Consider the following 144,179-nt stretch of genomic DNA (forward strand, 5'->3'; position numbering starts at 1 on the left):
TTGATTTTAATTGCCTATGGAATAAAGCCCAACATCAGAAACACCCTTCCTCTGCCTGCATCTGTGCAGCACGTTTTTAGAACTGTGTTTAATCAAAATCTTTATTCATGAGACTGATAATCAGTTTGAATGAAATTAAGAAGGCTTTCTGCTGAAGCTAGCCTTCAAGGAGAAAATCAAACTCTTCAGCCGTCAGGGGAATGCCCGAAGTGCAAATATAAAGGGTTTCTTTTTTGATGATGTTTTACGTTCATTTCATTGCAATTCAACATTTACATAAATCAATGGTTTCAAATCCCTGGCAAAACCTCTTTCAAATCAGGAAGTAACTTTTCGCTCACAGACTAGAATTCTGAATCCCTGTTCCCCAAAAGTTAATGGGTGTTGAGATGTTCAGGATGTTTCCCAGGATGTTGCCTGGGCAGTTGCATTTCAGTGATGAAGAGAGATTTGGATACCGGGGGGTTTTCCCTAGAGCAGAGGAGACTGAGCTGGGACATGATTGAGATGTATAAAATTATGAGGGGGAGAGGGGATATAGAGAGGGTATATAGGACAAAATATTATCTTATGATGGACAAATGGTTGGCCAGGGGACATAGATTTTTTAAGAAAAGGGGCAGAAGGTGTAGGGTTGATGTGAAGAAAACTCTTCACTCAAAAGGTCGTGCGTATGTGGAACTTACTGCCTGTAAGGGTAGAAGAGGAAGAAACCCTCAATAATATTTAAGATGAGATTAAAGGGGCAACTTTTTCATGCAGAGGGTGGTACATATATGTATTGTGCTGCCACAGTAAGTGGTGGAAGCTGGTACAATTACAGCATTTGAAAGGCATCTGTATGAATACATGAATAGGAAGGGTTAAGAGGCATAAATGCTGGTAAATGGGACTAGATTAACTGAATTGAATTGAATTGAATTGAATTGAATTTATTGTCACATGTACCGAGGCACAGTGAAAGCTTTGTCTTGCGAGCAATACAGGCAGATCACAGAGTTAAGTAGCATTGATAGTAAATAATAGATAAACAGTGGCAAAAACAAAAACCCAGGTACAGGTGAATGTTAAGAGTTTGTGAGTCCATTCAGTATTCTAACAACAGTAGGGTAGAGACTGTTTTGAAACCGGCTGGTGCATGTGTTCAGGCTTCTCTACCTTCTCCCTGGTGGTAGAGGTTGTTGAAAAACATTGCCAGGGTGGGATGGATCTTTGAGAATGCTGGCGGCCTTTCCTTGACTGCGGGCCTGGTAGATGGATTCTATAGATGGGAGATTGGTCTTTGTGATTATCTGGGCCGAGTTCACCACTCTCTGTAACCGTCTCTGATCCTGAATGCTACAGTTACCATACCAGGTAGTGATACATCTAGACAGAATGTTCTCAATGGCACACCTATAAAAGTTGGCAAGGATATTTGCCATCATGCCAAATTTCCAAATTCAGGATTTCTGGTTGACATGAACACGTTTGATCACAGGGTCTGTTTCCATTCTGTACAACTCTGTCTCTAAGTACTTAGATGTACGCTTGCGATATCAAGGCACACAAAGCTTTGGGCTAAGTGTTGGAAAATGGGATTAGAATAGTTAGGTGATTCTTTTCAACCAATGCAAACATGGTGGGCCAAAGAGCCTTTTTCTGTGCTGTAGATCTAGATGGGTCTATGATGTTGAACCTTGCTGAAGGCCCCCTTCTCCTCTTGGAATGTTGTGAGGTTTATACATACACTCATCAACCAACCCCACCACCCCCAAGCCCTGCACTTAAACACATACCCACTGTGAGAAGTTGAATGCCTTCTTGAAGTGGTGTGAAAGGCCGAGGGGAAACAGGGTATTCTCAGGCAGGGACAGAGTCTCTGTCCTCAGGTTGTGTGTGTACTGCAGGGCAGAGCTGGAAGCCCGGGCCAACAGCAGCAATGGGGGAGGGTCCTGGTTTCTAGGCCTAGCCCTCCTTGTCATCGAGGGAGAGCAGTGAAGGGCAACTTGGCAGGGATTGGTTTGATTGGGCCTGTGTTCAATTTATTCAATGAGTAAGAGGGAGCTCTGACAGTGCTGATGAGATTCGATGAAAGGTCTAGAATAAGGGGGTCACAATTTTGCAACACTGGGTAGGCCATTTTGGGGAGAAATATCTTCATTCAGGGACTTGTGAGCTTATAGAATTTTCTACCACAGACAGTTCACATGCAGATAGAGGTTATTTGGCCCATCAAGTCTGGACTAACCCTCCAACCAACATCCCACTCAGACTCAGCATCCTGCCTCCCCCTCTCCCTGTGACCCTGCATTTCCCATGGATAACCAACCCAGCCCACACATCCCTGAATACTACGGGCAATTTAGCATGGTCAATCCACCTAACCTGCACATCTTTGGTTTGTGGGAGGAAACCGGAGCACCCGGAGGAAACCCTCGCAGACACGGGGAGAACGTACAACTCCACACAGACAGTCACCCGAGGCTGGAATCGAACATGGGTCTCTGGCACTGTGAGGCAGCAGAGCTAACCACTGAGCCACCATGCCACCCTTGTGGATTAGCCATGTTGAATGCTTGAAGCAGACTCGATGGGATGAATGGTCTACGCCGCTTCTATTTTCTATGTTTCTACCTTCGCAAAGACTCAGCTTCTGGAAGCTGTGACCGACCTCAGACAAAATTCACTGACGGCCCCTCCCCTACCCTGTGGCAGGCCAGGCTTTGGGTTTGAAATAATGGGCAATCACAAAGCAGTACCATAACACCCTAGTGATATTACGTTAATGTTGCGGTTTTTTGCTGTGGCACGTCAGAACTGGCCATCTATGAGTTGATCATTTAATCGGATTATAGGTCATCCCTTCACTTGTTACTCAGCTGTTGGCACTTTACTCACCCTGTCTAACACTCTTGGTCACCTGCAGAGACTTATTATTCAACACTGCACTCACACCATTTGTATGATCTTTTGAACTCTCCGCCCATAAATTCTGTGCCTGTGTGCTTCACTCTCACTTCACCTGAAGAAGGAGCTCCGCTCCAAAAGCTTGTGATTTTAAATAAACCTGTTGGACTATAACCTGATATAGTGTGATTTCTGACAATGGGGAAATTTAGCCTGCACATCTATGGACTGTGGGGGAGGGGGGGGATATCAGAGCACCCAAAGGAAACCCACACAGACATGGGGAGAATGTGCAAACTCCACACAGACATTGAGCTGAGGGTGGAATTGAACCCAGTTCCCTGGCACTGTGAGACAGCAGTGTCAACTACTGAGCAACTGTGCTGCCCCAGAATTATATTGGTAAATGAGGGCATTGCAGTTATTGGGGTTTACCATGTGGATGAAGACATGGAACACTTCCAGTTGTGAACTGTCAACCTTCTTAATGTTGTCTTCTGCAGGCATTTTATTTTAAGCGCAGAGAAGACTCTTATCCCATTTTGATCTTTTATTAAACTTGGGGTGGGGGTTACAGTAGTTGGGGGGATGGGAGCATTTTAGGGTGAAAAATTGTTTGCCTCCCTCCCCTCACTTCACCTCACCTCACCTCACCAGTGTCAAAGGAACGTTGGCAGATAGTTGATGAACAGGCTGAATTGGCAGAATGTGTAATACCCACCCTCAGTGGATGGCAGTGCCACCCTCTGGAGCTGTACGCCAATCTGTTGTAGATGAAACCTCACTCCCAGCAACACCCAGAACTCAGTGTTGACCGTAGTCGGTCCTGCACGAAATCCCAGGAAGAAGAGGACACAGATGCCAGAGAGAGGCAAGTCAGGAGGTGAGATATGTTGGGTGGGGAGGTTTTTGCCAATGTAGGAAAGGGGTGAAGGCAAGGCTTCTTGTTAGAATTTGGAGAGCAGATGGATGAGAAGGAAGTGGTGTGCAGTGTTTGATTAATAATTCCTGATGCGCAAAGAATAAAGTGTTCAAATTTTTTTTCAACTTGGAACACTCCAAAATTATAAGGGGGCTAAACAAATTGCATGTCCCACATTACTCTGGGCACAAGTGGTCGTGACAAACTGAATGCCTGTTAAAATGCTCGAATTATCATTTCCACTCTGTGCGCCCACAGGATCCACCTTATCATTGAGTAGTATCAAAATAACTGTGTTCAGAAGTCCCTTTAGGTTTTAACCAACACAAATTGATTTAAGTGTGAATTGATGATGAATAAATGCCCATAACCTCACATACATTCTGGCTGTAGTTGTTCAACTTTCCAAATTCCTTTCATGGTCTGAAACCATACTGAATTAATTGTAATCAATCTCCTTATGTAATCATCCTTTTTTTGTGTTTTATTGTGATGACATGAGTCATCAAAACCACCAGAAATAAAAGAAGCTGTATCAGTTTGAAAAGTTCTGGTTGTTATATCCCTTCAATAAAGTTAGCAAAACTTTGCCGAGTTTGAATAATCGTCTGTTAAATTCAAAAGCAGCTGTCTATCAAGCACAGAACCCAGAAAAGAATTGAAAAAAATGTTTGAATTGTGTGACATGCTCCACTTTCAAACAAACTCTGGAAAGAGCATAACAATTCATTCAAAACACTGATTTATCACATTGGGATATGTTTTCTGAAGACAAAAATAATTTTAACATCCTCATTTACTGTCACTGAAATTGAGAAATCAATACCAAATCTAAAACTTGGCAACAAGTGTCATCTGCTCTATTGAAAAAGAAATCCTCATTATTTTCAATAGCTCAAAAGGAATTATACCTGTATCCTGCGTGTAACTACTGAACGTGTCCAAAAGGAGCTAAGACACAATGAAGTCATATCACATTAAACTGGAGCTGGGACCTAAAAAGTTCAAGGTCAGGTGTCCTCTCTTACCTCTTATGCATATGGTTATGCTCAATATAGACTATCTCCGTTTTCTCACAAGATCTCATCTTACCAGGGTGACCCTGTGTGTTCAAACCGCTTCAGGTTTTTTTGGGTTTCTAGTCACTACCTTTTATGCAATGATGCAGATTGTAAAAAATCCACTTCCTTCACAGTTTTGTAGGGCACTGCCCGGACTCAATGAAAGTATCCTGCAGACTAGTGACGTGCCTGTGACAGGTTGAAGGGGAAGCTGCATAATGTGTGATGCTCCTGTTGCACTGTGTACCAATAAGCAAAGACACACAGCCATCAGCTGAAGTAAATGACTCCAAATGACATTGGTATTCAGCTATGAAACAAATCCCTCACACTCCATGGCAAAATATATCTTAAAAAAATACCGTGGTTTAGTTTACCTGCGACACCATACGTGTGAGCCTATATATGGTGTTTGATATGTTCAGGCTAGATTCTGAATGCCTTCTTATTGCACAGTTTACATGAAAGGTCAGATCCCTTGCCTGCTAGCTAACATTTATTTATAGTATTGAGAGTTACAACAGACCTCAGGCAAACCATTTGTGATATAGCATACTTAATCAATCATTTTTTGCTATTTGTACACATTTGTATGTCTCCAAGAGTATCAGTCTGTCAGTGTGGCATCTGTAATGATCATGTCCTATGGAACCAACTGAGATACCTTGGATAGATTCATACCTACCAGACCCTTTTAATGGTATCAGTCTAGGCCACTGTTCAAGTCCCACCTGCTCCATCTGCATGTGTCATAACAGGATGATGAAAAATATTTAACTGGATTTGTTTGTCCTGCTTGATTCCAATGGTACTAGCTGAAGATGTTTAAAGTCCATGTAGTCCATGTTTAAAGGCATAGGTTTAAATTAAGGGGTGGTAGGTATAGGACAGATGTTAGAGGTAGGTTCTTTACTCAGTGAGTCATGAGTTCATGGAATGCCCTGCCAGTAGCAGTGGTGGACTCTCCCTCTTTATGGGCATTTAAACGGGCATTGGATAGATGTATGGAGGATAGTGGGCTAGTGTAGGTTAGGTGGGCTTGGATCGGCGCAACATCGAGGGCCAAAGGGCCTGTACTGCACTGTATTTTTCTATGTTCTATGTTCTATGTAGTGCAGTGGTAGTGGCCCTACCTCTAGACCAGAATGCCCAAGTTCAAGTCCTAGCTGATCCCAATGTGTGTAATAACTTCTCTGAAAGGGTCGATAAGAAAATATCTGTGGTGGTGCTGACCTTATTGTCCAGAGCAGCTTCGACAAGAGGCTCAGGAGAGAAAGGACAAGCCTTAGGAAGGCATCATGCAGCAACAGCTCAGTAGATGGTGATAGGGACAGTGACTGTTTTCCAACCTCGCTTCAATGGCCCGCTGAGGTTGGGGCACGAACGCCAGTGGAGTCAGTAGCTCCTCAGTGAGGTGCTGTATTGATAATCTTGGTCCCTGATCCAGCCTCCTTTGTGCCTTTCCTCCTCCACTAAGTGTCCAGGATTTCTGGGCTGACGGTTCTCATGTCTGCCTCAGTCCTCTTTGAGACCCATGCTCGAGATGTCCCATGTTTGATCCTAGGCCTTGCTAATCCACACGGTGTGTGAGGTGCGTGTTCTTCTGTTTTAGCTTGCAAAGAGATCAATGATCCAAAAGGCTTCACTTTGACCCCTCTGCTCAGTGACTTGGTTAATCTGGGCTGCCTTTCTGCTACTCTGAGCTGCTCAACAGTTCCTCGTTCTTTATTGCCTCAGTTCCTCTGCCTTTACCCTCAGCTTAGTGACTATGATGCCCTTTTGTCAAAACAGGGACACATTAGTGGCTGTGATCTGGATGGTCTGAGGGCCACAGGACTGGGATAACACAGAATGCCAGAAGTGTGGAATGTCACTGCCCAGGGGACCACCAGCAATGTGTGTGTGAGAGGTCTTCCAGGGCAGTCACTTATCACTGCGTTAAAAAAGGGTCACCAAGATTTTGGTCAAGAAGGTCAGAGAGTTTTCAAAACCAGAAGTAGCACAGCGGCTCAGTGGTTAGCACTGAGGGACACATGTTTGATTCCAGCCTCAGGTGGGGAGTTTGCACATTCTCCCTGTGTCTGCGATTTCCTCCCACAGTCCAAAGCTGTGCAGGTTAGATGGACTGGCCATGCTAAATTGCCCAGAGTGTCCAGGGTTGTGCAGTCTAGGTAGATTAGCCATGGGAAATGTGGGGCTATGGGGATTGGATGAGGGTTTGGGTCTGGATGGGATGCTCTTTTGAGGATGAGTGTGGACTCGATTGGCCATGTGGCCTGCTTCCATACTGTAGGGGTCTCTAAAAACCAGGTATGTCAAGCTTTTCACAAATCCACCATATACTACAGTGCAGTGATGCTGCAATGAAAGCCCAAATCCTCCGAACCGAGAGGTGTTTGTACTTGGCTCGCTGTAAACATCACCTGCAGCCATCTGACTGGATCCTCAGGTACAGCTGTAACACTTACGCACCTCCCCATCCTGAAACCTTCAGGGGTAGATCCTTGATGACAACAGAGTCTCACTCCTTACTGGCTAATGATGCGAGTAAGGAGCCCTCATTATAATGGTTGTCACCGGCTGACTTGGGCCACCACCAAGTGAACAGTTGGTCTCATTGGCAATGAGATCCATTTGCCCACAATATCCCAATGGTGTTGTTGCAGTCAGTCCCAGTGAAAAATTCAAGAATCATTGTTACACACTCCTCTCTGCAGAACCTCCCACAGCAGAGAGTGGAGGCTTCCCAGCCAGAGGACTTGGATAAGCCACACTCCTCAACCAAGGAGGAGAATATAGGGGAGACAGCAGTGATGCCTGTAGAGATCTGAGGCCTCCTTCACTATATATAGAGGGGGCTCTGCCTGCTGTTTGTAACTGACATCAGAGCCTACCCTTACATCAACTGACACCAGAATCAGCTCCTTCCAACCTCTCTCTAGCCTGAGACGGAATGGTCCCTGTGCTTCCATCTTGTATTGGTGTCGGAGAGACTGTTAGGTCTGAAGGTTGATAAGTCCCCGGGGCCTGATGGTCTACATCCCAGGGTACTGAAGGAGGTGGCTCTAGAAATCGTGGATGCGTTGGCGATTATTTTCCAGATTTCGATAGATTCGGGATCAGTTCCTGCAGATTGGAGGGTGGCTAACGTTGTACCCCTTTTTAAGAAAGGAGCGAGAGAGAAAGCAGGAAATTATAGACCAGTTAGTCTGACCTCAGTGGTGGGAAAGATGTTGGAGTCGATTATAAAGGATGAAATTACGACACATCTGGATAGCAGTAACAGGATAGGTCAGAGTCAGCATGGATTTATGAAGGGGATATCATGCTTGACTAATCTTCTGGAATTTTTTGAGAATGCAACTCTGAAGATGGACAAGGGAGATCCAGTGGATGTAGTGTACCTGGACTTTCAGAAAGTCTTTGATAAAGTCCCACATAGGAGGTTAGTGAGCAAAATTAGGGCACATGGTATTGGGGGCAAAGTCCTAACTTGGATTGAAAATTGGTTGGCTGACAGGATACAAAGAGTAGTGATAAATGGCTCTCTTTCGGAATGGCAGGCAGTGACCAGTGGGTTACTGTAGGGATCAGTGCTGGGACTGCAGCTTTTTACAATATATATTAATGATATAGAAGATGGTATTAATAGTAACATTAGCAAATTTGCTGATGATACAAAGCTGGGTGGCAGGGTGAAATGTGAGGAGGATGTTAGGAGATTACAGGGTGACCTGGACAGGTTAGGTGAGTGGACAGATGCATGGCAGATGCAGTTTAATGTGGATAAATGTATGATTATCCACTTTGGTGGCAAGAACAAGAAGGCAGATTACTACCTAAATGGAGTCAAGTTAAGTAAAGGGGCAGTACAGAGAGATCTGGGTGTTCTTGTACACCAGTCAATGAAGGTAAGCATGCAGGTACAACAGGTAGTGAAGAAGGCTAATAACATGCTGGCCTTCATAACAAGAGAGATTGAGCATAGAAGCAAAGAGGTTCTTCTGCAGCTGTACAGGGCCCTGGTGAGACCACACCTGGAATATTGTGTGCAGTTCTGGTCTCCAAATTTGAGGAAAGACATTCTGGCTATTGAGGGAGTGCAGTGTAGGTTCATGAGGTCAATTCCTGGAATGGCGGAACTATCTTATGTTGAAAGATTGGAACGACTGGGCTTGTCTACCCTTGGGTTTAGAAGACTAAGAGGGGATCTGATTGAGACATATAAGATTATTAAAGGATTGGACACTCTGGAGGCAGGAAACATGTTTCTGCTGATGGGTGAGTCCCGAACCATAGGACACAGCTTAAAAATAAGAGGTAGGCCATTTAGGACAGAGATGAGGAGAAACTTCTTCACCCAGAGAGTGGTGGGTGTGTGGAATGCTCTGCCCCAGAAGGCAGTGGAGGCCCAGTCTCTGGATTCGTTTAAGAAAGAGTTGGATAGAGCCCTCAAGGATAGTGGAATCAAGGGTTATGGAGATAAGGCAGAAACAGGTTACTGATTGAGGATGATCAGCCATGATCATAATGAATGGTGGTGCAGGCTCAAAGGGCAGAATGGCCTACTCCTGCACCTACTGTCTATTGTCTATTGTTCATTGACCAACAACAATGCAATGGTGTTGAGTTAGTTGTTTCTGTCTCAGCCAGCAATGATACTATTCTAGCCATGCAATCACTGCAAATAAACAAAGAGGCCACTCAGCCCATCATTCCTTCCATTGTGATGATCAGGGATAGGTCAGCCAGTCCATTGGGACGTCTCCCACACCTCATACAAGCTGGGCAATCTGTCTTCTCACACTACCACCCACCTTAAACCCTTTCCCCATTCCTCTTCAGCATGAGACAGACGATCCTGGTCCAATGAAGGCAAGAGTCATAGAGATGTACAGCACAGAAACAGACCCTTTGGTCCAACTCATCCATACTGATCAGATATCTTAAATAAATCATTTGCCAGCTCTTGACCCTTCCTATTCATATACCCATCCAGATGCCTTTTAAATGTTGTTATTGTACCAGCCTCCACCACATCCTCTGGATCTCGCTCCATACACGCTCCACCATCTGTGTGAAAAAGTTGCCCCTTACATCCCTGTTTAATCTTTCCCTCTCACGCCCTCTAACTCTGGACTCCCCTACCCTGGGGAAAAGACTTTGGCTATTTATCCTATCCATGCCCCTCATAATTTTATACACTCCCACAAGGTCATGCCTCAGCCTCTGATGCTCCAGGTAAAACAGCCCCAGCCAGTTCAGCCTCTCCCTGTAGGCCAAACCCTCCAACCCTGACAACATCCTCAACATCCTTGTAAATTTTTTGTGAACCCTTTCAAGTTTCACAACATCCTGCCCATGGGTCGCAGTATTCCAAAGTGGCCTAACCAATATCCTGTACAGCTGCAACATAACATCCTAACTCTGATACTCAATGCACTGACTAATAAAGGCAAGCCTCCTTCACTATCCTGTCTAAGTGCAACTCTACTTTCAAGGAACTATGAACCTGCACTCCAAGGTTTCTTTGTTTAGCAACACTCCCTAGGACCTTATCATTAAATGTATAAGTCCTGCCTTGATTTGCCTTTCCAAAATGCAGCACCTCACATCTATCTAAATTAAACTTCATCTGCCACTCCTTGACCCATCTGATCAAGATCCCATTGTAATCTGAGGTAACCTTCTTGGCCGTCCACTATACCTCCTATTTTGGTGTCCTCTGCCAACTGACCGACCATGCTTCCAATGTTCACTTCCAAATCATTTACATAAATGGCAAAAAAACAGTGGACCCAGCACCGATCCTTGTGGCAGACTGCTGGTCACAGGTCTCCAATCTGAAAAGCAACCAGAGGGAGAACATCTCAACAAATCTTACTGATTTTCACAACCACTCAGTAGATCATATTGTCCAGGTTCCCTTTATAAATCTGCTCAATATTGATATTTCCCAGGGGCTGGTATAAACAATCAAGGAGCAAAAGGTAATTGCAGAAGGACCAAGTCAGCCTGAATTTTCTAAATGGCCATTTTGAACACACCGAGAAACTAGCGTGGTTCTCTCTGGAGGGGAAATGTTTCTTTTTTGTGGTCTTCAAGTAGATTCTGGTGTTTAAGCAGATCTTTGAGAACAGAGCTGTGACTGCGTTTGCACTGCGTGTGCTCTCATTGGGAAAGGCAGGCAGCTGAAGACGTGAGGAGGAACAGATTGGGCAAGAGCCTCTGGTGCCAGAACCCACCAGGTCATTTAAAGTGCTCAGAGAGGGATGTCTCTGTGCCACCCGAACTGTTGTAACCAAGTGAAAGAGGGTTTGGAAGCATGCACTTTGCAGATGACAATCTGAGAATTTGGATGGAATACATTGTTTGGTGCATTCAAGGGTCAAAATGTTTGAGCGTGAAGAGAGAAGTTGTACATAATGGGGACCATAATGGAAAGACTGCGGTCTTTCACACAGTCTCACATTTGTTCAGAAATTAATGCAATTGTTGTAACTAAGAAACTTTGCTGCATGGCTTTTTTAGAGTGAAATTTACTATTTTATTTGAAAGACCTTTTGCCCTGTTAGTTAACGTTTGAGCAGTGTTGATTATGTTGCTTTGTTGCTGCGAATGTTTTATAAACTGGGATCCTAGCCAACTGTTTTCTTTCTATTAGAGCCTTCAAATACTTATCAATCTCTACAAGGATCATAACAGATGATGTGACCCCTATCTTAGTCAAGAAATAGTCCAAGTCCCTTTCATGGTGTGCAGAATGGATATTACATCACAGCAAAATTACTGGATGAATATTATAGAGGTCCAGACCAATGCCCTCTTGACAAGACAATGGCAGCTGGGAAAATTTAAGCGTAATTTGTAATTATGGATAAGATGATGATGCTGACAATGAAACTCAGATTGTTGTAAAAATAAACTATCAAAGAAATCTGTTGTCGTTACCCATCCTCTCTTACAGTGTCTCCATAGCCAGTGCATTGTGTAGACTCTTAACTGCCTTCTGAATGGCAAACTAACCAGTCATACCACACAGCAACAGAAAAGTTCATTAGGAATAAAACTGGACCGAGCATTGGCCAGGCACCAGGAACAACAATGGCACAACTCACTTGTTCAACACTGCAAAGGCATTCTTATTATTATCTGTGGGCTTGTGTGACAAATGAGAGTTGGGTCACAGTCAAGTCAAGCAACACAACAGCCTGATGCTGTAATTCTCACCAAATCATACCTTAGCATTCACCACTGATCCAACAAGAGCAGCAAAAATAAAATGCACACATTAAATCTCTTTTATCAGCACTTTCCAAACTGTCACCCACCACCACCTTAAAGGACAAGGGCAGCAGCATTATGGAAACATCATCTCCATCTTGACTTGGAATTATAACATTGTTATTTCACTGCCATTGTGTCAAAGCTTGGAAAACCTTTCCTAACAGTACTGTGGGTGTAGCTACAACATATGGACCACACCAATTCTACTACCACTTCTTCAAGGACAATTAGGGATGTGCAATCAATACAGACCTTCCAGTGAACTACAGACTCTGTGAATGACAAATGTACATTGGATCGTGCAAATTACCCCAGAAAACAGAGTCCTTCATTGGTGGAGTCAAAGTGACTGCAATTTGACCCAACAGTTGTAACACCCATCACAACAATTACATCCCCATCAGATGATCAATTAAACAGAACATTACCTTCACGTAGCATTGTAACAGAGTGTCTAGATTACATTACCATATAATTTCTATATGCCTATTACATCATCATGTGGTAAGTACATTCTTATTATATAACCAGGGTCAGTAAATATTCCCTGTTATAGTCCCAGATAACCACTTGTTTATTTTAATTAGACAGTATCCTCAAACTGTAACCAAGAGAAAACAGACCACAGATTCCTGAAGAAGGGCTTATGCCCAAAACGTCGATTCTCCTTCTCCTTTGATGCTGCCTGACCTGCTGTGCTTTTCCAGCAACACATTTTTAAGCTCTGATCCCCAGCATCTGCTGTCCTCACTTTCTCCTAGACCACACATTACACAACTTGGCAATCAGATAAGATCCTTTTGTAACATTAGGGAACGAGCAACATGCCATTTATTACCCCATGAAACCAAAGATACCCCCAGGATATCACAGTGCTACCAGAGACACTCTGATACAATCATTATGGAAATATACACTGCTCTCAAATTAGCAGAGTCTGATTTGTCACCATGATTGGAGAGATTGTTGGGTTTAAGGCTATATGGGGAGCAGATTGAAGTCAAAAATCAGCCATGATTTTATTGAATGGTGAAAGAAGTTCAATGGGCTGAGTGGCCTACTCTGACTCATTTGTCTTATCTCATCATCATATCCCCATGGAATTACATTCATCTCTGTTACATGTAGATTAATGCAGTCCTTTTGTAGAACAACAAAATTGAGATCATCTCATCCTGAAACGGTTACAGCCCCATTATCTCACCAGTGAACCAGGTGCTGTTCAGTATATCACAAAGAATTACTGACACTACCATTATACCTGTGCGTCTTATTTCTTATCTTTACCTGTGAGGGTTGGTCATGGGATTCCAACAGATTGGTCCAGTCTTGTGTGTGAAATGCTGCAGTGGTTTGACATTGGTAGAAGGCTCTCCTGCCCTTACCTCCTGTCAACAGGCTGTTGGAAGGACTGATAGGTTGGCAGTCACCCATTTTGTTCATGTTACAAACACTTCCATCATAACCAAGTTCTGTGGTGGGTTTTGAACCTGGAACATCTAGGTAGGTACTAGAACCCGACAAAACCTCTGTTTAGAACATCAGTGAGTCCATATTGAATAAATGTTATCAGATCTTTCAGTCTCACAGATGATGCTCGGTTGATAATGAGCAGAGTTTGCTGGTGTTTCAGAGTGTACACCAAGAGGTGATCTCCCTTATGTGATGAGCTATATTAAAGAATAGTTCAGTTGATGGATGTGGACAATGTTAGTCAGGCAGTTTATCAAACTGTTGTTTTCTGAAGTGTAAATATTAAAAACAGTCTGTTCGTCAGACAAAAAACTGTGTCAGTTTGATGAATTCACACTCCAAGCTGCCATTCTGCCAGTTAATCAGACTCCTGTCTCACAAAATACATGAATGCCAGAACCATCATTTTCCAGAATGTGACAGCTGGCCTGATGGATCAGCTCAAGTAATGAGAGCTTGTATTCAGAGGACAGTGCACCAATGTCAGCAATATCGCAATATTAGACCTAAGTGCTCAGTGCAGACTTTTGGAATTTAATCAGCCAGTTCACACTGACAGAAACCTATCACACCGAAGGACACCTGTATCCATTAAATGCCAACCTTGTCATCTCTGTGATTCCAGACTCTCTTCAAGGTTACTGCAAACACTATCATTTTTTACTTTTTTTTAGCATTAGTTGTCAGTGAGTCTTAAAAGGGGTTGTCCATCTAAATGAAAGGTGCTGCACCCTATGTCAGTGAACACAGCTCTTGGAGTTACAATGGGGCTCTGTTACAGTGAGGATTGACTGCACCCTCTTCCAGGAATCATAGACTGCTCTAGATTACAGCAAGTAGCTGTCTGCTCTGGCAGTGATGTGTCATGAGAATAGTAACTGCCTGGAGCATTATGTTGAAAGTGAAATCTTTTACAACAATTATATCTGTTCGTGAACATTCCATATCTATTCTTAAACTAATCTGGTAAAAATCACACAACACCAGGTTATAGTCCAACAGGTTTAATTGGAAGCACTAGCTTTCGGAGCGCAATTCTTCATCGGGTGGGTGTGGAGTACATGATTGTAAGACACAACCACCTGATACTCCATAACCACTTGTTGAAGGAGCAGCGCTCCAAAAGCTAGTGCTTCCAATTATACCTGTTGGACTACAACCTGGTGTTGTGTGATTTTTAACTTCGTATACCCAATCCAACACCGGCATCTCCAAATCATAAACTAATCTGGAGTTTATGATGAATCCTTACTCAAAATGTTCCCGCTGATGTATCGTTAGCTTGCTCTACTTCACTACCTGCAACTGGACAAGTGACAGCTCCAATCCAAACTGGAAACCAGGCTCCAATTCAAACGATTGGAGACAGATTTCCGTGTTAACGGGAATCCATTGCCTAAAAGAGGCCAAACTTGGTAAGCCAGCAGTAAATGAAAATGTGTCGGTCGCATTGCTGGCATTACGAGGATAATTTGAATGTCAACACTATGTCAAACCCAGTTCTGCCTGATTACGATCAGACCCAGTTGGTGAAAATGCAACAGACACTCCATGCCTGCTGTCTTCTGCTGGTCAGAAAGCCTGGTGACTTTGACCTTGAGTGGAGATTATTCAGACTGGGAAAACTCCTTGCTTGAATTACTGCTGTTTACACCTTTGCATTCTGTTAATCAAGTGGACATGATCTTTGCTTAATGTTTCATGTGAAAGACTGAGGCCTATTTAAAAGGGGTAGTCTCGTGCCCAGTTTTTGAGTTTTATGAGTGACTTGGCTTTCGAAATGCTTGTGCATTTCAATTGTTAGATGCGTTGGATTTCATTTGAAGAGCAGGTTAACATGTGGAGAGAAAATGTCAAATGGACAAATACAGAATAAGACAATTATGATGGCAACTATTAGTAATAACATTGATGTGAACACCCATAATATTATTGTAGAACTTAACACTGCAGCTAACAATGTCTTTTAAGCATGTGTAGCTCAATATTTATCCAACAATGAAAAGAACTGTTCAAAGGAATTATTAACTACTTTCAGGTTACTTAATGATTGATTAAAAAATGGAAGAGCAGTTGATGCCGGAAATCAGAAACAAGAACAGATGTTGCGAGAGAAATTCAGTCGATTTGGCAGCATCTGTAGAGAGAAAGCAGAGTTAACAATTCAGATCCAGTTACCCTTCTTCAGTACTTATTGATTGATGCTTGGTGTGTTGCTGTTGTAGTGTTTCTAGAGCTGTTTAGTTGCTTGTCAGAGTGGGACACAATTGTTGAGGTCTACAGGGAGTGACATGACACATACTGGAGAGCTTTGGACTGACTTGAAAGATTTTGCACAAATCACTTACTTCCAGACACGCTTCCCCTTTGCAAAGTGGACATAGAGCAGGTTGAGTTGCTGTAAGATGGAGGAGGAAGTTGCATCATGGGATGTGGATGTATAATTGGCTGGACCAGCATTTATTACCCATGCATTGCTGCTCTTGAGAAGGTGATAGTGAGCTGCCATCTTGAATTGCTGCGGTCCAATTAGTGTGGGTATACCCGCAATTCTGTTAGGAAGAGAATTCCAGGATTTTTACCTGGCACCACTGAAGGATAGATTTCCAAGTCAGGATGGTAAGAAACTGGAGGGAAAATTGCACATTCTTGTGTTCCCATGTCTCTGCTACCCTTGTCCTTTCAGAAAGAAGTTGTCGTGAGTTTGGAAGCTGCTGTCAAAGGAAGATTGACTACACTGTTGCTTCTGTGATGGACTGAGTGAGTGTTTGTGAACGTAGTGTCCTTCAAATGGACTGCTTCATCCGAGCTTGTTGGAGCTGCACCCATCCGGGCAAGTGGGGAGTCACTCCTGACTTGTATCTTGTAATTGGTAGGCAGACGTTGGGGAGACAGGAAGTGAGTTACTCATTTCAGGATTCCTAGCATCTGATTTGCTGTTGGAGCCACAGTATTAGTATGGCTAGTCCAGTTCAATTTATTATCAATGGTAACACTCAGGATGTTGAATGTCAAGGGCTGATGGTTAGATTCCCTTTTTGTTGGAGATGGTCATTGCCTGGTATATTAACACTATGAATATCACATACCCCTTGTCAGGCCAAGCCTAGATATTGTCTCAATCTTGCTACATTTGGGCATGGACAGCTTCAGTATCTGAGGAGTCGTGAATGGTGCTGAACACTGTGCAATCATTGGCAAACGCCCCCACTTCTGACCTTATGATGGAGGGAAGGGCATTGATGAAGTAGCTGAAGATGGTTGGGCCTAGGGCATTACCCTGATGAGCTACTTCAGAGATGTCCTGGAGTTAAGATGATTGACCTTCAACAATCACAGCCATTTTCCCATGTACCAGGCCTGACTCCAACCAGCAGAGAGTTTACTCCTAATTCTCATTGATTCCAGCTTTGCCAGGGCTCCTTGATGCTACATTCAGTCAAGCGCAGCCTTGATGTGAAGGGCTATCACTCTCCCCTCCCCTCTGGAATTCAGCTCTTTTGTCCAGGTTTGAACAAGGCAGTAATGAAGTCAGGGGTTGAGTGGCCCTGGCAGACCCCAAACCAGGCGTCACTGAGCAGGTTATTGCTGAGCAGGTGCTGCTTGAGATCACTGTTGATGACACCTTCTCTTACTTTACCAATGATCAAGAGTAAACTGATGGGGTGCTAATTGGCTGGATTGGATTTTTCCTGCATTTCCGTACAAGACACACCTCGGCAAATTTCCACGCTGTCGGGTAGATGCCAGTTTTTGTAGCTGCACTCAAAAAGCATGGAAAGTTCTTCAAGTCGTCAAGCTGCTGCCTGCATATTGTCAGGGCCTGTAGCCTTTGCAGTATCAGCGTCTCAAACCGTTTCTCGAAGACAACGTGGAGTGAATCAGATTGGCTGAATACTGGTATTTGTGGTGCTGGGGGCCACTGGAGGAGGCTGCAATGGATCATCCACTCAGTGCTTCTGGCTGAAGATTGCACTGATGTGTTGGGCTCTTCCATCGCTGATGATGGGGGTATTTGTGGAACCTCCACCTCTACTCATTTAATTGTCCACCACCATTTGCAACTAGATGTGGCATAGCTACAGAGTTTAGATCTGATCCATTAGGTTCACCTAGTTCTGTAGATCACTTGTTACAAAGACTGCTTGGCATGCAAGTAGTCCTATTAGGTAGCTTCACCGGGTTGATACATCAGTTATAGGTATACTGCTGGAATATCCTTGACACTCTTCATTGAACCAGGGTTGATCCCATGCCTTGATGGAAGTGGTAAAGCAGGGGTGATGGTCTGTAAGCTTGCTCCCACAGTTCCTGCAATCAATACCTGGTTTACATACTGACAACACATACATCACATCACCTAGAAATAACTGCCAATTAACATATATTTGTCAAAATATCTCCCAATGGATACAAATAAACATCCACAAATGAAATGTAAAATCCAATGTCACCAAGTGTAGTACAGGTCCTGGTGTCTTTCAAGCTGAAATAACATTTAAAATAATACAATACTGGAGAAGAATTTTATCAAGACAACAGGTTCTCGATTGCCAGCTGAAGGGACTGCGAGGTGTCTGTGTCACTCTCCTCCGGGAAAGCCCACCAGTATCTTAAGCCTATCAGGCATTTAAGAAGCCACCTGTGGGACTTTGATGGGATCAGGACCCCAAGGGTGGGATGTCCAACTTGCTCACAGCTGCTGACCAATCACAGGACCACTGGGAGGCTGGAATGACATCCTCTGGAGGCCCAGATTCTTGCAGTCCCTCAGGTAAATGAAACCTGGAGCTGTTTTGCAGGTTGGGGGTTTGCATGAAAAGCTGTCGGGGGTGGGAGATGTGGGGAAATCAGCAGCAGATTTCAGCCCCATCCCACATGCAACCAACTTATCGAGTGTAATACCTGTCTGCCATCAAGCTTACTAGAGGGGTTCCTTTTACCGGTTTAAATACTGTCTGACATCCCTCCACAATTTGCTGGTGCTATCTGTCTTTGTTGAGTTTCTGAGCATTCTTTAGAATCATCACCACCCTCAGTGTGCAGCAGCCAAACTTAAATGGTCCCTTTCTTGAGCTTGAGGCTTTACCCTCAATGGATTTTGTGAAGATTTGTAGCTCAGGTTGAGGTTCTGGATGCCTGTTTGTCCAATGTAGTGTTTGTTACAGTCCTTGCACGGTATTTTGTAAATGACATTAGTTTTGCTTGTTGTCTGTATAGGGCCTTTTAAGCTCATTAGCTGCTATTTTAGTGATTTAGTGAGTTTGTGGGCTACATGATGCCAAGGGGTCTGAGTAGTCTGGCAGTCATTTCCGAGATGTCTTTGATGTAGGAGTGAAATCGGCGGACTGTGTTCATTGGGTACCCATTCTTTTTGAATACACTGTGTCGGTGATTTTCCTCTGCTCTGCATAGTTCCTCTGTGCTGCAGTGTGTGGTGGCTCATTGAGATAATGTTCTAATGCAACTTCGTTTGTGGATGTTGGGATGATTGCTTCTGTAGTTCAGTATTTGCTCTGTATCTGTTGTTTTCATGTAGACGTTGGTTTGAATTCCCCATTGGCTGTTCGCTCTACTGTGACATCAAGGAATGGCAGTTTGTTGTTGTTTTCCTCCTCTTTAGTGAATATTATGCCAGGAAGGGTATCATTGATGTTCTTTCCTCGAATTTGTTTCGTTTAGTGCTGATAAAGGTGTTATCCATGTAGCGGACCCAAAGTTTGGGTTGAATGGTTGGCAGAGCTGTTTGTTCAAATCTCTGCATTACTGCCTCTGCTAAGAACCCTGATATCAGAGATCCCATGGGTGTTCCGTTGGATTGTCTGTAGGTTTTGTTGTTGAAGGTGAAGTGGGTGGTAAGGCATAGGTCCACTAGCTCGACAATACTGTCCTTGTTGATGAAGTTGGTGGTGTTTGGTGTATGTGTCTTTGGCTCTTCTAATAGTGTAGTCAGTGTTTCCTTAGTTGATGATGATGGATGTGAAAAGGGCTGTTGCATCAAAATAGACTATTATTTCATCCTCATCTCTCTTGATGTCTTTAATGGTCTTCCGGAATTCTTGGGTGGAGTGGCGTGAGTCTTCTACTAAGTGTTTTAGTCTTTGATGTAGCTTCTTGGCCAGTCTGTAAGTTGGTGTTCCGAGTAGCGAGACTATGGGTCTGAGGGGGGCTCCTGGTTTGGGTAATCTGTGGAAGCGTGGTGTGTTGGATCCATCTGGTTTCATTTTTTAGAAGTCGGTCTTAGTTATTTCTCCAGATTTCTGAAGTTTTTTGAGTAGGGCTGTGATTTGGTTTTCTAGTTGTGGGGTCAGGTCTATCACAACTTGTTGGTAAGTGTAGGTATCTGCAAGTAGTGAGAAAGGGTCATGTCATTTTGTGGCTAGTTGATTTTCATGTTTCCAGGTGGCTAGCTTTCTGCCTGTTTGTCCAATGTAGTGTTTGTTACAGTTCTTGCACAGTATTTTGTAAATGACATTAGTTTTGCTTGTTTTCTGTAAATGGTCTTGCAAGTTCATTCGCTGCTGTTTTAGTGTGTTGGTGGGTTTGTGGTCTACCATGATGCCAATGGGCCTGAGTATTCTGGCAGTCATTCCCAAGACGTCTTTGATGTAGGGGAGAGTGACTAGGGTTTCTGGACACGTTTTATCTGTTTGTTTGGGTTTGTTGCTGAGAAATCAGCCCTCTCTCACTAGTATCCTTACATACAGATAAGGAAGGACACCACTTCGACTGGGACAACACATCCATCCAAGGACAAGCTAAACAGAGACATGCATGAGAATCGGATCCCATTTACTACCCTCTGAGAAAAAGGACAGGAAATGACATCACCAACCCAAGGAAACCCAAACATATAAATAGAAAACAGGAAACACCAACAGTGCTTTGTCCAGAGGCTCACTGAAAATGTTGGCTGGTATGGTGATGAAACGTCATCCAGCTCAGCGATTAAACGTACATCCAGTTTTACCCTCAGTTATAGATATTGTGAGGTCAGGATGGAGGGCTTTCTGTATAGGTAGGTGTAGCATTCAGCTGCTGTATTGGAGTCTCTTGTTACTCCGCAACCCAGTATCACAGCACTTCCCAAAGCTTTGCCTACTGTCACCCCATATTGAGGCTTAATGTGGAGGTGCCAGTGTTGGACTGACGTGGACGACATTAAGAATCACACAACACCAGGTTATAGTCCAACAGGTTTATTTGGAGGCACTAGCTTTCGGAGCCCGACTCCGTCATTGACTACCTGATGAAGCAGCAGCACTCCGAAAGCTAGTGCTTCTAAATAAATCTGTTGGACTATAACCTGGTGTTGTGTGATTTTTAATATTGAGGCTTGATAGTGTTGGAACCCCTCAGTGAGAATCACAAGAGTGAGACAGATAGGTTGAGAAGGTGTAATGGAGCAAGGGTGTATGAGGGTGAAAGTGCGACATGTGAGACTGAGAAAATGCAACAGTGGGAAAATATAAAAGTGTAAGGCTGCGAAAGACAGGGAGGGAACAAGAGAGCGAGAGTGTGAGAACAAGAATACTGTTACAATTCAGTTGAAGCTCCGTGGTAGTCTTTGCTACTTTAAAGTTTGGGACAAAAATTACAGTTCATGAATTCACTTTGTGATCCAGAGTCCCACTTTGGTAAGCCCTTCCATATCAAATAGAGTGAAGCATTTATTGTGTGAACTCATCATTGATAGAGAGCCTAATTACAATTACAATCAAGGCCACAGCGTTTCCAGATGGACATCACCCTCTCCTTGATGGCCATTGGTATTAACAGCTATGTCTTACCACGCCACTCGGAGGTTCTGTCACTGGGTACAATCCCACCAGCAAGAGGTTAACATCACAGGTAAGGGAGATAGATGTGTAGCAGTACTGAAAATTCATGACAGGAGACTGGAAGGTTGGAGACAGGCAAGGGTTAAACAAATGACCTGTTTATCATCTCTCGCGAAAGAGGTGAGATTGAAATAATTGTCCAGACTGCAGCTGTTCACCTGACAATAACTGAGCTGAGATCAGGAAAAACATGAATTTCTCTAAAAGAAGGGACTCTTTAGTCAGTGGCCAGTGACGGAGGTCTTGCTGTCATTGAAAATATAATATACCACGGCCATCTCCCTCATCCAACAGTTTGAACAGGGATTGCTCAGAGACAGCGGAGACTGCAGTATGACCATTCAGAATATACAGTCTGAATGATGTCTTGATGCAGAGGCTGTGACAGGACCAACAGCTCAGCCTTGTAGTAATAACCGTGTTAATACATCCTGCTCTCCTGTGATGTGACATTCAACATGAATTATTGTATCTGTACCACGCATTAAAGCAGGGCTATAAATTTTTATCTTTAGAAAGGAGAGGAAAAATAAACAGCATACAGTATATACATTTACACAGTGATATCACTTTGTGACATATTGCAAAAATAAATAGCTGCCAACAGGTTCTCACTACATTTTTATTTAAGTGTTTACCTTATTGAGACATCTAAGATTTTGAGGGGATTTGATGGGGTGATACTCAAAGGGCACGGGAGACTTGAGAATGGGGAGACAGTTTAAAAATAAGGTGTCTCCTATATATGGTGAAAATGATTTTTTTTCTCCCTCGGGGAGTTGTGGGTTTGTGGAACTCTATTCCCAGGGGGCACTGGAGGCAGAGCGGATGCAGATAAATTCTTGACCAACAACGGAGTCAAAGGAGTAAACGAGAGTGAGACATTGTGGCCACTGTCAGAACAAGCACAATCTTATTGAATGGCAGGGTAGTCTCAAGGGGCTGATGTTCATCTGTATCAGTGTAAACTGTCTGCAGTACTATTACAGCACTTAATGCAGAGAGACAATGTCCATGCTAGGATATGACATGTACTGATTCAACGTAACAAAACAAAATTGGATTTATGCTTATTTTCAATCAACCTGTTAAGACACATGCTCAGGGAAGATGGAACTTGAACGACCACATCACATCAAGAACCACCCCCACCCCCCCTCATCTCAAAGTGCCCAAAGGTCACATCAAAACCACTCTGCAGATAAATTACTGTCCTGATTAGGCTGTTTCTTGCTGTATATAGTACAGACTCATGAAAGGTTGTAACGCAGACACTCTTATAGAGACATAGAATCATATAGCTCAGAAACTAATCCATGCTGGAAGTAATCCCAAACTAAACTAGTCCTACCCCCCTACTCTTGGCTCATATCCCTCCAAACCTTCCCTATTCAGGAACTTATCCAAATGCCTTTTAAATGTTGTAACTGTATCCACATCCATCACTTCCTCTGGAAGTTCTTTCTGAACCACCTTCTGCGTCAAAAATGTGCCTCTCATCACTTTTTGAAATCTCTCTCCTCTCACCTTAACTCTACGTCCTCTAGTCTTGAAATCCCTCATCTTAGGGAAAAGACACATACCATTAATGCAATCTATACCCCTCTATGTATGAACCCTCACATACCCCTCATGATTTTATAACCCTCTCTCAGGTCTGGGAAAACATCCAGTACAAATTTGGTTTTCCCCTCGATTGGCTTTCTTGCAAATTGTCCTATGAATTCAAAATGCAAGACTTTTGACAAAATCTCTCACTTTTCAGCAATATTGAAGTCATTACTATTAATAAAACAAAACATTAGAAAAGCTGATGGGGTTGCAATTTAACTAATCCCTGGGATCTATTGGCTACCACTCAGTGTTGAAAGAGTCGACTGCAGAGATAGTAAATGCTTTGGGACCATCTTCCAAACGCTTATTCATTCTGATTTGGTGTCTGCAGATTAAAAGGTTCCAAATGTAACCCCACTATTAAAGAAATGAAGGAGAGAGAAAAGTAAAACACAAAATATCTGTTAGTTTGATGTCAATGGTAGTGAACATATTCAGATCTCTTATAGATGATGTGATTACTGGATAATTGGTTGATTGGGTTGACTCAACATAGATTTATGACAGGAAATCATATTTGATAACTTTGATTGAGTTGTTTGATGATATTACCCTACAAATTAATAAAAGTAAACCAATGGATGTGATGTATTTGGATTTTCAGAAGGCTTTTAAGACCGGAAGACCATAAGACATAGGAGTGGAAATAAGGCCATTCAGCCCATCGAGTCCACTCCGCCATTCAATCATGGCTGATGGGCATTTCAACTCCACTTACCCACAGTTGATAAATTCCCACACCAAAAGTTAGTAAACAAATGAAAATGTATGGAACTGGGTATTTTACTAGAATGATAGAGCTTTTGCTCATATGCCATGGTCAGTGCTGGGGCCTGAACTATTCACAATCTATATCAGTGACTCAGATGTTGTGATCAAGTGTAATATTTCTAAACTTGCAGATGATGCCAGATTTGATGGGAATGTAAGTTATGAACAGGATGCGAAGAAGATTCAAAGGGATACAGACAGGCCCATTGACGTGTGGGAGCACAGCAAATGCAGTCTAATGTGGATAAGTATGAGTTATCCAGTTTGGTTGGAGGTACAAAGGTGAGTGTTTATAAAGGGTATGAAATTGGAAAACGTCAATATCGAAAGGTACATAGGTGTCCTCATTCAGAATGAGCCAGTATGCAGGTGCAGCAAGTAATTCAGTAGGAAAGTGGTATGTCAGTCTTTATCACACCTGGAATATACCATTCTGATCCTCTTGTTTAAGGAAGGAGATCCTTACCAGAGATGGAGTGCAGTGAAGGTTCACCAGACTGATTTCTGGGATGGTGAGGCTGCCCTGTGATGGGAGATTCAGAAGACTGTGCCTTTATTCACTGGAGTTTAGCCAATGCGAAGAGATCTCATAAAAACGTCCGACTGGTATTGGAAGCAGTCCAGAGAAGGGTAACTGGATTGAAACATTGAATATGTTGGGCATTACTCATTGGAGCTTAGAGGAATGAATGGAACCCATTGAAATGAACAAAATTCTTAGGGGACTATGATTCTATGACAGGGAGTTCTCCTTTCTGGGAGTATTTAGGACTAGAGGACATCATCTCAGATTAAGGGGTCTCATTTTTGAAAAAGAAGTGAGGATGAATTTCTTTTCTCAGAAGGAAGTGGATATGTGGAATTCTTTACCATGGAGATTTGTAGAGACTGGGTCATTAAGTATATTCATGGCGGAGGTAGACAGATTTCTAATGAGAAAGGGAATCAGGGATTTTTGGGAAAAGGCCGAAAATTGGAGTTGAGGATTATCAGATGCTTCTCCCTCACCTTCATCTACCTATTGCATTCCCAGCTATCTTCTCTCCCAGACCCACCCGCTTCCATTTATCTCTCAGACCCCCAGCCCACAAGCCTCATTCCTGATGAAGGGCTTATGCCCAAAACATCGATTCTCCTGCTCCTCAGATTTTGCCTGACCTGCTATGCTTTTTCCAGTACCACTCTGATCTCCAGCATCTGCAGTCCTCACTTTCACCTAGATTATCTGATCAGTCATGATCATGTTGAATGGAGTAGAGCAGACTCAATGGGCAGAATGTTCTACTTCTGATCTCATGTCTTATGGCCATACATGGGGTCTACAAACAGGCAATACTCTTTAAGTCAGGGACAATCATTTTGATCTCAGATGAGGTGGACAGTGAAACCTTGGAATTCTGTCCATTGGGAGACTGTGGAAGCGCAGTCATTAAAGTAGGTTCAGGACAGAGATTAATAGATTTCCAGTTATGAGTGATGTCGAGAAATATGGGGTAGTGCACGAAACACAGCTTTGAGCTGAGTGATCAGCCGTGGTGTAGAATGGTGGAGCAGGCACAGGGGCTGAATGATATAGGTCTTCTCCTGTAGGCCCCATGTCCGAAGGCCCAAGGAATCCACAGCAACCTCTCTACCTTTTGCATCATCAAAGGCACCAGTGTAGCAAAAAATGCAGCCATAAAATCCTCTCTTACAATGTTGCCTGAGACACCATTGCTGGAGACACTGTGTAGGATGTGTCTTTGGGTTATAAGTATCCAGCAGCATAATGGTTATTGCAAAAGCCTGAACATATAAACTGGAGAATGTGTAATTAAAGTTATGAACTCAGGGCTGCTAAGTTCTGACAAGGAGAGAAGTTAACAGAGACTCACACAAAACCCAAAGCATTGAGGCGTCAATTGTTTAGCTTAGCCGTAGCGAATATCTGTACGGGGCACATTATGACATATACACATATAGCAGAAGGCCAGGCAGAACAGCTTTAATGCCTTTTTCTCAGCAGAAATGTAATAGACTTGTTGCTCTCCCCTCTCTAATGTTATATACCCACTAATGCACCATTTTGCTGCACTCAGTCATGTAAACTATTGATTATTGTGGGAGACTTCTAGAGACACGAAGCACAACTAATTGCATCGGCCTATGTGATGGGTACTCACTATCCTGCATACAGTTTCAATAATGTGGACACTTGCAAAGAGCCATTAGATGCCTGTTGTGAGCTGCCATCTTTGATCTTGTCTATTTAAACTCTCTGGCACTGATGGGGCTGCATCTGTTTTTTGTCAGATTGAACCTGTGAAGTAATGGTTTTTGGACAATGTGGAGGTGTGGGATTGCCTTGAAGCCACATAACAATGGAAAATCAAAGCACAACCAAGTAATCTATTAAAACAGACACATTATTATAAAATCTGTTCCAACATTCAGCACGTCATTATACACCAGCCGCAGAAGCTTACAAAGAAGGAACAAATCTAAAGTTAGTCATATTCATTCTCCATAATCTAGACTTTCCTGAGCTCCTTACTTTCTGTGAATTGAGTTTTCATCAAGTTATTGTCCAATTGCCTAGTTTTGCTTCATTTGCTGAGGGATTTCATCTAGATTTGCTATTAAAGGAGAAAGCTATTTACTCTGCTGTCACTCAGCAAGGAGGTTTCATTAGCATTCTCCTGTGTATATTTGCTGAATAAACAGACTAGTAGTGTTTATTTTTGAAGTGGAGCAGAAAAGTAAAAATGATTGTCGATGATATTGGGGTATTTACCCAGTGAGAGAGGAGGAACAGGAGTATTAGACCCCATTGGGATTAGGTGTTGAGGCAAGCACAAAACCTTGGACAACCATTGGGTGATGGTGTTGTCCAGTCCCTCCTTAAACAAGTTAAGACAACTCCAACCAGAATGTTATGAATGAATTTGCCCAGGTGTTCCACATTTGCTGAAACATTCAAACCACGATGTACACAAGCTGGTACTAATACAAAACAGTCCCGTCTTTACTAGGAAACACATTGCAATAGCTTTTACTACAAAACAATAGAATCTTGAATCTTTAATTCTACTTGACCCATTAAGTTTACAATATTCACCGAATCTCATGTCGATTTACACAGTTGCTCTCTCGCTAGCTGGATGAAGCTGCTGTCTTTCTTACCCCCCCCCCCCCCCCCCCACCTCACCCATTCCTCTCACTCTCTCTCTCTCTCTCTCTCTCTCTCTCACTCACACACTCTGGGTGGTCAGCTGGCCTCTGCCTCTTGCCATGCTGCTTTCTTCGAAAGGCCTCCAGAAGAGATTGCTCTGCAGGTGAACTCTGTTTTTCGACCTTTTTCATTCGCCTCCTGGAACTTTCTGTGGTTTTGGCCAGTCAGGGAGATACTGTACACTTAACAGTTTGAAACAGAGGCAATCATTTTGATGGCTTGCTACTGTCAGTTTCTTTGCGTAGCAGCACCTGGTGCCTTTCTGTCTGAGCACTCCTCTGTTTAGTGGAGAAGTCGTTGGGAGTATCTGTCCAGGGTGACTGTTACCTCTTACATTGTGCTCATGTCATTAGCACCGAGCTACTGTGTTTGCACTGTGTCTGTTGTGTGGGTTTTGAGATTTTAGAGTTTTACTTGGCCAATGTACCCAGCATCCCCTGCTGTTTGGCCAAGTTAGCAGTCCATCTGTGTTTTACAATGACAATTTACTGACACTGTCCCACTCTTAGAATGTCTATGAAAGTTGGGAATGGAAGGCAGCAGGACGACCTGTTGTTCACAAGCAGTGGATAACCAATGAAGCATCTTTAAAGCCTATAAGGTCGACAGTCAGCAGCTGCCTACAATGTAGTAGCAAAGTTTGTGTATGCAGCAGACCTTGCCTAGTTAGTGTCAGCTACAGCTGCAGATCATTCTGTAGAGGGGTTCCAGTGTAATAATGGGGGCTTGACTGCTGGAGACACTTTACAATTTAAAACTTTAAAAATTAGGGTGTAGGTTTGCTCGCTGAGCTGTAGGTTTGATATCCAGACGTTTCATTACCTGGCTAGGTAACATCATCAGTGGCGACCTCCAAGTGAAGTGAAGCTGTTGTCTCCTGCTTTCTAGTTATAGATTTGTCCTGGATGGGGTTCCTGGGGTTTGTGATGATGTCATTTCCTGTTTGTTTTCTGAGGGGTTGATAGATGGCATCTAGATCTATGTGTTTGTTTATGGCGTTGTGGTTGAAGTGCCAGGCCTATAGGAATTCTCTGGCATGTCTTTGCGTACCCTGTCCCAGGATAGATGTGTTGTCCCAGTCTAAGTGGTAGTTTTTTTTCATCCGTGTGTAGGGCTACGAGGGAGAGAGGGTCGTGTCTTTTTGTAGCTAGCTGGTGTTCGTGTATCCTGGTGGCTAACTTTCTTCCTGTTTGTCCTGCATAGTGTTTGTGGCAGTCCTTGCATGGAATTTTGTAGATGACGTTGGTTTTGTCCATGGATTGTACTGGGTCTTTTAAGTTTGTCAGTTTTTGTTTGAGAGTGTTGGTGGGTTTATGTGCTACTAGGATTCCAAGGGATCTTAGTAGTCTGGCTGTCATTTCTGAAACTTCTTTGATGTATGGTAAGGTGGTTAGGGTTTCTGGCTGTGTTTAGTCTGCTTGTCATGGTTTGTTCCTGAGGAATCTGCAGACTGTATTTTTTGAGTATACGTTCTTCTTGAATACGTTGTATAGGTGGTTCTTCTCTGTTTTCCGAAGTTCATCTGTGCTGCAGTGTGTGGTGGCTCGTTGGAATAATGTTCTGATTCAGCTTCGTTTGTGTGTGTTGGGATGGTTGCTGGTGTAGTTAAGTATTTGGTCAGTGTTTGTCGGTTTTCTATATACGCAGGTTTGTAGTTCTCCGTTGTCCTTTCTTTCGACTGTGATGTCCAGGAATGTGAGTTTGTTGTCGGTTTCTTGGTGAACTTTATGCCTGTGAGGGTGTTGTTGATGATGTTAAATGTCTCTTCTATCTTGTTTTGTTTTGTGATGACAAAGGTGTCATCTACGTAGCGGACCCAGATTTTTGGTTTGATGGTTGGTAGGGCTCTTTGTTCTAGTCTTTGCATTACAGCTTCTGCTATGAATCCTGATAGCGGAGATCCCATGGGTGTGCTGTTGGTTTGTTTGTAGATTATGTTGTTGAAGGTGAAGTGAGTGGTGAGACACAGGTCCACTAGCTTCATGATGTTTTCGTTGGTAATGTGATTGATGGTGGTTGGGGTGTGTGTGATGGTCTCTTCTAAAAGTGTGGTAAGTGTTTCCTTTGCTAGGTTGATGTTGATGGAGGTGAACAGTGCTGTTATGTTGAATGAGATCATTGTTTCGTCTTCCTCTATTTTGGTGTTTTTGATGATTTTTAGGAATTCCTGGGTGGAGTGGATAGAGTGCTGTGACTCTTCTACTAGGCATTTCCGTTTTGCGTGTAGTTCTTTGGCCAGTCTGTAAGTTGGTGTTCCGGGTAGTGAGACCAAAGGTCTGAGGGGGGCTCCTGGTTTATGGATTTTTGGTAGTCCGTAGAATCATGGGTGTTGGTCCCATCTGATTGCATTTTCTGGAATTCTGCCTTGTTTAATTGTCCAACACTCTCAAACAAAAACTAACAAACTTAAAAGACCTAGTACAACCCATGAACAAAACCAACGTCATCTACAAAATTCCATGCAAGGACTGCCACAAACACTAGGACAAACAGGAAGAAAGTTAGCCACCAGGATATACGAACATCAGCTAGCCACAAAAAGACATGACCCTCTCTCCCTCGTAGCCCTACACACAGATGAAAAAAAACACCATTTCGACTGGGACAACACATCTATCCCGGGACAGGCTAAGCAAAGACATGCCGGAGAATTCCTAGAGGCCTGGCACCCCAACCACAACGCCATAAACAAACCCCTCAGAAAACGAACAGGAAATGACATCACCACAAACCCCAGGAACCCCATCCAGGACAAACATATAAATAGAAAGCAGGAGACAACAGCTTCACTTCACTTGGAGGTCGCCACTGATGATGTTACCTAGCCAGGTAATGAAACGTCTGGATATCAAACCTACAGCTCAGCGAGCAAACCTACACCCTAAACCTCAATCTGAGCTACAAACCTTCACAAACCTTGCAACTTTAAAAATATTAAACTTTAAAATAAAGATGAAAAGGCGTCTTGTCATGGGGGCACCCTCTTTCTCTCTCTGACCTCACTATAGGGAGTCATACTGGTGTAGCTTCAAGAGCCTTTCGTCGTCCCTAATTTACCAGACTCCACCCTCTGGGCCACTAACTTGCCAACTCCTAGAAAATTACAGCTGGGTGACAGTTCATTAATAGTGTTGATATCATGATGTTGCTCGCATTGTGCATAATTACAGCTTTTGTGCCCAGGCACCTGGCCACCATTTAGTTTGATCATAGTCAATTTATATGTTAATGTCTTTACAAGAACGTTGTTGAGAATGCAGACCCGTCTTTGGGGTTGGCCTGGAGGGAGACCAATAAGAGCCTCGAAGTAGCAGGGACTCAGAAATAATTAACTCTGATTGAGATATGCGCTGTTGTCGCCAATTATTCAGCATAAAACAGATTCAATTTAAAAGAAACCGACATTGAAAAGCAAAAGCTGTTGTGACTGACATTTTGTCAGAAAATTGGCCAAACTGTGCCTCCCAGCATTCCTGACACTATTCCTGTGCTTTTGTCTCATTATTATTCCATCAAATCTTTCTGTATCACCAGAGATTTTCCATGTGTATTGTATCCTTTCATGCTGCACAGTGCATGTACTTAATAGCGTGAGTCCTGTTCTGCAAAAATCTACCCGGTTTGGTTTCACTGATTCCTTTGTCCAAGACCATGTGGTCCCACTTCTTTCTCGTCACCCCAGAATATTTCCATTTCATCAAATTAAGGACATAGAACATAGAACAGTACTGCACATGATGTTGTGCTGAACGTGATACCAAATTAAACTAATCTCTTCTGTCTGCCCTTGGTCTACAACACCCCCATTCCTTCCATATTTATGGGCTTATCTAAAAGCCCCTTAAATGCCTCTCTTGTATCTGCCTTCACCACCACCCTTGGGAGGGTGCTCCAGACTCTCCCACTCTCTGTGTGAAAGACTCTACCCTCTCATCTTCCCCTCTTACCTTAAATGCATTCCTGATGAAGGGCTTTTGCCCGAAACGTCAATTTTCCTGCTCCTTGGATGCTGCCTGACCTGCTGTGCTTTTCCAGCACCACTCTGGTCTGTACACTGAGTGGCCTTTCAAGAAACAGGCAGCAGAATACACAATATGTGTGCATTGACAAATTGGAGAGTGTACAGACCTGCTTCCAGCAACCTTATTGGCTTCACGAAAATCTGACCTGATAAAGGCAGAAGCTTTCCCATTGAAACCACCTTCATGCGTTACTGCATATTGCATGAAATGGTTACAATGTGTGGAAAGCCACAGGTTTGAGGAGAGGATTTTCTTGTAACAATCGTTATCGTTGGTATGATTTCTGTTTTTTTTAAGCAATGTGTTCAGAGTAGTGCAGTGATAGCAGCTAAAATGAACCAGTGGAAAATAGCATCTAATAGTCATGGCAGCACTGCAGAGTATAGAGCTGTCAAAAACCTCTGAGTATAATGCTGACTTAAATTAAGAACAGGAGCTAATAAAGAGCTGAAAAGTGCTAATTTAACTTAAAATAGATAGCAGGCTACTGATGTTTGTAAATCTATCAATGTTACAATAATCTACTATTATGAAGATTGTGGAATCTCACCCACATAGAGTCAGAGTTGTACACACGGAGGCAGACCCTTCGGTCCAACTCATTCATGCTGACCAGATATCCTAACCTAATCTAGTCCCATTTGCCAGCATTTGGCCCATATCCCTCTAAATTCTTCTATTCATGTACCTATCCGGATGCTTTTTAAATGTTGTATCTGTGCCAGCCTCCGCCACTTCCTCTGGCAGCTCATTCCATACACACACTACCCTCTGCGTGAAAAAGTTGCCCCTTTTGTCACTTCTAAATCCTTTCTCTCTCACCCTAAACCTCTAGCTTTGGACTCCCCCACCCTAGGGGGAATAAAACCTGTCTATTTATCCTATCCATGCCCTTCATGATTTCTAAACCGCTGTAAGGTCGCCCCTCAGCCTTCGATGCTGCAGGGAAAACAACTCCAGCCAATTCAGTAACTTCCCCACTTGGATGGGCTCAGGCACAACTGTTTGAGATAGTGATAGCAGAAGGAGGTGTGAGTTCACCCAGCCTCTGGTTATTCATTACAATGGCCTGGTTGAGCAATGTCCCTCGATGGTGTGGAAACAAGACAGTGCATGGACTGTTTGCAGGTCTGACAGTAATAAAGAGGAGCTGTCAGCAGATTCACTGCCTGGGCTTGAAGGAGTAGAGTCTTGATTCTCGTGACATCCAGACTCATACATCACTGCTGGCCATCAAGGGCTCAAAGGTTTTATTTACGTCAAAGCTGCCAAAAGATTGGCTCCAGTTTTCAGCCAATGTCTAGGTCAAATGAAAGGGCCATTTGTAGTTTCTTAGATGAAGTATCAGAGCTGGAGTGGATGCCTGTCCTTGAATATCAGTCACTGCCAGGCTCGATCAATGCAGTTGTGTCTGATCAATGCTGACAATGAGCTGATATTGTTTGTGTTATGCCCTGAATCTATAGCACAGGCACATTGGGACCAACACAAAATCCACCTCATTCAAGGCGTGAAACCTGTCACCAGCACATTTCAGCTGTGATTACCCAGCTACGTGGATTGCAATGTGTCTGCCTTGCAATAGCAGACTGGTGATGATATTGCCAAGGCCCCCCTTCCCAATGAGAAATGGGCACCAGGCCCTAAACCTAAAGGGAGCTGAGGAATTAGAAACGGCAGCCTCCAAGGCAGAGATTGCAGTGTTAAACAAATCACTGACTTGGCACTTAATTAACAGGTCTTTGGATTGCTGCGCTGCCGCAGTCTTTTCAGTAATCCTCTTCCAAAGCAAAATCTAAGCTTCTGTACAAAGATGGCACTATGAAATTAATCACTGCGTGCTCCCATTCTGCATGTGGTTATTAATCACCCATTGTTATTACATGTCAGCTTTTCACACTCCTCTTTCTTCCAGTTCTGCAGTCAGCAGGAGGATGTTTCAATCATTCCTTGGTACTAGTCTGCCTGCTTTCAATAGGTTCGCACCCAAAGCTTTTTCTATGAGGGATACTATTAATGGCTTTTTATTTCTGTGACGGGACTCTCTATGAAGCTCACATGGATAGGATGAAAGTTTCTTCCCAATGTCAGCTGTTAGGATCTCCAGCGACTATTTTAAACTCGTTCTTAATGGAGCACAATAATGGCTCTAATTTGGAGCTAATTAGTTTTCATTTCAGAAAGGTTACATCATGGTCCATAAAATAAATGTCTCTAGGTCCCCAAACAGTAGTTCTGCAGTAGGGCACAGTATAAACCAGGAAATATTAGAGGCTTGCAAGAAAGGTACGGCAACAATCATGGGGATATTAGCATGCACATACAATGGAAGAATCAAATTGGCAAGGGTGGCCTGGAGGCAGAGTTCATTGAATGTATTGGATATTGTTTCTTGGAGCAGTATATTGTGGAACCAACCAGGGAGTAGGCTATTCTGGATTTGGTAGTGTGTAATAGGAGAGATTAATCAATGACACCATTGTTAAGGATCCTCTAGGGAGTACTGACCGTAATATGACAGAATTAAAAATTCAATTTGGGGATGAGAAAGTGGAGTCCCACAGCAGTGTTCTGGAATTAAACAAAGGAAATTACATAGGCATGAGGATAGATTTGGCACAAGTAGATTAGGCAGGAAAGCTAAAAGGTAAGACAGTAGATGAGCATTGGCAGATGGCTAAGAAGCTATTTAATTCCTCACAATTAAAATATATCCCAGTGAGGAAGAAATATAGTAAGGGAGCTTAAAAATGTCTACAGCTAAACAAGGAGACAAAGGACAATATAATGTCAAAAACTAAGGAATACCATAAGGCAAAGGCCAGTGGCAGGCTGGAAGATTGGGAAACTTTCAAGCAAAAGCAAACAGATGCTTAAAACATTAATAAAACATGCTAAGTTAAATTCCCAAAGAAAGCTCGGACAAAGTACCAAAAAGGATAGCAAAAACATCTAGAGGTATATAAAAGGGAAGAGAGTCACTAAGGTGAATGTTGGTCCTTTGGAAGATGAAACCGGAGAGTTAATAGTGGGGAACACTGAGATGGCAGGGATGCTAAATCAATACTGTGCCTTAGTTTTCAAAGTTAAGGACAGTAGTACCATTCCTATTGGAATGGGCAAGTCAGAGACAATAGAAAGGGTACAACAATATAGAACAATCAACATCAATAGGGAAAAGGTACTCAGCAAAATATTAGGATTGAGGGGAGACAGGTCCCCCAGGCCTGACAGCCTACATCCTACAGTATTAAAGGAAATGGTGGCAGAGATCGTGGATCCATTGGTTACAATATTCCAAAATTCCCTGGATTTAGTAAAGATTCCAGTGGATTGGAAAAATGTTAATGTAAAAGCCTTATTCAAAAAGGGAGGGAGGCAATATGTGGGACATTACAGACCAGATAGTTTAACATCTGTTGCTGAAAAAGTGTTAGAATCAATCATCAAGGAAGCAATATTAGGACATTTGGAAAGTCAAAACATTATCCATCAGAGTCAACAAAGTTTTATGAAGGGCAAATCATGTTTGACTAATTTCATAGAGTTCTTTGAAGATGTAACAAGCAGAGTGGATAATGGGGATCTTATAGATGTAATATATCTGCAATTCCGGAAGGCATTTAATAAGATGCCACACAAAAGGTTAATTCACAAGGTTTGATCATATGGGATTAGGGATAATATGTTAGCTTGGATAGGTGACTGGCTGATGGACAGAAGGCAGAGAGTCAGGATATATGTTTTTTTTGTGGACATAACCAGTGGGGTACCACAGGATTCAGTCTTTGGCCTTAGCTATTCACAATTTACATTAACAACTTGGATACAGATCGAAGACTCTAGAGCCAAATTTGCAGATAGGCGGGACGTTAAACCAGAATAAGGAAATAAGATCACTACAAATGGATACAGATAGCTTAGGAGAGTGGGCCAAAATGTGGCAGATAGAGTTTAATGTGGATAAGTGTAAAGTCATGCATTTTAGTGAGAAAAATGGGAAGGAGAGCTATTATCTAAAAGGGGAGAGACCTCAGGGTACAGAGGGATCTGGGTGTCCTTGTTCATGAGTCACAGAAAGCTAACATGCAGGTACAGCAGATAATAAAGAAAGTGAAAGGAATGTTGGCTTTTATAGCTAAAGGAATAGAATATAAAAGTAAGGAAGTATTGTTGCAACGATACAAGGCATTGGTGAGACTGCACCTGGAGTATTGTGCACGATTTTGGTCCCCTATTGTAGAGTAATATTGGAGTCAGTTCAGAGAAGATTCACTAGATTGATCCCAGAGGTGAGGGGTTTGTCATATGAAGAAAGATTGAACTGTTTAAGCCTATACTCTCTGGAGTTTAGAAGAACGAGGGGAGATCAAATTGAGGTTTTCAAGGTGATAAAAGATACGAATAAAATATACGTGGAGCGGATGCTTCCTCTTGTGGGGCATTCTAGGGTTAGAGGTCTTAGACTTTGGATAAGGGCAGCAAATCTAAAACAAAGTTAAGAAGCAACAATTTCTCCCAAAGGGTTGTGAATCTGTGGAATTTACTACCCCAAAGTGTGGTGGATGTTGGGACAGTGGGTAAATTTAAGAAGGAGTTAGACAGATTTTTAATTGGTAGTGGGTTGAAGAGTAATGGGGAGAAGGCAGGAAAATGGGGGTGAGGAACATATCAGCCATAGTCGAATGGCAGGGCAGTCTCAGTGGGCTGAATGGCTTAAATCTGCCCGTATATCTTATGAACTAAGTGCATTAGTGAACTGCAATCTCAGGGCAAGTTTGAAATATAAATTTTTTCACAGTGTTGAGCAAATTTTGTGTTGTACTTAATCTCATGCTGAAGCTGCATCAAGAGTGTTTGATGAGGCCAGTGTGGAGAGAGAATTACTCTGTACCGAACCATCCTGTTATATCTGCATTGGGAAAGTTTAATGGGGCCAGTAAGAGGAATCTTTACTTTTCATTTACTCTTAGTTTAAAAAGAGTAGAGGAACTTGTGTTGTATCTGTCCCAGAAGTGTTGACTGGGACAATGTAAAGGAAACTTTACTCTGTACCTAAACCAATGCTCTACGTGCCCTGGAGTGTTAGATGGGATCAATGTAAAATAGCTTTACCCTGTACCTAACCTAATGCTGTACCTATCCTGGGAGTGTTTGATGGTGCCACAGTGCAGCGTGAAATTAACTTTCAGTTTAAAAGTGTAGATGAAGCTTCACTCTGTGTGTTACCCTAAGCTGTGCCTTAGTTGGGGAGTTTTTTGATCAGGAGTGTGTAGAGAGAGTTTCACTTTAAAAGTGTAAGGTGAGCTTTACTCTGTCTCTAACCCCATGCTGTACCTGCCCTGTGAGTGTTTGATGGGCAAGCTTTACTCTATATCTAACCTAATACTATAATATCCTGGGAGTATTTGATAGTGACAGTGTAGTATGTTTTACTTTCTACTTAAAACAATAGAAATAAGCTTTAATTTTAGTTGAAAATAGTAAAGGGACATTTACTCTACACATGCTGTCCCTGTCCTGGGAGTGTTAGAGGGAGCTTTACTCTATACCTAACCCGGTGCTATCTCTGTCCTGTGAGTATTTGACTGTGTCAGTATAGTGGAAACTTGACTTTCAGTTCAAAAGAATAGAGGGAATAGAATAGAATTAAATTGAATTGAATTTAATGTCACATGTACCAAGGCACAGTGAAAAGCTTTGTCTTGCGAGCAATACAGGCAGATCACAGAGTTAGGTAGCATAGATAAGTAAATAATAGGGAAACAACAGCAAAATCAAAAACACAGGTACAGGTGAATGTTAAGGGTTTGTGAGTCCATTCAGTATTCTAACAACAGTAGGATAGAGACTGTTGTGAAACTAGCTGGTGCGTGTGTTCAGGCTTCTGTACCTTCTCCCTGATGGTAGAGGTTATAGAAAAACATTGCCAGGGTGGGATGGATCTTTGAGAATGCTGGCGGCCTTTCCTTGGACAGTGGGCCTGGTAGATGGATTCTATAGATGGGAGGTTGGCCTTTGTGATTGTCCGGGCCAAGTTCACCACTCTCTGTAACCCCGTGACACATCCAGACAGAATGCTCTCAATGGCACACCTATAAAAGTTGGTAAGGGTATTCGCCGTCATGCCAAATTTCCTCAGCTGCCTGAGGAAGAAGAGACATTGTTGGGCTTTTGTAACCAGTGCGTCCACATGAAGAGTCCAAGAAAGCTTGTTGTGGATGACCACTCCCAGGAGCTTGACACTCTCCACTCGTTCCACCTCTGTGCTGTTAATGTGCAGGGGGGACATGAGTAACATCCCGCTGAAAGTCAATAATGAGTTCCTTGGTTTTACTGGAATTGAGAGCTTGGTTGTTCTCAGTGCACCATTTTTCCAGGTCTTTCACCTCCCGTCTGTAGTCTGTTTCGTCGCCATTTGAGATTCGACCAACTATGGTGGTGTCATCAGTGAACTTGTAAATGGCATTAGTCTGGTATTTGGCGACACAGTCATGGGTTTACAGTGAGTACAGTAGGGGGCTGAGCACATAACCCTGGGGGGGCTCCAGTGTTGAGTGTTAGTGAGGATGAAATATGGTCCCTCATCTTCACTGATTGTGGCCTGTGGGTCAGGAAACTGAGGATCCAGTTGCAGAGAGTGGGGCTTAGTCCAAGATCACTAAGTTTAGTAATCAGTCTCAAGGGGATTATAGTGTTGAAGGCTGAACTGTAGTCAATGAGTAGGATTCTTACGTAGCTGTTCTTGGTGTCAAGATGCTCTAAAGGGGAGTGAAGAGCCAGTGATATGGCATATGACGTGGATCTGTTGGTCCGATTGGCAAATTGGAGTGGGTCAAGAGTAGTGGGGACGCTGGAGTTGATTAATGTCATGACCAGCCTTTCAAAGCACTTCATGACCACCAAAGTTAGGGCCACTGGGCAGTAGTCACTGAGACACGCTGCATGAACCTTCTTAGGCAGTCTTTATCTGTGCACGTGTGCTGTCCCTGTCCTAGGAGTGTTTGCTGGGGATGACAGACAGGAAGCTTCATTTGCCGTTTTAAAGAGTAGAAAATGCTTTATTCTGTTTCTAACTCTGTTCTGTCCTAGCCCTGGGAGCATTTGATGGGTCAGTGTCGAGGGAACTTTATTCTGTTTCTAACCCTTTGTTGGATCTGGGTCTGTTTAATGGCTCATAATCTAGATTAGAGTGGTGCTGGAAAAGCACAGCATTAGAAGGGCTTTTGCCCAAAACATCGATTTTACTGCTCATCGGATGCTGCCTGAATCTAATCTAGACTCTAACCTAGACTCTGGTTTCCAGCATCTGCAGTCATTGTTTTTAACCTAATGGCTCATAGTGTAGAAGTGTCTCTAATTCATGCTCCACCTGAGCTGAGTATTTGATCGAACACTGTTGAGGGAACTTTTCTCGGTATCTATTTCAATCTGTACTTTTTTCAGAAGTCTTTGATGGGACACATAGTATCAAGTTGTTCTGTACCTGGTCTGAGAGAACTTAAGACTGGCTACTAAAATATGTGGTTTGAATGTCGGCACTCTGAACCACAGGAATTTGACGTTTTAAATATTAAAATATTTCCTTTTATCCATACCTCTATTCTGGGCCTCTGGAAAGTTTCAGAATTATTCAAGTGTTTTTGACAATATTCCAACCCTCATGTAAAGGCCCATTCTCAAATGGGTTACCAATGGTTCACAGATCACAGCTTATTAGTGAACATTAGAAAAGCAGGAATTGTTCTTTGACTTCAGAAGCAAACAATTCAAGGAAAGTCAATATTCTACATTGTTCTCTATGAATTTTATTAAAAAAAACTGCATTCCAAAATTGAGAAAGGAAATAAATAACCATCAGAAAGAGATCATATTAAACTTAAATCAGTAATTTGTTGCTTCCAACAGTACCCATGGCACTGAAAATCTGAGTTGTACATCATTGAAGTGAATATAAAGCCACAATTGGACTATGCTTAAAAATGTCGCTAATGCGTTCATTCAGATTCTCCTATTTATCGTTTATTAATTATTGAATTCCTTTGATTGAACTAGTTATCAAACTAGAAAATAATACATAAATTAAATAATACATTGAAAATAATACACAACGTTGTCATTACAATCTAACTGCAACAGTCCCTCACTTTAGATTATTCTGCTGGACTGTTATAATTCCATCATTACATCACTGTCCTATACCGTTATATTATTGTCCTGTATTTTTATAGTCCCATAGTTATGTCACTGCCTTATATTGTTACAGTCTCACAGTTGCATCATGATACTATGCAATTATAATTCCATAGTAGTGTTACTGTCTGTGCTGTTATAATCTCATCACTATGTCACTGTCCTGTGCTGTTCCAATCCCATAGTTATGTCACTGTCCTGTGCTGTTACAATCCCACTGCTATGTCACTGTCCTGTGCTGTTACAATCCCATTGCTATGTCACTGTCCTATTCTGTTCCAATCCCATTGCTATGTCACTGTCCCGTGTTGCTACAATCCCATTGCTATGTCACTGTCCTGTGCTGTTCCAATCCCATAGTTATGTCACTGTCCTATGCTGTTACACGCCCATCAATGTGTTACTGTCCTGTGCTGTTACAATCCCATAGTTATGTCATTGTCCTGTGCTGTTATACACCCATCAATATGTCACTGTCCTGTGCTGTTACAATCCCATCAATATGTCACAGTCCTGTGCTGTTACAATCCTATAGTTATGTCATTGTTCTGTGTTGTTCCAATCCCATTGCTATATCACTGTCCTGTTCTGTTCCAATCCCATTGCTATATCACTGTCCTGTGCTGTTCCAATCCCATTGCTATGTCACTATCCTGTGCTGTTCCAATCCCATTGCTATGTCACTGTCCTGTGCTGTTCCAATCCCATTGCTATGTCACTGTCCTGTGCTGTTCCAATCCCATTGCTATGTCACTGTCCTGTGCTGTTCCAATCCCACACCAAAGACTGATGTAATGCTCAGATATTATTGGGAAGGTCATTATCCTCTATGCAGTTTAGGACAGGTGGAATTGCAGTCTGGAAATTTCAATCCTCTCTATCCCCTCTCTTTGAAAGGTAGCAGCTTTTCAATCGGTCATCCCTGATTTTGCTGAATGAACTTTATGCACATCCAACAACTTTGAATGGGCGTCCACAATGACCAGGAACATTGAGCTCATGAAAGCTCCGGCACAGTCACCATGTAACCAAGTCCAGGCTTCACCCGGCCATTCTCAGGAATGGAGGCAATTTCTATCCTTGTTGGCACACTGAGCACTGTCCCACCAATGCAGCTATGTTGGCATCCAAACCTGACCACCAGATGTAGCTTCTTGCCAACATCTTCATCTTAGAAACCCCTGGCTGACCCTGGTGGAGTTTGGCCAGTATCTGGTGGCAATCTTTACTCAAAACAATCACCCTCACTCCCCACAGTAATATGCTGCCCTCTACAGTGATCTGGACTCACTAGGTCCAAAAAGGTTTCAATCTGGGTCACGATGGCCCTTCTGTTTCCCCCATTGCCACCAACTGTTTCAGTTTTGCTAGGACAGGATCTTTTTGTGTTAACAGTTGGATGTTGTCAGTGATGACTAGAAGGATGTCCAGAAAGTTCAAAACCAAAACAGACTCTTCAAGGGGAGGCACCACCAGTGGAAGATCTGCCAGTGGCTTACAGCTCAAGGCATCCACATTAGCTACTTGGCTTACTAAACTTTGATCTAACTTGTGCATGCTGAGAATAAGGGGCCAGCATTGAATTCTAACAGAAGCTATGGGTGGCACTGCCTTGTCTTTCTTCAGTAATCCCAGCAGGGGTTTGTGATCTTTTACTATGACAAATTCCCATCTGTAAACATACTGGTGGACCTTTCTCACACCAAGACAACTGCTGAATCTTCCTTCTCTATCTCAGCATATTTGCATTTAGCATTAGCCAAAGTCCGTGAAGCATATACTATTGGGCGTTCTTCTCCATTGGCCCACTGATGAGTCAACACCACCCCAATACTGTATGGAGAGGCATTACATGTCAGCACTACTTCTCACTTCGGATCATAGTGGGCCAACACCTTAGATGACAATAGCTGCTTTTTCACTTCCCTAAAGGCTGCTTCTTGGCCTTATGACCATTTTCAAGGCTGACTCTTCTTCAACAGCTGGTATAAGGGTGCCAAAATGGAGGCCAGGCTACATATGAATCTTCCACAATAGTTCATTAATCCAAGGAAAGATCTAAGCTCCAGTTCAGATATGGCTCCTTTGAGGCTCCTTTGACCACCCTCATTTTCTTTTCAACTGGTGTAACCCAGTTTTGTCAATTCTGTAACCCAAGTAGGTCACTTGGGGTGCTCGGTCCACACAATTTTCCTGTCTAGTGCCCAACTGGAAGAAACGTTTAAGCGCTCTATCCAAGTTCTCCAAGTGCTCTTTATTGGTCTTCCCTGTTATTAGTACGTCATCCAGATGAATGGCAACCTGCATTGGCCCCTGTAAAATGTTCCCCATAGTCAGTTGGAAAAGTGCCCATGCCGCTGGCACCCCAAATAGTAGTTTTGTATATTAATATAAACCCTTATGGGTATTAATTGTAGTATTTTCTGGGATTCATTATCCAGTCACAATTGTAGGTAGATGTGGCTCATGTCCAGCTTCATAAAGGACAGCTCCCCTCAGTCAACTTTGCATTCAAGGCCTCTATGTGAGGGATGGGGTATTTATTCGGCTGTGAGACAGTTTACCATTTGCTTAGAAACCCCACAAAGGCAAACTGAGCCGACAGGCTTCCCAATCGATATGACCGATGCTGCCCATTCTGTAAACTGTGCTGGTTTGATGATTCCTCCATTCTCCAGCCTCCTGATTTCCACCTCTACTTTTGCCCGCAAGGTAAACGGCAGTGGGTGGATGACTCGAAAATCTGGGAATTGTGCCCTGGTCGACATGTAAAGTTGTTTTGGCCCCTTTGATAGTCCCAAGCCCTTCTTGAAAAACGCCTGGGTTTTTCACTAGCTTTTTGCTGAGGCAGCCATTTTCCAAAGGAAACATGGTGAGCCAATCTTGGTGAATCTTCTCAACCAATTCTGCCCCAATAGACCTGGGCCCGACCCTTTTATTACCATCAGTGGCAACTCTCATACGATTCCAGAACCGAAGTCGTACCCTTAATTTGAAACGGTTCCCCATTGTATGCTCTCAGTCTGGCTGAGGTCTTGCACAAACTTCAAGGTTGGAGTTCTGAGTGAATCTTGTTAAAGACAGATTCTGCAACAACAGATGGTGCTGTGCCAGTATCGACCTCCATGGGAACTGGGTGACCACTTAACCAAACCTTAGGTTTAATTGGCTCCGTTTTGGATGTCATTAAACAATTTAATTGTTCCAACTCACATGTAGGGGGACTTTCCAAGATATGCTCTCTCCTGGGTACCGGCCTATGAGTTTTCTGCTTAAATAAGGCCTTATAGGACTCCCATGCTGCCTCAAGCCTGCATACTAGCAACAACTACAATGGCTCACTGGCCCAGACCCGGAAGAACTGTTTAGCCACTTGGCTGATGCCCGGCTTTGTTGTGGGGTTCTGCTGTGAGTTGCCTCAGGTCCCTCTGCTCAGGACATACCCCGCGTAAGGCCCAAGTGCTATTCCCCAAAACTACATGGACTTCAGCAAGGCCAGGTTCCCCATGGGAGACTGGTTAGCAAGATTAGATCACATGGAATGCAGGGAGTACTACCCATTTAGATGAAGAACAGGCTCAAAAGTAGAAGACAGAGGGTGATGATGGAGGGTTGCTTTTCAAACTGGAGGTCTGTGACCAGTGCTATGCCCCAAGGATCGGTGCTGAGTCCACTGCTTTTTGTCATTTTATATAAATGATTTGGATGTGAACATAGGAGGTATAGTTAGTAAGTTTGCAGATGACACCAAAATTGGGGTGTAATGGACAGCGAAGAAGGTTATCTCAGAGTACAATGGGATCTTGATCAGATGGGCCAATGGGCCAAGGAGTAGCAGATGAAGTTTAATTTAGATATATGTGAGGTGCTGCATTTTGGAAAGGCAAATCAGAGCAACGCTTATACAATTGAAAATGGTAACGGGGTGTGTTGCTGAACAAAGAGACCTTGGAGTACAGGTTTATACTTCCTTGAAAGTGGAGTCACAGGTAGATAGGACAGTGAAGAAGGTGTTTGGTATGCTTTCCATTATTGAGAATGCTGCCATCATTTTGCTTTGGAAGCCTACATTTCTCCTTTCTGAAACCCTTGGCCCCTCTCGTTAGTTGAAAGTCGTCTCTATGATCCTAGTTTTTCAACTCACCAGGCTATTAGTCCCAGCATGATTCAGATAAAACCCATCCCACTGGATCAACCCCTTTCACCCCCCCCCCCCCCCCCCCCCCCCCCCAGTACTGGTGCCAGAACTCCACAAATTAAAACCCATTCCTTTCACACCGATCTTTGAGTCACGTATTGAATTCCTTGAATTAATTTATCATGTGCCAGTTTGCCTGTGGTTCAGGTAGTGATCCCGAGATTATTACCATGGAGATTTTGCTTTCTAACTTAATTCCTAACTATACAAAATATTTCAGTAGAATATCCTTTTTATCGCTGTAACTGGCACCAATGTGGACAGTGATTCATCTGCTCTAGAACTTTTCTTCTTTCCAAAGATGCTGCCATACCTGTTGAGTTCCTCCAAACATTTCCCTGTTTGTTCCAAACACGCTCACAGCTGCAGAGAACAGTATCTATTCCCTCTAATTATACTGACCCCTGCTACAACTGTTGCCTCCCGTTACCTGAATGCCTCCCTTTACCAAGCTCATTTTGCTTATCCTGCCTGCCATCCCCACCCTTGTCCACCCAACTTGCAAGACTGTCGAACAATTTGCAGTGGCCTGAGTAGATCTGAGTGAATTTTAAGTGAGGCAGGCTGTGATTGTCTTGAACTGATGTTTACGGGCTGTCAGAATGAACGATGAGTCAAAAGTACAGCATTTTGCCCAGCAGTTACTGGTGTCTCAAACAATTCAGATCAACTATCAGTGAGACTCAAAATGGAGTCAAGTGAAGATCAAATAAACAGCGCTGCTGTTTATTCCCACTGTAGTTAGTCAGGTTAAAGAGGATAACCTCTGATCTGTAATCTTCTTGTCTGCCCTTGTGCACTATTCGTGTCCATTCCAGATTTGTGCAGATATTACATCATTTCTGAAAGGTGGGTTAATGGTCCTAGAGAAATAATACACACAGGAATACAATTCTGCCACATTAAGCTCTTATCTGAGGGAAACCCTCTATGAGTGGATTATATAGTTACTATACATCACACAAATCACAAATCAAGTCCCTATATAACTGAACAGTCACTAAATATTACACAAAGACTGCACAGAGGTGTCAGACAGTTCCTGCCACAATTTTGGGTGTTTCTGTGCTTGGCATATTCATGTGATCACCATGATTCAGTTGTCAAGGAGGGCACAAGTGACCTTTGGAGGTGATGGGGACATGAGTTGGCAAGGGGGAAGCTCTAAGAAGTTTGAAGACATGTGCTGGCATTAATTGAAATAGAGGTGGCATGAGGAGTGAGTAAAAGTGAGGGCCTTATCTATCCCAATTTGACTGGGATAAAGAAGCCCAAACTCTGTCTACAGGGGCGGTGGGGCTGAATCTAACCAACACCTGACCCTAACCACCCTCCTCTATCCCCAACAAAATTCACATCATTTGAGGGGTCTTCCCACTGAGGCTAGTGCAGTAAGGGTCTGGGTAATTCTGGGTAATTCTGGGTAATTTCCTGATTTAAGCCATTCTCCTTGGCAACAAAAGTCAGGGTCAATGTCTTCACACTGTTTTATTTAATAATTTCTTCCACAAAAACATTGAAGAGAACTGGTGACAGGCAACACCTTTAGAGTTATAGAGGCTAACGGCACTGAAGTAGGACCTTCAGCCCATTGTGTCTGCACTGACTGACTATTCTATCCCATTTTCCAGCACTTGGCCCATAACCCTGTAAGTCATGGCATCGCCAGTCATCTTCCAATGACACATAATTCTGACTCCCTGGTGGCTATTCTCCCTGTGTCTTTTTGTTCCATTTGCAGGTTTTTCATGAGTGGTGCACTTCTCCAGTATGAGCTTAATCCAGTCAAAATGATTGAAAGGTCTTTTCCAAATCTATAAAACATACCTGGACTTTGTGCCTAAACTGTAAACTGTGTTGAATCATTAATCTTCTGCAGCTGATTACTTTTATTTTCATAATTTATTGTCACTTGTATTTAGGAAATTACAGTGAAAAGTGTTGAAGTCACCACATTCCGACGCCATTTTAATTAGAGAAAACATGAAAAAGAAATAATTGAGACAGAGTTCATCTTTTGCTCCCTTCATGTCTTCTGGGTTCCTGAAGGGACTCTGGGGAACTGCTGCTGAAGCTACTGCTGAGGCCTCCATAGCCAGAAGGAACAGACCGGACCCACAATGCCTCTGCTGCTGCAGCCACCCCCTCGCCTGACCCATCATTGCTGTAGTCTCCTTGGAAACCACCACATCACCGCCATGGCCAGGAGGGATAAACCAGTGCCGCCAAGACATTGCTGACGCAACAGCCCCTCACAACTGTCTTCATCCATAGGAGCCACAGAAATGAGCTAAGCTGAGGTTCGAAGTGAAAGATAAATGAAGAATTTTTTAAAAATCGATGCGGCCAGCCGGGTGATTGGGAGCAGATGGGCTCACAAGCCGGAACACCACCTACCTGTCGTTGTCATCATCTTGAAATCTCCTTCTTCACTCATTCCATTCTTCCTTCCTTGGGATCCCAGCTGGTCTCCTGCCCTTTCCCTTCCCACCCATTTTGTTAAAATTGTCAACACAACTGTTGACATGGCTTGGGCTGCTTTCACTGTTGCCCTCATGAAGTCCTCCTGATCAATAAGTAGTTTCAAACATTCAGTCCCAGGTTTGTAATCAATCTCACAGGTATTTCATCTACTCCTGACTATTTTCCACATTTTTCTCATTTCTTGCAGCTTTTATTTGAATCCCCCATATTTCTGATCTAGTGTAATCAATGTCAACATTTCTTTCTATTGCTGGCTTTAGGTTTTTAAAAATGTTTGCATATCATTATTCAATATGGTTCTTCCAACTTTCTTCTCATTTCATCAGGGTTGCTTAGTAAAACACCTTCCTTACTCTGTCTTTTTCAGTCGGTCATTGCCACTAATCTCCTTTGCTTTTGCACAGAGAGGGATCATCCTTCTGAGTTGGTTCATATTTTTTACAGTATATCGCACTGCCCTTTCAACCATTACTCTCAACATTTTTCTGTTTCTTGTCTTTTGAGTGTCTGTTTTCCAAGTTACCATCCTCAACATCGATTTCTCCTCTCTTCCATCTTCCCAATATTTCACTCAGAACCCATCCTTGATTTCCTTTCCTTTTAAGGTGCTGTGCTGTTTTCCCCTCCTTCCTTCACAGATACCTCAAGCTGTTTCCATTCCTCATACACGCTGTTGGCCTCCTTATCTTTTTTATTTAATACATGAATTCTTCAGTCACTTCTTTCAGCCTCTCTAGAGTCCATTGTTTCCTGGGTATCCACCTTTGATCTCCTTTGGTCAAAGAACAGCTTGCATTCTCACAAGGTTCCAATCTGTGTCAGTTCCTAGCCGAGCATTTGAATTTTTAACACTATTCCTGTGCTTTTGTCTCATTATTATTCCATCAAATCTTTCTGTATCACCAGAGATTTTCCATGTGTATTGTATCCTTTCATGCTGCACAGTGCATGTACTTAATAGCGTGAGTCCTGTTCTGCAAAAATCTACCCGGTTTGGTTTCACTGATTCCTTTGTCCAAGACCATGTGGTCCCACTTCTTTCTCGTCTCTGCCTTCTCGTCACCCTAGAATATTTCCATTTCATCAAATTAAGGCCATAGAACATAGAACAGTACTGCACATGATGTTGTGCTGAACGTGATACCTAATTAAACTAATCTCTTCTGTCTGCCCTTGGTCTACAACCCCCCCATTCCTTCCATATTTATGGGCTTATCTAAAAGCCCCTTAGATGCCCCTCTTGTATCTGCCTTCACCACCACCCTTGGGAGGGTGCTCCAGACTCTCCCACTCTCTGTGTGAAAGACTCTACCCTCTCATCTCCCTTGAACTTTCCCCCCTTACCTTAAACGCATGCCTGATGAATTCCTGATGAAGGGCTTTTGCCCGAAACGTCGATTTTCCTGCTCCTCGGATGCTGCCTGACCTGCTGTGCTTTTCCAGCATCACTCTAACCTCCAGCATCTGCAGTACCCACTTTCGCCTACTTAAATACATGCCCCCTAGTACGAGACATTTCAACTTTGGGGACAAAATTCTGACTGTCAACCCTATCTATACATCTCATAATTGTGTAATCTTCCATCAAGTCTCCCCTCAGCTTCCACTGCTCTGTGTTTTCCTAGCTTCTCCTTTATAGTTCAGAACTTTGATTAACCTTCAATTCTCCCTTATATTTCATCAAGCTCCTCATCTGGATATTTGCCTTTAGAAATGTATACTGAGTATACTGAGTATAATTATAATAAATTGATTGAATGTTTTTGCTCCTTACTCATTGCTGTATGGACTGTTTAACAAATCTCTCTGGCAGTTCACATGTTTCACTCCACTCTCAGAGTGGTGGCAAAGTCACATCTCAGCAAAAGCATGGGGAAAATGACAAAGGTTCTCTGTCCAACCATGTACTCCCAACAGTTACCTGGATATTAGACAAGGATATATCCTGGAGTGAGTGAGTGTTTGTTCATGTTTCAAAAATATTCAATCATCTTAGTCAGACAGCACCATCCCTTAATGCAGCTATGCTGATTTGATTAATCTGCATCTTTCTCAATGAAGATTTCATCTTATCATTTAGAAAGTTTTCACATATATTTTCACAAACTCTCATGCTGCAAAATCTCCCAACCCCACACTGCCCTCCCTCAATCCCTCACACCCCATACTCACTGACCCTCACTCCCTCATACCCCACACTCACTGACCCTCACTCCCTCAGACCCCACACTTGCTCACTCTCACTCTCTCACACCCTCAACATTCACTCACTTTCACTCTCTCATCATCCCACACTCACTAACCTTCAGTACCTCACCCCCCTCAACACTCACTCACTCATCCTCACTCCCTCATACCCCACACTCCCTAACCCTCACTCCCATACTCACTCACCTTCCCCTCCAATCCTCCTCCCCCCATCCAAACCCCACTCTCTGTCCACCCAGTCCCCTCTCCCACCACACTCCCCCTCTCTGCTCCAACTGTCTCTCCTCCCTAAATCCCATATTCTTCTGTGCGCCCCCCCCCACACGCCTCACTGTCTTATTATTATCCCACTCCCCACACTCTCACACCCCCATACCCCACACCACAAAATTATCTGGTACTCGTTGAAAGGTCGCTGGGAAATATAGCACTTGCATGGATTTTAATTTTGAAAGGGCTTTACCTGCAGTCAATGAAATGTGAACCAGATTGTGCTGGATTCCCAATGCTAGGATACCCCAATTACAAAACAGTGACTACATTAGCTCAGACTTCTGAACCCTCTGAAATGTACTGACAGGCCCCTAGTAGCCTGCAACTCCCCTCAGTAAGTGTCCTCGCCTAATGCAGACCCCTCTGGCTTATCCTCGAAAGTACATGTCGTTTCAGTCTCTAGGTCGAGGATCGCTGAAATAAAGTCCGTTGAGATGGTGTCAGTTTGAGTGATGCTTTCTGGCAGCTTCTCAGTCTCAGGGTTGGGTCAGGCAGCAAGGGACAAGGGTTGGCCTTTACTGTGATGGATGAGCAGTGATGCCAAGTGCTTTAACAAGCATTCATCATTTCAGTGAGAAGAGTCAAGTGAAGAAGAGGCATCCGAAAACCTCCTTCAGCCTGGCTACCTCATGATGCTCTTGACCCATTAATTTCCATTACTGACAATCTTGCCACCAGCATGAACATGTTCTCTTTTCCTGTCCTCTCCTCCTCTTTAGTACAGTTTGTTAGTTTAGCCGACAATTGAGAAGAGTGTGCTTGCTATTGCCTGGTGAACAAAACCTCATCAAGCCACTGGTGAGATACAATGAATCCAGCCCTGGCTGTCCCTCACCATCACACAGTCCTAAAAGCACAAGGACACTGTTATTTTCTACACTTGACCACGTGATTGGACCCTCACCCAGAGAAAGGACAATTCAGGGCCTGAACACCAGCCCATATGAATTCAGGCCCTCTTTTGGCACAGTGGTAAATCCCTGGACCGGAAGGCCCAAATTCACGTTCCATTTGCAACAGAGGTGGGTAATAACAACTCTGAACAAGTTGATTAGTAAAGTAGGTGAATAGAGAAAAAAGAAATGAATTTCTGCAGGCTCTGTTTGCACACAAATGAGAAGCTCTTTGCTGACCTCGTTCCAATTGGGCTTTGTGGTGGTAACTGTCAGTATGCACTGTGAGTAGCATGGAAAATTATAACCCCTTCAGAAGTTCACACTTTCAAGTGTTAAAGTGGAAATGCAGAAGTCAGTGATTCAAAGCTCTTGCAGATTATGTACTGTCGAGATTCCCTCTGAGAGCAATCATATCAGTGAATTCAACAAAATGTTTGTTATTAGACTATACATCTTGCTGATATAAAATGCTTGATCAAGTTAGAAATGTGACGGGAATTTTTAATAATTACCCTTGCTGCCCTTCAAAAAGACCATTTTATCTGTTTAATTTTATTCATTCATGGGTTAAGGGCATCACTGGCTTGGTCAGCATTTACTGCCATCCCTAATTGCCCAGAGGGCAGTTAAGAGTCGGCCCCTTTACTGTGGATCTGGAGTCACATGTAGGCCAGACCAGGTAAGGATTGAAGATTTTCTTTCCTAAATGGTGTTGGTGAACCAGATTAGCTTTTCCTGACAATCAACACAGTCATCATTAGACTCTTAATTCCATTTTTTTTTATTATTACATCCAAATTCTACCATCTTTCATGGTGAGTTTCAATTCATAGAATCCCTCCAGTGTGGAAACAGGCCCTTCGGCCCAACTAGTCCATACTGACCCTCTGAAGAATAACCCACCCAGACCCATTCCTCCCACCCTATATTTATCCCTGACTAATGCATCTAACATACACATCCCTTACTTTAATTTAAAATGTTAATGAAATTAGTAATTTATCCTCTATCCAAATTCAACCATGATTGTTTATTGCACCAAATTTAAATTTAAATTTAAAATGATAATAGTAATTTCAGCTTCCTAGTTTGCTGTTTGTGTAAATACTATAATGCCATTGCTTGCTTACTCTGCTTCATGACATCATTGTTGCTGAGCACTATTGCCTTCCCATTGTCTGCAAAATGTAGCTCTAAGTTAAACACAGTGTGAAATGATGCATTTGTAATGGAAAACAATAGATGGAATCCCTGACTAAATCGAATGCAGCATACTACATGAATACACAGTAGTGCAATGAATTATAGAATCCCATCAGTGTGGAAGCAGGCCATTCAGCCCATCAAATTCACACTGACCCTCCGAAAAGCATCCCACCCAGATCCACTTCCTCACCTTATTCCTGTAACCCTGCATTTCTCATAGCTAACCCACCTCACCTTGCACATCCCTCGACATCATGCGACAATTTAGCATGGCTAATCCACCTAATGCGCACATCTATGGGCTGTGGGAGAAAACCCACACAGACGCGGGGACAATGTGCAAGCTCCACACAGTCACCCAAGGCTGGAAGTGAACCCAGTTCCCTGGTACCATGAGACAGCAGTGCTAACCACTGAGCTGCTTTACCACTACATTGTCTTGTACTGATGTGTGTATATATTTCTTTCATCATCTTACTTAAGTTTATTAAATCAAGCAATTTGGGGTCAGCAACAGTAGCTTAGCACAAAATTAATTTGTGAATAATCATTGCCCACAGCTTGAACACACTTCTAATTTCATTAGGGTTACCTATCTCCACTTCAGAAATGAGTTGACCTTCTGTGCATGTAAAAGTGACCTCAATCTGACCTTATTATTCACCTTCTAATAATATGTCTATGAAAATCTGAGGCAGGAACTGATGTGAAGTGGATTCATTTGGCGCTGTGTTTCAAAGCACCAGATCTGCTGAGCTGCTGCTGGTCTTATCTTTCTGAAAACAAAAAGGTCCAAAACTAATCGAAAGAACAAAGGAGACCTGAAGGGAAAAAGGCTGTCATGCTGTAACAGCTGTTGGAAATTACCCAACCTTCCCATTTCATTGCCGTGTTAATCAGAGTAAATTACTTTTCAAATGTTTAAATGTGACTAAATGATCCCAAAATAACAATTAATGCAATGGCCATTAGCAGCGCTGCTTCTGAGTTGATGCTGCATGTTCCCCACTGTCTCTTCTAACTAGAAAAGCAACAGAATAATGAGCAGGTTATCGGCGGGGAGATTGGTGAAGCAGGGGGTAAGAGTTGTTGTGTGCGTCGCCTATTTCACTATCCGAGCCATTGTTTCAGTGGCTGTGATTTCTCTATAATTGGAAGAACTGTTTGCGGACTAGGTCTCTCATGGGATAAATGGAGCATTCTGAAGGATTGTAGATTTAAATTATCCGAAGCATCCCAGTCATTATAAATGTTGTATGGTAATAATATGATGAGACTGAAAGTATCTCATTAATGAGTTTGGCCTGTAGCTGTCTCCAAGCAGCTGGCTATGGCCCTGCTGCATTTTCCAGTTTTAATGTCTCTTTCGCCAGAGGTTCAGATTCTGGCACAGCCTCCTTCTCAAATTCCAGGCCATTCTGAAAAGTCCAGACAACTCACAAGGCAATATAGGGAGTATATTGGAGGGATGCCTGGTACAGACCCAGGAAATGGAGTGGGATATTCAGTTCTCTGTTTAATCACACCATGGCTTTTCTGCATGTCAATGTTATAATCTTGTGTTTGTTCATTGTACAGCAAACTTTGTTTTAACTGGTACCTTATGAAAACACACTCATGATAAACCAGCAAAAAAAATATGTCCCTCAAATATGACATAGTTTGCTGTATTATTCTATCCAATTATTATAATCTTTTATTAATTTATTTACCTCAATCTAAATATCCAGGATGTTCAATTGAATGGCGACATGAAATATCAACAGGGTGAAGTGGGAGATGGCACCAGGCAGGGTGACACTTGGCACACGGACATACAAGATGGCCACTGAGCCATAAGTTGGCCACTTGACACACAGGATGGCCACCGGACCACAATATGGTGAGAGAAAGCAGAGCAAATACAGACACTGTCCCAGGCCACCGAAATGCCAGCACAATGCACTCACAACCTAATTTATTAGTTTGAGGTGGATGGGGGAGAGAATACACATGAGTAACGTATTGTGCTCACCGAAGTGTCTGGGTCCAGCCAACACCTTTGACCAAAATGCTAACAGTCTGATACAAACTCAATACAAAGTGCTAATAGCCAGGGCTGCAGTAACCGTCCTTCTCAGGAAGAGCGATTAGTGTCCCTTACTACAGCAATGGACTTCTGCGCAGACATTGAAACTGACAATGTCTGTGCTGAAACTGAGAACAGCTGCACTGAAATTAACAAAAGCTGTGCTGGAACTGACAATGACTGCATCGAAACTATCAACGATTCTGCAATGTTTACAACAAACAAACTGTTACAAAGGCAATACCTCATCACTGACCTATTATATCACAAAACGTATAAAGTATCTTGACATGTGCTCCAGGTAGAGAGAGGAATCGCAGCTGACCACAGTGCAGTTGGTGTCCTCTCTCCCCCCGGAGCTCTGGTATTTCCTTGTATAACAAACTCTGTCGTTGAACCCCGACTCTGACTCTGAGGCTGGTGATTTTCCCCATAACAAGGTGATTCAATTTCCAGTCAATTTCTCCTCAAAGACTGTGACTTACTGCAATGTCCAAGTTGAGGGTACGAGTCAGAGGGCTCTCTGCTGGTAATTTTATTTAAGGCAATGTTATATTATTATTTAAGTGATAAATACAATCTAATAGCGATGTGTTTACCCCCTGCATTAAGTTTCTATTACTTAGTGTGTGTGTTTTTACATTGATTATATGGATGTGTTGATTACCCAGAATATTTGATCATCCAGCACACTCCTGATTAGATTCCCTACATTGTGGAAACAGGTCCTTCGGCCTAACAAGTCCACATTGACCCTCCGAAGAGCAACCCACCCAGTTCCACCTCCCTTTAACCAATGCACCTAACACTACCGGCAATTTAGCATGACCAATTCACCTAACCTGCACATCTTTGGACTGTGGGAGAAACCCACTCAGACATGGGGAGAATGTGCACATTCCACATAGATAGTTGCCCCCAGGCTGGAATCGAACCTGGGACCCTGGTGCTGTGAAGCAGCAGTGTTAACCACTGAGCCACCATGGCTGCCCCTGGTACCATAGGTGTTGGGTAATAAAAAGTTTGCTTTTTTTTAATCCTTATCAGGCATATGATCCAAGCACTTTAATCTTTGTTGTTCAAGGTTACAGTTGTGAGGGGGTTAATTTTTTTGTTACATCAGCTCCACCCATTTCACTGAAGTCACACACACACACGGTGGCTGGAGATTTAACTTTCAGAAGGAGCAAATGGATCTGTCCCATCTCCCCAAGACCAGTGTAATTATATCTGACCAAGTATGGTTTTATTTATTGCTACCATGCAATAAACATTCCTTTTATATAAGAGCAGTGTCTCTGTGTAGGTCATAGAATTGGAGAATGTCTACAGTGTGGAAGCAGGCCATTTGGCCCATCAAGTCCATACTAACTGTCTGAAGAACATCCCACCCAGACCCACCCTATCCCATTCTAATAACCCTGGGAACATGGCTAATCCACCTAGCCTGCACATCCCTGGATATGATGGGATAATGTAGCATGACCAACCCTCCTAACCTGTACATCATTGGACCGTGGGAGGAAGCCGACGCAGACACAAGGAGTCACGCAAGGCTGGAATCAAACTCGGGTCCCTGGCACTGTGAGGCAGCAATGTTGACCACTGAGCCACCATGCAATGTCATCTCTAACACTAATCAATAAGTAAAGCCAAAAAAAGCAATGGGAAAAAAGGATTGGCAGCACTAAACTACCTCAAACATCCCTTACAAGTACTACACACTGATGAAGAGCGATGACTTGGGAAAACACAGCAGTCATGTCTTCAATATGCCTTCTTTGTGAATTTAAACTTTATTGTAAAATTCCGATGTGAAACCCTCTCAATAGTGCTCAAAGCAAAACTTGACTGAATATACCTTGTTGTCAAGGGGCCAGTCTGCACCTTGCCTCAGCTTCCAAAAGAGAGACATGTGACATACCGAGAAACAAATGGATGATGGTGACACTCGACAATTAGTTTTAACCAACCTGTTCAGACTGTGACACACTCTGGAGCAGGTAGGACTGGAACCCAGGCCTCCTACCTCAGAGGGAGAGATGCACCACATTCTGCCAGGTCACTCCTTATATACTGAGCTTTGCTGCTTGGCTACTGTCTCAGGAATCACATACCATTCAACTGTTTTCCTATTGGCTGACATAATGATGCAAGTTGCCAGTCAGAGCTCAGATATCACAAATTTTGTAATTTTTAAATCTGAAATCCCGAAATCTGAAAAGCTCCAAAATCCAAAGGTTTTCGTGAAGTTCTTTTTCTCATGAACAAGGTATTTTGGCGTGTGAACAGTTAACCCAACTCCACACCCACTTGATGCGTGTCACTCAGATGTGATGTGTGGGGCTGTGACCCAGTACTGAAGGCCTTAATTCTATTTCAGGGCCCATGTTACTTGCATTGCATCTGCTGTTTGGTAAGATTTTTAAAACTTTCAACATCAAATGATCACTTATTCTGAAATTTGAAAAATTCTGAATTCCGAAATCCAGTTGGTCCCGAGCGTTTCTGATAAAGGATTGTGTAGGTAAAAACAATGACGGCAGATGCTGGAAACTAGATTCTGGATTAGAGGTGCTGGAAAAGCACAGCAGTTCAGGCAGTATCCGAGGAGCAGGAAAATCGACGTTTCGGGCAAAAGCCCTTCATCAGGAATACAGGCAGAGTGCCTGAAGGATGGAGAGTAAAGCATTGTGCATCTGTACAGCAACTAATGTCAAAGAATTGTCTGCATTCTCACTCAATTAAGCTGCTCCAAAATTAAATAAAACAAACTATTAAAAAATGGCATTAATTTATTTCCCTGTTTCAAGAATGAGCAGATATGTAAAGGTGATTGCCATTGGTGTGTATTGCTGTGATCTTGAAGTGTTAGGGGGCGTCATCGGACATGCTTTACTTTTCTTGACAACTGTAAAACTGAAAGCAACTGATTAATTTTTTTGTTAAATTAAGCCAATTATATAATGAAACACAACCCTTTACACACAGTGTTCATGAGATCCGAACTGACAATAACTCATGTGCAAATTATTTCTCATCAGGAGCTTGCAAGTCTTTGTTCTTTGCTCATGCTAACCTTCGATAGAATAGATTGAAATTCTCCAGGAGCTATTGTATTTTTATGGGTTTCATTACGTAAGACAAATGTTGGTGTTATATGTCATGATTAACAACATTAAGGTGGACGCTGTTGATACAGTTGTTAAGGCTATTAGCATATATTGTGCATGTGGTTTGATGTCTTATCTCTTATGGCCTCCCTTATCTACATTGGAGCCAATTCAGCAATTCGCATTTTCTCCTGTTGTGTTAATAGTCTGCCTGGCACATGGGTCTTTCTGACATGTGCTTTTATCTAGTTCAGTGTTACATTATTTTAATGCCTTCTGCTTATTGTATTTACATCTATCTTGACAATAGTACCCTTTAGAATGAGGCAATGGCCAAGAAAAGTCAGCAGAGGGATACAGACAGTTTAGGCGAGTGGGCAGAAACTTGGCCGATAGAACATATTGTGGGAAAATGCAAGGTTTTGCACTTTGGCAAGAACGTTAGAGGAGTTGAATGTTATTTACATAGAGAAAGACTGCAGAAAGCTACAAAACACAGGAATTTGAGAGCCCTTGTTCACAAAAAGCCAACACCTAAATTCAATGGATCATAGGGAAGATAAATGGAATGATGTCCTTTATTTCAAAGAATCATGACAGTATGGAAGCAGGCCATTCAGCCCATCAAGTCCACAGCAACCCTCCAAAGAATACCCTAACCCATTTCTGTGACCCTGCATTTCCCATGGCTAACCCATCTGACCTGCATAACCCTGGACACTCTGGGCTATTTAGAGTGGCAAATCTACCTAACCTGCACATCTCTTGGACTGTGGGAGGAAACCCAAACTGACATGGGGAGAGTGTGAAAACTCCACATAGACAATCGTCTAAGGGTGGAACTGAACCCATGTGTCTGGCGTTGTGAGGGAGTAGTGCTAATCACTGAGCCACTGTGCTGCCCCATGGGAATAAAGTATAAAAGTAGAGAGGCTTTGCTACAGCTTTGCAAGCCACTAGTCAGACCACAGCTGGAATACTGGTGAACAGTTATGGGGCCCTTATGTAAGGAAAGTCATACTATGGTTAGAGGTGGTCCTGAGAAAGTTCACTAGGGCTGACTTCAGGTATAGAGTAACTGCCCTATGAGGAGAGATGTGTAGATTGGGCCTATTCTTACTGCAGTTTCAAAAAATGAGAAGTATGCAAGATTCTTCAGGGACTTGGCAGAGTAGATGTTGAAATGTTATGTCCTCTTGTGGGAAACTGTAGGACCAGAGGGCACAATCTCAAAGGAAGGAGTCACCTATTTAAAACAGAGATGAGAGGAATTTCTTCTCTCACACAATTGTGAACGTGAAGAATCTGCTGAGCCTCGGTCATTAGGTTTATTCAAGGCTGAGACAGACAGTGTTTTCAGCAGTGAAGGAATCAAGGCCTAGCGGGAAAAGGCAGGAAAGTGGAGTTGAGGAGCAGCATGGTGGCTCAGTGGTTAGCACCGCGCCAAGGACCCAGGTTTGATTCCAGCCTCGGGTGACTGTCTGTGTGGAGTTTGCACATTCTCCCCGTGTCTGCATAGTTTTCCTCCAGGTGCTCTGGTTTCCTCCCACAATCCAAAGATGTGCAGGTCAGGTGTATTGGCCATGCTAAATTGCCCATTGTGTTCAGGGATGCGTAGGTCACGGGTAATTAGAGAATAGGGGAATTGGTCTGGGTGAGTTACTCTTCAGGAGGTCAGTGTGGACTTGGGCTGAAGGGCCTGCTTCCACACTGTCGGGAATCTAATTCATAAAATCAGCAACAATTTCAATTCATGATAGAGTAGCCTGGATGGGCTAAATGGCCTACTTCTGCATCTACATTTGTAGGTGTTAGAATTAACTTTTATAAGCAAATTGAGCTCTGTGCTGGTTCTTGGAGACATTTATACACTTCCTTAAATATATTCTCTCCAGTCCTTCTGGGATGAACAGAAGCTTTCTGTCACGTGACTCAGCGGTGTATTTCAACAAGATTTCTTAATCTAAACATCCTGGTTACTGGGAATCTGCGGAAAGGTCTGTGTGCTCCTTCATTAATAGTTAATTCTACCAACAATGTGTTTTGTAACAAATATACGGGCTGCACAAATTATTCTGACAGTTTAGACACTAATGCCTTCATAGTTTTTGAATTAATAATCTCACTCTCTTACAATAACTTATTGTTTTTCTGTATGATTCTATTTGTAAATTAATCCGATTTACTTCATATAGTCTTCCAGTGGCATAGCATTCGCTATTAAAGATTAACAAAATCAAACCAGAAAAAGCAGCTTAGAAGACAAGGTCATGGAACAGATATATTTTCTCGAAAGATAGGTCAAAGTACCAAATTGTGAAAAAGCTGTTTTGGATCAAATATTGTAAAATGGATTGAAAATCTGAATTGCTGGTGTAACTGATTTCAGCTGCATATTATGACAGTTACATTGGTTATGGGAATGTGGTATGTTATATTAAGGTGGATTGGCCAGTATTCAATTTGCTCATTTGATCTTTGAGATATCACATGGGTTTAGGAAATCAAACTATCGGAAGAACATGGACAATTCACCCAGGTAAGCAAACAGCTAATCAGAAATAGAAAGTCTTAAAGCGAATATGGGCAATAAAATGACCAAAACAACCTGTCATTATCAAAACCCAGAAGTATTTAGCATTGAGAAATATCTTAAGAGAATCTTGAAACTTCTTTTTATTTCATTGTGGTGAGGGTAGAGGGGATCTTGAAACAGTGTGAAGGACTAAGCTGTATAATGATTATCAATCATGTGGAATTTCAGGAGTATCCTGTAACAGTTTAAGAAAAGACCATTTTAAAACAGTTGATAGGGAGTTTGAAGGGCTCAGTTCTGATCAGTCAGGGGGTTAACCATGTTTGTAGCAACTCATCCTTGATCAGCACAAGTTTTGTACAGATGAGGGATAAAGTATGCCTTTCCTTTGTTCCTCACTGTACAGCCATTTATAGGGCAAAGTGTCAGAAGATATATCTTCCCTGGTCATCTGAGCAGTGATCCAGGTATTACGAGTTACATTTAGGGGAATATCTAAGTCCTTTTAGTTGAATTGAAGCACAGGGCAGAAAGGGGGACGCCAGTTTTCCCGCAATAGAAAGGTAATACACATGCAGCAAAGAGACTGGTGTTTACTTTCTGTGGGTTAAAGGAAAATTCAAGGGACAAGGATGCAAATTGTGTTTCAGATTTGTGGGTGTCATGCAGATATTGGATGTTTAAACTTTTGATTTTGTGGTTTAAAGGCAGGGAGATGTCTGGAAGAGACCATTTATCCTGTAGTTAAAAAGAAAAAGCACTAATTAAATGAAGACGATTCAGTTTCTGTCGGATTTTTATGAAACGAGATCTTGAGTGACTTGAAAAAGTTTCTAGCTTTCCACTAATGATCCTGCTTAACTTTATTTGACAGTTTATCAGCTGCATGTGATCTACATCTCCTTGTGAATTGAAAACATTGTTCAATTAAATTAGCTCAAGACATTTAGAATGTTATATCTTTGCCAACATCATTGTTTATTCTATTCAAGTCTGAACCCTTGTTATAGTTCAAGTGTTACAATATTGTGTTATTGAGTTAATTAGCAATTTACAGCAAGCATCCTCTGAGAAAAATCCATAGTAATATGATAGAATTTTATGTTGGTCCAGTCTCTCCTCACAGGTCAGTCCAGACTAGAGCCCCTGCGCTGCATTCCCTCTATGGCAAGTATACTCTGTCTGAGATAGGGAGACCGAAAGTGCAGCAGGGTTCCAGGTGTGGTCTCACCAAAGCTCTGTATAAGATTAGATTTGAGTCCCTACAGTGTGGAAACAGGCCCTTCGGCCCAACAAGTCCACACCGACCCTCTGAAGAGCAACCCTCCCAGACACATTCCCCTACAATAATGCACCTATCACTACGGGCAATTTAGCATGGCCAATTCACCTAACCTGCACATCTTTGGGCTGTGGGAGGAAACCGGAGCAAACCCACACAGACACAGGGAGAATGTCCAAACTCCACACAGACAGTCACCTGAGGCTGGAATTGAACTTGGGGCCTCGGTGCTGTAAGGCAGCAGTGTTAACCACTGAGCCACCGTAACTGCAGCAAGCGATCCCTACTTCTGAACTAAAATCCTGTTGCAACGAAGAGGGTTGAAATCTGCAGGTAAGCGGCAGCTTTATGGTTATAAGTTCAATCTTCATAATGTGCAGCATAATTGCAGTTTTTCAAATGTCTCCAATCACCCTGAGTGCGATTGAATAAACCTCCAGTTCAGGTCTGCATCTTTTCTTCAGTACAAGTGGTCATAATCCTCTTCAGATTGTCATCGATATCCAGAGGGCAGAAAGGAGAGTGTCAGTTTCCCTGTGATGGAAAGACAGAAGGCCTGGGGTAAAAAGACAAGTGTCGAAGAATGTGATGCTGGAAAAGCACAGGAACAGGAACATCAACATTTCGAGCATGAGCTCTTCATCAGGAAAGAGGCTTGTGGCCTTAGGGGGCTGAGAGATAAATGGGAGGGGATGGGGCTTGGGGAAGCTAGCTGGGAATCTGATGGGTCGTTGAAGGTGGAGGTGAAGGTGATGGGTCAGAGAGGAGGGTGGAGAGGATAGGTGGGAAGAAGATGGACAGGGTGGGACAGTACAAGAGGGCGGTGCTGAGTTGGAGGGTGGGATCTGGGATAAGGTGGGGGAGTGGAAATGAGGAAACGAGTGAAAGCCACATTGATCCCGCATGGTTGGAGGGTCTCAAGGTGGAAGATGAGGCGTTCCTCCTCCTGGTATCAGGTGGGTAGGATTTGGCGGCAGTAAAGAGACAAACATTTACTTTCTGTGGAATAAGGAAAAGTTTGAGAAACAAGGATGGGAACTATGGATTCGGATTTGTGGGGATCCTGCAACCATTATTTGATTCACTGTTTGGTTTGCATGGTGGGTGGACCCTTCACAGCACTGATGTTCCAAGAAACATCTGGCCCTTCAAAATGGCAGAGAATTTCACTTTTGATGTTTTAAGGGTAAGCTCTGGTTATCTCATCAGTTTCTGGAAATGAATGCCTGTTTTTTTTTCTATCCAAGAAGGAAGCCCCACATAGAAGTGTTAATGATGCCATTGTATATCAAAATCCATAATGCTGTTGTTGACCAGCCTGGGATAAAATCATTGCTGACAGCTTGGTGAGCCTTTGAGCGATGGAGCTTGCAAAGGAATGAGATAATATAGCAGGGTGTGTTCACGGCTGCTCTGGGAGTGCTCACTGACAAAGGATGCCAGTGCTTCAGAGAGGTAGGCACAGGTTAGACCGGAAAACATTGGAAGTACTCAGCAGGTGAGGCAGCACATGGCAAGGTGAGAAGTTAATATTGATGCTTTGTCATCAGAACTGGAAACAGTTTGAGATGTAGCACGTTTTCAGTGGGTATCGAGGCAGAGACAGGGAAGTACATGATAGAACGTTTGTGAAAGGCTGGAAGGTAAGAGAGATTAAGTGACAAAGGAAATGGGCCTGATAGAGAAACTGTAAACTGCAAAAATCCAATCAATAGTAAAGGCTATCAGAAAGCAAAGGGCAATGATTCTAAGATGAAATTGTTGGATTCAGTGTGCCTTTTAGATTCAATATGGAGTTCGACTATTCTAGATTGTAACTGTTTTGTCTTGTCTCACAGTGAGTGCATCTTTAGATTAGATTAGATTCCCTACAGTGTGGAAACAGGCCCTTTGGCCCAACAAGTCCATACCGACCCTCTGAAGAGTAACCCACCCAGACCCATTTCCCTCTGACTAATGCACCTAACACTGTGGACAATTTAGCATGGAGAAAGTGAGGACTGCAGATGCTGGAGATCAAAGCTGAAAATGTGTTGCTGGAAAAGCGCAGCAGGTCAGGCAGCATCCAAGGAACAGGAAAATCAACGTTTCGGCCATAAGCCCTTCTTCAGGAATGAGGAAAGTGTGTCCAGCAGGCTAAGATAAAAGGTAGGGAGGAAGGACTTGGGGGAGGGGCATTGGAAATGTGATAGGTGGAAGGAGGTCAAGGTGAGGGTGATAGGCCGGAGTGGGGTGAGCCACTTGCGGGACGTTTCAGAGAACACCTCTGGGACACTCGGACCAACCAATCCAACCACCCCGTAGCTCAACACTTCAACTCCCCATCTCACTCCACCAAGGACATGCAGGTCCTTGGACTCCTCCATCGCCAGACCATAGCAACACGACGGTTGGAGGAAGAGCGCCTCATCTTCCGCCTAAGAACCCTCTAACCACAAGGGATGAACTCAGATTTCTCCAGTTTCCTCATTTCCCCTCCTCCTACCTTGTCTCAGTCAAATCCCTCGAACTCAGCACCGCCTTCCTAACCTGCAATCTTCTTCCTGACCTCTCCGCCCCCACCCCACTCCGGCCTATCATCCTCACCTTGACCTCCTTCCACCTATCGCATTTCCAACGTCCCTGCCCCAATTCCCTCCTCCCTACCTTTTATCTTAGCCTGCTGGACACACTTTCCTCATTCCTTAAGAAGGGCTTATGCCCGAAACATCGATTCTCTTGTTCCTTGGATGCTGCCTGACCTGCTGCGCTTTTCCAGCAACACATTTTCAGCGACAATTTAACATGGCCAATCCACCTGACCTGCACATCTTTGGACTGTGGGAGGAAACCAGAGCATCTGGAGGAAACCCACGCAGACATGGGGAGAATGTGCAAAGTCCACACAGACAGTTGCTCAAGGCTGGAATTGAACCCAGGACCCTGGCGCTGTGAGGCAGCAGTGCTAACCACTGAGCCACTGTGCTGCCCCTTTAGGGGACACCTTCGCAGTACCATCAGTAACATATGACCTGACAGTGTAGGGGTCACAAATGTCATCTTACCTTTGTTTCAGTCAGTCACAGGATGTGGGTGTCACTGGCCAGGCCAACATTTATTGTCAACAAAAGCAAATTTCTGGAGAAACTCAGCAGGTCTGGCAGCATCTGTAGAGAGAAAGCAGAGTTAACGTTTGTGTCCAGTTGCCCTTCTTTCATTTTAGCCTTTATTTCCAAACCCTAAGAAACTATGACATTGCTGTGGGTCCAGAATCATAGGTAGGCTAGACCAGGTCAGCAGTTTCCTTCCGAAAGGACATTAGATGGATTTTTCCCTCATGATTTTACAAACTTTATAAGAGAAGCTGTCAATGTTCTACAGTCCTGAGAAAAATGTCCCAGCCTATCCAGCATCTGCTTATAACTCCCAAACTTCCTGTCTCAGTAATTCTATCTCCTGGAGTGTAGGATGCTGAAGGGGTGACCTTCCAGAAGTTTGTAAAATCACAAGGGGCATAGATAAGGTGAATAGCCAAGGTCTTCTCGCAGGATAGAGGAGTCTAAAACTAGAGGGCATAGGTTTAAGGTGCAAGGGCTAAGATTTAAACGGTACCCAAGCGGCAACATTTTTAGAGAGTGATGCATGCATGGAACAAGCTGCCAGAGGAAGTGATGGAAGCAAGTGCAATTACAACATGTAATAGACATGTGGACAGGTACATGGATAATAAAGGTTTAGTGGGATACAGGCCAAACACAAGCAAATGGGACTAGTTCAGTTTGGGAAACCAGGCAAGCATGGACAAGTTGGGCCAAAGGGCCCTTTTCTGTGCTGTATGACTCTATAACTGTCGAGGATCTCCATTACTTGTCAGTCTGCTCAATGCCAATCCAGCCCACTGCGTGACACTCCTCAAACCCCCCCAGTTCCACTGGCGCCATGGAATTTCGGGGCCTCAATCATTTTCTGGTATAACACATTCGCTTGTCGTTAAATAGAATTGAATGAGAATGGTCTAAACTATTACTGAATATATTAATTTATCAGCCAATTGGTGCAGAGTGGAGTCCAGATATTTTCTAATTAACCTGCTCACAAATGCTATTCTACATCTCTGGAGCAAGTGGGAATTGAACCTAGGACTCCTGGCTGAGAGACAAGGGCATTATCACTGTTCCACATGAGCTCCCAGAGTGGGATGCATGCAATTGTTCTGTTAAGCAGCTTAACTAAATGGAATTGTTTCAGTCATTTAGTCAGGAATTAGTCTGGAACTGATTCCAAGCTCAAAGTGTCAGCCTGAACAGAGAGGCCTGGGACCAGTCTAAAATCAATCCTCAATTACTGCCTGTTCAGTCTCTTCTGATGTCTTGCTCAACAGGGAAAGCCAACTTGGAGCAGGAGACCTCAGGTACTTCCTGAGAGGACAACGGCATGAGGTCGTGGAGGAATTGAGCGTATTCCCATCAGTCTAATGTGTGTATGTACATGAGAGCACTCCTGAAATCTTTAAAACCTCATGTGTCACTGATGATTCCCCAGCAACTGAACAATCCAGTTTACAAAGCATTTCTTCAACAGATATGAAGAAAGTTGATGGATTTATTAACATTATCTTTTCTCCAGAGCAGGGGAGTCTAAAACTACAGGGCATAGCTTTAAGGTGAGAGGGGAAATGTTTGAAAGGGACCCAAGAGGCAACTTTTTCACACAGAGGGTGGTGTGTATATGGAACGCGCTACCAGAGGAAGTGGTACAATTAAAGCAATTAAAAGGCATCCGGATGGTTACATGAATAGGAAGGGTTTAGAGGGCTATGGGCTAAATGCTGGCAAATAGGGCAAGAATAATTTAGGATATCTGGTTCGCATGGATGAGTTGGACTGCAGGGTCTGTTTCACATCTCTCTGAGTCTATCACGGACAGCTAAAAATAATGGGCTTTCTGAAGTTAGGAGTGTTACCAATTCCTTCAAAGATCTGTTTGAGGAGTTGCTCTTGCTTAGTTAGCTGCTCAGTAATCAGATGTGGAGACAGTGAGGTCTGCAGATGCTAGAGATCAGAGTTGAGAGTGTGTTGCTGGAAAAGCACAGCAGGTCAGGCAGCATCCGAGAAGCAGAAAAATCAACGTTTCAGGCCGGAGCCCTTCATCAGGAATGAAGCTGGGAGCCTCGGGGGTGGAGAGATAAATGGGAAGGAGGTAGGGCTCCACCCCTGAGGCTGCCAGCTTCATTCCTGATGAAGGGATCCAGCCTGAAACGTCGATTTTCCTGCTCCTTGGATGCTGCCTGACCTGCTGTGCTTTTCCAGCAACACGCTCTCAACAGTAATCAGATGTGCCATGCACCATTTTCTATTCCATTAAGTTGATTATCACGATGAGCCTGGTCATGAGACCATTCTATTTGAGAATTGAATGGTGAAACGCTGAATTGTTCAGTTCGTGACAAATCTTTGCCTGTGAGGAGCTCAAGAGATGAATGTATTTGCAGACAGAGAGTGTGGGACAAAGAGCACGGGCTCAAATGACATTGAAATTCTGCAAAAATGCAGATTCGTGAAGTGGAAAGTGAAGTAAAACAAGTCAAGGTATTTGACTGCCCCTTGCAAACTTTATTAAACAAACTTTGGAGAATACTGAGTCACAGATTGTTGCTAACGGTTTGTTTCATACTAAACAGACTGGCAATCAAATGCTGTTTCAGTGAGGTTAATCAGCAAGCCTTCTTCTTTCATTAATAGTTCATAGAGAAGAGTTCAAAGAGAATGCCTACAGTGTGGAAACAGTCCCTTCGGTCCAACAAGTCCACACCGACCACCCAGACCCATTCCCCTACACTATCACTTTCTATTTGCTCCTGGCTGATGCACCTAAACTACACATCCCTGAACACAAAGGATGGTGAAAGCATATTACAGCAGAAGTAATGGTGACAATGTTAAACCATCGAGTGTAGATGCATTTCTCTAAACATCTCCCTTCACAAAAGTAACAAAAAAAAATGCATACACTTTCACTTGAAGTTACGAGTTACCGTAATTATCAATCAACATGATCAACAAAGAAAAAAATACCATTCATGAACGAAACTGTGGTAACTCTAGTCTGTCTCCCTTTCATCAGTTTCAGTACATGCATTTCATCAATTATCTCTAAAGCATTCCGGTCTTTTAATGGCATTTGTTTGATTTGCTGTTACCAGTTTCTTTTCTAGCATCTGCTCATCGCTGGGGTGATGTGCAGAGCATGAGGTTACAGTTTAAGGATACGAAACCCAGGGAGTGAGGAGCCTGTACAATTCTCTGCCCCAGAAAGTGTTTGAGGCCAAAACATTGAATATTTTCAAGCCCAGGTTAGATACAGTTCTTCAGGCTAAAGGGATAAAAGGATATGAGGAAAAGTGTAAACATGGGATTGAGTTGGATGATCAGCCATGATCATATGAAATGGCAGAATAGGCTCTAAGAGCCTAATCCTGCTCCTTTTTTCTGTGATCTCTGTGATGTTTCTTCCCGGGTAGTGTTGTTCCCATGGTGAATCCTCGAAATCAACTGTGTACCAGATGGGAAGCATTGTGCTGATTGAGATCCATGTATTGGCAAGAAAATCGAGCAGGACTGTTGATGGTGAGTGCTTACTCAGAACAAGTCGAGTTGATAGGTTCAAAGCTGCCTTTGCTTCTTAATTTGAGTGAAAGCAGCTTCTTGTAATTTGCACCAATACCATAGATTTTCGCATTCTGACGACAAACTAGACAAGAACTCTGCTAATAGTTTACAAATCCAACACTGATTTCGCTGCAGTTGGTCACTGCCTCAGCTCTCGCCTTGTCGGGATTGAGGTGAAGTATTTCCCTGTCAGTATATGATTCATGTACCTGCCTGCAGGCATCCTCCATTCCATCTTTTTCTTCTTCTTTCATTCCTTTTTCTTCACTCACTTTATCTCTGCTGTTCTCCAATGACTTTTTTTCTGATTTCAATTGCTTGTATTCAGCTGCCAACTCCTCAAAGAATAACTTCTTGGCCTTTTCTTTGCATTTTGTAGGATCCACTGAGCTGGCTGTAGCTGGTTGGTTCTCCTGTCTTGTTTTTCAGGTCGGATTTACAGGCCGTTGGAACTCTCCAAAGCAGAGGCTGAGTTGGTCCCGAGATGATGTTTACCAGGATGACATCCAAGACGTGGAGTAATATTGTTGTCATTTTCTAAGATCTGTTCAGTAGTCCATAGATTAGTGACTTGGGAAACACAACAAATGGCTTCTGGCTTGCGAAGGATTACTTCAAACTTGCTTCACCTGAGTTAGATCATAGAAAAGTACAGCACAGAACAGGCCCTTTGGCCCATGATGTTGTGCCGAGGATGAATGGATTTTGGCTCACAACTACGACCTGGAAATCTTGATCGACCTTCTTCCCACTGCATTGGGCTCTCAGCTTCATTTGTCCTCCTGGGATGAGTATCGTTCCAACATATCACCTCAGCCTTACCTTCAAGAAATTCATTTTTGGGTCTCTGCCTTGAGCTATTTCACATCGGCCTGTGAAGCTCATGATGTTACAGGAAGCACCAGTGTCTATCCAACACTTCATATTCACTTGATGCTCTCATCTGCAGTCATCATTTTAACAGTCCCAAACCTTAGGTCTGACAATGTCGGTCAGTTGTATGCTGTAAAAAGTTAAAAATCACACAACACCAGGTTATAGTCCAACAGGTTTAATTGGAAGCACTGCTCCTTCATCAGGTGATTGTATTAGATTCCCGACAGTGTGGAAACAGGCCCTTCAGCCCAACAAGTCCACATCAACCCTGTGAAGAGTAACCCACCCAGACCTACTTCCCTCTGACTAATGCATCTAACACTATGGGCAATTTAGCATGGCCAATTCACCTAATCAGCACATCTTTGGACTGTGGGAGGAAACTGGAGCACCCAGAGGAAACCCACACAGACACAGGGAGAACATGCAAACACTACACAGACAGTCAATGGAGGCTGGAATCAAACCTGGGTCCCTGGTGCTGTGAGGCTGTAGTGCTAACCACTGAGCCACTGTGCCGCCCTAAGCTACCTGATGAACGCTCTGAAAGTTAGTGCTTCTAAATAAACCTGTTGGACTATAACCTGGTGTTGCGCGATTTTTAACTTCACATGACCCGGTCCAACACCAGCACCTTAAAAGCATGATGTAGAGTGATTCCTTAGAATCATTAGCTGACATCTTGCCAGCAACCATCTTTTTCGGTGTAATTTGTGTTGTTCTAGTTAAATGCGTGTGAAAATTAATTCAACTCCTTGCAGTTAAAACACTATTCTCCCCACGCTGGACATGCAGATTTGTGTTTTAAACATTGCTATCTACAATTTTGAATATTGTTCTGTACAATATTTACATCCTATCTCTGCTCATTGTCATACGAATGAATATGATTGAGTAGCCATTATGGAGACATGGTTACAGGATGGTCATGCCTACAAGTTAAGTATTCAGGGGTACTAGACTATTCAGAAGGACAGACAGGAAGGTAATGGAGGTGTTGTAGCTCTGATATTTAAGGACAACAGCAGGGCAGTGCTGAAGGAAGATATAGGTTCTATGGAGAATAAGGGTCTAGGTTCGAGTGGTGATGGAAGAGCACAGCAGTTCAGGCAGCATCCCAGGAGCAGTAAAATCGACGTTTTGGGCAAAAGCCCTTCCTCAGGCAGAGAGCCTGAAGGGTGTAGAGATAAATGAGAGGAGGGTGAGGGTGGGGAGAAAGTAGCATACAGTACAATAGATGAGTGAGGGGGGGAATGAAGGTGATAGATCGGTGGGGGGGAGGGTGGAGTGGATAGGTGTAAAAGAAGATAGGCAGGTAGAACAAGTCATGAGGACAGTGCTGAGCTGAAAGTTTGGAACTGGGGTGAGGTGGGGGAAGGGAAAATGAGGAAACTGTTGAAGTCCACATTGATGGTCTGGGGTTGAAGTGTTCCGAGGCGGAAGATGAGGCGTTCTTCCTCCAGGCGTTGGGTGGTGAGGGAGCGGCGGTGAAGGAGGCCCAGGACCTCCATGTCCTCGGCAGAGTGGGAGGGGGAGTTGAAATGTTGGGCCACGGGGCGGTGTGGTTGATTGGTGCGGGTGTCCCAGAGATGTTCCCTAAAGCACTCTGCTAGGAGGCACCCAGTCTCCCCAATGTAGAGGAGACTGCATCGGGAGCAACGGATACAATAAATGATATTAGTGGATGTGCAGGTAAAACTTTGATGGATGTGGAAGGCTCCTTTAGGGCCTTGGATAGAGGTGAGGGAGGAGGTGTGGGTGCAGGCTTTACAGTTCCTGCGGTGGCAGAGGAAGGTGCCAGGATGGGAGGGTGGGTTGTTGGGGGGCGTGGACCTGACCAGGTAGAAACGGGGGGAATGGTCTTTGCGGAAGGTGGAAAGGGGTGGGGAGGGAAATATATCCCTGGTGGTGGGGTCTGTTTGGAGGTGGTGGAAATGTCAGCAGATGATTTGGTTTATATGAAGGTTGGTAGGGTGGAAGGTGAGCACCAGGGGCACTCTGTCCTTGTTATGGTTGGAGGGGTGGGGGTCTGAGGGCGGAGGTGCAGGATGTGGATGAGATGCGTTGGAGGGCATCTTTAACCACATGGGAAGGGGAATTGCGGTCTCTAAAGAAGGAGGCCATCTGGTGTGTTCTGTGGTGGAATTGGTCCTCCTGGGAGCAGATACGGTGGAGGCGGAGGAATTGGGAATACGGGATGGCATTTTTGCAGGAGGTAGGGTGGGAAGAGGTGTTATCCAGGTAGCTGTGGTAGTCAGTGGGTTTGTAAAAAATGTCGGTGTCAAGTCGGTCAGGAGCGGTCCAGGAAGGGGAGGGAGGTGTCAGAGATGACCCAAGTAAATTTAAGGTCAGGGTGAAATGTGTTGGTGAACCAGGTAAATTTAAGGTCAGGGTGGAATACCAGGTAAGAATATGGAGAATAAGGTTGAATCCATTTGGATGGAAATTAGAAATTCTAAGAAGAAAACGTCACTGATAGATGTAGTCTATAGGCCACCAAATAATAAATTCACATTGGGGTGGGCAATGAAACAAAGAAATAACTAATGTCTGTAAAAATGGTACCGCAATTATCATGGGGAATTTTAATCTGCACGTAGATTGGTTGAACCAGTTCAGTCAGGGTAGCCTTGAGGAGGAATTTGTTGAGTGTATCTGTGATAGTTTTCTTGAACAGTATGTAATGGAACCGACGAGGGAGCAAGCTATCCTAGATCAGGTCCTGTGTAATGAGACAGGAATAATTAATGATGTCAGCATCAGGGATCCTCTTGGAAGGAGTGATCACCGTATGGTTGGATTTAGAATACAGATGGAGAGCGTGAAGATAAAATCCAATACCATGGTCCTGTGCATGAACAAGGGGGACAACAATAGAATGAGGGATGACTTGGCTAAAGTAGACTGGAAACAAAGATTTTATGGTGGGACAATTGATGAGCAGTGATGGACTTTCAAAGCAATTTTTCTAAGTGCTTAGCCATAGTGTATTCCAGTGAAAAGGAAGGACTATAAGAAAAGGGGTAATCTGCCATGGGTGTCTAAGGATATAAGGAAGGCTATCAAATTGAAACAGAGAGCATACAAAGTGGCCAAAATCAGTGGGAAATTAGAAGATTAGGAAAACTTTAAAGATCAACAGAAAACCACAAAAAGAGTGATAAAGAAAAGTAAGATAGAACATGAGAAAAAGCTAGCACAGAATATAAAGACAAAAGTTTCTATAAATATATAAAACGAGAAAGAGTGGCTAAACTAAACGTTGGTCTTTTAGAGGATGAGAAGGGATATGATTTAGTTATGGGATACGATAAAATGGCTAAGGCGTTTTGTAGTGGAATTTTTCACAGAGGAAGAGACTAATAATAACATGCCAGTAATTGACAAAGAGGCGAAGGTAGGTGAGCACCTGGAAGCAGACATTATTAAGGAAGAGCTAGTGTTGGACAAGCTAATGGAGCTAAAGGATAGACAAGTCTCCTGGCCCAGATGGAATGCATCCCAGGGGACTAAAAGAGATGGTGGGAGAAATAACAGGTGCACTGGTGGTAATTTTCCAAAATTCACTAGACTCTGGGGCAGATTGGAAAACAGCATATGTGACATCACTGTTTAAAAAGGGCGGTGGACAAAAGATGGGGAATTATAGACTGGTTAGCTTAACCTCTGTAGTGGGGAAGATACTTGAGTCTATTATCAAGAAAGAAATAGCAAGGTATCTTGAGAAAAAGTGTCCCATTGGGCAGATGCAGCATGGGTTCAAGAAGGGCAGGTCATGCTGAATAAACCTTTTGGAATTCTATGAAGACAGTACAAGCAAGGTGGATAATGGGGACCCAGTGGTTGTGTTGTACCGAGATTTCCAAAAGGCATTCACCAAGGTGCTGCACAAGAGGTTGCTGCATATGGTAAAGATGCATGGCATTACGGGTGATGTATTAGCATGGATAGTGGTTGTTGACTAACAGGAAGCAAAGAATGGGGATAAATGAGTGCTATTCTGACTGGGAATCAGTGACTAGTGGTGTGCCTCAAGGATAGGTGTTGGGACCATAATTGTTCACTTACTTACATAGATGATTTAGAGTTGGGGACCATGTGTAGTGTGTCAAAGTTTGCAGATGACACTAAGATGAGTGGCAGAGCAAAGTGTGCAGAGGGCTGGGAAACTTTGCAGAGGAACATAGATACTTTAAGTGAATGGGCAAAGGTCTGGTAGATGGAATACAATGTTAATAAATTGTCAAGCATTTTGGTCGGAGTAACAGTAAAAAGGATTATTACTTGAACAGTAAAACGTTGCAGCAGACTGCTGTGCAGAAGGACCTGGGTGTCCTTGTACATGAATCACAGGAGGTTGGTCTTCAGGTGCAACAGGTAATTAGGAAGGCAAATGGAATTTTGTCCTTCATTGCTAAACGGGTTGAGGTTATGTTGCAGTTGTACAGGTGCTGATGAGGCCACACCTAGAGTACTGTGTGCAGTTTTGGTCTCCTTACTTGAGAAAGGATGTACTGGCACTGGAGGGGGTGCAGAGGAGGTTCACTAGGGTGATTTCAGAATTGACAGGGTTGGCTTATGAGGAGAGACTGAGTAGACTGGGATTTATTCATTAGAATTCAGAAGAACGAGGGGGGATCCTTATGAAGGGAATAGGTGAGATAGAAATAGAGAGGATGTTTCCACTGACGGATGAAACTGGGACAAGAGGGCACAGCCTCAGAATTAGAGGGAGCAGATTTAGGACTGAATTGTGGAGGAACTTCTTCACCTAGAGAGTTGTTAATCTGTGGAATTCCCTGTCCAGGGAGTAGTTGACACAACTTCAGTAAATGTTTTTAAAGCGAAAATGGAAATTATTTTGAACAATAAATGAATTAAGGGTTACGGTGAAATCCACGGAGCTGAGGCCATGAAAAGTTCAGCCATGATCTTACTGAGCAGGAGCAGAGTAGGCTCCTGCTCCTGATTCCGATGTTCTTATGTTATTTTTAATGACGACTGCAAATATTTCTTCCCACTTTCCAATTTATTATTTTTGTGTGATTTGGAATGTCTCTCAGCAAACTTAAAAATCACACAACACCAGGTTTTTAACTTTGTCTACCCCAGTTCAACATTAGCACCTCCAACATTAGCAAAGCCTCAACTATTCTCCCAGTAGGTAAGTTAAGGAAGAAGGTAAGTTCCCCTTTAAAAACTTACCTCATGGGATCAGCGGCCTCCATTTTCAGCAGCAGTGGGAACAGTGAGTGTGAGGACTGGGGCTGCCGGGAAGGTAAATTAATCCTTTAATAACTTATCCTGTGTATAGGTGGAGCACACGCTGAGTAGGAGAGGACACGGGACTGCTGAGTAAGTGAGGTAATATACTTGGGCAGTTGCTTGACCCGAAACACTACTTAGGCAGTGTCTCGCACCCATCATCCTCCTCGAACCAAGAGAAAAGGTTCTGTACGCTAATTCGGTAAGGTTACTAGTTTTTTCAATAATCATTCGGAACAGTGGGAGTGGAGGTTAGGGGCAGTTGCATGTTCCTCCGGTAGAATGTGGGAGGTAAGGGTCACCACTAGTGTTCCCGCTGACTTCACCTGCAGGAAATGCACCCAACTCCAGCTCTTAGGAAACCGCATTTGGGAACTGGAGCTTTGGATCATTCGGGAGGCGGAGAAGGTATTAGAGAGGAGTTATAGGGAGTTAGTCTTTCCTCAAGTACAGGAACAAGATGGATGGGTTACAGTCAGGGAACGGAAAGGGAACAGGCAGACTATGCAATGATCCCCTGTGGCCATTCCTGTCAATAATAAGTAAATCGTTTTGATTACTGTTGTGGAGGTGGGTGAGGGTGGTGGTGAGGGGGGTGGGGGGTGGGTGGGGTAGGTGTAGCCTAGCAGGGGAAAGCCATAGTGGCCAGGTCTCTGGCACTGAGCCTGGCTCAGAAGGGAAGAGGGGAGAATAGAAAAGTGCTAATGGTAGGAAACTCAATAGTTAGAGGAACAGACAGGAGATTCTGTGGTCACGAACGGGACTCCCAGAAGGTATGTTGTCTCCCAGGTGCCAGGGTCCAGGATGTCTCTGATCAAGTCGATAAGATTCTGAAGGGGGAGGGTGAGCAGCCAGAAATCGCAGTGCACATTGGCCGCAATGACATAGCCAGGAAAAGGGGTGAGGATCTAAAAAGTGATTTCAGATTTAGGTTGGAAGCTAAAAAACAGGACAAGCAGAACAGTAATCTCAGAATTACTACCAGTGCCACGTGCTCATGAGGCAAGGAACAGGGAGTGAGTCCAGCTAAACAAGTGGCGACAGCACTGATGCAGGAGGGAGGGCTTCAGATAGATAGATCATTGGGGTACCTTCTTGGCAAGGTAGGACCTGTACTTAAACTGGAGGGGCATCAATGTTCTGGGTGGGAGATTTCCAAGAGCACTCCGGGAGGGTTTAAATAGTTTGGGAGGGGGATGAGAACCAGTGCTACAGATCAGAGGAAAGGATAGTTGTCGAACTGGTGGAAATAGAATACAGAGAGTCTGTCAGGAAGGATACACAGTTAATACGGCAAATTTTGCCCGAACGTTGATTTCGCTGCTCGTTGGATGCTGCCTGAACTGCTGTGCTCTTCCAGCACCACTAATCCAGTATTTGGTTTTCAGCATCTGCAGTCATTGTTTTTGTCATGGGTTAAAGTGTGTCTGTTTCAATGCAAAGAGTGTCAGGAATAAGAGTGATGACCTTAGGGCAAGGATCAGTACTTGGAACTATGATGTTGTGGCCATAACGGAGACATGAATTTCACTGGGGCTGGAATGGTTGCTGGATGTTCCAGGGTTTAGATCTTTTAAAAAGAACAGGGAGTAGTATTGTTAATTAGAGAGTGCATCACAACTGCAGAAAAGGAGGTTGTTGAGTCAGTATGGATGGAGGTCAGAAACAGGAAAGAAGCAGTCACTTTATTGGGTGCTTTCTATAGCAGCAGAGAGATGGAAGAACAGATTCAACAGCAGATCTTGGAAAGGTGCAGATGTGACAGAGTTGTTGTTATGGGTGACTTCAACTTCCCCCAATATTGATTGGAATCTCCTTAGTGTAGATATTCTGAGGGAGGCCATATTGGATCTGGTGCTAGGCAACGAGCCAGGCCAGGTGTCAGATCTCTCTGTGGGAGAGCATTTTGGTGACAGTAACCACAACTGCCTCACCTTTACCACAGCCATGGAGAGGGATAGGAACAGACACGATGGAAAGGTATTTAATTGGGGAGGGGAAGTTATAGCTATTGGACAGGAGCTGTGGATTATACATTGGCAACAATTGTTCTATAGGAAATGCACAACAGAAATGTGGAGGCTAGTTAAGGAACACTTGTTGTGAGTGTTGGATAACTTTGTCCCACTGAGCCAGGCAAGGAGTGGGAAGGTGAAGGAGCCTTGGATGACAAGCGAAGAGGAGCTTCTTGTCAAGAGGAAGAAGGAAACTTACTTAAGGTTGAGGAAGCAAGGATCTGGCACAGCTTGAGAGGATTACAGGGTAGCTAGGAAAGAAGTCAAAAACGGACTGAGGAGAACTAGGAGGGAGCACGCAAAAGCCTTGGTGGGAAGGCTTAGGGAAAACCTCAAAGGCATTCTATACTTACGCAAGGAATAAAAGAATGATCAGAGAGAGGCTAGGACCAATCAGGGATAGTGGAGGGAACTTGTGCCCGGAGTCTGAAGAGGTAGGGGAGGCCCTAAATGAGTTTTTTGCTTCAGTATTCACTAGAGAGAGGGACTTGCTAATCGTGAGAACACCGGGGACCAGGTTAATAGGCTTGAGCAGATTGATTTTAAGGAAGTGGATGTGCTGGAAATTCTGGGAAGCATCAAGATAGATAAGTCCCCAGGACTGGACTAGATATATCCAAGGTTACTACTGGAAATGAGGACTGAGATTGCTGCGTCTCTGGCGATGATCTTTGCCTCTTCACTCTCCATGGGACTAGTACCGGGTGATTGGAGGGAGGCGAGTGTTGTTCCTCTGTTTAAGAAAGGGAATAGGGAAATCCTTGGGAATTACAGACCAGCTAGTCTTATGTCTGTGGTAAACAAGGTACTGAAAAAGATTCTGAGAGATAGAATTTATGACTATTTGGAAAAACATTGTTTGATTAAAGATACTCAACGTGGCTTTGTGAGGGGCAGATCATGCCTCACAAGCCTTATTGAGTTCTTTGAAGATGTGACAAAGGTCGAGCAGTGGATGTGATGTATATGGATTTCAGTCAGACATTTGATAAGGTTCCTTATGGTACGCTCATTCAGAAAGTTAGGAGGTATGGGATACAGGGACATTTGGCTGTCTGGATTCAGAATTGGCTGGCCGAAAGAAGACAGTGAGTATTGTGGATAGAAAGTATTCCGCCTGGAGGTCGGTGACCAGTGGCATCCCGCAGGGATCAGTTCTTTGGCCTCTGCTCTTTATAGTATTTATAAAAGACTTGGATGAAGAAGTGGAAGGGTGTGTTGGTAAGTTTGCTGATGACACAAAGGTTGGTGGTGTTGTAGATAGTGTGGAGGGCTGTTGAAGGCTACAGCAAGTCATTGACAGGATGCAGAGCTGGGCTGAGAAGTGGCAGATGGAGTTCAACTTGGATAAATGTGAAGTGATTCACTTTGGAAGGTCGAATTTGAATGCTGAATACAGGGTGAAAGACAGAATTGGTGGCAGTGTGGAGGGACAGTGGGATCATTGAATTTAAGAGCCTTGACATTTTGCTGCAGCTCCATAAACCCTGGTTAGATCGCACTTGGAATATTGTATTCAGTTCTGGTTGCCTCATCATAGGATAGGATAGATGTAACTGCCTTAGAGAGGGTGCAAAGGAGATTTACCAGGATGCTGCCTGGATTGGAGGGCTGGTCTTATGAAGAGAGGCTGAGTGAGCTCAGGCTTTTCACACTGGAGAGAAGAAGGAAGAGAGGTGACTTGATGGAGGTGTACCAGGTAATGAGAGGCATAGATAGAGTAGATAACCAGATACCTTTCCCCAGGGCAGAAATGGCTGTCACAAGGGGTCATAATTTTAAGGTCATTGGAGGAAGGTAGAAGCGAGATGTCAGAGGTAGGTTCTTTACACAGAGCGTGATGGGCGTGTAGAATGCACTTCCAGTGGTAGTAGTAGATTTAGAGACACTAGGGACATTTAAGCGACTGCTGGTCAAGCACATGGACGGCAGTAAATTAAGGGGGATGTATGTTATGTTGATCTTAGATTCAGATAAATGTTCAGCACGGCATCATGGGCTGAAGAGCCTATACAGTGCTGTGCTATTCGATGCTTGATGTTCTATGTAATATACCCCAGCTGAATATTGACAACCTCAGAGCTCCTGCTCCTGTTGATAATTTTATCCTTCCTCAGCAGATGTGCTTTGTTGACAGAATCTCTTACGCCTATAATAGTTCTATCTCTAATGAGGTCACCTCACAGCTGTCCAAGCTCTCAGTATTTAGCTAGATATGCTTTATCTGGTCATGTACTCGTCAACAGTCTCTCTCTCTCTCCTTCCCTGCAGTTTGATGTTGAACATATAAATAACATTAATATTGGGTACAAATTACTTCTTCAAAATTTGCAGACTCTCTCTGCCTTAGTCATCTGCTCCTCAGTGAGTCATTGGGTGCAATACAGCTCACAGCACTGTTTACCCAGCACTCATAACAAATTGTTCCTGTTATTGGCTCATTCTGTAATGCAATTCTGTCGATATTTCATAGCTTTGCCTTTGAGACTGGAACAAGATCCAATTCGATCTCATATCTCCTTTCACTCCCATGTCAGCAGGGAATATATATTTTAAGGGATTTCTGACTTACCCTGCACGTTGAAGTTGCCAATTTAAAAAAAAAGGTCCTTGCTGTTTTCTTCGCCGACAGCTGGCTCTCTGACAGCTCTGACCATTGTGAGCTTGCCATCTCTGCCACCATAACTGAGGTGAGAGCTCTAACCTTCACAAACTGAGGTGCGAGCTCTTACAGCACGGGTAGGCATCATGCGACCATTGTACGCCAGCTAAGATATATGATGAATTTCACCAAACATCTTTTAATCCATTGATAATATCTTTTTTTTCTATTTGCACCCAGCATACTGACACCTAGAGGTTGGGAGTGGAACAATGAAACATTTTTATTCTTCAAGGTATATTTAACTTAAATTCTCTTCTACAAAACTGTTGTCTTTCTTCCTTTACAACAGTCGCTACACGTTAAAAGTACTTCACTGACTGTGGGATGCCTTGAGGCTGTGAATGTTGCTATATAAATACAATCTGGGAAGGAATACATTTTTCTGGGTATTGAGACTCTCAACAGGCCTCAGCCCGTCTTGGGCCAAAGACACCACCCAAGTCTTCCATGACAAAGATTCAATCACAGACAAACTCCTGTTCACCCCTGCTACAGAAATCAGGACTGCACTTAGACATAGTTGAAGGCTGAGGAGAAGAAAATCTTATTGAGGGTGCATAAAGTGTCACAAGCGAAGCATCCTTGGAAGTAACCCATCACTTTTGCACATACACTTTCACTTGTACACGGAAAATATCTGTCTAGTGTAATCATTGCTTTCAGACCCAAGTTAACTCACACTGTTGTAAGTGAGTTATAGCCTCTTTAGACTTCCTAAGAATGAAAGAAATTGTAATGGTCAAGGAATTGCTCTTCCCTTATAAATTCTTTGACTCGTGATATTACAGCCAAGGTGTTGCACTTTCATCTGGACTACACCAAGTCTCAATTAAATGTACAAGAGTTGTGTTAGGACTTGTCCTGCACAAATCATTCTACAATGCCGTTATAATAAATCAGAAAGTTTGGCTGGAAAGGAACATCATTTATTATTGAACACCAAAATAGAGCCATTACTCATGGATTCCATAGGCTAGCCCCAGCCTATGATGGACAGTTCTGCAGACTCATCCCTGGGTCTGCTTTTTTTTTGTTTGACCTATTTTTCTAATCAACCTGTTCAGAGATACTAGCACACACACCTCTGGAGCAGGTGGGACTTGAATCTGGGTCTCCTGGGTCTCCAGTCTGACACTGTGCCACAAGAGGGCCCCTGGGTCTGCTTTGTAAAGATCTCAGGTGATGTGTTCCAGTAGGCAGGCAATTGCCTGTTACTAAGGGAGCTCACAGGGAGATTAATTTATTTCTCATGGGCCTTAAATGGGTTATTGTAGACACCCATCTTGTGAGTGCAAATAAAGAATCAGTGATGATTCACACATCTCTGAAGGGAAGTGTTTATCAATCAATTAGCTTTTTAAGGCTGGGTGTGTACAGTGGACAATTCACATTTCCACTCTCCCTCATTTATCTACCCAAAAAAAGCTCTCACAGTTTCAACATTGTCCCAAAGAAAAATCAAGCACTTTAAGGCAATTTAGTCATCTTGTACACATGCTGAAAGATTGAATGGCTACTGCTGATAGAAAGCTCAAAAGGAGATATGCAGGACATGTTGTGTATGGAAGTGACATCAGCCACAGGAATGAAAATACCAAGGTATCAGATGGAGAATGAGACATTTATTGGAGAATGAGCAAAAAATAAAGTCAAGGACTACAAAAATAACAAGGCCCACAAGTCCTTTGCACTAAGCAAAGATCTCCTGTAGGATTACCAACAGAACCTTAACAATGGTCCAACTCCTTCCTCCTCTGCAGAGCAATTCCGTCCCTGCTGTAATGTGGTGACCAGAACGACACACAATACTCCATTGTGACCTCATCAGTGTCTTACATAGTTCCATCATTATATTCTATACCTCTGCAAATGAAGGAGAGCATTGTATATGCCTTCTGTACAACCTCATCCAACTGTACTCCTATCTTTAGGGATCTGTACACTTGCACACCAAGACTTCTTACTTCATCTACCCATTTTCAGTATAATCTAATTTATCATGTATTTTCTTTTACTGCTGGGCTTCCCTAATTGCATTAGCTCACACTTATCAGAGTTGAATTCTATCAGCCATTTTCCTGCTCACTCCACCGCCCCATCTATATCACACTATCCACTGCACAGCCAATATTTGTGTTATCTGCAAATTTACCAATTCTTCCCCATACGTTCAAATCCAAATTGTTAATATATAAAACAAACAGCAGGGGTCCCAACATTGAGCCCTGTGGAACACCACTTTCTATTTGCAAGGGCAGCTATTGACCATTGCCCTTTGTTTCCTGTTATTAAGTCAGTTTTAGATCGAATTCAACACATTATGATGTATCCCATGGGCTTTTACTTTTTTCCAGGCTGCCTGACCTGCTGCGCTTTTCCAGGCTGGACACACTTTCCTCATTCCTGAAGAAGGGCTCAAGCCCGAAATGTCGATTCTCCTGCTCCTTGGATCCTGCCTGACCTGCTGCGCTTTTCCAGCAACACATTTTCAGCTTTTACTTTTTTGACCAGTCTGCCATGTGGGCCCTTGACAAATGCCTTACAAATCATGACAAATCCATGTAGACAACATCCCCTGCACTCCCCTCATCGATCCTCCTTGTCACTTCCTCAAAGAATTCACTCAAATTTGTCAGGCATGACCCTATCCGAACAAAGTCATGTTGAGTATCCTGCCTTTTCAATTGACAATTGATCCGATCTCTCAGGATTGATTCGAGCAAATAGATTTGATTTGATTCAATTTATTATTCTCACGTGTACTGAGATACAGTGAAAAGTATTGTTTTGCGTCCTCACCAGACAAATCATGCCTTGCATAAGTACATCAGGGTAGTCAAATGGAATGCAGAATATAGTGTTACAGGCTATAGAGAAGGTGCAGAGAAAGATCAGTTTTAATATTTGAGAGATCCACTCAAAAGTTTGATAACAGCAGTGAAGAAGCTGTCCTTAAATCTGTTGGTATGTGTTATTCAAACGTTTGTATCTTCTGCCTGACGGAAGAGGGTGGAAGGAAGTATGACTGGAGTGGGAGGGATCTTTGATAATGTCGGCTGCTTTCCCAAGGCAGTGGGAAGTATAGATTGAATAGATTGAACACTGGTTTTCGTGATGGACTGGGTTGCGTTCACAACTCCCTGTAATTTCTTGCAGAACAGTTGCCTTACCAAGCTGTGATGCATCCAGATAGGATACTTTCTATGGTGCATCTATAAAAATTGGCAAGAGTCTTTGTGACAATTCCGAACTTCTTTAGCCTCCTGAAGAAGTAGAGGCATGGGTGTGCTTTCATGACTGTCGTATCGATGTGGTTAGGCCACGGCAGGTTGTTAGTGATACTTTACTCCTAGAAATTGAAGCACTCAACCACCTCCACCTCAGCACCATTGATGCAGGCAGGCACCTGTCCTCCACTCTGCTTCCTGAAGTCAATGACCAGCTCCTCCATTTTGCTGACATTGAGGGTGAGAGTATTGTCATTACAGCATGCCACTAAGATGTCTACCTCTTTCCCCTACTCTGTCTCGTCATTGTTTGAGATCCACCCTCCAGCAGTGATGTTGTAAGCATACTTGTAAATGGAATTGGAGCAGAATTTGGCCACACAGCTGTCATTGTGTAAGGAGTGTAATAGGGGGGCTGAGTAGGCAGCCTTTAGGGACACTGGTATTCAGGATTATGGTGGAGGGAATGTTGTTGCCCATTCTTACTGACTGCTGTCTGTGCGTCAGGAAGTCAAGGATCCAGTTGCAGGGGGGTGCAGAGTTTGGAAGTGGGTTTGATTGGAATTAAGGTGTTGAAGATGGAGCTAAAGTCAATAAACAGGGGTCCAACATAGGTGTCTTTGTTAATCAGACAATCCGGGGATAAGTGTAGGGCCAGGAAGATGGCGTATGCTGTGGATCTGTTGCAACGACAGGTGAATTGTCATGGATCAAGGCAATCTGAAAGGCTAGAGTTGACATGTGCCATTACTAACCTCTCGAAGCACTTGATAATGATGGATGTCCAAGCCACCAGGTTGCAGTCAATAAGGCACGCTGCCTGATTTTCCTTTGGACACTGGGATGATAGTGGTCTTCTTGAAGCAGGTGGGAATCTCACGTAAGGAGACGTTAAAGATGTCTGCAAATACTACCACTAGCGGGTCCGCACAGGATCTGAGTGCACAGCCGGGGGCTTCATCCAGGCCAGTCACTTTCTATTGGGTTTCCCTCAAGATGGCGGTCTGATGTCTGCGGCAATGACTGTGGGGAGGGTGCACTCAGGGCTTTCAGGCCTGTGACATCATTTCACTGACCTTTGTTTAACATGAGTATCGAATACATTGAGCTCATCGAGGTGGAATGCATTGTTATCAGTGATGCTACTCAACTTTGTTTTGTTGTCTGTTATATTGCTGTGTTTGTGTGGTTGGTCTGAGACTCTAGCTTAGTCTGATATTGTCTCTTGGGGTCCCAGATGGCTTTGTGAAGATAGTGCTGAGATTTTCTGTATTGCCTGACTTTAATGTCTCAGACTTGTCTTCAGTATGTGGATCTTCCAGTTCATTCATGATTTCCCGTTGGGGATCACTTGGATTAACACAGTCCTCTATACACTAACTGATGATGTCTGTGATGGAAATGGCGTACTGAATAAGGTTGGCTGCTGAGTTCTCGAATATGGGCCAGTCTCTAAGCAGTCACAAAAAGAGCTCATCCATACCCTCAGTCCAGTATTGTATGACTTTTTGTACTAGGTCCTCATACGTTACTTTTTGTTTGTGAGCTGGGAGAAAGAGCACAGCGTTATGGTCTGATTTACCAAAATGCAAGTGGGGTGGGTGGAGTGGTGGGTACCTTTGATGGCTATGTAGCAAATGTCCAGGGTGTTTAGGCCTGTGGTGGGACAGGAGACATATTGATGGTATCTTGGTAGCACACGCTTGAGGCTGGCCAGTTTGTAGTTGCCAGCTACGATAAACAAGGCCTCAGGGTATTCTGTCTCAAGTTGCCATTACCAAAGTAAGACAAACTGGCTTATTATTGTTCAGCATTTCCATTGTACCCTTTTTAAACAATAAAACTACATTCACTTTCCTCCAGTCCAGTCTTGCTTCTATGGCAACATTCCTATCCTGGGCCTACTATGGTGTTCCATTGAAGACCATCATGAGATTAAGAAACAGCATGTCATTTTAAGTTTAGACACCGTACAGTTTTAAGAATTCAGTATTGAGTGCAATAAGTTCAGACTATGATTACAGTCCTCCATTTTGATTATTTCACCCCTTCTCCCACCCCATATACATGACTTTGTCTATCAACATGCTTTGAACAAAGCTGACATTTTTACTTGCTATTGATGCTTACTTTTTTATCTGCGTCCTTCTGTACCATCATTGACCATCTTATTTCATGGGAACCCCCACCTTTGTTCAACTCGCCCATTTTGTCAACAGCATAAAAAAGATCATTTTCTAGGCCCTTTCAGTTCCAAAGAATTAGAATTGAAGTATTCATTCCTTGATGCTCTCTTCCAGAGAAATGCTGCCATTCCTGCTGAGCTTTGCAGCTTTTATCTAAGCTCCTATATTTTACCTGAGTAGGAACAATGAATAAAATATCTCTAAGCCATAATAATGTGTGACTTGGTGGGACATTTGAAAATGGTGGCTTTGCCATTCACTTGTTGCCTTTGTTTTTCTGGGAGAGTGACATCTTAGTTTGGGAGATGTTACTGCAGTGCATTCTGTGAATTATACTCAGTGCGGTCATGGTGCACCAGGGCTGGTGGGAAAGGAGGTTTAATCAAGTTCCAACACGCTCAAAACAACTGCAATGCACAGGCTGCGGCAGTGACACTGATAGTTATTGTCATCAAAACCATGTCCCACAGTGAGCATGTGGCAATGCCAATAGTGTATAAGCATCTGCAGATAAACTAGCTTGCAACAGAATGATTGACTGTTAACCTATCTGGGCTGGCACTGTCACCTAACATAATGAAATTAAGCAAGCAATCCATTTTTGAGACAAATCCTTTTCAAGCAAAGATTAAAACATCTGAGTCAACAGAGTGTTTTGTAGTCTAAAGCACACAGAGTGCAGCAAATCCATAAGCTGTGCCTTGAGGAATGTAAGATGCAGTTTACCAGTTTACCAACTCCAACTGCTCAGCAGGATAAATCCATATCATGTTGATAATGACCTGAGGCTGATCTTGAAGTGAGGGGGTTTATGTTGCGGCTTCAAGCTTTGCTATAGGATTTCAGTGTAGCAAAATAGGCCGATACTTTAGAGTGGCTCTGAGGGATAGTTCCTTTTTGGTATTATGTTAAATCAAGGTCTTTGGATGGAACATGAAAATTGAAACTGGGAGTCGGAGTAGTCTATCTGGTCCTTCGAACCTGCTACACCATTCAGGACGATTGTGGCTTACCCTCCATCTTGATGCCATTTTCCAGCTTTCTCCCTTTACCCCTAGATTCTGTTAAAATCTCTGTATAAAATTGGATTAAATGGTTATCCAGTTCTAATGGAGGTCAATACCGATGTGGCTGTATCAGTGATGGTAGAGTTGGAAGTATGGTGCTGGAAAAGCACATCAGGAATTCGTGATGAAGAGCTTATGCTTGAAACGTCGATTCTCCTGCTCCTCGGATGCTGCCTGACTGGCTGTGCTTTTCCAGCACCACACTCTTTGACTCTGTTCTCCAGCATCTGTAGTCCTCACTTTCCTCAGTGATGGTAGAACCAATTTCTAACAGAAGTTACTCTGGACTCCAGCCCTTATGTTTGCACAAGACCTCGGCTGGACTGAGAGCCTATACCAGGGAGCCTTTACAGATTATGGGTCTCTTATGAGAAGCAGCTGATTCAGTTACCACAACAGTCAGACAAAAGGCCAAGTTTGGTGTGGCGAATTTGTTTGAGGGAGATTCACCTGGATTAGCTCAACAATTTTCAATTAGAAAATGGTCGCCTGAATGAAGTTCGAATTAATATTCCAGAAGTCTTCCAGGAAAGTCTAGGAGGAATCAAGGCCACCTTGCATGTTGACCAGGAAGCAATTCTGTGATTTTGTAAGGCCCGCACAATGCCATTTGCCTTCGAGGCAAAAATAGAGGCAGAAATCAGGAGGCTGGAAAGTGAAGGAATCATCGACCAGTCTGACAGCACCGGCAGCACAGATTGTGTAGCCCAATGGGTCAGTTTGCATTTGTGGAAATTCTAAACAAAGAGTAAACCGCGTTTCACAGTTGGGTAAATACCCAATCCCTCGCAGAGAGGATTTATCCGTAAAGCTGTCAGGGGTCTGTCTTTCAAGTTGTTCAGCATGAGCATGCTTACTTGCCATTGTGTTTAAACAAGGATTCCTGATGTATGTAACAATTAACACCCACAAGGCCTTGTATCAATATATGAAACTGCCATCTGGGAGTACTGTCAGCCTGTGCTATTTTTCAGCGGACGATGGAGAACATTTTGAAGGTCTACCCTAGAGGATTGCCACTTATCTAGATGACGTGTTCATAGCGGAAGACCACTAAGGAACATTTAGAGAACTTGGACATCGTCCTTCGCCATTTCTCCCAGACTGGCATACACTGAAGAAGGGAAATTGTGTGCTCCAGGCACCTCAAGTGACCTACTTGGGTTACAGAGTTGACAAGACTTGGTTACACCCAGTTGGAAGGTAAAGTGAGGGTGACCAAAGGTGCCCCAGCTCCCATGTCTGCCCAGCAGTTCAGGTCATGTTTTAGGCTGGTAAATTAATTACAGAAAATTCACACATTACCTGGCCTCCTTCCCGATACCTTTGTACTGACTCTTAAAAAAGGATCCATCTTAGAAATGGTTGCATCGCCAAGCCATAGTTTTTAGGGAAGTCAAGAAACAGCGATCATCCTCGAAGGTGTTGGCACACTATGATGCCAAGTGAAATCTGGCAGTGACATGCGATGCCTCCCCATACAACATTGGGATGGTTTTAGCTCATCGCTGGCACAATGGAGGGGAATGGAGGGGAAGACATTGGCTAACGCAGACTGTAAATACGCCCAGATAAGAAGGAATTACTAGTGGTCATATCTGAAGTCAGGAAGTTCCACTAATATCATAGAATTCCTCCAGTATGGAGACAGGCCCTTCAGCCCAACAAGTCCACACCAACCCTCTGAAGAGTAACCCACCCAAACCCATTCCCCTGCTACTCTACAGTTACCCCTGCCTAATGCACCCAGCCTACACATCCCTGAACACTACGGGCAATTTAGCATGGCCAATTCACCTGACCTGCACATCTTTGGACTGTGGGAGGAAACTGGAGCACGCGGAGGAAACCCTCGCAGACACGGTGAGAATGTACAAAAATCCACACAGTCACCCGAGCGGGAATTGAACCTGGGTCCCTGGTGCTATGAGGCAGCAGTGCCAACCACTGAGCTACCATGCCACCCCAAATGGATGAAAATTTGTGATAATTGCAGATGACAAACGCCTACTTGGTCTGCTTAAAAAGGACAAGGCAGTGCTGCCCACAGCTTCAAGCCATATTCAGTGCTGGGCTTTAATACTGAGTGCCTATAATTACAAGTTGGATCACCGTCCAGGAGGCCGAGTAACAAACGCAGATGCATTGAGCCACCTCCCACTGGCAGAGACACCACCAGCGGTACCACCACTGGAAAAGTCCATAATAGTTTTAAGGTTTCTGGTTGCACTTCCAGTCACAGCTGGCAGTATCAGACTTTGAACCTGGCCTGGCAAAACTGAAACAGCTGATGGTGAGGGGAAAGCCATCACAACCAGAATTGAAAACCTTTTGGACCCAGAAAGACCAGCTAACAGGAGAGGATGGTATATTGTTACTGGCAGCAAGGGTGATGGTCCCAATCAAGCATCTCCACCAGGTACTGGCTGAATCCATCAAGGGGTGTTCAAAATTAAGGTGTTAACGAGAAGTTGTTTCTGGTGGCTCGGCATGGATGCAAGTGCATAGAGACCATTCGTCAAACACTGGGAATACAACAGAAAAAGTGCGCACACCTTTTGCAATAGACATACTCCCAATAATGTTGGTCACAGATAGCAGACTATTGTTTGCCGGCAGGGAATTTGGGTGTTTCCAAAAGTCGAATGGTAATTGACATTGACAGCAGCTCCATACCATCCATCATCCAATAGTGTGGCAGAAAGTCTAGTCCGAACTTTTAGGCATGCTTGAAGAAACAGCCCCTCTAGATCCAAAACCATCCTTGTTTTTATTTGATTATAGGACCAGCTGTCATGCAACTACAGGGGAGCCTCGATTATCCGAACGTGATGGGTGGGCACTATTTCGTTCGGATAATCGATTGTTCGGTGAATCGATTAAATGCTTTTCCTTTGTGGCTCGGAGTTTTTAAAGTCTGCTCCTCGTTCAGGGTTCAAGGCAGCACACAGTGCGCAAGGCCCCACCTCCAACCCCGACCCCTGCCCTCGACCCCGTCCGTCACTGCCCCCCTGCCCGCTAGCCCTGTCCTGTCCCGCCCCCTAACCCCGTGCAATACCTCCCCTCGCCCATCACGCAACTTTGCACACCCCCTCCTCCTCTCTGGGGCAGCCGGACTAGACACCAACAAGACTGCTGCTGCTGAGGGGGTAAATCTCCAAATAGCGTGCACACACACACACGCAGACAGACACACACACAGACAAACACACACACACAGACACACACAGACACAGACACAGACACACAGACAGACACAGACACACACACACAGACAGACACACACACATAAAACACAGACAGACACACACACGCAGACAGACAGAACACACACACATACAAACATACACACACAGACACACACACAGACAGACACACACAGACAGACACAGACAGACACACACACACAGACACGCACACACAGACAAACACACACACACACAGACAGACGCACACACACAGACAAACACACAGACACACACAGACAGACAGACAGACACACACACACGTAAACACAGACAGACACACACACATAGACACAAACAGACACACACACAGACAGACACGCACACACAGACACAGACAGACACACACACAGACAGACACACACACACAGACACAACACACAGACAAACACACACACACACAGACAGACGCACACACACAGACAAACACACAGACACAGACACACACATACACACACACACAGACACACACACACGTAAACACAGGCAGACACACACACATAGACACAAACAGACACACACACACACACAGACACGCACACACAGACACAGACAGGCACACACACATAAACATAGACAGACACACAGACAGACAGACACACACACATAGACACAGACACAGACAGACAGACACACACAGACAGACACGCACACGCAGACACAGACACACACACACAAGACAGACACACAGAGACAGACAGACACAGACAGACAGACACACACACACACACACACACCCACACACACACACCCACACCCACAGACACACGCACACGCAAACACACAGACACAGACACGCACACACAGACAGACACACACACATAAACACAGACAGACACACAGACACAGACAGACACACACACACATAGACACAGACACACACACACAGACAGACACACACACACAGACACACACACACAGACACAGACACAGACACACACACACAGACAAATACACAGACACAGACACACACACAGACACACACAGAGACAGACACACACACATAAACACAGACAGACACACACACAGACAGACAGACACACATAGACACAGACAGACAGACACAGACAGACACACACACATAAACACAGACAGACACACACACAGACAGACACACACACATAAACAAACACAGACACACAGACAGACACACACAGACAGACACGCATACAGACAGGCACACATACACACAGACACAGACAGATAGACACACACAGACACACATACACAGACACACAGACACAGACACGGACATACACAGACAGACACACACACACACAGACACACAGATAGACACACACAGATAGACAGGCACACAGACACACACACACAGACAGACAGACAGATAGACACACACAAATACACACACACACAGACACACACACACAGACACACACAACATTTTACTGCAATGTTTTAACAGGTTTCACCTTTGCCCCATACAGGATATTGTTGGAGAGATTCTGTGAGGAAGGGGGGCGGTTAGGGTGCACCCCTCTGTAGAACTCCAGGGAAAGTGTGGGGAGAGAGGACGGGAGGTGCCTGTGTAATCACTGTAAACAAAAGGCGCGATCACTGTTGGAAACACGTCTTTGATGTAACGTTTCCATCGGGACCTCGAGATCTCCTTCGGATAATCCGATTTGTGGATAATTGGGATTCGGATAATCAAGGTTCCTCTGACGGGGACAGCTCCAGCAGAGCTGCTAATGGGATGAAGACCCTGTGCCAGGTTAAACCTGATCTTCCCCAATCTGGGGGTTGGTGGTGAGGGGTGTTCTGTGTGAACTGGCCTCAGGAACTCCACTGCCAGGCACAAGACTCCACTAAGTAAGAAAGGCAGTTTGATCCAGGGGATGGGGTTTGGTGTAAGAATTGTGGGGATGGTCCTGCATGGGTAAGAGACATGGTCAACACAAGGTCAGGACTAGTGATGTCTGAAGTTGGGGTGGGAGCAACGGTCCTGAACAAATACGTGGACCATATGAAATCCCCAAACTTGCAACAAAGTGTGGGAGCAAAATGCGCCCTGCTCCTTGGAACAGTCAGGAAGGCTGCCGGAGCCTGTGGGTTCACCCTCTCCATCAAGTGTTCTGAATCTGAGATGGAAATGACAGGTATAAGCCACTTCAACACCTTTACCAGCAGAAGAAGAGTGAATTTCAATTGAGGCAATCCTGGTGCAGGAGGTGAACTCCCGCATTACCCATATTGAACACCGGGTCAGAGGTACCTGACCCAGGGCTAACACACCCCAGAAGGCTCTCCAAGGAAAAGGACCGACATATGTCCTCAGACTCTGAGGAGAAGGGATTGTCTGTTTGGTAAGTGCAGATTCAATGGGCCAAACAGCCTGTACCTGCACTGTAGGGATTCTCTGGTAAAGAACATCCCAAAACTTGTCACAATATGATTCAATGTCAAACAACAACATTAGCAACCCAGAGAAAAAAAAATCAAGCCACGTTTCATTCTGGGATCTGACTTGGCCAGCATTTTCATCAGCTGGGATCAGAACGCAATGCACCATTGGCTGAAAAGTGCTTTGGAATATTTGATGGTTCAGAAATGCCCGAGATAAATGTTTTTATCATTTTAAAGGAGGAACCACACCTTGCTCTGTTTGTTTCAGCCCAATGCCCCACTCTGTCACTATATCCCTTTATATTCTGGTTTCACATCACAATCCCCTTGCGGAAACCCATTGATTTTGCTTTTAGTCATTAGCTACTGTTTTTTAATGTTTAGCAAATGTTGTTTGAAGAAAATGTTCTTGTATTTGTGATTAACAGGATCACACATATCATACATTACCCTCTTCATATGGAACACACAAGCTCAGAGCTCTCAGCCTCAGATTGCCTGATGTGCAATGAACCGCTCATGGAACTGGGCTGGGATCCAATAATAACCTGGAGTTGTTGTGAGCTAACCAGCTGTTGGGCTTATTTTGTAGATCAGTTGAACCTGTCATGACACCGAATCAGCGAGGTGGTGAAGATCACAAACTGGACAAGAGCCATTGGAATTCCTTTGCCTCCCGATGCTTGAAAGGTTATTTTGGTGTGAAAATCATGAGAGATCGAACCCACAGTACTGTCAGTAAAGTGGGAAGCAAGTGCCTTAACTGGCAGGTGCTGGATAGCCCCTCTCTGCTCATTCTAAGATTTTCTATGAAGATTTTGTTCTGATCCACTGACAGCAATAACTACTTGCATTCATATGGCACCTTTGATGTAATAAAAGGTTCCAAGGCACTTCACAGGAGTGACATGAGCATTGGAAAACCCATGACTGCTGACATTAAAACCATAAGGTGAAGGAACAGAAATAGGCCATTTGGCCCATTGTATCCTGCCATCTCATGAGATCATGTCTGACTTGATAATCCTCAATCCCACTTTTCTTTCTTTTCCCTGTTACACTTGATTCCCTTCACTGATTAAAAATCAGTCTACCTCAAACTTGATTATACTTAATAACCCAGTCTGGGCAGTCCTCTGTGGTAACGCGTACATCTAAGGGAGGCATAATGGCTCAGCAGTTAGCACTGCTGCCTCACAGCACCAGGGACCTGAATTCAATTCCAGCCTTGAGTGACTGTTAATATGGGTTTCTTCCGGGTGCTCCGGTTTCCTCCCACAGTCCAAAGATGTGTGGGTTAGGTGATTGGCTGTGTTAAATTGCCCATAGTGATCAAGGACGTGCAGGTTAGGTGAAGTAGTCATGGGAAATGCAAGGATGTGGTGGGTCTGGATGGGATAGTCTTCAGAGGATCAGTGTGGACTTGATGGGCTGAATGGCCCACTTCTACACTGTAGGGATTCTATTATTGATCTGACAGCATATATTCAACGCTATATCTGAGCAACACCTTACTCTGATTACATCCTCTGGCCCTAGACTCATCCACAAAAGGAGTTTAGATTAGAGTGGTGCTGGAAAAGCACAGCAGGTCAGGCAGCATCCGAGGAGCAGGAAAATTGACATTTCAGGGAAAAGCCCTTCATCAGGAATAGAGGCAGGAAGCATCCAGGGTGGAGAGATAAATGGGGGTGGGGGGGCTGGGAAGAAGGTAGCAAAGAGTACAGTAGGAGAATGGGGGCGGGGATGGAGGTGATAGGTCAGAGGGGAGGGTGGAGGGGATAGGTGGGATGGGAGATTGGCAGGTAGGACAGGTCATGAGGACAGTGCTGAGCTGGAAGGTTGGAACTGAGGTAAGGTGGGGGTGGGGAAATGAGGAATATGGTGATGTCCACATTGATGCCCTGGGGTTGAAGTGTTCCGAGGCGGAAGATGAGGCGTTCTTCCTCCAGCCATCGGGTGGTGAGGGAGCGGCGGTGGAGGAGGCCCAGGACCTGCATGTCCTCGGCAGAGTGGGAGGGGGAGTTGAAATGTTGGGCCACGGGGCGGTGTGGTTGATTGGTGCGGGTGTCTCGGAGATGTTCCCTAAAGCACTCTGCTAGGAGGCGTCCAGTCACCCCAGTGTAAAGGAGACCACATCTAGAGCAATGGATATAATAAATGATATTGGTGGATGTGCAGGTGAATAACAAAAGGAATCTACTTCTCCACATCTCTCCTCAAAACTGCCCAAGCAGTTTGTATATTTCAATAATGTTTCTCCTCACAAGCCCAACTTACTCAACCTTTCCTCATAATAAAATCCCCCAATACCTCGAATTAATCGAGTGTCCCTTCTCTGGATTGCCTCCAGCCCCAACATGTCTTTCCTTTGACAAGGGGAGCTCAACTGTCCAGAGTATTCTAGGTGTCAAACAAAAATTGGACATGTAACAATGGAACGAGATAAGAAGGTAGGTGGCCAAACGTTTGATCAAAGGGAGTAATTACAAGGAGCACCTAAAATGATGACAATAATAGAGATACAGAGAAATTCAATGGAGGAATTCCAGTGTTTTGAATGTTGAAAGTTAGTCATCATCACTTGAAGCATTTTCTATGAGAATGCATCTGTCACTCAGAACCAATGCTGCAAACCAATCAGTGCTGTCCTCTCATACGGAAGAAATGTTGCTCTCCCTTTACAGTGGTATTTCTTGCAGATTGTCCTGATGAGTGCAAGATGAAAACCCTTTTCTCAGTAATATCAGGATGTTCATTTTATTGTTGTAAATGATATACTTCCTTCTGAGCTGCTGTTCATGGTATAGACCTGCCATTTCTTTCCCTGACTGTCTCAGGCTGACTCCTCAACTCTTTCAGATGCAAAAGAACCATCCACACCACGGCCTTGCCCCATTAAGTATTTGTGCCTTCAAATTAATCTTTTCATATTTGTATTTACATATCACCTCATCTTTTCCCAATTTTCTGAGATTGTAAAGTCAGTGCAGAGGATCCACAGTTCACACTAAATGTGTTTCTTCATGCTCAGAAGGATAGTTCCTCTTATTCTGACTGATTCTTGACTCAAACATCTTTCCTGTCGATTTAAGCTTTCCAATTCGTCTCTTGAGTTTCAGATTTAGCATCAAGTTCAGTGAGGAGTAGCAAATGAACTCTAATTTAGATAAATGTGAGGTGTCGCATTTTGGTAAAGACTGCACTTATGCACTTCATAGTGGTGGGCCTGAGGAATATGTTGAGTAAGAACTGAAGGGTTAAGGTGCATAGTTCCTTGAAAGTGGAATCTCAAGTAGACAGGGCAGTGAAGAAGGGTTTGTTACACTGGCCTGTATTGATCCCTGCATTGAGTCGAAGAGTTGGGATGTCATGCTGCTGATGTACAGGACATTGGTTCGGCCACTTTCTGAAGACTGCATTCAGTTCTGGTCTCCCTGCTATGGGAACGATGTTGTTAAACTTGAAAGGGTGTAGAAAATATTTCTGAGGATGTTGCCGGAGTCGGGGGGGGGGGGCTTGAGCCACAGGGAGATGCTGTGGAGGCTGGGGATATTCTTCCTGGAACATCGAAGGCTGAATTGTGACCTTATAGAGGTTTATAAAATCAGGAGGGGCATGGATAGGGTGAATAACCAAGGTCTTTTCCCAGGATAGGGGAGTCCAAAACGAAAGGGCATAGGTTTAAGATGAGAAGGGAGAGAAGGGACCTAAAGAGCAACATTTTCATGCAGAGGGTACTACATGTGCGGGATGTACTCTCAGAGGAAATGGCGGAGGCTGGTACAACTACAACATTAAAGGGCATTTGGATGGGTATATGAATCAGAAGGGTTTAGAGGGATGTGGGCCAGATGCTGGCAAATGGGGCTAGATTAAGTTAGGATGTCTGGTCAGCATGGACAAGTTGGACAAAAAGGGTCTGTTGCTGTACTGTACAACACTATGATTCAATGTCTCTATCTGCTTAATATATAACTGCATGATCTCTCTGATGTATTAGAATAATTCCACAATTTATATTTCCTTTTATTGTACAGATTACATAAGATCTCTGTGGATTTTTATTCTCTTGAACAATCCAACTTTTTCTGTTCTCCTTATGTGTCCATTCCTTTTGACTTCTTTCTACTTCAGTAAATTCCCAGTGTGATATACTTTATTATGTTTCTTGGCCTGTTGCCTTCTGTAAGATTTCTCGTTATCTTGAACTCTCTGGTAGTCTTTTGATTGTAATCTTGGAAATAATTACTCAGGTAGAATACAAAATTGAGCTTTGTGTTTTTTTCCCCAGAATAATTCAGAAGTTGCTCGTCCACATGACAAGGGAGTAGATCTGGAGTTCAATAGAGCTGTCTGAAAGTCTATGTTCTTTCTCAAAAGTAACTTGATAGTTTTGACTTGTATTCAACTTTTCATTTGGACTGTCTTCATTCTGGTGAACTTGTATTATCTTTCTGCAAAGTATCTGCAGTATTGATTTGCAAATTGTATCTGTTGTCAGAAATAGCATTCTCCTGAATTCCATGAATTGTAAAAATACATTTCGATACTCTGATCACTGTTTCTGTCGTTGTAGTATACAGCTTCTGAACTTCAATCTTTCTTGAAAAATAGTCGAGGACAATGAAAAATGACTTGCAATTGAAGACAAATAGTTTTGTATCCAATCTTCCCATAGCCTGACTAGAAGTAGAGATCCGGGTTCAATTCTCGCCTCAGGCGACTGACTGTGTGGAGATTGCACGTTCTCCCTGTGTCTGCGTGGGTTTCCTCCAGGTGCTCCGGTTTCCTCCCACAGTCCAAAAGATGTGCAGGTCAGGTGAATTGGCCATGCTAAATTGCCCGTAGTGTTAGGTAAGGGGTAAATGTCGGGGTATGGGTGGGTTGCGCTTCGGCAGGTCGGTGTGGACTTGTTGGGCCGAAGGGCCTGTTTCCACACTGTAATGTAATGTAATGTAAATATGTTCCATAGCAATGGCTCTCTTTGAGGTAATTGGACTGTTGCACGTATTTGGCATTTTTTTCAATACCCTTTGAAACACCACTCTGACAACAGAGCCCTTACTCTATTTTTGGTGATACCTAAGTGACTTTGATGTTTCTTCTCAAGTTATTTTGTCTGAGTGTAGTTGAAAAAAACTATTCTCTGTCATAAACAAATATCTCATTAACAATCGTGAAATGTTTTCCACGTTCAAAGCAAGCTGTCATGACCATACCACAATGACATTCATTTGACCAAACCTGTGTATACTTTGATGTATTCCTGGTCAGTCATCGGGATTTGTTAGTATCAACTCTTACTTGGTGTTCACTGACCAACTTCAATTGCAAAGTTCAATTTCTTCAATGAAATTAATATCTAGTCATTTAAGACTGGAGTGTGCATCTGCTATTGCTTATAGTTTACCTTGTGCATAAAGTTCAAAATCACACAAAACCAGGTTATAGTTCAAAAGGTTTATTTGGAAGCACTAGCTTTCGGAGCACTGCTCCTTCATCAGGTTGGTGTGGAATACAAGATTGTAGGACACAACCACCTGATACTCCACAGCCACCTAACGAAGGAGCAGCGCTCCAAAAGCTAGTGCTTCCAAATAGACCTGTTGGACTTTAACCTGGTGTTGTGTGATTTCTAACTTTGTCCACCCCAGTCCAACACTGGCACCTCCATATCATGACTACCCTGTGCATAAATTGCTTCAGAAGCAAATCTCATCAATCCCTACAGAAATCTTTACATTCTTGGTGATCTTCTCACAAATCCTTCTTTAAGGAAACTAAGGGTTTGTGCTTTGCCTCAATAACTAACAAATGAATGGTGTAGTCTGAAAATTTCTCACAAGGCTATATTCAGCATTCAGACTCCCTAGACCTTCAAACAGCTTTGGGTTGTCCTTTTCAAAGTGACTTTCTGTTGGTTAATTTCTTTGATTTTTCTGAACAAAATTCAGGTCAGTACTAGGTCTTCTGTTCAAAAGTAAAATTCTTGACTATATAACTGATATAAATTTTATGTGATTTGGTTTCTCCTGTGTTAGCCGAATAGCCTATTTGTAGCATATTGCTTGTAGCATACCATTAAATTTGTCTTCTGTTCCTCCTGAACCAGGTAGCTGGATTTTTCATGTTTGAAAGCAAAGTTGTTCTAACCAAGATTCGTTTTTCCAACAAGGCTGTTACACATTTAACAATGTGGGACTTGAAATTCATAAAAATGATCACTGAGATAAATGCTTTTGTGCCAAAATATCTGACCAGTATCATTAATCTCACCAAGGTTTATCTACGGATGAAAATTATTCACCACCATTGGTATTTTTTCATTTCCTATCTATGTTGCCTGAATCCAAAATTAAGGAAGGAATAACTGAACATTTAGAAAAGTTTAACATGATCAAACAGAACCACCATGGTTTTGTGAAAGTGAAATGATGTTTGACAGATTTGTTAAAGTTATAGAACATAGAACAATACAGCGCAGTACAGGCCCTTCGGCCCTCGATGTTGCGCCGATCAAAGCCCACCTAACCTACACTAACCCACTATCCTCCATATACCTATCCAATGCCCGCTTAAATACTCTTAAAGAGGGAGAGTCCACTACTGCTACTGGCAGGGCATTCCATGATCTTACGACTCGCTGAGTGAAGAACCTACCCCTAACATCAGTCCTATATCTACCCCCCCTTAATTTAAAGCTATGCCCCCTTGTTCTTTGGGGACATAACAAGTAGAGCTGATAAAGGAATGTGGTAATATTTAGTTTCTAGATGACATTTGGTAAAGAGCCACATAAATATTTCACACAAGGTAGGAGCTCATGGTATTGGGCGGAATACATCAGCATGGATTAAGGATTGGCTAACACACAGAAAGCAGAGTCAGAATTAATCAACATTTTTAAGATTGGGAAGATATAACTAGTGGAGTGCCACAAAGATCTGTATTAGGGCCTTAATTCTTTTTGATCTATATTAACGACTTGGAGGAGGTGGTGGTGTACAAAGTGTAATCTATCTGAATTTGCAGATGATGCCAAAAATAGGAGGGAGGGCATGTTGTGCGCAAGGAATCTGCAAGTGAATGTAGAGAGGTTGGGTGAGTGGGTAAAACTTGGCAGGAGTTGTTTAATGTTGGAATATATAAAGTCAAACACTTTTTTAAGGGAGAACAACAGTACAGAATATTATTTAAAGAGAGAGAGAGAGAGATTCTAAATAAAGTGTAGTGCAAAGGGATTTGAGTAACCTTGTGCATGAAACACAAAATGTTAGCATGCAGGTGGAGCGAGGCCATTGGATTTTTTCCTTTATTGCTAGGAAATTGGAGTTTTAAAATAAGGAATTCTGGTTACAGGATGGTGATGAGGCCACATCTGGAGTACCATGTATAGTTTTAGCACCTGTATTTAAGAAAGAAAATGGAGGCAGTTCACAAGCGATTCATAAGACAGACCGTTGGGATGAAGGAATTGACTTATCAAAAGAGTTAAACAGATTTTTGATGAACAGTTTAGTTTGGGATTATGGTCAGCATGGACTGGTTGGACCAAAAGGTCTGTATTTATGCTGTAGGACTCTATCACTTTATGGTTCCTGATTAGGCCTTTATTCATTAGGCCTTTACAAGAATGAGAGGTGATCTTACTGAAACATACAAGATTCTGAGGGGCCTTGACAGGGGAGGTGTTGAGAAGAGGTTTCCATTAGTGGCAGATTCCTGAACTGGGGAATGTAGTTATAGAATAAGGGGATAATCATCTGCAAATCTCTATCCCAGAGAGTTGTGGAGACTGGATCACTGAAAATATTGACAGAAGAGGTAGTTTTTTTTTGAAATATGAGGGAATTGAGTGGTATGGTGTGCTGGCATGAAAGCGGAGTTGAGGTCTGAGATAGATCATGTTGCATGCCTGGGTAAGCTTGAGGAGCTGAATAGCCTATTTGTACAGACAGAACCAATTTCCTCCCAAACCCCAAGATAACCTTGCACACCTCCCCGGCCAAAAAATCCCAACAACCCCCACCTCGCACTCCTGTCATGGCCTACCCTAAGCAATCACCTGACCCACCTTCCAACCTACTCCCTCTTCCATATGCAAGTTACCCTCTCTCCCACTTACAACCCCAGCTTCTCTCCCTCTGCCACTCTACCCCTCCCCCATATGTCACTCCATCCACTCTCCCATCTCCAAATGGGTCAAAAGCCTCAAAAGTCATTGACTGACACAGAGTTGTGGACAATTTTGGATGTTTCCAGTTGCTGGTTAATCACTTTGTAGTGAATGAGTCAGCATCAGGATTGCTAAGAGATTCTGACACCCAGCTGTCTGGATATGTCTGGCTGCTGACTATCTAGAGGCAAGAGGATCTGTGTCACCATACTTTAATGGCATCGGTTGAAGGTTAAGTAAGGAGCAGGACACTTTGGTTCAGGTTAAGCTGCTATATGTAGAGGTTTGATGTGGGTGGGGGCAGGCACATCTTTGGTCTAATTAACAGAGATTTTGACAGTTGGATAAAGTGAATAAAAGATGTAAATTTTCAACAGTTTCCATAAGTAATTCTGTTAATGCTGCTATTCAGGCAAGGAGTTTTCCAGATCCCAGCATCTCATGCTGAATGTGTGCATCTATGTGACAACATCACAATGGGTAGTGCTAATTTTATTTTGATTTTGATTTATTTACTGGCATGTGCTTTTATTACAAATACAGTGAAAACTGTTTAGTGTTTCCATTCTCTGACACCATCTTAAAACACAGAAAGTAAATAAACCAAAACGCAGATCTTAGAGCCAGAAAAATAAACAATAAAGGGAATCTTGTCTTAGGGAATGCATTTTTTGGGGTGGTCTTTGCAGCAGCTCCCGTTTCTAGTTCAGCCAGGTGTCTGGATCCAGGCTCCTCCACCAAAATGTCTTGAGTCCCTGCTGCTAAACCAGCTACACTGGAACAAAGAGTAACTGCTCTCCAGCACCATCTTGCCTTCACCAACACCGTTACCGTGACACTGGGCTGACCTCTCCAATGCAGCTAATGCCAGTGCCTCGGCCTGTGTACGTACAAAAGCATGAGGGCTCTTGTGGTGCAGTGATATGCTCTGAACTTTGAGCCTGGAGTCCTAGGTTCATATCCTACTTGCTTTAGAGATGTGAAACGACATTTCCAAACAAATTAATTGGAAATATCTACAACAGAAAGCATGAGGAAAGTCCAAAGAGTCATCGAGGTCTACAGGACAGAAAAGGGCCCTTGAGCCCACTGAGTGTGCACCAGTCAAAAGAAAAACCACCTAATTATTCTAATTCCATTTTCCAGCACTTGGCCCATAGTCTGTATGCCTTGGCATTGCATTGCAATTGTAACATTGTAATGTCAATCATCGATCTGCATCTTTAAGTCTGTTTCTCCCTGCACTGGTGCTGTCTGATCTGCTGAACACTTTCTGTCATTCTTTCTTCCTGTTGAAGTAAATTGAGGTAATGCAAGAGGCCAGACTTGAAAAAGTGCAGAGATCTTGGAGAGTTGTAGTGCTGGAGGAAGTGTGTGTGAGATGAGACCTCACAGACCCTCCTTAGGTTTCCATTTACAATCCTCAGCAATTGCAGTGAGTAAATGAATAACTCTTACATCCATCAACTCCAATATGCGTGGGGCATGACCCAATAATGTGCATCTTAGAATCCCTACAGTGTGGACACCCATGGATACAATGGGCGAATCCACCTAACCTGCACATCTTTGGACTGTGGGAGGAAACCCACGCAAACATGGGGAGAATGTGAAAACTCCATGCACTCACCTGAGGCTGGAATTGAATCCCTAGCTCTGTGAGCCACCGTGCCACCATATTATCTTGTACTGCACAATGTATGATTTGTATGTATAATTATTTCATGATCTTACTTGAATTTATTAAATCAAGCAAATCAAGCTAACCACTGAGCCAGCATGGCAGCTCTTGTTCACACCTTTGCCTGCAATTTACTCCCAGGAGTCACAGTGCACCCACGCTTAATTCAATTTCTTTTTCAAGTTGGATTCATTTTAATGCTCAGACACTTACAATAAATAGCCAGCATTAACTGTGAGTGGAATTTGACTCAAATCCAGCAGATGCTTGCATAAGAATAATCAGCTCTCTAGGTCCAAATTTATTGTGAAATTATGCTATGTCAAATCAGATGCTTTCATCACTTTCTCCATCGGTTGTAATACAGAACAAAACTAACAACCAGGCACATGTTTTATAAATGTAATCATAAATAAACTGACAAAACCTTAATTTGAACAGGAAAGGAGAAGAAAGGGTTTCTTGACTGCCATTCCTCTGCTGAACCCAGACAATGAATGTAATTGGACTATTTGGCTAGGGAAGGAATCATGTTAAGCCCATTCTTATCCAAACCCAATAACCACTGTCAAATTGAGGGTGGAGGCACTTGACTGGACTCAAGGAGGAAAAGTCTGCATTCTCTCTCTTCTACAGTCCCAGATTTGTAACTGCCAATTCCAGTCTGGAGTCAGGTCTCTTGCTGAGATCAGAAAAGCTGCGTCCATTTCAAGAACTCAACCTAAGACTCAGGGCTCCCAATCAGTCTGTCCCATGGCCATTATGGCAACAGTAAATAGGTGTCCAGCAGATGAGAAGGAGGTAAAGACATCCATTTGGCTGTTCAGGGTTTCAGGGCACAAGAAAGTTACAGAGAAACATGACACAGCATAGGATGAGGCCGTTCAGTCCATCATGCCGTTAGTAGCTCTTTGAAGGAAGTATCCAATTAGCCTCTCTCTCCTGCTCTTTTTCAATAGCCCGACTTCATGTTCAGCTTTATTGATATTAGCCTGTATCACAGTTGAGTTGCCCCTCACATCCCTGAACTAAAGAGAGGAGGAAAGGAAAGATGTAACTCTTGAGAAAAATGCCAAGTAAGAACCATCTCTGGCAATGGGTCAGGCAATATGTTTAACTATACTCCAGTCTGGAGGTACAGTTATCCTCAAGTCAGTAATTAACCCGAATTAGATGTTTCTTTTTGTGAAATCATTGACTGTTATTTCTTTCCCAATTAAGCAATGAAAGATAAAAAGTTTTGTCTTATTCACAGGTTTTTCTTTGGTGGTCTGCATCCTAACTGCTCTGCAGGTTTGATAAACTGTACCTAAACCAATCCAAATCCCATTGAGCAGTTGCTAGGCAGTTACTTTCAATAAAGATATCCCGGTGTCAGTATGACTCAAATCCAGTTCCAGCCACTGAACACCATACAGTTCCACTATTCTTTGAGTTATATAAAAAAATCCTAATTATCCAGACTTCCATTTTCCAAATAAAAAAAATTGTACATTTTAAACTGAAGACTTGATGCATAAAGGGAGGAGAGGGTTGAGGGTGGATAGCAAAAGGCCATTAGAATATATGAAGATTCCAATGCAGTCTAAGCACTGACGTAGACTATTTAACACAGATTACCTACCCTGTGCTATAATGTTTTTATGATTATCAACACCCAGGTTGAATTTGAGAGAATGCTTGCACTGAACTATAAGATTTCTGACCAACAATGTAAGTGAATATAAATCATTTCACAGAAGAAGCTAATTTGTCCCTAAGAATTTTACTACATTTAAAGGTCACTCTCCTTACAATAAAAAAGTTATCCTGAAGCTTCTTGTTTACAGCAGTCTGTTAAGTGCACAAATTGCCATTATTAACCATCACATTCAGAATTGGGGAGTGGGAGTTTCCAATTACCTTCCTGCTACAGTCTCGATTTATTAGCCTGTCAGTTGGAAGGACTAACATGGTCCCTGGTGTTTGCAATGGGACGACGTGTAATAAAATCCCTCATCAGTCAAGAGGCTGGCTAATAAATACACTTTAATTAAAGCGATGGCTTAATGTAGTGTACACTGAACTCTGAGTAAATGTCCAAATGGGATTATCTGGGATTAATGTTTGCAGGTGGTGAGAGGAATTTTTGAATGATTATTACACCTCTGTGTATGCTGGTTCTGTTTCTGCTCCTATTAAACTCCTTAACAAATTGGAATTACATATTCTTGTATTTCCTTCGAAGTTCCACTGAATAGGTAGCTGCAGGAGGGTCACCTCATAGCTTTCCTAATCCTCGTTCCCATTTCTCCTGACATGAGGAATTGTGTTCTGATCAAGGACATGCCCACAGACACAGATTAGAGGTAACCCTTACAAGCCCAATGGGATATCCCTATTTCGCGTCTTTGTGGAACTCATTGGGTATGAGTTCCTGTGGTAGCAGCCAATGTCCTGCTCCCTTGGAAGTTACCTCCTAAGCCTCCCTAATGCAGAATTAGGGGTGTGTTGGCAGAATTGCTTTTCCTGGGCTAGGAAATGCCCATTTACCCCACATGTGGTGGCTCTATTTTGGTGTTCAACAATAAATGTTATTCCTTTGCAGTCGAGCTTCCTGAGTTATTACGTTGACGAGGAGTCAAGAAGAGTTTCAGACAGCCTTGTCTTTCAATAAATCCAGTAAGATTGTATAGGGAAGTATTGAAAATGCTGCTGTTTTAAAAACTGGAACTTTAAGGTGCAGCTGTGACCCCAGTATGTCAAAAGAATGAGATACTTTTTTCAGGCAAGGAGCACCAGGAGGATCACCAGCAATGAGTCACTCTCCTGACCACTTGTGGGGGCCCTGTGTTTAAGCAGGTAAAGAGTTAAATCTAAGCAGTGGCCCCAGTGTCAAAATCATTTCATGAACTGATAGATATGCCAACAACCACTATGACTCCAAAGTATATTTCAGCGGTACAAGTTTAACACAGCAAACAGACCTCCTGGGGAACCAGTTACTGACTTCCTGATGGGACTGTGGAAATTGGCAGAATGTTGTGAGTATAGGTCAGCACTTTGTGAAAGGTTAAGGGATCACTTAGTTTGCAGAATTGATAAGGAATTCTTATCACAACCACATCTGTGCCGTGAGAAAGCCATAGAACTGCCCCTTTCCTCAGAAAATGTGGAAAAAAGAGCTCAAAAGCTGCAGGGGTTCATGGATGGTACTGCCCTCAACCTTGGGTGCCCTCCATACCACAGAGCTAAGTGCCCAGTGGACAATACCCTCAGCTTTCTTTGGTTGCCAAGGAATGACATAGACTTGGAGTCAGAGGGCGGAAGGTTCCAGAACTGATCGGGAAGTTTCTTCACAACACAATGAGGAGCTAGAACATCCATGTTCAAGTCCCACCTGCTCCAGAGGTATGTATTGACATCTTTGAATGGGTTGATTAAGGAAAGGAAAGGTTAAATGAGAGAAAACTGACCCAGGGATGAGTCTGCAGAACTGTCTGTCCCAGGCTGGGCCTAGCCTTTGTACATCACTATGTTGGTGTTCACAGTAAATGATGTCCCTTTCCAGTTGAGCTTTCTGAGTTATTACAGAAAGGAAAAGGAATAACTTGTATTTATACATCAAAATGCTGTGTGGCTTTGACACAGAAACTCTGGTTGGTTTTGAAGCAGTTATTTTATGCTGTGATGTGAGAAATGAATGGTTCATCTGTTCCTTTCTTGGTGGGGCAAGAAGAATTTTGAATGAGATGGAGGGAGCTCTTCATGTTTTTGTCAAAGAGTATGACAGGATTTTGAACATGAAATAGAAGATATGAAATGCACCTTTGTTTTATGTCTCATTGAGTCTTATTTATTCATAAGGAATTTGCACAAGTATTGCCTTGTTAAATGTTCCTCTGTCCTGTGTATTGCATCTCACCATATGTTCATTCAATCACCATCCATCGTACTTCCCAAACGTTGACAAAACATTGAAGATCCCCCTCTCATCGGTGCAACAAGTGACAGAGAAGTCCACTCTGCCTTGCACTGTAACTCCAGTGTGTGTCTCAGTTTTCAGCTCCAAAGGGACTCAGAAAAGATTAACAAGAATGTTGCCAGAGTTGGAGGGTTTGAGCTATAGGGAGAGGCTGAATAGGCCTGGGGCTGTTTTCTCTGGAACATTGGAGGCTGAGGATTGACCTTGTAGAGGTGTATAAAATCATGAAGAGAATAGATAGGGTAAATAGCTAGGTAGGGGATTCCAAAACTAGATGGCATAAGTTTAAGGTGAGAGGAAAGAACCTAAGTGTTCTGTAAATGCTCTGTGACCCTATGATTCCTGTACACATGTATAGCACATGTGTATCTCAATATCACCTCTTCTACTCTGGTCATACACAATGGTTAAAAGAGCAATTCACCAACATCTGGGTATAGATCAACTTTGTAATGTGAAAGAGCTCTCCCAACCAATGAATCTACTTCAAAGAACTTAAACTGCTGTCAAATACCTGGCTGGTATTAGCTGTTCCAAGGGGCATGTTGCTCAGTGGTTAGCACTGCTGCCTCACAGCGCCAGGGGCCCAGGTTCAATTCCAGCCTCGAGTGACTGTGTGGCGTTTGCACATTCGCCCTGTGTCTGCATGGGTTTCCTTGCAAAGTCCAAAGTTGTGCAGGTTAGGTGGATTGGCTATGCTAAATTGCCCATAGTATGCAGGGATGTGTAGGCTTAGCTAGATTAGCCATGGGAAATGCAGAAATTGGGTGGAATCCTCTTCAGAGGGTTGGTGTAGATTCGAAGGGGTGAATGGCCTACTTTCACATGGTAGGGATTCTATGACGTATTTGTGCTACAGAAGTGCAACTCATAATTCCATTTGCTTGTTCTGCACTGGGGTTTAATATTTGTTGTTAAATAGCTGATCGCAGTGGCACTGATGAGTAGTAGTTAATGTCATGTAAGAGTTGACCCCTTATTTTTAGCCAATTTTCGATATTTCTCATCAACCCAAGTTCGTCACAGATAACAGATACATTTATGAGACAGTGCTGGCTGTTCGACACTGCTCTGGGTAGTCCAGTCCGCCAGCTGTCATGCTCCACTCTGGGTTTTCAGAATTACTGTAATTCATTTCTTTTAATTTGTTTCGAGATCAATTGAGCTTCTGCTAATGATATGGCATGAATTTTGATGGTATGAATTTCAGCCATTCAAAAGTCGTATCCCAGTAATTTAACCCTAAAAAGTAGTCAAAAAAATGTGACTATTGCAGAGGATCCTCGATTATCCGGCATTCAATTATCCAAATTTCAGATTATCAGGACAAGATCGCAAGGTCCCAATGCTTGGCTAAACTATGTTATCCAGCATTTGATTATCCGAACATTCAATTACCCGACATTTGATTATCTGAACATTTGATTATCTGATTAGAATACTCCCTGCCTGTGTCATTCAGGCTCCTCTGTATATGGTCATATTCACTGGTGCAGTGCAAATCTTGTAATGTGTGTGGAAAGTTCTCAGAGAGCAGTGGCTGGGCATGAGCAATGGCAGTTGCTGCTATGCCCAATATAAGGGTACGACAGATTATGTTTCATGAGTTTCAAAAATATTTGATGTTCCTGCTCGCAGTTGTTTTCCAGGGAGGGCTAAAGACGTAACTGCTCAAAGGTTGAATTTTGACCTCGTTCTGCAGACATTTCCCAATGCTATGGAATTATACAGTTGAATTTTCAAAAGAGTACTCCTGGGAGCAGAGGCTAGTCCTTGGTAGAAACTCACCTGTTGGAATACACTGCTTAAAGATTTTCCATTGTTTGGACCTGTTTCTGAACAACTGCCACCCCTGATGTTTATCTCATGTCATGTCCAAGTGTTTTGTATATTGGTAGCAGATGGGAGGGAAGGCAATGGCCTAGTGGTATAATCACTGGATTGTTAATCTGGCAACCCAGATAATGTTCTGGGGATCTGGGTTCAAATCTTGCCATGTTAGATGGTAGAATTTGAATTCTCAATAAAAAACTGGAATTAAGAGTCTAGAGACAACCATGGCTCTACTGTTGATTGTCAGGAAAAACGCATCTGGTTTACTAATGGCCTTTAGGGAAGGAAAGTGCCATCCTTAACTGGTCTGGCTGACATGTGACTCCAGACCCAGAGCAATATGATTGACTCTTAAGTGCTGTCTGGGCAATTAAGGATGGCCAATAAATGCTGGACCAGCCAGTGATGCCCACATCAAGTGAATGAACTTAAAAAAAAAGCAATTTGCTATATTTGTTAGTACTCCCATTGTCTTCTTTATATAACAATGGAATATGACTAGTTGAAGGTGAATTCTGTAGTTGATATCTTTACTTATTCTTTTGTGGGATGTACAATTGATAAGGCAAGTATTTTGGTGCCAGTTCAGATTGCCCTTAAATTGATTGTTTTTGTCCATGTCAGAGGGCACTTCAACCACGTGCTGTGGATTTGGAGTGACGTGTAATTCAGATGGGGTAAGGATGGCACATTTCCTTCCCAAAAGGGTATGACTTGAACAATCAATCGTAGTTTCATGACATCGCCACTGAGAATAGCTTCCAATTTTGGAACTTTTAAATTACATTCAAAGCCACCCTGGTGAAATTTGACTGTTGTTCCAGAACATGTACCCAGGTCTCTGCATTACAAGTTCAATGACAACACAATTGCACCACTGCCTTTCCCAGGAGTGCTCTTTCCAAATCCCACTCTTGCTCCACATTAAATAACCCCTATCTCTCAATCCCTGACCCCAACCTTTGATTTCCCCTATGTCTAAACATGATACAATACAATACAACACAACACAGACACATGCCCTTTAGCCCACCAAGCCTGTGCTAATTCCTAGTCTTTATTTAGATGTGTTACTTAGTGTTTATATTCAGTTTCTATCCCTCTGTTCACCCCCCCCATTTATGTGTCCATCATGATAAACCTTGAACATTGCTAATGTGCCTTCTTCCACCATCTTCACTGGCGGTGCATTCCTGATCTTCTCTCCCCTCGTCCCAAGTCCAGTGATGGTGTAACATGGCTTCCAGAAGGAACAGGATGTCATAGAGTCATAGCGATCTACAGCACAGAAGAAGGCCCTTTGGCTCATCATGTTTGTGAAAGTCAAGACTAACCACTTAACTAATCTAATCTAATTTTTGCAACTCTTGGCCCATAGCTTTGGCATCGCAAGTACATATCTAAATATGCTTAAATATTATGGTGATTTCTGTCTCTCCCAACCTGACAGGTTGTGAGTTCCAGATTCCCACCACCCTCTTGATGAAAATGTTTTTCCTCATATCTCCTCAAAACCTTCTGCCCCATCCCTGAATTTTATGTCCCTGGTCATCGATCCCTCTGTTGATGATAATGTTTCTTCCTGTCCACTCTATCGATGGCCTTCCACTATATCCATCTCAATCGTGTTCCCTTTTAATCTGCCCTGCTCTGAGGAAAACAACTCCAGTCTATCCAATCTCTCCTCATAACTGAAGCTCTCAGCCCAGGCAACAGTCTGATAAAACTCCTCTGTATACTATCCAGCGCTATCACATCCTTTCAGTAATGTGGATTCCAGAATTGCACACTCTAGCTGTGGCCTGACCAATATTTTGCACAGTTCAAACGTCATATATCTGGTCTTGAACTCTACACCTTGGCTTAAAAAGACAAGTATTCCATTGGCCTTCTTAACCATGTTATTCACTTGTCCTGATACCTTAAGGGATCAGTCTCCACCAAGATCTTTCTACTCCTTGGTACTTCCCAGAGTCCTACTGTTTATCATTATCATTGACCCTGATGTCATGGTGTGACTGCTCTATTTTCGATGTTGGGCAGTATTCTGAATGTCGAGTCGAAACAATGTTATTGCAAACAGCAAATGATGTTGTTCATTACTCCATATACTTTGAATGCTTATCATCTCAAAGCTTTGCACCAATACCATAAGGACACCCTTATGGCTTGCAACTTGTTCAACTTTTACCCTTCCTCTTGAAACAAGACATATCACCATCTACTGCTCCAACTTATTCATTTTGAAGAATCCAAAGTCTGGACTATTTATTTGCCTCCGTATCGCTTTCACATTCTCATAGAGTCATAGAGATGTACAGCACGGAAACAGACCCTTCAGCCCAATTCGTCCATGTCGACCAGATATCCTAACCTAATCTAGTCCCATTTGTCAGCACTTCGCCCATATCCCTCTCAACCCTTCCTATTCATATACCCATTGAGATGCCTTTTAAATGTTGCAATTGTACCAGCCTCCATCACTTCCTCTGGCAACCCATTCCATACACACACCACCCTTGTGTGTGAAAATGTTGCCCCTTAGTTCTCTTTTATACCTTTCCCCTTTCACCTTAAACCTATGCCCTCTAGTTTTGGACACCCCTACCCCAGGGAAAAGACTTTGTCTATTTATCCTATCCATGCCCCTCACGATTTTTAAAATGGTCACCCCTCAGCCTCCAACGCTCCAGAGAAAACAGCCCCAGCCTATTCAGCCTCTCCCTTTAGCTCAAATCCTCAAACCCAAGCAAAACCTTGTAAATCTTTTTTGAACCCTTTCAAGTTTTAAAACATCCTTCCGATAGGAAGGAGACCAGAATTGCACGCAATATTCAAAAAGTGGCCTAATCAATGTCTTGTACAGCTGCAACATGACCTCCTAACATGTATACTCAGTGCTCTGACCAATAAAAAAAAGCATACCAAACACTTTCTTCACCATCCTATCTACCACACATTTATTTAAAATAAAATCTATCTGCCACTCCTTGGTCCACTGGCCCACCTGATCAAGATCCTGTTGTACTCTGAGGTATCCTCCTACACTGTCCACTATACCTCCAATTTTGATGGCTTCTGCAAACTTACAAACTTTGCCTGATATATTCACATCCAATTCATTTATATAAATGACGAAAAGCACAGGACCCAGCACCGATCCTTGTGGCACACCACTCATCACATGCCTCCAGTCTGAAAAGCAACCCTCCACCACCCCCCTCAGTCTTCTACCTTCGAGCCAGTTCTGGATCGAAATGACTAGTTCTCCCTGTATTCCATGAGATCTAACCTTACTAATCAGTCTCCCAGGGGGAACCTTGTTGGATGCCTTACTGAAGTCCACATAGATCATGTCCACCGCTCTGCCCTCATCAATCCTCTTTGTTCCTTCTTCAAAAAACTCAATCAAGTTTGTGAGACATGATTTCCCATGCACAAAGCCATGCTGACTATCCCTAATCAGTCCTTGCCTTTCCAAATACATCTTCATCCTATCCCTCAGCATTCCCTCCAACAACTTGCCCACCACCGATGTCAAACTCACTGGCGTATAGTTCCCTGTCTTTTCTTCTTTTTAAATTGTCTTGGCTGTTCACCCAAAGTAAGCAACAAAGCATTAACAAAGGCAATGCCACACTTGTGCATGGAATGAGTTGGGTAGTGCCCAGTGAATGAAAACCCTGCCTTCCCATCCCTTACACTGTAGCCCAGGCAGGTAAAAAGGTTGGCCTTCTCAGTGGAAGGCCATAGAGTTGTACAGCATGAAAACAGACCCTTTGATCCAACCAGTCCATGCCAAATATCATCCAAAGCTAAACTAGTCCCACCTGCCTGCTCCTGGCCCATGTCCCTCCAATCCTTTCTCACTCATGTACCTAACCAAATGTCTTTTAAATGTTGTAATTGTGCCCATATCCACCACTTCCTCAGAAAGTTCATTTCACATGCAAATCACCCTCTGTATAAAAAATATGCCTCTTGTAGCTTCTTAAATCTCTGTGCTCTCTCCTTAAAAATGTGCCCCCTCATCTTGAAATCCCCCATCCTTGGGAAAAGACACCTACGATTGACCCTCTTCACACTCCCCATGATTCTTATAAACTTCTATAACATCACCTCTCAACCTCCTGTGCTCCATTCTGGTACAGCTTTGAAGCAGTTCAGTCCCCAGCCATCATTGCTCTGCAATAGAAAACTGGCATCATAGCTAGCAATGACTGGCAAGGGAGAAAATTTGCATTTTCCATAGCACGGGCTCAGAGATATCAGTCTGTTCACAGATAATTAACCTTTTTAGCATTAAAGAGCCTTTCGGATATCAAAACGTGTGCTTTCATTCCACCACTTAAAGCAAAAAATTATACCCAAAGGCATCCTGGATTTTTCATTTCTCACTGAGGAAAATGTGTGGTGCTGAAAATCGATTGTAACCTTTTACAACGTGTCTGGAGGCTTTGATGATTAAACGTGCATTGCAATTACCACTGACACCCCTGGTGTTGCCCTAATGGTGTGAAAAACCTGCTTATTGTACTGAGACGGCTCTCCCAAGCCTGACGGCTAGGTGCCACATTGATGAGTCAGTTTGCAACCCCTGATGTAACTGCTTTCGGCTGGCTTTTACAATCAGCCAAGGAAGGTGGGGGCATTTTGATTTGTAATCTTGGCATTCTGGGTGATACCTCATCGCAGCTCTCATCTCAACCCCTGACAATTTCAGAATACGATCCCAATCAATTAAACCTCTGCTGATTAAATGAGCGGCCAAACAATCCAGTCCAAACGTACAGAGAACATACGTGTACACAGACATGCAGGTGCAAGGCAGTAAACTGGACAGCTGCATATATACACAGAAAAAACCCAAAGACTGGACAAATACACAATGCAGACAAATATTCACACAGGCATAAACACATAACCCTAATCCTAACTCATACATCAGCAAAATAAACACAAAAATGCTGAAAATCTAAAGCAGAAACAGAAAGTCGGTCGTTCTGGGAAGCCTGCATTGAGTATAACAGAGTTAATGGTTCACGTCCTGTGACACCTCATCAGAAGTCACTCATTTACTCATTAGCATCCAGGAACATGCCCAAATATGGACATTTTTCTTTTACTGGATGGGTCATCAATGTAGGTTCAATTTACTTCACAGACAAACTGATGCCACATGACTGTACAGCAATTCAGAGGGTCCATGCTGCCTCTCAGAGGTTCTGCGCACACCGATCATATGATATAGGAGTAGAATTAGACCATTCGGCCCATCAGGGTTTGTTTCACCATTCAATCATGGCTGATATGTTTCTCCTTCCCCTTCTCCTGCCTTCGCCCCTTAACCTTTAATCCCTTTACTAATCAAGAACCTTTCTACCTTTGTCTTAAACACACTCAATGACTTGGCTTCCACAGCCACAGTGAGTTCAACAGAACCCCCACACCCTGGCTGAAGAAATATCTCCTCTTCTCAGTTCAACCCCTCACTCTGAGGCTGTGCGCTTGGATCCAAGTCTCTCCTACTAGGGGAGACATCTTCTCCATGTCCACTCTATCCCGACCTCTCAATATTCTGTAGGTTTCAATGAGATCCCACCCCCCTCCACCCCCCAGCATCCTTCGAAACTCCATCGAATACAGACCCAATTGGAGGGTCCACAACAACACTTGGAGGGTCTGCACATGAGATTGGTGGGTCCACACATGTCAACTAGAGGGTCCACAAATACTGATTGACATATGAACACATTGACCACAACGCATGGACCTGTGCAGTGACAGGAGACAATAGTGAGAGTGTAGCAGACAAACCGATAATCTCCAATTACAGAGCAGTACATGTCCCCAGTCTAGCATGGGGCTACTGTCAGTGAGAAAAGATTACAGGTTGGAATCCCATTAAAAGTTCACCCTGGGGAATAGCAGGTGTAACCCAGAATTCTCAAAACCATGAAGCATAAACACACATTACTTTTATAATCACAACAATTTTCTGAGAGTATGTTTGAGCATTAGTCTGGGTGTAGTTGGGAATATCTGGGTGTTGAACAATAAATATTTATCTTTTTTTGAAAAATTACAAAGATCTGTCATTTGCCTTTTCCTGATGGTGAAATCATTGAAAATCACCCTGAAGAAGGGCTGATGCCCGAAACGTCGATTCTTCTGTTCCTTGGATGCTGCCTGGCCTGCTGCGCTTTTCCAGCAACACATTTTCAGCTCTGATCTCCAGCATCTGCAGTCCCCACTTTCTCCGGTGAAATCACTGAGGCAGTAATATGCCTTTTATTTAAAACCCACTCTCCTTATCCAGTGGAGAGGTGACAAAGGAAAGGGACACATATTGATCGTTTCTCCCCTGACTGTAAACATGAAACATGGCATCCAGTGTGGCGCTGTTTTAAAGAGGGAAGGGGGATTACTATTTTCAGACTCATGTTGGCAGCTGCCTCTCTGCTTCTTGACCTCGATGCTTTTGGAGCCCATTTCCATTCGAATTAATCTGCATTGCTGTCTCAAGCACATTGTTAGCATCTGCCACCACACCTATTGCTTCCCAAATGCTGATGGAATCTGTTTCTGACCATGCAGTTAAAGAAACTCCTGGGCAAGCTGCCAGCGGGAAAGAAAGCAGTTTGTATTCTGGCCTTAACATCGTCATTATGGCAAACTGCAGTCCAACAGGATCCAGAAAACAGGACTGTGTTTCACTGGTACATGGGAGAAGCTGATTCCTGCTTTAAATACGGAATGTAGAATCGTACCTTATCCTACCTAAATATGAAGAATTCGGATAAGAAATTCATAATGTTTTTCAGGTCATCAGACTCAAAACGTAAACTCTGTTTCTCTCCCTACAGATGGTGCCAGACCTGTTGAGTTTCCTAAGCAGTCTTAGCTTTTGTTTCAGATTTCCAGCATCCACAGTAAGTTATTTTTATTATAAGATTGATAACAGCATGGAATCAAAGTATTGTTTTGCTGATGAGAATGTATTAAAATTGTAACAACTGTGATGATGCTGCTCCTTTAACAATGTTATGTTGTCCTTGGCTTTTTTCAGGAGATCGTAAAAGACACAAGTTCAGATAGATCTGGAGTTTCAGGGCTAATTTAATTATAGCTAACAAAGAATGCCTCAGGAAAAGGCATTTAAGTTTTAAATAAAAAACACTTGTACAATGAAAAGGGAGTGGCCAGTTCTCCCAGCTCAGCTTTTCTCTGGTTTGGTTTGGCCTGGCTGCTCACTGAAAGCAGGCAGTTGTGAAGCTGCTGCACCCTAAGAAACAGGTCCAGGCTGACCCTCCCAACTCTCTGACAATTCTCATGTAAGAGCCTGTGTTTGATTTTACTTTTTGTGCAAGGGGCGTTTATGGGAATTGTTGCACATATTGGGAGCAGAATCATTAAGTTAGGATAATCTGTTGGGTTTTTGAATAGGTTAAATTATTCGGTATTTTGTTCTCTGTTGTTTGTGTTTCATTTGATAATCTTGTAAATAAGTTCTGTTTAGTTTAGAACTAAGTTGTTTGACCAGCTGCATCTCTCCTGGAATATCCACTGTACATCTGCTTAACACAACTAGCAAAGTTAGGGTCTGGGCTACTTTCTTGAAATGCTTTAAGGGGTATGTCTTGGTCCATAACAGATTGGGAGCTCATGCAGGATTTGTTCTGTAGTTCCAAAGTGGGTTTTGGCTTGTTGGACCTGAAGGCAGTGAAAGGTAGGTGTTAGTGTTTTTTTTTTGTCCTGGGTGTTGAGTTCGGTTGGTTTAAACATTGCTTGGGACAGCAACGGCTCTTTCAGTCACCAAGAGTTTTCTGGGGGTGGAAGAATTAACTTTGGGGGTTTTGCAAAAAATGAATAAGGGCAAGCTGCTGGAATTACCAGATAAGCTGGAGTTGGAGCTGCCTCTTTCCGTGAGGAAAGGAGAGATAATTCCAGCAATAGTTCAGCATTTACATTTGCTGGGAACACCATCAGAATCTTTAGAGGTGACAAAAATTCAATTGAAAATGAAACAGCTTGAGTTAAGAGGCAAAAAGAGCAGAGAGTTAAAACAGGAAGATTCACAGCTGAAATGGCTGATGATTATGAATTGGTCCATAAATCAAAGTTTGGCTTCAAAATTCAATTTCAGTGCATGAGGGATAGAAATTGGGGAATAGAGAAAGGGAAAAGTAGATCTTGGTGAAGATCATAACGATAACTTACTACAGGGTAAAAAGGAAACCCTTGAAAGGGAAAGAGAAGTTAAAAAGCTCTGGTGTTTTCACTGCAAACAGGAAATCACAGTGTTGGTTGGTTAGAAAAAGCACTGGGAAGCCAGATGTCGGAAAACAAGATAAGCCAGTGACTTTTATTGGAGTGGTAACAGAGCTGAAAGCTGCATCAGAATGCACAAGCTGGTTGGAAGTTGATTAAGGAGGAAGTGCCAAATCTTCTTAAAGCACATACCTGTGAAGGTAAAGTTTGCTCACATAGGCCAGGAGCAGCAGGTAAAGAGACAATAGTATTAAGAGACACAGGATCCTCTCAGTCAGTGATTTTGAACGATGAGGAGATGTGTACCTCTGAAGGACTATTGCCTGAAAAGGCACAAGTAACAGGAATTCACAGTGAGACAAGAAGCACTCAATTATGTAAAGTGAGGTTAGAGTGTTTAGTGAAGAGTGGAGAAGCCATGGTAGGAGTACTGGACAGACTCTCAGCTCCAGGAATACAACTTGCCTTTGCTATTGATATGAATTCCTGAAGAAGGGCTCATGCCTGAAACGTCGATTCTCCTGCTCCTTGGATGCTGCCTGACCTGCTGCGCTTTTCCAGCAACACATTTTCAGCTCTGATCTCCAGCATCTGCCGTCCTCACTTTCTCCTTTGCTATTGATATTGCTGGTTCACAGGTAGGAGTGCTGCCTACTGTGGTTGAAAAGCCAGTGGAAACCCAGGCAAATGAACTATTGCAGGACACATTAGATTAGATTACTTACAGTATGGAAACAGGCCTTTCAGCCCAACAAGTCCACACTGACCTGCCGAAGCGCAACCCATCCAGACCCATTCCCCTACATTTACCCCTGCTCCTGACACTACGGGCAATTTAGCATGGCCAATTCACTTTACCTGCACATCTTTGGACTGCGGGAGGAAACCGGAGCACCCGGAGGAAACCCACGCAGACACGGGGAGAATGTGCAAACTCCACACGGTCAGTCGCCTGAGGCGGGAATTGAACCCGGGTCTCTGGCGCTGTGAGGCAACAGTGCTAACCACTGTGCCACCGTGCCGTCCAAAATCCCATATCCTGGGATTTTTCCTGACTGTGTGGTAATGAGTCACCAGTTGAAATAAGAGAGATCAAAGAGGCCAAATAAGAAAGTCAAAATGGAATTAGCAGAGACACTGTTTGATCTGATGTTGGAGACAATCCAGGAGCAAATAGATGACACAGCAGACATCTTTAGCTCAGATAAATTAACTGAGTTACAGCAGAAAAATGAAAATTTAAAGCATTTGTTCCAAAAGGCATGCACAGAAAAAGAATCCAAATGTATACCTGAATGTTATTATGTTAAAAGTGATGCCTTAATGAGGAAATGGAGACTCACATATTCAGGCAAATGAGCAGAAGTTCATCAAGTCGTATTACCAATTGGTGAAAGAAAGCAAGTATTGCAAGTGGTGCATGAGCTACCACTAGGTGGTTACTTAGGAATGAGAAAAACTCAAGCTAAAATACAAAAGCAGTTTTACTGCCCTGGACTGGACAAGGACGTAGTTGAATTTTGCCAGACATGTCATATGCATCAGGTAATTGGAAAGCCACAGGCCTCTAATACTTATTCCTGCATTTGAGGAACCTTATACAACAGTCTTAATTGATTGCATAGGACTCCTACCTCAAACAAACAGTTGAGATCGGGATTTGTTAACAATAATGGATGTGTCCATCAGATTTCCAGAGGCCATTCCATTATACAATATTGCAGCTAAAAGGATTGTAGAGGAATTAGTCCCAGATACAGACTACCCACAGAGATGCAACTTGGTCAAGGATCAAACTTCAATCAAAATTATTTAAGGAATTATGGATAGCTTAGGAGTAAAACAATTGAAATCTACTACATACCATCCAGAGTTGCAGGGAGTGCTAGAAAAGTGGCATCAGACATTAAAGACCATGTCGAGAGCTTATAGTCAAGACTATCCAGGTGATTGGGATCTGGGGATTCCGTTTGTAGTTTTTGTGATCAGAGATGCACCAAATAAATCGACCAAATTCAGTCAATTTGAATTAATTTTTCGGCATGAAATGAGAGGACCATTAAAATTGATTAGGTAGAAATTACTAAGTCGGAATTCAGAGACCACACATTTGGACCCTGTGTCCAATTTTCAGGAATGATTAAATAGAGCAGGGGGCTTAGCATGACAACATTTAAAAGTATTGCAGTATACAATAAAACAGGAAGCAGACAAGAAATCAAAAACATGCAATTTTGCTAGCAGGGATGAAATGTCAATGTTACTTCCAGTGATAGGTTAACCTTTAAAAGCAAGGTTTAGTAGACCTTATCAAGTTGAAAGGAATTTGAGTGAAGTGAACTATTTGATAAGGACTCCAGACAGAAAAAAATCTCACAGAGTGTGTCATGTGAATATGCTCAAAAGGTCTTTTGACAGGGAAGGAAAGCAAAAGGAGAATGTGTTATTGGTTATAACATAGAGGGAAGAACCAAGTTTAGAGGATCCTGAATGGGACATTCCTCAAATCAAATTGGACAATGAGGAAGTTGTCAAAATTGGGACAAATTATTGAGTTACCTTCCAGAGGAAAATCAAAATGACCTGAAAGGGTTATTACCATCATATGGGGAGATATGTGGAAATTAGCTGGGAAATGCAAAGCTAAGTATGCATGATGCAGTTATAGGAGATGCTGTTCCAATTAAGCAACATCCTTATAGACATAATTCTCTAAATTTAGGAGAGGTTCAAAAGGAGATTGAATGCATGCTCCAAGGTGAAGTAATTGAAGTGAGTTACAGTGACTGGAGCTCACCCATAGTCATGGTGCCAAAGCCAGATGGTACCCAATGGTTATGTGTAGACTATCGCAAAGTCAATACAGTTACAAAGACAGATGCATATCTGATTCTGTGTTTGGAAGACTGTGTTGAAAAGTTGGGACAAGCAATTTATATTTCTAAGTTGGGCTTGCTCAGAGGATACTGGCGGGTACCTTTGCCAGAAAGAGTGAAGGCCATTTCGGCTTTCGTAATGCTGAATGGACTGCATCAGTTTAAAGTCATGCCGTTTAGTATGAAATACGTGCCAGCTACATTTCAGAGAGTAACCGGTACAGGCATTGCCAAATTATCCAACTGTGCCATCTATATTGATAACCTGGTGATTTTTTAGTCACTCATGAAAGGAACATTTGCAACATTTATCAGACTTGTTCTTTCGACCTCGGAAGACAGGCTTGGTGAGAAACCTGGCTAAAAGTGAATTTGCCAAAGCCCAAGTCACCTTCCTGGACCATGTTATTGGACATGGATGAATGACCCCACGGAATGCATAAACAAAGGTCACTGGGGAGTTTGCCATACCATCGATAAGAAGAACAGTACTACAGTTCCTGGGATTGAGTGCATTTTATTGAAAATGCATACCACATTTTAGCAGTGTGGCTGCTCCACTCACTGAATTACTAAAGAAAGACAAGAGGTTTCAGTGGACAGCAGACTGTCAGAAGGCATTTTTACAGCCTGAAAGTTGTGTTCACCACTGCCCCAGTATTAGTCACACCTAATTACACAAAGCCATTCGAGGTGCCCAGTGATGCAAGTAATGTTTCGGTGCTGTGCTCCTGCAGGAAGATGATGAGAAGATAGAAAGACCTATTTCTCCAGTTCAGAAGGAAACTTTGAGCTTGATGTTGACATTACAACATTTCAATGTTTATGTTACCAGTAACGTAAGGCAATCATATATACTGAACATAACCCATTGAGGTTTGTGGAGAACTTTAAGGACAAAAATGCCAGACTGTTTAGATGAAACTCGTTGTTGCAGCCATTCAATTTGGAAATTGTGTAGGTGGCAGAACGAGAGACTGTGATTGCCAAAGCGTTGTCAAGATTTGAATGAGAAACTGAGGTGTTCGGTAGTAGGAGTAAAACAGACTGGAACAGAGTGCAGTTGTGCATGTTTTTTAGGCAATGTAATTGTGTGGTAATGGGTACTAACAATTTAAGATTAAGGGGTTTTAAAATGAAGCCATCTTTGGATATAGATTTTTTTTTAATGGTGGAGGTGAGATGATGCTGCTGCTTTAACAAAGTTAGGTTATCCTTGTTTTTTTTCATGACATCCTACAAGACATAGGTTCCAAAAAGTCTGGGGTTGCAGGGTCTTAGGGCCAATTTGATTATAGCTAACAAATACTACCTCAGACAAATGCTTTGAAGTTAAAAATAATCCTGTACAATGAAAAGGGAGTAGCCAGTTCTCCCAGCTCAGGGTTTCTCTGGTTTGGTTTGGTCTGGCTCTTCACTGAAAGCAGGCAGGCACTTGTGAAGCCATTGGACCCTAAGAGGCAGGTCACAGCTGACCCTCCCGCTCTCTGACATCTCTCCTATAACAGCCTGTGTGTGATTTTACCTTTTGTGCCAAAGAATGTTTATGGGGATTGTTGTAAGTGTTTGGAACAGCATCATTAAGTTAGGATAATCGGTTGGGTTTTCACATAGGTTAAGTTATTTGACATTCTGTTCTCTCTTGTTTGTGTTTCATTCAATAATCTTGTAAATAAATTCTATCCTGTTTAGAACTAAGTGGTTGGGCCAGCTGCATCGCTCCTGGAATATCCACTGTGCACCTGCATAACGCAACTAGCAAAGTTAGAGTATGGGCTACTTTCTTGAAATGTTTTGAGGGGGGTCTGGCCTAGTCCATGACACAATGAACATCCTCTCTCCACAAGGCACAGATCCTGATGGGAACACTTTACAAATTTAACTCACTGGTTGGAGACAGTTGGCAGGACTTTCGAGTGTGCAAAGTGTGCAAAGGCTGAGGTGCTGCCTTTGAGAGGCCAAGGGAACCAGCTGTAGGCATTTGAATTGGTTCCTGTCCTGAGGTATAACAGACAGCTGTCGAAGGCAGTTCTGAAAGGGGGAAGGGGTGGTGTGTCCACAATTTGTAAACCGTGTAACTCGGGGTTCAGGGTAGAAATCTGACCCCCCCGATTGCATCTTGCTGATCCATCTGACCAGGTTGTGGAGTAACAAAAATAAATGTGAAAATGAAGGTTGGGTCCGGGAGAAGGAACAATAAGGTTTACTGTCACCACTCCAGTTATTGTGAAAGTAAGTGGTCGAGCCAACCTTACAGTGAACAGGAATGTTACTGATGCTTCAGCATCAGTGTTTCAGCTGGAATTACATCATGGGAGAAGTGGGAATGAGGATGGAGACAGTCACCAGCACCTTAAGGAGTGAGAGAAAGAAAGGATCATAAGACGGTAAGCCATAGGAGCAGAATTAGGCCATTCAGTCCATCTAGTCTGCTCTGCTATTTGTTCTAGCTGATACATTTCTTAATATCATTCTCCTGCCTTTTCCCCGTAACTCCCGATCTCTCCTGGATCACACCCACTGGCGTTCCTTTGTCTAACTTGTTTGTAACCTCCTCAAAGAATTTGAATAGGTTGTCAGGCATGACCTCCCCATGATGAACCCATGCTGACTCTGTCTTATTTTACCATGCACTTCCAAGTACTTCACAATCTCATCCTTAATAATGGACTCGAAAGTCCTGCCAACAACGAATAATATAATTTCCTTATTTCTGCCTCCCTCACTTCTTATATTAACTATTCTCCTGGGACCTTTCATGAGAATGATGTTAAGAAACATATCAAGAACAAATGGCAGAGCAGACTAGGTGGGCTGAATGGCCTAATTCTGCTCCTGTGGAAAGAGGAAGGCCAAGAGGGGATTCGATAGAGACATACAAAATGATCAGAGGATTAGATAAGGTAGACAGTGAGAGTCTTTTTCTTAGGATGATGACGTCAGCTTGTACGAGGGGGGATAACTACAAATTGAGGGGTGATAGATTTAAGACAGATGTCAGAGGCAGGTTCTTTACTCAGAGAGTGGTTAGGGCGTGGAATGCCCTACCTGCCATTGTAGTCAACTCAGCCACATTAGGGAGATTTAAACAATCCTTAGATAAGCACATGGATGGTTTTGCAATAGTGTAAGGGGGCGAGCTGAGAATAGTTCACAGGTCGATGCAACATCGAGGGCCGAAGGGCCTGATTTGTGCTATATTGTTTTATGTTCTATGAATCTAGATGATTCCTGAAAGATCACTACCAATGCCTCCACAATCTCCTTAGCTAGCTCCTTTAGTACTTTGGGGTATAGTCCCATCCAATCCAGGTGATTATCCACCTTCATAATGTTAGTCTCCCTATCACCTTCTCCTTAGGATGGTCACTACACCTACCTCTGCCCCCGACTCTGGTATGTTACTGATGTCTTCCACCGTGAAAAGTATCTATTCAGTGCCTCTGCCATTTCTCTGTTCCCCATTACTATTTCTCCAGCCTCATTTTCCGGTCCAATATTTACTTTGCCTCTATCCTAACTTTAGATATCTCAAAATATGTATGCAAGCTTCTATTATCGTTCTCGCTAACCTAGAGCTACATTTCATCTTCTCCCCTCTTATTGCTTTTATCATTATTGTCTGCTGGTTTTTAAAGGCTTCCCAATCGTCGGGCTGGCAGAGGGAGGAACACCCCAGGCGCTGGCACTGGGAGGGCGGTTGGATACCAGGCACCTGCTTAGCCCCTCGGGAGAGGAGCCTGTGGGGTCAGCAGTCAGAGACCTCATCCACATGCACAGGGAGGGACAGGAGCAGCAGGCAGCAATGTAGGAGGCAATGGCCCTCATTGGTCAGAGGCTGCAGCAGTGCAGCGGGATATGTGACTGTCTGTCTCCATGACGGGTTGGCATCTGTCTTGAACAGCCAGGACTAGCACCCAAGGAGTCTTCTAAAGAGGTTCACATACCCCCACTGCATTGCCCTAGCCACGTGTTCCTCAGGAGCGAAGTCATGGTGAAACAGGGGCAAGAAACATTGCCTAGGTGCCCTTTCTGCATAAGGAGATATGGCAGTGCCAGGACGTACACAGCTGGAAGAAGAACTCACACAGGCTGATAAGACCATAAGATGTGGGAGCAGAAAAAGGCCATTCAGCCCATCGAGTCTGCTCCACCATTCCATGAGATCATGACTGATCTCACAATCTTCAAATTCATTTTCCTGCCATTTCCTCACAAACCTTCATTCCATTACTGATTAAATATTTTAGCCTTGAATATACTTAATGGCCCAACCTCAAGTCTGAATTCCACATATTCATTATGCCTCTGAGAGAACCAGCATCTCCATATCTCTGTCTTAAATGCCCTTACTCTAACATCTCTGAGATTATGCTCTTTGATCCAAGATTCTCCACAAGGAGAAACACCTCTCTGCATCGAGCTTGTCAATGCCCCGAAGAATCTTGTTTCAAGGTTGTCTCTCATTTTTTGAAACTCCAGTGGGTGTAGGCCTAACCTCTCTCAATCTCTCCTCTTAAGGCAATCCCTCCCTACCCAGGATCAACTGAGTGAACCTTCCCTGAATTGCCTCCAAGGTATACCTCACACTGTGGTTAGCTTGGTGTCTTGTGTAATTTTATGAAGACTTCCATGTTTTTATGCAACATTCTCTTTGTCATAGAGCTATTGGGCTCTGCAACATGGAAACAGACCCTTCAGTCCAACTTATCCATGCCAACCAGATATCATAGAATCCCAACAGTGTGGGAACAGGCCATTTGCCCCAATAAGTCCACACTGACCCTCTGAAGAGTATACCACTCAGACTCATTCCCCTACTCTATCACTTTACATTTCCCCTGACTAATGCACCTGACCTACACATCCCTGAACACTATGGGTCATTTTAGCATGGTCAGTTCACCAACCTGCACCTCTTTGGATTGTGGGAAGAAACCAAAGCACCCAGAGGAAACCCACGCAGACACAGGGAGAATGCGCAAACTCTACACAGATAGTTGCCCGAGGCGGGAATTAAACCCAGATTACTGGTGCTGTGGGGCAGCAGTGCGAACCACTGAACCACCATGCCACCCCTCTGAGCTACTGTGCCACCCCTCTACTGAGCCTAAACTGATCTAGTCCCATTTGTTAGCATTTGGCCTCTTTTCCCTCAAAATTCTTCCTATTCATATACCTATCCATTCCCAGCTGTGTACTTCAGGCTGATGGTTTCTCTATCCATCGTGTGGACCGCACAGTGTCCTTGGGTAAAACAAAGGGTGGAGGGGTTTGCTTTTTAATCAACAACTTGTGGTGCATGGACATTGCAACCCTGGGCAGCCATTGCTCCCCAAACCTTGAATTCCTCACTGTCAAATGTCGCCCCTTCTATATACCACAGGAATTTACCGCTGCTACACTAACTGCTGTGTACATACCACCACAAGGCAAAGGTTGAGGAAGCTCTGGATGTGCTGTACTCCACCACTAACACCTGGAGATGGAACACCCCAAGGCCCTGTTTATTGTAACTGGCCCCATCAATCAAGCCAATCTAAGGAAGGTGTTGCCCAAGTACCACCAGAACACTACCTGCCCCACAAGGGGCCCAAACATTTTAGACCACTGCTGCACCACTGTGAAAGATGCCTACCGCTCCATGCCCTGCCCTCATTTCGGGAACTCCGACCACAATGCTGTGTTTCTTCTCCCAGTTTACAGGCAAAAGCTCAAACAGGAGACCCCCCCTCATGGACACAGGCCCAGTGCTGGTCGGAGGGGGCAGAGGAACAACTCCGGTGCTGTCTGGAATCAGCTGATTGGGCCCCGTTCAAACAGCCCGCAGGTACCTTGGATGAGTACGCCACCACCATCACAGACTCTATCAGTAAGTGTGTGGAGGACTGCATACAGAGGCAATCAGTCCGGGGGCTCCCCAACAGGAAACCCTGGATGAATCAGGACATATAAAACCTGCTAAAAACCAGGCGTGAGGCCTTCAGATCAGGAGACCCACTCAAATGTAAGGATTCCAAGTTTGACCTTCGCAGAGTCATTTAGAAAGCCAAGGACCAATACCGATCCAAACTAGAGACCCAGACTGACATGCGGCGACTATGGCAAGGTCTGAATGACATCACAGGTTTTAAAAAGAGACAGTGTGAGATAGCAGACAATGACATATCACTCCCAGATCGTCTCAATGCCTTCTATGCTCGCTTTGAGCAGAATTTCAGCGGAGAGATAACACCTATTACGACAAGATCTGATGAACCTATCCCAACGGTTACTGCATCAGAGGTCAGATAAGTTTTCCATCGTGTAAATCCAAGGAAAGTGATGGGACCAGACAGAGTACCAAGCCATGCACTCAGAACATGCACAGATCAACTGGCAGAGGACTTCTTGGACATCTTCAACCTCTCCCTGCAGCAGGCCAATGTCTCTGCCTCTTTCAAGAGGGCCAACATCATCCTTGTATGTAAGTAGTCTCATGCAGCATGTCTCAATGACTACCGCCCAGTGGCCCTAACCTCGGTGGTCATGAAGTGCTTTGAAAGGTTGGTTATGGCATTAATCAACTCCAGCCTCCCCACTATTCTTGACCCACTCCAATTTGGTGAAAGTGAGGACTGCAGTTGCTGAAGATTAGAGTCAAGATTAGAGTGGTGCTGGAAAAGCACAGCAGGTCAGGCAGCATCCAAGGAGCAGGAAAATCGACGTTTCAGGCAGGAGCCCTGATTGCTGCTCCTCATTCCTGATGAAGGGCTCCTGCCCGAAACATCATTTTTCCTGTTCCTCGGATACTGGCTGACCTTATAAAGCTTTTCCAGCACTTTAATTTTGACCCACTCCAATTTGCCTATCGGACCAACAGTTCCACATCAGATGCCATATCACTTGCCCTTCATTCCTCCCTAGAACATCTTGACACCAAGAAAAGCTACGTAAGAATTCAACACTATTATCCCCACGAGACTAATTACTGAACCTAGCGGTCTCAGACTAAGTCTCACTCTCTGCAACTGGTTCTTCAGTTTCCTGACCCACAGGCCACAATCAGTGAAGACAGGGGACAATATTTTATCATCACTAGCACCCAACACTGGAGACCCCCTAGGTGCATCCTCAGCCCCCTACTGTAATCACTGTATACCCATGACTGTGTCGCCAAATACCAGACTAACGCCATTTACAAGTTCGCTGATGACACCACTATAGTTGGTCGAATCTCAGATGGCAACGATACAGACTACAGACGGGAGGTGAAAGACCTGGCAAAATGGTGCACTGAGAACAACCAAGCTCTCAATTCCAGTAAAACCAAGGAACTCATTACTGACATTTGGCAGAATATTACTCATGCCCCCCCCCTACACATTAACAGCACAGAGGTGGAACGAGTGGAGAGTGTCAAGCTCCTGGGAGTGGTCATCCACAACAAGCTTTCTTGGACTCTTCATGAGGATGCACTGGTTACAAAGGCCCAACAACATCTCTTCTTCCTCAGGCAGCTGAGGAAATTTGGCATGACAGCGATTACCCTTACCAACTTTTATAGGTGTGCCATTGAGAGCATTCTGTCTGGATGTATCACTACCTGGTATGGTAACTGTACTATTCAAGATCAGAGATGGATAGAGAGAAATTGTTGGTCCGGACAATCACAAAGGCCACCCTCCCATCTATAGAATCCATCCACCAGGCCCACTGTCAGAGAAAGGCCGCCAGCATTCTCAAAGATCCATCCCACCCTGGCAATGTTTTTCTACAACCTCTACCACCAGGGAGAAGGTACAGAAGCCTGAACACGCGCACCAGCCGGTTTTAAAACAGTCTCTACCCTACTGTTGTTAGAATACTGAATGGACTCACAAACTCTTAACATTCACCTGTACCTGTGTTTTTGTTTTTGCTGCTGTTTACCTATTATTTACTTATCTATGCTACTTAACTCTGTGATCTGCTTGTATTGCTCACAAGACAAAGTTTTCACTGCGCCTCGGTACATGTGACAATAAATTCAATTAAATTCAATTCAATTCATTCAAATGTCTTTTAAATGTTGTAATTGTACCCACCTTCACCATGTCCTTTGGCAGCTCATTCCACACACACACCACCCTCTTTATGAAAAGGTTGCCCCTTAGGGCAACATTCCATTTGCCTTCCCATTTACCCACTGAACTTGGATGCTAGTATTTTTTGATTCATGAATGAGGACTCCCAAGTCCTCTGTCTTGCAGCTTTCTGTAGCCTTTTTCCGTTTAAATAACATTTAGCTCCTGTTATTCCTCCTGCCACAGTGCCCATATTTGCCCACATAATGTCTCATCTGCCAAGATTTTGACCACTTATACTCACTGTCTATATCCCTCTGCAGACCCTTGGCATTACTCTCAACCCTTGCTTTCACACCTTTTTTTGTTATCTCCCAACTTGACAATAGTCAATTCATTTTCTACATCCAAATCATTAAGATATATTAAAAATAATTTTGGTCCTTCTGGAACTCCACTACCTATAGGCTACAATCCAGAAAACATTCCCTTATTGAAACTCATTCATTAGCCAATCTCCTATTCATGCTAATACCACCATGGACTGTTACCTTACTAAGTAACCTAATGTATGGTATCTTATTGAACACTGTCTGTAAAGCCAAATATATTACGTGCACTCTATCCTCTTTACCTATCTTGCTTGATATTTCGAATCAGACAGAGAAATAGGGGCATACAGCAAGAAGCAGGCCCTTTGGCCCACCATGTCTATGCTGACCAACAAACACCAAACTCCACTAATCCCATTTCCCTGTACTTGGTCCATACTATGCCCTAGCACTTTGAGTCCATATCCAGCTGCTTCTTAAATATTATGAGAGTACCTGCCTCCTCCTCTCTCTCAGCCAGGGTATACCCTATTTCGACCACCCTCTGGGTGAAAACAAATTCCTCAAATCTTCTCTAAACTACTTACTCCTCATCTTTACCTCGTAACATCTGGTCCTAGACATGCCTGCCATGGGGCATAATCTAAGGACATGACGAGCATGGTTGTCATGATCTACTCTGTCTCTGCCTGTCATGCTTTTGCATACCTCTATCAGATCCTCCATCTCCCCTTCAGCCTCCATTTTCTCCTCATATCTGAGACATTCCATCCCAGGCAACATCCTGATGAATCTCCTCTGCTCTCTCTCCAGTGCAATCATGTCCTTCTTTTGGTGACCAGAGCTGCACACAGTACTCCATCTGTGCCTAACCAATGCTCTTTAAAGTTGCATCAAGGCTTTCTTGCTCCCTTAGTCTATGTTCCAGCTGATGAAGGAAAACATCTGTATGCCTTCTTCAGCATCTGGTCTACCTGTGCTGACACCTTCAGGGATATATGTATTTGTATACCAAGGTCCTTTTGTCTCCTACGGGCCTATCATTCATTGTGCATGTACTTCCTTTATTAGACCTCCCAAACTACGTTGTGCTGCACTGATCAGGATTACATTCCAACTGTCATTACTCTGCCGAATTTACCAGCTTATCTATTTCAGCTTGTAGCCTGAGGCAATCCTCCTCACTATCAACAATGAAACCAATTTTCATGTTATCTACAGATATACTAATCATGTCTTCTACATTAACGTCTAAGTTGTTAATGTACATAACAAATAGTAAGGTCCCCTCACTGAATGCTGCGCCACATGCTGATAATCACAAAATCAAGCCTCCACCATCGCCCTTTGCCTCCTATTTGTCAGCCAATTTTGGATCCAGTTTGTCAGTTTGCCTTGGATCTCATGGGCTCTTACTCTTTTGACCAGCCTTCCTTGTCGAAGGCCTTACTGAAGTCCATGTAAACCACCTCAACTGCACCACCTCATCAATATATTTCGTCACCTTTTTAAAAAAAAACTTGATTTAATCAGGATCTCCCTCAAACAAGTCCACAGTGACTACCCCTGATCAATCCCTACCTTTCTAGGTGTTGATTGATTCTATTTCACAGATGTTTTTCCAATAATTTCCCTCCCACTGATGCCAACCTAACTAGTCTGTAATTATCTGGCCTATCTCTACTGCCTGTTTTGAACAAATGAACCACATTAGCTATTCTAATTATGTCCCCAAAGAATTCAAGTACATTTGTCAGGCCTATAGTTTTGTGCCTCCTTCCCTATTTGAAATAAAGGCGTCATTTTGGGAACCCTCTGGGACTTTTCCTGAATTTAAGCTTCTTAGAGAATTATGAATGCATCCCCTATCTCTGAGCTACTTTTAATATCCAAGGATGCATCTGTTCGAGTCCAGCAGACTAGTCCTTTGAATTCCCTAGAATTTTTCTCAAGTGAGAGTTATTGTGTTTATTTCCTCTCCTCCTTCTGCCCCTTAGTAATTTTGGAATGTTATTAGCATCTTCGACTGTAAAGACTGATGCAAAGTTTTTATACAAAGATCAGAGAGGTGGCAGCTTCTGCTTCAGCAGTGGCACTATCAACAGCGGTGGGGTCAAGAACAGGCCCCTGAGCTCTCCCAGAGAGTGAGGTAAATGGAAGACTTGTCAAAGACTATTGAACTTTTATTCTTTTATTTTCCTAGTTTAAATTAAGAAAGACTTTAATATTATCTATTACCTTATTTCTTTATTTTTCTACTTATTCTGTGAAGTAATGCTTAACTTTTTAACTCTTACAACTTTGTACCGATGTTTCTTGTACCTAAATACCTTGGTACCTGAGATGGCGCCTCGTGTGGTGACATTATGCACTTTTCACTGTACCCCTGAACTTCTGTACATGAGTACATGGGACAACAAAATCTAAAATCTAAATCTCCTCTACCATTTCTTATTTCCCCATTATTATTTCCCCAGTCTTATTCTTCAAAGCACATATGTTTATTTTGACATCTCTCACTGCCTTTTATTCTATTTTAACAAAGACCCAGCTGTCCATCTTGATATTACTTTCAAGTTTACCCTCAAAGTTTATCTTCTCCCTCTATTATCTTTTGTTTGTTTTTTTAAAATTTTCCCAAATCTCTGACTTTTTACTGATCTTTCCATATTGTACATGTTTCTTCTTTCAATTTGATGCTATTCTCAACTTCTCTGGTATACCACAGGGTCGGCTCATGCCTTCCCTGGAATCCTTCTTTTTCACTGGGACACTCTCAACACACTCCAAAGGTGACAAGTCCATCCAGCCAACCTTGCCTGGTCTTCTCCAACCCTTGGAGGTTGAAGTCTCCAGCAAGAAGACCTTCAGCAGTTCGGGGCCATCCAGACACTAATATCCCTCGGCTCGGCTGACCAAACCTCCAAGGCCAATGACCTTCACTTCTGAGGAGGTTTCTTTCACTATGGTCGCAGAGCCATGAGCAACACAAAGAGACAAAGAATAAAATAAACCTTTTAAAGACAGTTAAGGTCCTGGGGAGTGTTACTGAACAAAGAGACCTCAGAGTGCAAGTTCCTAATTCCTTGAAAGTTGAATCCCAGGTAGATAGGATAGTGAAGAAGGTGGTTGAAATGCTTGCCTTTATTGGTCAGCGCATTGAGTATAGGATTTGGGAGGTCATGTTGTGGCTGTACAGGACATTGTTTAGGCCACTTTTAGAATACTGTGTGCATTTCTGGTCTCCCTGCTATAGGAAAGATGTTGTTAAACTTGAAAAGGTTCAGAAAAGATTGACAAGGATATTGCCAGGGTTGGCTGAATAGGCTGGGCTATCTTACCTAGTGCATTGGAGGCTGAGGGGTGACCTTATAAAGGTTTATAAAATCATGAGATGCATGGACAGTGTTAAATAAACAAGGTCTTTTCCCTAGAGTGGGGGAGTCAAAAACTAGAGGCTATAGTTTTAAGGTGAGAGGGGAAAGAGTTAAAAGAGACTGAAGGGACAACGTTTTCATGCAGAGAATGGTGCATGTGTGGAATGAGCTGCCAGAGGAAGTGGTGGAAGCTGGTGCAATTATAACATTTAAAACGCATCTGGATGGGTATATGAATAGGAAGGGTTTAGAGGGTTATGAGCCAAATGCTGGCAATTGGGACTAAACTTATTTAGGATTCCCAGTTAGTGCAGACAAGTTGGACTAAAAGGTCTGTTTCTGTGCTGTATATCTCTGTGACTCTTTGATGACATGAGTGGCTGCAGACTGGTTACAGAAGTTCACATGTTACAAATTTGATTCGTTTTGCATCATGTCTTTGTGTCATCCCAAATGAGGTCCCTAACCTCATGCCCATCCACAATGTACCATAGAGAACACGTTGCAGCATTGGGAACCAAGAGGAACAGGGTTAATACAGTTCTGGTGACACTTTAACCCTCTTGGTCAAACATCACTATTCTTACTGAAAAGAAAGCAAGTGAAAGAACTGCAGATGCTGGAAATCAAAAACAAAAACATAACATTGCTGGAAAAACTCAAAAGATCTGGCAAAATCAGTGGAGAGAAGTCAGAGTTAATGTTTCATGTCCAATGACCCTTCCTCAGAGGTGTTCTGAAGAGGGTCACTGGACCCAAACCACTTGCTATGATTTCTCTGCACAGATACTGCCAGACATGCTGAGTCTTCCCAGCAATTTCTGCTTTTGTTATTCCTATTGTGGCCATGGTCTCTCTGTGCAAAGGTGGTGATGTGAAATGAATTGGTCAGGAATGTATGGGGCAGGGATCCAGTGCATTAGAAATGTCAGGGATTAGGGACACGATAGGTCCTTGTCCTGTAACTGTACATGGGTCTGTGTGTAATGTCATTGCCCACCGAAGGTCCTCACATTACTGGGTCTTGAAGCCCCTTCCTTAACAGATTAAGACACTTACTCTACCTACTCCTGGTGTGGTCTCAGCCATTTTCTTCCTCACTGTGTACATTAAGTCACCAGCACGATAGAAGGTTACAATCAAATCTCTTTGCGCAGTGGCTTCCAGCCTCCTGTTTCTACATGTCTGCAAGGTCCCGGACGTCTTCTTCTTGAAAGGACTTGCCATGAACTCCAAAAACATCCTACCCCTCAGGTTCCCATCTACCTGAGCCTGCCCTCCTTATGCCCCATATACTGACTGATCTTGAAATCAGGGTGCACATGAATGTGAAGGAGTCCCCTCTCCCACCTTTGCCCATTCTCCTCCATATCACCCTACAAAGATGGTTACCCTCTTTCTCGGTTGTCATTCCCTTTACCATCCCTAACCTGCAGCCTCATTCCTCAAACAGATTCCGAGACAGTTACTCACTGTAGCAGCTCCCTTGTCCTCCACCAAAGCCCTTTCTCCTTCATTTCTCTGGACGGATCTGACTGACTGATTGTGGCCCGTTCCAGTGACTGATCTGACTAGGCAACTCCGGACGCTGAAATGCTGAGACCCCAGACTAATTCCTGTATTTCTCCCCACTCACATTTTGTTCGACCCTCTGACTAGCCACCATGGAGCCATAGGATTGACAATCATCCATTTCCGAGATTGCACAGGTACAGACCTCTCCCCCATGACTGTATCCATGACCATGGTCAACCCCTGGGTTGGTCTCAGAGCATACCCTTGACTGACTGCCAGGAGCCCTGCCATCACTGAGGACCACTGCCCTCAGACTCTGAGAGACCAGAGTGGTGCAGTGTGTTGGCTGTCATAGAGTCAGAGAGTCAGAGAGATTTACAGCACAGAAACAGACCCTTCGGTCCAACTCATCTATGCTGACCAGATGTCCCAACCCAATCTAATCCCACCTGCCAGCACCCAGCCCATATCCCTCCAAACCCTTCCTATTCAGATACCCATCCAGATGCCTTTTAAATGTTGCAATTGTACTAGCCTCCACCACTTCCTCTGGCAGCTCATTCCATACACGTACCACCCTCTGCATGAAAAAGTTGCCCCTTAGGTCTCTTTTATATCTTTCCCCTCTCACCCTAAACCTATGTCCTTTAGTTCTGGACTCCCCTACCCTATGGAAGAGACTTTATCTATTTATCCTACCCATGCCCCTCATAATTTTGTAAACCTGTATAAGGTCACCCCTCAGCCTCTGATGCTCCAGGGAAAACAGCCCCAGCCTAGTCAACCTCTCCCTATAGCACAAATCCTCCAACCCTGGCAACATCCTTGTAAACCTTTTCTGAACCCTTTCAAGTTTCACAACATCTTTCCGATAGGAAGGAGACCAGAACTGCACACAATATTCCAACAGTGGCCTAACCAATGTCCTGTGCAGCTGCAACATGATCTCCCAACTCCTGTACTCAATACTCTGACCAATAAAGGAAAGCATACCAAACACCGCCTTCACTATCCGATCTACCTGCGATTCCACTTTCAAGGAGCTATGAACCTGCACTCCAAGGTCTCTTTGTTCAGCAACACTTCCTAGGACCTTACCATTAAGTATTAAGGGCGGCACAGTGGCACATTGATTAGCACTGTTGCCTCACAGCACCAGAGACCCGGGTTCAATTCCCGCCTCAGGCGACTGACTGTGTGGAATTTGCACCTTTCTCCCCGTGTCTGCATGGGTTTCCTCCGGGTGCTCCAGTTTCCTTCCACAGTCCAAAAAAAATGTGCAGGTTAAGTGAATTGGCCATGCTAAATTGCCAGTAGCGGTCGGTGAAGTGGTGAAATGTAGGGGAATGGGTCTGGGTGGGTTGCTCTTCAGCGGGTCGGTGTGGGCTTGTTGGGCCGAAGGGCCTGTTTCCACGCTGTAAGTAATCTAATCTAAAAAAGCCCTGCTAAGATTTGCTTTCCCAAAATGCAGCACCTCATATTTATCTGAATTAAACTCCACCTGCCATCTCTCAGCCCATTGGCCTATCTGATCAAGATCCTGTTATAATCTGAGGTAACTTTCTTCACTGTCCACTACACCTCCAATTTTGGTGTCATCTGCAAACTTACTAACTGTACCTCTTATGCTCGCATCCAAATCATTTATATAAATGATGAAAAGTAGTGGACCCAGCACCGATCCTTGTGGCACTCCACTGGTCACAGGCCTCCAGTCTGAAAAACAACCCTTTGTCTTCTACCTTTGAGACAGTTCTGTATCCAAATGGCTAGTTCTCCCTGTATTCCATGAGATTGAACCTTGATAACCAGTCTTTTAAGGGAACCTTGTCAAACGCCTTTCTGAAGTCTACATAGATCACGTCCACCACTCTGCCCTCATTAATCCTCTTTGTTACTTATTCAAAAAACTCAATCAAGTTTGTGGGACATGATTTCCCACATACAAAGCCATGTTGACTATCCCTAATCAGTCCTTGCTTTTCCAAATACATGTACATCCTGTCCCTCAGGATTCCCTCCAACAACTTTCCCACCATTGACGTCAGGCTCACCGGTCTATAGTTTCCTGGCTTGTTCTTACCACCCTTTGTAAACAGTGGCAGCACGTTAGCCAACCTCCAGCTTTCCAGCACCTCACCTGTGACTATCGATGATACAACTATCTCAGCAAGAGGCCCAGCAATCACTTCCCTAGCTTCCCATTGCTGACAGATAGAGCGGGTGGGCAGGAGGAGATTGACATAACACACTATCACCCAGCAAGATGTCATCCCCTAGAGTGAGGACTGCTGAGCAGTCAGGCAAGCTGCCTGGTCGTGTGGCTACAGCAAGGTGAGACAGGGATTCTGTGAGCATGTGGGTAGGACACAGGGGAGTGAGCACTAGGAGAGCAAGGGAGCAGCCCCGAGGCACAGCCTGGTCCACAGACTGTGAGCTGGGTACCTGTTCCTGTGTGTACAAAGTATCCCTGCTGCAACTTATCAACATGATTTGTCAATACTTCTTGCATTACAGCTCTGTGCTCCTTTCGTATCCAGGTCAGAGAGGGACCATGGGGATCATGAGGGGCTGGTGGTTATTGGATGCCAATGTCCGTGGATAGGGTCAGAAGTCACATGACACCAGGTTATAGTCCAACAGGTTTATTTGGAATCATAAGCTTTCAGAGCACAGCTCCTTTGTCATGTGGAGTGAAGGGAAGTACCCATTCTCAGAATTTATACACAGACAGATCAAAAAATTGCGGAACTGATGTGAGTGGAGTGGCAAACCGGATGAATAATAAGTCTCTGCAGGTGATCAAAAGTGTCAGATGGTGTGAATAAAGTGTCAACAGCTGAATACCAAGTGAAGGGATGACCTATAATCTGATTAATTAAGGCAGAAATATAATTATAAAAAATTAAAAATAGGGTGGTGATGGAGACGAACCAAATGATTGGAATAACATGATGGGTGTAAGATTCGCATGCTGAGGGTCTAACCAAATTAACGAGTAATCCAAAACTGAGCAGACTAATTAAGATAGAGAGATCATAACAAGTTAGCAATGTGATAGTGTCAAAACAGGACAAGAAGGAAGATTTTACAAATACTGAACAGTATGGAGAGGTTACACACAGCATGACCTGGACTCAAGATTAGGATTGATGCCATCTTCATGGGTACAGAACTTGGCTATCAGTTTTTGCTCGACAATTCTGCGACAATTCTGGTGTATCTCAAAGGCTGCCTTGGGGGACGCTTCCCCGAAGATCAGAGGCTGAATGTCCTTGACCGCTGAAGTGTACCTCCGCTGGGAGGGAATTGACTGGATAGGCATACTTGCACCAATGTCCACAGTTCATTTTGATTAGATTCCCTACAGTGTGGAAACAGGTCCTTCGGCCCAGCAAGTCCACACTGACCCTCCGAAGATTAACCCGCCCATACCGATTTCCCTCTGATTAATGCACCTAACACTATGGGCAATTTAGAATGGCCAATTCACCTGACCTGCACATCTTTGGACAGTGGGAGGAAATTGGATCAGACACAGGGAGAATGTGCAAACTCCACACAGACAGGCGCCCAAGGCTGGAATCGAACCTGGGTCCCTGGCGCTGTGAGGCAGCAATGCTAACCACTGAGCCATCATGTCACCTAAGCTGCTGTTAGTGGTGAGGAGTATGGAAGCTCTTCACAACTAGCAGTGAGCCGAAGCCACCAAGTAGTCACTCTGACTTCTATGTCAAAAATTCCCAATGTCTAATTTGTCCGGTGTGTTTGGTAAGAAGCGGGATATTAATGAGGTGAGATATGCAGTTAATAATAAGCCCTGGATAGGGAACTTATGCCGAGCAAGAATCGTGTCCTGATGCTTGGCAAAATCATAAACGCTACAGCACGTTTCTCCCAATGTTGAAATAGGCCTCACAGGAATTCTCATACCAATCTGCCACAAATCTCACCATAGCCCACCCCTTTTAGGCTCCAGATAGGTTCTGCAAAAGGTTTATGGGAAAAGGCAGAAATTTGGCACAGGGTCGACCAGTTTAGAGAATTGGCATAGTCACAATGTGCTACATGGACACTTGCAACTTAACAAGTCCGTGATTCTTAACTCAGGTTGATATGAGGTGCTGTTGGATGAGATTCATTGACAAAATCCTCAAAGTGAAGGAAATGGAATTCTACCTGAAAAAGCAGAGTTTTGAAATCTGCTGGGGGTGAAATGAGTATTTTAGGTGTTCACGGTGGTGTCCACTAAATCTGTGAGAAACGTCATTACATGTATCAACAATTCAATTCGTAATTTATATTTTAGACTTACCACCATTTTCCTCTTGATGCATATTTAATTTATCTTGAAGTTGATTTTATTGGTAAAGCAGAAGTTATAAAATGTTAAATCTTGTTCTCTTCGAGATCATTCATTTCAATTAATTTGGGATATGATGTCAATTAAAATTCAGACCTTTTGCTCTGATTGATAGTTTTCAGAGAACACAAGCAAAATTGAGACTGATCTGTCCAAAATTGAGCAGGGAGCACCCTGGGCTTGTCTGTAAATGTAGTGATGAATTACTATTTCCCACAGACTGAATCCAGTATGTGAAGAGAATCATTCACAACAGGTATTCCAATATATCAACCACTTTAATGGATTAAAAACTGCAATTTATCCAATTACATGTAACAATCTCCACTTCAAAAAGAAAAAACAAACTCATTCTGAAACCATTTGAGTATATAATTTCCTGCTCAAGAAAAAAATGTGTGCACCTCCAACACAGTCCCTCACCTGTTCCCATTTGAAGTTTGAATGCCTTACATAGCACACGTCCTCAGCATCCATTGATAACTCACTAAGCATGACATGAAAAAAGTAACGATTAAATATTGATACACTGTGTTACTTTGCAACATACTCTTCCAGTTTTAAATTTTGCATTGCTCTAAAAATATCAACTTTGTAATGCGTTCCATTTTCCATATTATAAAGTGGCATGGTGCTGCTGTAGCTGGAGAGGCAGGAATTGAGAGCAAATATGTTTAACTCCCAGTACGATGGCTCAATGAGACATTGGGGTTAGATGTTTGCCTGGTCGAGCATGCAGGCCTGCAATTTCTTGTCGACACTGAGAGGGATGTAGCAAACAGAAGGTTAGATCACTACTTCCAGGTAATATCTCAGTCGCTAACAAATCAAGACCAACTGAATTAAAACTATAAACTGTAGGGCTGACTCTGTGGTGGAGCATCCTTTTTATTAAAGTGCTCATTGACATCACTCAACAACAGAAAAACAAATCTCAGGGATTTTCACAGGGGTGCACAGTGTTTCCTTTGTCCCAGTGTCACTTTTATTGTATGTTAAAGAAGTAAATTAGGAAAAGGTTCATAATACTGGAGAGAAAGAGAGATGAAAATTTGGAGACGTTTAGGGAGTGTCTGACCAGTTAAAAACATGGTGAATGTACAAATGCATGAATTCTGCTCAGGAGTAGGTCACTCGCCACCTCAAGCCAGTCAGTGTTCCGCCTTTCAATAAGATAATCACTGACCCGATTACCCCATATTCCTGCCTATCCCTGATATCCTTTCACCCTCTTGCTTATCAAAAGTCTATCTTCCACTGCCTTAAATATATTTTGCTCTCACCACCTTTTGAAAGTTCCAATGACTCCCGACCCTCTGATAGAATAGGATGCTCCTTATTTGTGTCTAGATTTAAACAGTGGGCTATAGTTTTGAAGTCACCCACGAAAGGAAATACCTTTTCCACATTCACCCTGTCAAGAGCCTTGCTTCAATCAAGTCACCTTTGACTCTTCCACACTCTGGCAGACACTAGCCTGGTCTCTCCAAACACCCTCATAAAGCATCTCGGATTTTAACCCAGTAAACCTTCTCTGAACTGTTTGCAATGTCTTTACATCCTTCCTTGAGCAATTAAAACAATATTGTACAAGGACTCCAGATCTCATCAAAGTATAATTGAAGCATAAGTGATGAGATGTGCCTTTAAGAGAAACTTCTTTTGTTCTGGTTCTCCTGAAGAGGGGTGCTGTAAACCTGGTGCTGAGGTGGCTGCTGCATGGAAAGCAGTGTAATAGCTTGGGGTTATTATAAATTAGACAAAAGAAGCATGAGTGGGTGGAATCAGGCTCACACAGATCCAGAGTTTTAGTTGTTGAAGTTGGGAGGCTTGGAGTTGAAGCTGCTATAACAGTTCTCTCTGCTGCTGGATTCACTCTGTCGGTGTTCCTTCTCCTGGACTGGAGGAGACAGCAAGGGAGGGAAATCTGTTTTGCTGAATTTGCCTTTGCCAAGGGTGTGTTCATGGATTGATGCTATATTGGAACAGTTAATTAGTATTGTAGTTCAGTAATATATTACTTTGTTAATTTTTTTTATAGAGTTAAAGTTATGCTGACTCTTTCATTGTTTATATTTTAACTTGTTATGACACGGGGTAAACCTTCCTGCTTAATTTAAAACCAGCAACACAGAAAATGTTTGTCCCATGCAGTAATATGTAAAACTTCGAGTGGCCAAGGACTATTTAAAGTAAAAATGAACTTAATTTCTTCAAGTATAACAGAGAATAATTAACTAACAACTGTTTACTATTCCTTACTCTAACCTATCTGTTATCTTCCATTCTATAATGCTAATCCTAGTGAGTTTTGAGTGGATTTGTAGCTCAGGGTGAGTTTCTGGATGTAGGTTTGCTCACTAAGCTGGAAGGTTCATTTCTAGACATTTCATCACCTGACTAGGTAACATCTTCAGTGGGCCTCCAGGCAAAGCACTGTTGATAATTGTTGCTTTCTATTTATATGTTTGGGTTTATTTGGTGATGTCATTTCCTGTGGTGATATCATTTCCTGTTGCGGCATCATTTCATGTGGTGATGACATTTCCTGTGGTGATGTCATTTCCTGTTCTTTTTCTCAGGGGAGTGGTAGATGGGGTCTAACTTGATGTGTTTGTTGATAGAGTTCTGGTTAGAATGCCATGTTTCTGGGAATTCTCATGCGTGTCTCTGTTTGGCTTGTCCTGGGATGGCTGTGTTGTCCCAGTTGAAGTGGTGTCCTTCCTCACCCGTAATGAAGGGTCATATTGTTTTCTCGCTAGTTAATGTTCATGTATCCTGGTGGCTAGTTTTCTGCCTCTTTGTCCAATGTAGCGTTTGTTACAGTCCTTGCACAGTATTAGTCTGATAAAACTCCCAATTAAGATTTACAACACCACACTTCTTATCTCAAAACCAGGCAGCTTTCGTGTTTCTATTCGGATCTTCCTATGTCTTCTTTTCTTCTTCTTGGGAATTTCTTCATCCCAGGATACTGATCGAAAAAGTATTTTTAGGAGAGCTATTTTTCAGGGAGTCTGTTTACATGCTGGGCTTGTCAGTTCACCTCTCAACTGTTCAAGTTTTGCTCGGTCTTATACCCCAGAGCATCGGATTGTGTTATTGGCTTTTAAGATTGTCAATATACTCAATTCAAGCTGGATGGAGTTTGATATTTTTCGGGGTATAATTTAAACTGATTGGCTGAATTTGAATTTGTTTTTGCCACTAGGGAATGAGCTAATCGAGTTGTTCGACCACATGTTACATTGTTGCCTTCTTGAGAACACTTGGTGCTGTGTCCAATAGTTCTGTTGCTTTTAACTTTCTTAAAGTGCACCCACATCTTCATAACAAACTGTACTGTCACAATAAAGTGTGTTTTGCTTAAAGCCCAATAGTTTGACCAGTTGAGCCATATCTGGAATGCAACGCCTTACAATTGCCTTTAAACAAAATAAAAGCGAGAGTCTAGGTGACTTTATAAATATGTTTTGTGGGGGTTTGGTCTGGTCCATAACACATTGTATACCTGCTTTTGTATTCATTTCTCTCTTCATTCATGGAATGGGGGCATTACTAACCAGGCCAACATTTATTGCCCATCCCGCATTGCCCAGAGGGCTGTTGAGCCAACCATAATGCTGTGGGTCTAGAGTTCCAAGTAGGGGTAAAGGTGACAATTTCCTTCCCTAAAGGACTTTAGTGAACCAGATGGGTTTTTCTGACAATTGACAATGGACACAGTCGTCATCAGACTCTTAATTCCAGAGTTTAAATAAAAATTAAATTCCAATTTCACCATCAGCTGTGTCACGATTTGAACCCAGGACCCCAGCTCACCACCTAGGTCTCTGGACTCAACAGCCATTGACTCCCCCTAAATTCAATTTCCTCACAATTAACAATAATATTCCATAAGGTTTCCTAATTACTTGCTGTATCTGCGTAACAATGTTTTGAGATCCATGCATCCAAACACCAGATCCTTCGACATCTCAGAGCTCTGCAATCTCTGACCATCTAGGTAATCGGCTTTATTATTATGAGGGAACTGTGGATGTAACAGAGGGCAGAGCTGAATGAATGCCAGAGTTTCCAGAGGGTTGGAAAATTGCTGTGAGTTACAGAGAAAGAGAAGAGTCCAGACCATATACTTTGAGCTTTTCAAGGGATCACATTGCTGTCTAAAGACAATGTGGATCAGCAATCATGTGTATTGTGGGTGAAAGGGAGAAAGTGAGGACTGCAGATGCTGGAGCTTAGAGTTGAGAGTGTGGTGCTGGAAAAGCACAGCAAGTCAGGCGGCATCCAAGGAGCAGGAGAATCGACATTTTGGGCATAAGCCCTTCATCCGATTCCTGCTCCTCGGATGCTGCCTGACCTGCTGTGCTTTTCCAGCACCACGCTCCCGACTTATGGGTTAATGGGATTCGGTGCATTAGATTGTGAAGAGTGGCAGGTTCTCTGATTGGGAAAACATACACTGCGAGTCCATGGCTTATTCATGAACACCCTCTACATTCTGCACAGTTGGTGAGATCCAAATATGGAGTCAGTACTCATGCCTCAACTACATGTGAACTGAGCTTGACCCTGGAGAATAAGGTAGTAAGAATACATCCCAGACTGATGTTTGACCCACCACCCCTCCATTACACCCCAGCAGGCAAGTTCAGTTGCTGCATAATATGGCACTTGATATTGTTTCAGAAAGCATTTGGTGTGATTTCAGGGGAATGTAACACTACATCACTTTGTGATGTGACAGGTAATTTTTTCAGATCAACGTCCTTCTCCGACATTGCAATTTGAATTTCGTAGTGAGATAGTCGGTAGCAGATACAGCTAAATATAACAGAGAAATATTTACATAGCATGTTCAAATTTGCACAAATTACAGAAGATCTTTAACGTAACATAAATATTTCCAAACCCCTTGGTGAGATTCCAGCTTGTAATTCATTCCTATGCATCCATAATCTGCCTTTGAACATTTCAAAATTCTGGGCTGAACTCCAGTGTATATTCACTCTATTATTCTAGAGATAAATTATCAAAACCCCGAGATTAGATTCTAGCTTGTAAACCAGTCCAGGGAAGCTTATCTATCAGACATTATTGAGACACTGGATATAAAGGAGCAGAGATGTGGACTAATGCAACATAAGTTAAGCTCACTCATTCACCGAATTGATAAATGCAAGTGTATTTCTAACTGTTATGAGGCAGGTTAGGATTTACAGAATGAGTGAGTTACAGCTCTCGGCAGTAGCATTTGTCCAGCTGTGTAATTATTCCATTGCCATCAGGGAATGTGATACAGTATAATACAGATTTCTAATTTACTGACTGATTTGGGAGAATCGGACTCTGAGAGGCTCAGTGTAATCCCACAGGGGTGATGGCAAGTGTCGAACATTTGTATGCAAGGGGTACATAGTTGTGGAGATTTCTCCCACGTTGCCTTTTTACTCCTGACAAACCATTGTCAATAAATTTAAAATAATTACCATGTGTGGAACGCTACCTCTGGAAGAGATGCGCCTTCCATTTTACCCAGGTGTGTAGCAAATGCATTTTTGCGGCTTTCGTTTTCCATCCCAGGCAAGTGTGTGTTTAGTGCTGTCCAGAGGATTTTCTGCTCTTAACTTTCAACACCTGCTTCCCTGAGGTTGTAAACTAGTCGCTAGCACATTTCCTTATTGTTTCGAATCATTTGCAGCATCCACTCAGCACACAACTGCGGTTGAGGGAGCTTTGCTGGAAATTCAGTGAAGTGACAGGAACTCACTGACAAATTGCAAGCCTGTTGTGATATGCTGTCGCCAAAAAAAAACATTCAGCAAAACCGTGTTACCGATGGTGGGTCACTGCACATGGTCAAACCCGTTACCGTCTTTTGGAGTTTTTAATGTTCTGAGCAGAGTGGATTTCAAAAATGATTAACAGTCATCAATCCTCATTAACATACATGAGCAGAGGGATACAAATGCTTAGGAATTGACCGATAGGGTTAAATAGAACATTTGGATCGGCTCAGGCTTGGAGGGCCGAAGGGCCTCTTCCTGAGCTGTAAATTTTCTTTGTTCTTTGATGCAGAGCTGCTTTATGCATGTTTAAAGAGAGAATGGAAAAGAAAACATTGAAATTATTGCAGACAGATTACATTTCAGGTCAACTTGGAATGATTGCTGGGAACTACGTTCAGCAACTTTCTCGAGTGGAGTGTTTCAAGTGGACAATAAAAAAGGACTTTTTTAAAAAGCGTCAGACTTGATGTTTGATGAGCAGGAAGGTATTATAGAATCATAGAACCCCTACATTGAAGCAGGCCCTTCAACCCAATAAATCCGCACCGACCCTCCGAAGAGTAACCCACCCAAACCCATTCCCCATTACTCTAAAGTACGTCAGACTAATGCACCTAACCTACACATCTCTGAACACTATGGGCAATTTAGCATGGCCAATCCACCTGACCTGCACAGCTTTGGATTGTGGGAGAGAACCAGAGCACCCAGAGGAAACCCACACAGACAAAGGGAGAATGGGCAATCTCCACACAGACAGTCGCCAAGGGTGGAATTGAACCCAGGTCCCTGGTGCAGTGAGGCAGCAGGCAATGTATTTAAAGCTCAGCTCTGTGCTCTGCTACAACCTGAGACTGAATATTTCTGTGACACTGTCATTCAACAAATGTGAACCCAAGCTATGTTTGTGCTTCCTTCTCTCCAATAATCCTCCTCTCTCCCAGAGAAGAGACAAATGGCCGCAATTCTCTCTCTGCCTCAGATCTGCCAACAACCTGAACAGGAAGTGATCATTTTAGCTGTTTGCTAATCAACCCACAATTATTATTACACCTCTCTAAGTTAATTGAGACTTGAATGCAGGCCTCCCGGCTCAGAAGTAGGGACACTATCATTACCGCACCAAGAGTCCCCAGCAAGGTGATTATTTTAGACTCACTCGCCAACCCTTCACCACCTTTTCCCTCGGACTAGGGACCAATATCAATCAAACATGTGCCTGTCAGCCTGGATCAATCACTTGGCTAGTCATGGCAGGCAGTGAGGGAATTAGTTATAATAAAGCAGTAAACCTTGAAATGAATGTATTGGAGAGTCAACTGGATAAACTAGATAAGGTTTGGGATCACTTCCTAGATATGCTGGTTTCTCTCCTGGGTGATTTTGTGTTCAACAGTTTGGCGGGGTGAGGGGAACGGTCGGAATCAGAAGGCCTGACTGGTTGATCCCACCTTCCTTCAGAGGTGTATTGACTGATGGCGATAGCATCCCTGTCACCATCAACTTACACCACACCATCTCTTTCCTGTTCTCAAGATCTTCGGATGCTTCAAAACACCATTGAACAAATGAAACCATGTTCAGAATTGTTCTCACTGTTTGTACATAATCAACATGCAGCCGGACAGCACCCAGTGAGATTGGCCTGGATCTTCCTGTTCTGTGTAGTTGCAGGATGGGTAAACTCTGGAATATGTGTGTCGGGAGATTGCGGAAGTTGGGATACATTAACATTCATTTGGCAATTGCTTATCATCTGGACTGATTAAAAAAAAACACATTTCTGAATTACAGCCTGAGGCATTGAAAGGTTCTATTACGGTTCTCAGGATGCTTCAGAACAATGTTGACAAAAGGACACTCTTCCCAGTGAATTTCACCGTGAAACTGTCTGTAGGACACACTTCCCGGTGTGTTTCACCGTGATGCTGTCTGTAGGATACTCTTCCCAGTGTGGTTCACCATGATACTGTCTGTAGGACATTCTTCCTGGTGTGTTTCACCACGATACTGTCTATAGGACACGCTTCCCGGTGTGTTTCACCGTGATACTGTCTGTAGGACACTCTTCCTGTTGTGTTTCACCGTGATGCTGAGTGTAGAACACTCTTCCCGGTGTGTTTCACCATGATGCTGACTGTAGGACACTCTTCCCGGTTTGTTTCACCGTGATACTGTCTGCAGGACACTCTCCCTGGTGTGTTTCACCATGATACTGACTGTAGAACACTCTACCCAGTGTGTTTCACCGTGATACTGACTGTAGGACACTCTTCACAGCATGCTTCGCTGTGATACTGTCTGTAGGACACTCTTCCCGGTGTGTATCACTGTGATACTGACTGTACGACACTCTTCCCGATGTGTTTTACCATGATGCTGACTGTAGGACACTCTTCCTGGTGTGTTTCACCATGATATTGTCTGTAGAACACCCTTCCCATTGTGTTTCACCATGATACTGTCTGTAGGACACTCTTCCCCATTGTGTTTCACCATGATACTGTCTGTAGGACACTCTTCCCCATTGTGTTTCACCATGATACTGTCTGTAGGACACTCTTCCCCATTGTGTTTCACCGTGATGCTGTCTGCAGGACACTCTTTCCGGTGTGTTTCACCATAATACTGACTGTGGTACACTCTTCCTGGGCAGTTTCACTGTGATACTGACTGTAGGACACTGTTCCTGGTGTGTTTCACAATGATTCTGATTGTAGGACACCCTTCCCGGTGTGTTTCACTGTGATACTGACTGTAGGACATCTTCCCGGTGTTTTTCACTGCGATACTGACTGTAGGACATCTTCCCGGTGTGTTTCATAGTGCCACCGACTGTAGAACACTCTTCCCCATCAGTTTCACCATGATACTGACTGTAGGACACCTTCCCGGTTTGTTTCACCGTGATACTGACTGTAGGACACGCTTCCCAGTGTGTTTCACAATCATACTGTCTGTACGACAATTTTCCCGGTGTCTTCCAGCGTGATACTGACTGTAGGAAACTCTTCCCAGTGTGTTTCACCATGATACTGACTGTAGGAAACTCTTCCCAGTGTGTTTCACCATGATACTGTCTGTAGAACACTCTTCCCAGTGTGTTTCACCACGATAATGTCTGTAAGACACGCTTCCTGGTGTGTTATACTGTGATACTGACTGTACGACAGTCTTCCTGGTCTGTTTCTCTGTGATACTGTCTTTAGGACACACTTCCCAGTGTGTTTCACCGTGATACTGACTGTAGGAAACTCTTCCCAGTGTGTTTCCTCATGGTTCTGTCTGTCGGACACACTTCCTGGTGTGTTTCACCATGATACTGTCTGTGGGACACACTTCCTGGTGTGTTTTACCATGATACTGCCTGCAGGACACTCTTCACGGTGTGTTTCACCATGATACTGATGGTAGGACACTCTTCACAGCGTGCTTCACCGTGATACTGACTGTAGGACACACTTCCTGATGTGTTTCATCACAATACTGCCTGCAGGACAGTCTTCACGGTGTGTTTCGCCATGATACTGACTGTAGGAAACTCTTCCCAGTGTATTTCCTCATGGTTCTGTCTGTAGGACACACTTCCCGGTGTGTTTCACTATGATACTGTCTGTAGGACACTCTTTCCCGATATGTTTCACCACGATACTGCCTACAGGACACTCTTCCCAATGTGTTTCATCACGATACTGCCTGGAGGACACTCTTCTCGGAGTCTTTCATCGTGATACTGACTATAGGACACTCTTCCTGGTGTGTTTCAGCTCGATACTGACAGTAGAACTCTCTTCCTGGTGGGTTTCACCATGGTATTGAAGGTAGGGCACACTTCCCGGTGTGGTTTACCATGATACTGACTGTAGGACACTCATCCTGGTGTGTTTCAACACGATAATGTCTGTAAGACACTCTTCCCGGTGTGTTTCACTGTGATACTGACTGTAGGACTCTCTTCCCTGTCTGTTTCACTGTGATACTATCTGCAGGACACACTTCCCGGTGTGTTTCACAATTATACTTCTGTAGTACACTCTTCCCAGTGTGTTTCATCGTGATACTGACTGTAGGAAACACTTCCCAGTGTATTTCATCATGACTCTGTCTGTAGGACACACTTCCTGGTGTGTTTTACCATGATACTGCCTGCAGGACACTCTTCCCAGTGTGTTTCACCATGATACTTTCTGTATGACACTCTTCCCGGAGTGTTTCACCACTATCCAGCCTTTAGGACTCCCTCTCCCAGTGTGCTTCACCATGATACTGACTGTAGGACACCCTTCCCTCTGTGTTTCACAGTGCTACTGTCTGTAGGACAGTCTTCCCAGTGTTTTTCACTGTGATACTGACTGTAGGACACTCTTCCTGGTGTGTTTCACCATGATGCTGACTGTGTGACCCTCTTCCTGTTGTGTTTCACCATGATACTGTCTGTAGGACACGCTTCCCAGTGTGTTTCACCTCGCTACTGACTTTAGGAGTCTCTTCCCTGTATGTTTCACCATGGTACTGACTGGAGGACACTCTTCCCGATGTGTTTCACCGCGATACTGACGGAAGGAAACTCTTCCCAGTGTGCTTCACCATGATCCTGTCTGTAGGACACTCTTCCCAGTGTATTTCATCATGATTCTGTCTGTCGGACACACTTCCTGGTGTGTTTTACCATGATACTGCCTGCAGGACACTCTTCACGGTGCGTTTCACCGTGATACTGACGGTAGGACACTCTTCACAGCGTGCTTCACCGTGATACTGTCTGTAGGACACACTTCCTGATGTGTTTCACCATGATACTGCCTACAGGACACTCTTCCCTTTGTGTTTCACCATGGCACTGACT

Source organism: Chiloscyllium punctatum, chromosome 27, assembly GCF_047496795.1.
Source record: "Chiloscyllium punctatum isolate Juve2018m chromosome 27, sChiPun1.3, whole genome shotgun sequence".
NCBI classification, from domain to species: domain Eukaryota; kingdom Metazoa; phylum Chordata; class Chondrichthyes; order Orectolobiformes; family Hemiscylliidae; genus Chiloscyllium; species Chiloscyllium punctatum.